General features: G+C 48.9%; 1 protein-coding gene and 1 pseudogene across 1 annotated transcript; both read left to right on the top strand.

The window, feature by feature from the left end:
- Positions 1-52,049: 52,049 nt before the first annotated feature.
- hcrtr2 (hypocretin (orexin) receptor 2) lies at positions 52,050-143,808 on the top strand. Its single transcript, XM_070884341.1, has 7 exons — positions 52,050-52,309; positions 81,185-81,363; positions 102,813-103,056; positions 105,365-105,480; positions 105,569-105,792; positions 109,476-109,597; positions 143,433-143,808. Exons 1-7 carry the CDS (start codon positions 52,102-52,104, stop codon positions 143,651-143,653), a joined length of 1,314 nt encoding a protein of 437 aa, XP_070740442.1. The 5' UTR covers positions 52,050-52,101; the 3' UTR covers positions 143,654-143,808.
- Positions 129,236-129,405, top strand: LOC139267691 (U2 spliceosomal RNA; annotated as a pseudogene).
- Positions 143,809-144,179: the final 371 nt, after the last annotated feature.

The raw sequence follows: 144,179 nt of genomic DNA, 5'->3' as shown, positions 1-144,179 counted from the left end.
TGCACCGACTGTACTGGAGAGGCTATCGACTGTACCGGGGAGAGTATCGACTGTACCGGGGAGTGTAACGACTGTACTGGAAAGTGTACAGACTGTAACATGGAGTATACCCACTATACCGGGGAGATTACAGGGGAGTGTACCGACTGTACCGGGGAGTTTATCGGGGATTGTACAGACTGTACCGGGGAGTGTATTGACTGGACAGGGGAGTGTACCGACAGTACCGGAAAGTGTACAGACTGTAACAGGGAGTGTACCGACTGTACTGGGGAGATACCGACTGCACCGGGGAGAGTACCGACTGTACCGTGGAGAATACTAGAGAGTGTACCGAATGTACCGGGGAGTGTATCGACTGTACCGGGGAGTGTACCGACTGTAGCAGGGGAGTGTACCGACTGTACCGGTGAGTGTACCAAGGAACACACCAACTCTACCGGGGGGTGTACCGACTGTACCATGGATTGTAGCGACTGTACCGTGGAGTGTACCAGGGACTGTACCGACTGTATCGGGAGTGTACCGGGGAGTGTACCAACCATACTGAGCAGAGTATCGACTGTACCGGGGAGTGTAACGACTGTACCATGGAGTGTACTGACTGTACCGGGGAGTGTACCGATTGTACCAGGTGTGTATCGACTGTACTGATGAGGGTACCGACTGTTCCGGGGAATGTATTGACTGTACCGGGGATAGTTCTGGGGAGTGCACCGACTGTACTGGGGAGGCTATCGACTGTACCGGGGAGAGTATCGACTGTACCGGGGAGTGACCCGACTGTTCCGGAAAGTGTACAGACTGTAACAGGGAATGTACCGAATGTACCGGGGAGAGTACAGGGGAGTGTACCGACTGTACTGGGGAGTTTCTCGGGGAGAGTACCGACTGTACCCTGGAGAGTACCAGAGTGTGTACCGAATGTACCGGGGAGTGTATCGACTGTACCGGGGAGTGTACCGACTGTGCAGGGGAGAGTACCGACTGTACCGAGGAGAGTACTAACTGTACCGAGGAGTGTACCGACTGTACCAGGGAGTGTATTGACTGTACCGGGGAGTGTACCAAGGAACACATCAACTCTACCGGGGGGTGTACCGACTGTACCGTGGACTGTAGCGACTGTATCGGGAGTGTACCGGGGAGTGTACCGAACGTACTGAGCAGAGTATCGACTGTACCGGGGAGTGTAACGACTGTACCATGGTGTGTACTGACTGTACCGGGGAGAGTAGCGACTGTACCGGGGAGAGTACCGGGGAGTGTACCGATTGTACCGGGTGTGTATCGACTGTACTGATGAGGGTACCGACTGTCCCTGGGAATGTATTGACGGTACCGGGGAGTGTACCGACTGTATCGGGGATAGTTCTGGGGAGTGCACCGACTGTACTGGGGAGGCTATCGACTGTACCGGGGAGTGTCCCGACTGTACCGGAAAGTGTACAGACTGTAACAGGGAGTGTACCGAATGTACCGGGGAGAGTACCGGGGAGTGTACCGACTGTACCGGGGACTTTCTCGGGGAGATTACCGACTGGACCGTGGAGAGTACCAGAGAGTGTACCGAATGTACCGGGGAGTGTATCGACTGTACCGGGAAGTGTAACGACTGTACCATGGAGTGTACTGACTGTACCGGGGAGAGTAGCGACTGTACCGGGGAGAGAACCGGGGAGTGTACCGATTGTACCGGGTGAGTATCGACTGTACTGATGAGTGTACCGACTGTCCCGGGGAATGTATTGACTGTACCGGGGAGTGTACCGACTGTATCGGGGATAGTTATGGGGAGTGCACCGACTGTACTGGGGAGGCTATCGACTGTACCGGGGAGAGAATCGACTGTACCGGGGAGTTTACCGACTGTACCGGAAAGTGTACAGACTGTAACAGGGAGTGTACCGACTGTAGCGGGGCGAGTACCGGGGAGTATACCGACTGTACCGGGGGGTTTATCGGAGAGTGTACAGACTGTATCATGGAGTGTATTGACTGTACCGGGGAGAGTAGCGACTGTACCGGGGAGTGTACCGACTGTACCGGGTGTGAATCAACTGTACCGATGAGTGTACCGACTGTACCGGGGAGTGTATTTACTGTACCGGGGAGTGTACCGACTGTATCGGGGATAGTTCGGGGGAGTGCACCGACTGTACTGGAGAGGCTATCGACTGTACCGGGGAGAGTATCGACTGTACCGGGGAGTGTACCGACTGTACCGGAAAGTGTACCGAATGTACCGGGGAGAGTACCGGGGAGTGTACTGACTGTACCGGGGAGTTTTTCGGGGAGTGTACAGACTGTACCGGGGAGTGTATTGACTGTACCGCGGAGTGTACCGACTGTGCCAGGGAGTGTACCGACTATACCGGGGAGTGTATTGATTGCACCGGGGCGTGTACTGACTGTAGCAGGGAGAACACTGACTATACCACGGAGTGTATCGACTGTACCAGGGAATGTACTATCTGTACAGGGGAGTGTACCGCGGAATATAACCACTGTATCGGGGAGTGTACCAACTTTACCGGGGAGTGTACCGGAGAGAGTATCGACTGTACCGGGCAGTGTACCGACTGTACCGGAGAGTGTATCGACTGTACAGGGGAGTGTACCGACTTTACCGGAGTGTGTACCGGAGAGTGTGTCGACTGTACCGGGGAGTGTACCGACTGTACCGGGGAGAGTACCGACTGTACCGAGGAGAGTACCAGAGAGTGTACCAAATGTACCGGGGAGTGTACCAAGGAACACACCAACTGTACCGGGGAGTGTACCGTGGAGTGTACCGACTGTACCGGGGAGTGTAGCGACTGTACCGGGGAGTGTACCGGGGAGTGTACCGGGGACTGTACCGAATGTATCCGGGAGTGTACCGGGGAGTTTACCGACTGTACTGAACAGAGTAACGACTGTACCGGGGAGTGTATTGATTGCACCGGGGCGTGTACTGACTGTAGCAGGGAGAGCACCGACTATACCATGGAGTGTATCGACTGTACCAGGGAATGTACCGTCTGTACCGGTGAGTGTACCGCGGAATATAACCACTGTATCGGGGAGTGTACCAACTTTACCGGGGAGTGTACCGGAGAGTGTATCGACTGTACTGAGCAGAGTATCGACTGTACCGGGGAGTGTACCGACTGTACCAAGGAGTGTACTGACTGTACTGGGGAGAGTAGCGACTGTACCGTGGAGAATACCGGGGAGTGTACCGACTGTACCGGGCGTGTATCGACTGTACCGATGAGTGTACCGACTGTACCGGGGAGTGTATTGACTGTACTGGGGAGTGTACCGACTGTATCGGGGATAGTTCTGGGGAGTGCACCGACTGTACCGGAAAGTGTATAGACTGTAACAGGGAGTGTACCGAATGTACCAGGGAGAGTACCGGGGAGTGTACCGACTGTACCGGGGAGTTTATCGGGGAGTGTACAGACTGTACCGGGGAGTGTATTGACTGTACCGGGGAGTGTACCGACTGTGCCAGGGAGTGTACCGACTGTACCGGGGAGTGTATTTACTGTACCGGGGAGTGTACCGACTGTATCGGGGATAGTTCGGGGGAGTGCACCGACTGTACTGGAGAGGCTATCGACTGTACCGGGGAGAGTATCGACTGTACCGGGGAGTGTACCGACTGTACCGGAAAGTGTACCGAATGTACCGGGGAGAGTACCGGGGAGTGTACTGACTGTACCGGGGAGTTTCTCGGGGAGTGTACAGACTGTACCGGGGAGTGTATTGACTGTACCGGGGAGTGTACCGACTGTGCCAGGGAGTGTACCGACTGTACCGGGGAGTGTATTGATTGCACCGGGGCGTGTACTGACTGTAGCAGGGAGAACACTGACTATACCACGGAGTGTATCGACTGTACAAGGGAATGTACTGTCTGTACAGGGGAGTGTACCGCGGAATATAACCACTGTATCGGGGAGTGTACCAACTTTACCGGGGAGTGTACCGGAGAGAGTATCGACTGTACCGGGGAGTGTACCGACTGTACCGGAGAGTGTATCGACTGTACCGGGGAGTGTACCGACTGTACCGGGGAGAGTACCGACTGTACCGAGGAGAGTACCAGAGAGTGTACCAAATGTACCGGGGAGTGTACCAAGGAACACACCAACTGTACCGGGGAGTGTACCGTGGAGTGTACCGACTGTACCGGGGAGTGTAGCGACTGTACCGGGGAGTGTACCGGGGACTGTACCGAATGTATCGGGGAGTGTACCGGGGAGTTTACCGACTGTACTGAACAGAGTAACGACTGTACCGGGGAGTGTATTGATTGCACCGGGGCGTGTACTGACTGTAGCAGGGAGAGCACCGACTATACCATGGAGTGTATCGACTGTACCAGGGAATGTACCGTCTGTACCGGTGAGTGTACCGCGGAATATAACCACTGTATCGGGGAGTGTACCAACTTTACCGGGGAGTGTACCGGAGAGTGTATTGACTGTACTGAGCAGAGTATCGACTGTACCGGGGAGTGTACCGACTGTACCAATGAGTGTACTGACTGTACTGGGGAGAGTAGCGACTGTACCGTGGAGAATACCGGGGAGTGTACCGACTGTACCGGGCGTGTATCGACTGTACCGATGAGTGTACCGACTGTACCGGGGAGTGTATTGACTGTACTGGGGAGTGTACCGACTGTATCGGGGATAGTTCTGGGGAGTGCACCGACTGTACCGGAAAGTGTACAGACTGTAACAGGGAGTGTACCGAATGTACCAGGGAGAGTACCGGGGAGTGTACCGACTGTACCGGGGAGTTTATCGGGGAGTGTACAGACTGTACCGGGGAGTGTATTGACTGTACCGGGGAGTGTACCGACTGTGCCAGGGAGTGTACCGACTGTACCGGGAGAGTACCGACTGTACCGGGGAGAGTACCAGAGAGTGTACCAAATGTACCGGGGAGTGTACCAAGGAACACACCAACTGTACCGGGGAGTGTACCGGGGAGTGTACCGACTGTACCGGGGAGTGTAGCGACTGTACCGGGGAGTGTACCGGGGAGTGTACCGGGGACTGTACCGAATGTATCGGGGAGTGTACCGGGGAGTTTACCGACTGTACTGAGCAGAGTAATGACTGTACCGGGGAGTGTATTGATTTCACCGGGGCGTGTACTGACTGTAGCAGGGAGAGCACCGCCTATACCACGGGGTGTATCGAATGTACCAGGGAATGTACCATCTGTACCTGGGAGTGTACCGCGGAATATAAACACTGTATCGGGGAGTGTACCAACTTTACCGGGGAGTGTACCGGAGAGTGTATCGACTGTACTGAACAGAGTATCGACTGTACCGGGGAGTGTACCGACTTTACCATGGCGTGTTCTGACTGTACTGGAGAGAGTAGCGACTGTACCGGGGAGAGTACCGGGGAGTGTACCGACTGTACCGGGCGTGTATCAACTGTACCGATGAGTGTACCGACTGTACTGGGGAGTGTATTGACTGTACCGGGGAGAGTATCGACTGTATCGGGGAGAGTACCGACTGTACCGGGGAGAGTACCAGAGAATGTACCGTGGAGTGTATCGACTGTACCGGGGAGTGTACCGACTGTACCGGAGAGTGTATCGACTGTACCGGGGAGTGTACCGACTTTACCGGAGAGTGTACCAGAGAGTGTGTCGACTGTACCGGGGAGTGTATCGACTGTACCGGGGAGAGTACCGACTGTACCGGGGAGAGTACCAGAGAGTGTACCGAATGTACCGGGGAATGTATCGACTGTACCGGGGAGTGTACCGACCGTACAAGGGAGTGTACCGACTGTACCGAGGAGAGTACTAACTGTACCGAGGAGTGTACCGACTGTACCAGGGAGTGTATTGACTGTACCGGGGAGTGTATGGACTGTGCCGGAGAATGTACTAACTGTACCGGGGAGTGAACCAAGGAACACACCAACTCAACCGGGGAGTGTACCGACTGTACCGGGGAGTGTCGCGACTGTACCGGGGAGTGTACCAGGGACTGTACCAACTTTACCGGGGAGTGTACCGGAGAGTGTATCGACTGTACTGAGCAGAGTATCGACTGTACCGGGGAGTGTACCGACTGTAACATGGAGTGTACTGACTGTACTGGGGAGAGTAGCGACAGTACCGGGGAGAGTACCGGGGAGTGTACCGACTGTACCGGGCGTGTATCGACTGTACCGATGAGTGTACCGACTGTACCGCGGAGTGTATTGACTGTACCGGGGAGTGTATCGACTGTACCGGGGAGAGTACCGACTGTAACGGGGAGAGTACCAGAGAGTGTACCGAATGTACCGGGGAGTGTATCGACTGTACCGTGGAGTGTACCGACTGTATAAGGGAGTGTACCGACTGTACCGAGGAGAGTACTAACTGTACCTAGGAGTGTACCGACTGTACCAGGGTGTGTATTGACTGTACCAGGGAGTGTACAGACTGTAGCGGAGAATGTACTAACTGTACCGGGGAGTGTACCAAGGAACACACCAACTCTACTGGGGAGTGTATCGACTGTACCGGGGAGTGTAGCGACTGTACCGCGGAGTGTACCGGGGAGTGAATCAGGGACTGTACCGATTGTATCGGGGAGTGTACCGGGGAGTGTACCGAACGTACTGAGCAGAGTATCGACTGTACCGGGGAGTGTACCGACTGTACCATGGAGTGTACTGACTGTACCGGGGAGAGTAGCGACTGTACCGGGGAGAGTACCGGGGAGTGTACCGATTGTACCGGGTGTGTATCGACTGTACTGATGAGTGTACCGACTGTACCGGGGAATGTATTGACTGTACCGGGGAGTGTACCGACTGTATCGGGGATAGTTCAGGGGAGTGCACCGACTGTACTGGGGAGGCTATCGACTGTACCGGGGAGTGTCCCGACTGTACCGGAAAGTGTACAGACTGTAACAGGGAGTGTACCGACTGTACCGGGGAGAGTACCGGGGAGTGTACCGACTGTACGGGGGAGTTTATAGGGGAGTGTACAGACTGTACCGGGGAGTGTATTGACTGTACCGGGGAGTGTACCGACTGTGCCAGGGAGTGTACCGACTGTATTGATTGCACTGGGGCGTGTACTGACTAGCAGGGAGAGCACCGACTATCTGTACCATGGAGTGTATTTACTGTACCGGGCAATGTACCGTCTGTACCGGGGAGTACACCGCGGAATATAACCACTTTATCGGGGAGTGTGCCAACTTTACCTGGGAGTGTACCGTAGAGTGTATCGACTGTACCGGGGATTGTACCGGCTGTACCGGGGAGTGTACCGGCTTTATCGGACAGTGTGTCGACTGTACCAGGGAGTGTATTGACTGTACCGGGGAGTGTACGAACCGTACCGGAGAATGTACTAACTGTATCGGGGAGTGTACCAACGAACACACCAACTGTACCAGGGAGTGTACCGGGGAGTGTAGCGACTGTACCGGGGAGTGTACCGGGGAGTGTACCGGGGACTGTACCGACTGTATCGGGGAGTGTACCGGGTTGTGTATTGATTGCACCGGGGCGTGTACTGACTGCAGCAGGGAGAGCACCAACTATACCACGGAGTGTATCGACTTTACCAGGAAGTGTACCGTCTGTACCGGGGAGCCTTCCGCGGAATATAAACAATGTATCGTGGAGTGTACCAACTTTACCGGGGAGTGTACCGGAGAGTGTATCGACTGTACTGAACAGAGTATCGACTGTACCGGGGAGTGTACCGACTTTACCATGGCGTGTTCTGACTGTACTGGAGAGAGTAGCGACTGTACCGGGGAGAGTACCGGGGAGTGTACCGACTGTACCGGGCGTGTATCAACTGTACCGATGAGTGTACCGACTGTACTGGGGAGTGTATTGACTGTACCGGGGAGAGTATCGACTGTATCGGGGAGAGTACCGACTGTACCGGGGAGAGTACCAGATAATGTACCGTGGAGTGTATCGACTGTACCGGGGAGTGTACCGACTGTACCGGAGAGTGTATCGACTGTACCGGGGAGTGTACCGACTTTACCGGAGAGTGTACCAGAGAGTGTGTCGACTGTACCGGGGAGTGTATCGACTGTACCGGGGAGAGTACCGACTGTACCGGGGAGAGTACCAGAGAGTGTACCGAATGTACCGGGGAATGTATCGACTGTACCGGGGAGTGTACCGACCGTACAAGGGAGTGTACCGACTGTACCGAGGAGAGTACTAACTGTACCGAGGAGTGTACCGACTGTACCAGGGAGTGTATTGACTGTACCGGGGAGTGTATGGACTGTACCGGAGAATGTACTAACTGTACCGGGGAGTGAACCAAGGAACACGCCAACTCAACCGGGGAGTGTACCGACTGTACCGGGGAGTGTCGCGACTGTACCGGGGAGTGTACCAGGGACTGTACCAACTTTACCGGGGAGTGTACCGGAGAGTGTATCGACTGTACTGAGCAGAGTATCGACTGTACCGGGGAGTGTACCGACTGTAACATGGAGTGTACTGACTGTACTGGGGAGAGTAGCGACAGTACCGGGGAGAGTACCGGGGAGTGTACCGACTGTACCGGGCGTGTATCGACTGTACCGATGAGTGTACCGACTGTACCGCGGAGTGTATTGACTGTACCGGGGAGTGTATCGACTGTACCGGGGAGAGTACCGACTGTAACGGGGAGAGTACCAGAGAGTGTACCGAATGTACCGGGGAGTGTATCGACTGTACCGTGGAGTGTACCGACTGTATAAGGGAGTGTACCGACTGTACCGAGGAGAGTACTAACTGTACCTAGGAGTGTACCGACTGTACCAGGGTGTGTATTGACTGTACCAGGGAGTGTACAGACTGTAGCGGAGAATGTACTAACTGTACCGGGGAGTGTACCAAGGAACACACCAACTCTACCGGGGAGTGTATCGACTGTACCGGGGAGTGTAGCGACTGTACCGCGGAGTGTACCGGGGAGTGAATCAGGGACTGTACCGATTGTATCGGGGAGTGTACCGGGGAGTGTACCGAACGTACTGAGCAGAGTATCGACTGTACCGGGGAGTGTACCGACTGTACCATGGAGTGTACTGACTGTACCGGGGAGAGTAGCGACTGTACCGGGGAGAGTACCGGGGAGTGTACCGATTGTACCGGGTGTGTATCGACTGTACTGATGAGTGTACCGACTGTACCGGGGAATGTATTGACTGTACCGGGGAGTGTACCGACTGTATCGGGGATAGTTCAGGGGAGTGCACCGACTGTACTGGGGAGGCTATCGACTGTACCGGGGAGTGTCCCGACTGTACCGGAAAGTGTACAGACTGTAACAGGGAGTGTACCGACTGTACCGGGGAGAGTACCGGGGAGTGTACCGACTGTACGGGGGAGTTTATAGGGGAGTGTACAGACTGTACCGGGGAGTGTATTGACTGTACCGGGGAGTGTACCGACTGTGCCAGGGAGTGTACCGACTGTATTGATTGCACTGGGGCGTGTACTGACTAGCAGGGAGAGCACCGACTATCTATACCACGGAGTGTATTTACTGTACCGGGCAATGTACCGTCTGTACCGGGGAGTACACCGCGGAATATAACCACTTTATCGGGGAGTGTGCCAACTTTACCTGGGAGTGTACCGTAGAGTGTATCGACTGTACCGGGGATTGTACCGGCTGTACCGGGGAGTGTACCGGCTTTATCGGACAGTGTGTCGACTGTACCAGGGAGTGTATTGACTGTACCGGGGAGTGTACGAACCGTACCGGAGAATGTACTAACTGTATCGGGGAGTGTACCAACGAACACACCAACTGTACCAGGGAGTGTACCGGGGAGTGTAGCGACTGTACCGGGGAGTGTACCGGGGAGTGTACCGGGGACTGTACCGACTGTATCGGGGAGTGTACCGGGGTGTGTATTGATTGCACCGGGGCGTGTACTGACTGCAGCAGGGAGAGCACCAACTATACCACGGAGTGTATCGACTTTACCAGGAAGTGTACCGTCTGTACCGGGGAGCCTTCCGCGGAATATAAACAATGTATCGTGGAGTGTACCAACTTTACCGGGGAGTGTACCGGAGAGTGTATCGACTGAACTGAGCAGAGTATCGACTGTACCAGGGAGTGTACCGACTGTACCATGGAGTGTACTGACTGTACCGGGGAGAGTAGCGACTGTACCGGGGAGAGTACCGGGGAGTGTACCGACTGTACCGGGTGTGAATCAACTGTACCGATGAGTGTACCGACTGTACCGGGGAGTGTATTTACTGTACCGGGGAGTGTACCGACTGTATCGGGGATAGTTCGGGGGAGTGCACCGACTGTACTGGAGAGGCTATCGACTGTACCGGGGAGAGTATCGACTGTACCGGGGAGTGTACCGACTGTACCGGAAAGTGTACCAAATGTACCGGGGAGAGTACCGGGGAGTGTACTGCCTGTACCGGGGAGTTTATCGGGGAGTGTACAGACTGTACCGGGGAGTGTATTGACTGTACCGGGGAGTGTAACGACTGTGCCAGAGAGTGTACCGACTGTACCGGGGAGTGTATTGATTGCACCGGGGCGTGTACTGACTGTAGCAGGGAGAACACCGACTATACCACGGAGTGTATCGACTGTACCAGGAAATGTACCGTCTGTACCGGGGAGTGTAGCGCAGAATATAACCACTGTATCGGGGAGTGTACCAACTTTACCAGGGAGTGTACCGGAGAGAGTATCGACTGTACCGGGGAGTGTATCGACTGTACCAGAGAGTGTATCGACTGTACCGGGGAGTGTACCGACTTTACCGGAGTGTGTACCGGAGAGTGTGTCGACTGTACCGGGGAGTGTACCGACTGTACCGGGGAGAGTACTGACTGTACCGAGGAGAGTACCAGAGAGTGTACCAAATGTACCGGGGAGTGTACCAAGGAACACACCAACTGTACCGGGGAGTGTACCGGGGAGTGTACCGACTGTACCGGGGAGTGTAGCGACTGTACCGGGGAGTGTACCGGGGAGTGTACCAGGGACTGTACCGAATGTATGGGGAGTGTACCGGGGAGTTTACCGACTGTACTGAGCAGAGTAACGACTGTACCGGGGAGTGTATTGATTGAACCGGGGCGTGTACTGACTGTAGCAGGGAGAGCACCGACTATACCACGGAGTGTATCGACTGTACCAGGGAATGTACCATCTGTACCGGGGAGTGTACCGCGGAATATAACCACTTTATCGGGGAGTGTACCAACTTTACCGGGGAGTGTACCGGAGAGTGTATCGACTGTACTGAGCAGAGTATCGACTGTACCGGGGAGTGTACCGACTGTACCAAGGAGTGTACTGACTGTACTGGGGAGAGTAGCGACTGTACCGTGGAGAATACCGGGGAGTGTACCGACTGTACCGGGTGTGTATCGACTGTACCGATGAGTGTACCGACTGTACCGGGGAGTGTATTGACTGTACTGGGGAGTGTACCGACTGTATCGGGGATAGTTCTGGGGAGTGCACCGACTGTACCAGAAAGTGTACAGACTGTAACAAGGAGTGTACCGAATGTACCAGGGAGAGTACCGGGGAGTGTACCGACTGTACCGGGGAGTTTATCGGGGAGTGTACAGACTGTACCGAGGAGTGTATTGACTGTACCGGGGAGTGTACCGACTGTGCCAGGGAGTGTACCGACTGTACCGGGGAGAGTACCGACTGTACCGGGGAGTGTAGCGACTGTACCGGGGAGTGTACCGGGGAGTTTACCGGGGGCTGTACCGAATGTATCGGGGAGTGTACCGGGGAGTTTACCGACTGTACTGAGCAGAGTAACGACTGTACCGGGGAGTGTATTGATTTCACCGGGGCGTGTACTGACTGTAGCAGGGAGAGCACCGACTATACCACGGGGTGTATCGAATGTACCAGGGAATGTACCGTCTGTACCTGGGAGTGTACCGCGGAATATAAACACTGTATCGGGGAGTGTACCAACTTTACCGGGGAGTGTACCGGAGAGTATTGACTGTACTGAGCAGAGTATCGACTGTACCGGGGAATGTACCGACTGTACCATGGCGTGTTCTGACTGTACTGGAGAGAGTAGCGACTGTACCGGGGAGAGTACCGGGGAGTGTACCGACTGTACCGGGCGTGTATCGACTGTACCGATGAATGTACCGACTGTGCCGGGGAGTGTATTGACTGTACCGTGCAGTGTATCGACTGTACCGGGGAGTGTACCGACTGTACCGGAGAGCGTATTGACTGTACCGGGGAGTGTACCGACTTTACTGGAGAGTGTACCAGAGAGTGTGTCGACTGTACCGGGGAGTGTATCGACTGTACCGGGGAGAGTACCGACTGTACCGGGGAGAGTACCAGAGAGTGTACCGAATGTACCGGGGAATGTATCGACTGTACCGGGGAGTGTACCGACCGTACAAGGGAGTGTACCGACTGTACCGAGGAGAGTAATAACTGTACCGAGGAGTGTACCGACTGTACCAGGGAGTGTATTGACTGTACCGGGGAGTGTACGGACTGTACCGGAGACTGTACTAACTGTACCGGGGAGTGAACCAAGGAACACACCAACTCTACCGGGGAGTGTACCGACTGTACCGGGGAGTGTCGCGATTGTACCGGGGAGTGTACCAGGGACTGTACCAACTTTACCGGGGAGTGTACCGGAGAGTGTATCGACTGTACTGAGCAGAGTATCGACTGTACCGGGGAGTGTACCGACTGTAACATGGAGTGTACTGACTGTACTGGGGAGAGTAGCGACAGTACCGGGGAGAGTACCGGGGAGTGTACCGACTGTACCGGGCGTGTATCGACTGTACCGATGAGTGTACCGACTGTACCGGGGAGTGTATTGACTGTATCGGGGAGTGTATCGACTGTACCGGGGAGAGTACCGACTGTACCGGGGAGAGTACCAGAGAGTGTACCGAATGTACCGGGGAGTGTATCGACTGTACCGTGGAGTGTAACAACTGTATAAGGGAGTGTACCGACTGTACCGAGGAGAGTACTATCTGTACCGAGGAGTGTACCGACTGTACCAGGGAGTGTATTGACTGTACCAGGGAGTGTACGGACTGTACCGGAGAATGTACTAACTGTACCGGGGAGTGTACCAAGGAACCCACCAACTCTACCGGGGAGTGTATCGACTGTACCGGGGAGTGTAGCGACTGTACCGGGGAGTGTACCGGGGAGTGTACCAGGGACTGTACCGACTGTATCGGGGAGTGTACCGGGGAGTGTGCCGACCGTACTGAGCAGAGTATCGACTGTACCGGGGAGTGTACCGACTGTACCATGGAGTGTACTGACTGTACCGGGGAGAGTAGCGACTGTACTGGGGAGAGTACCGGGGAGTGTACCGATTGTAACGGGTGTGTATCGACTGTACTGATGAGTGTACCGACTGTACCGGGGAATGTATTGACTGTACCGGGGAGTGTACCGACTGTATCGGGGATAGTTCTGGGGAGTGCACCGACTGTACTGGGGAGGCTATCGACTGTACCGGGGAGAGTATCGACTGTACCGGGGAGTGTCCCGACTGTACCGGAAAGTGTACAGACTGTAACAGGGAGTGTACCGACTGTACCGGGGAGAGTACCGGGGAGTGTACCGACTGTGCGGGGAAGTTTATAGGGGAGTGTACAGACTGTACCGGGGAGTGTATTGACTGTACCGGGGAGTGTACCGTCTGTGCCAGGGAGTGTACCGACTGTATTGATTGCACTGGGGCGTGTACTGACTGTAGCAGGGAGAGCACCGACTATCTATACCATGGAATGTATCGACTGTACCGGGCAATGTACCGTCTGTACCGGGGAGTACACCGCGGAATATACCCACTATATCGGGGAGTGTGCCAACTTTACCTGGGAGTGTACCGGAGAGTGTATCGACTGTACCGGGGATTGTACCGGCTGTACCGGGGAGTGTATCGAATGTACCGGGGAGTGTACCGACTTTATCGGACAGTGTGTCGACTGTACCAGGGAGTGTATTGACTGTACCGGGGAGTGTACGGACCATACCGGAGAATGTACTAACTGTACCGGGGAGTGTACCAACGAACACACCAACTGTACCGGGGAGTGTACCGGGGAGTGTAGCAACTGTACCGGGGAGTGTACCGGGGAGTGTACCGGGGACTGTACCCACTGTATCGGGGAGTGTACCGGGGTGTGTATTGATTGCACCGGGGCGTGTACTGACTGCAGCAGGGAGAGCACCGACTATACCACGGAGTGTATCGACTTTACCAGGAAATGTACCGTCTGTACCGGGGAGTCTTCCGCGGAATATAAACAATGTATCGTGGAGTGTACCAACTTTACCGGGGAGTGTACCGGAGAGTGTATCGACTGTACTGAGCAGAGTATCGACTGTACCAGGGAGTGTACCGACTGTACCATGGAGTGTACTGACTGTACTGGGGAGAGTAGCGACTGTACCGGGGAGAGTACCGGGGAGTGTACCAACTGTACCGGGTGTGAATCGACTGTACCGATGAGTGTACTGACTGTACCGGGGAGTGTATTTACTGTACCGGGGACTGTACCGACTGTATCGAGGATAGTTCGGCGGAGTGCACCGACTGTACTGGAGAGGCTATCGACTGTACCGGGGAGAGTATCGACTGTACCGGGGAGTGTACCGACTGTACCGGAAAGTGTACCAAATGTACCGGGGAGAGTACCGGGGAGTGTACTGCCTGTACCGGGGAGTTTCTCGGGGAGTGTACAGACTGTACCAGGGAGTGTATTGACTGTACCGGGGAGTGTACCGACTGTGCCAGGGAGTGTACCGACTGTACCGGGGACTGTATTGATTGCACCGGGGCGTGTACTGACTGTAGCAGGGAGAACACCGACTATACCACGGAGTGTATCGACTGTACCAGGAAATGTACCGTCTGTACCGGGGAGTGTACCGCAGAATATAACCACTGTATCGGGGAGTGTACCAACTTTACCGGGGAGTGTACCGGAGAGAGTATCGACTGTACCGGGCAGTGTACCGACTGTACCGGAGAGTGTATCGACTGTGCCGGGGAGTGTACCGACTTTACCGGAGTGTGTACCGGAGAGTGTGTCGACTGTACCGGGGAGTGCACCGACTGTACCGGGGAGAGTACTGACTGTACCGAGGAGAGTACCAGAGAGTGTACCAAATGTACCGGGGAGTGTACCAAGGAACACACCAACTGTACCGGGGAGTGTAGCGACTGTACCGGGGAGTGTACTGGGGAGTGTACCGGGGACTGTACTGAATGTATCGGGGAGTGTACCGGGGAGTTTACCGACTGTACTGAGCAGAGTAACGACTGTACCGGGAAGTGTATTGATTGAACCGGGGCGTGTACTGACTGTAGCAGGGAGAGCACCGACTATACCACGGAGTGTAACGACTGTACCAGGGAATGTACCGTCTGTACCGGTGAGTGTACCGCAGAATATAACCACTGTATCAGTGAGTGTACCAACTTTACCGGGGAGTGTACCGGAGAGTGTATCGACTGTACTGAGCAGAGTATCGACTGTACCAGGGAGTGTACCGACTGTACCATGGAGTGTACTGACTGTACTGGGGAGAGTAGCGACTGTACCGGGGAGAGTACCGGGGAGTGTACCGACTGTACCGGGTGTGAATCGACTGTACCGATGAGTGTACCGACTGTACCGGGGAGTGTATTTACTGTACCGGGGACTGTACCGACTGTATCGAGGATAGTTCGGGGGAGTGCACCGACTGTACTGGAGAGGCTATCGACTGTACCGGGGAGAGTATCGACTGTACCGGGGAGTGTACCGACTGTACCGGAAAGTGTACCGAATGTACCGGGGAGAGTACCGGGGAGTGTACTGACTGTACCGGGGAGTTTCTCGGGGAGTGTACAGACTGTACCGGGGAGTGTATTGACTGTACCGGGGAGTGTACCGACTGTGCCAGGGAGTGTACCGACTGTACCGGGGACTGTATTGATTGCACCGGGGCGTGTACTGACTGTAGCAGGGAGAACACCGACTATACCACGGAGTGTATCGACTGTACCAGGAAATGTACCGTCTGTACCGGGGAGTGTACCGCAGAATATAACCACTGTATCGGGGAGTGTACCAACTTTACCGGGGAGTGTACCGGAGAGAGTATCGACCTTACCGGGGAGTGTACCGACTGTACCGGAGAGTGTATCGACTGTGCCGGGGAGTGTACCGACTTTACCGGAGTGTGTACCGGAGAGTGTGTCGACTGTACCGGGGAGTGCACCGACTGTACCGGGGAGAGTACTGACTGTACCGAGGAGAGTACCAGAGAGTGTATCAAATGTACCGGGGAGTGTACCAAGGAACACACCAACTGTACCGGGGAGTGTACCGACTGTACCGAGGAGTGTAGCGACTGTACCGGGGAGTGTACTGGGGAGTGTACCGGGGACTGTACTGAATGTATCGGGGAGTGTACCGGGGAGTTTACCGACTGTACTGAGCAGAGTAACGACTACCGGGAAGTGTATTGATTGAACCGGGGCGTGTACTGACTGTAGCAGGGAGAGCACCGACTATACCACGGAGTGTAAAGACTGTACCAGGGAATGTACCGTCTGTACCGGTGAGTGTACCGCAGAATATAACCACTGTATCAGGGAGTGTACCAACTTTACCGGGGAGTGTACCGGAGAGTGTATCGACTGTACTGAGCAGAGTATCGACTGTACCGGGGAGTGTACCGACTGTACCAAGGAGTGTACTGACTGTACTGGGGAGAGTAGCGACTGTACCGTGGAGAATACCTGGGAGTGTACCAACTGTACCGGGCGTGTATCGACTGTACCGATGAGTGTACCGACTGTACCGGGGAGTGTACCGACTGTACTGGGGAGTGTACCGACTGTATCGGGGATAGTTCTGGGGAGTGTACCGACTGTACCGGGGAGTTTATCGGGGAGTGTACAGACTGTACCGGGGAGTGTATTGACTGTACCGGGAAGTGTACCGACTGTGCCAGGGAGTGTACTGACTGTACCGGGGAGAGTACCGACTATACCGGGGAGAGTACCAGAGAGTGTACCAAATGTACCGGGGAGTGTACCGGGGAGTGTACCGACTGTACCGGGGAGTGTAGCGACTGTACCGGGGAATGTACCGGGGAGTATACCGGGGACTGTACCGACTATATCGCGGAGTGTACCTGGGAGTGTACCGACTGCACTGAGCAGATTATCGACTGTAGCGGGGTGTGTACCGACTGTATCAGGGAGTGTACCGACTGTACCGGAAAGTGTACAGACTGTAACAGGGAGTGTACCGACTGTACCGGGGAGAGTACCGGGGAGTGTACCGACTGTACCGGGGAGTTTATCGGGGAGTGTACAGACTGTACCGGGGAGTGTATTGACTTACCGGGGAGTGTACCGACTGTGCCAGGGAGTGTACCGACTTTACCGGGGAGTGTATTAATTGCACCGGGGCATGTACTGACTGTAGCAGGGAATGTACCGTCTGTACCGGGGAGTGTATCGTGGAATGTACCCACTGCACCAGGGAGTATATTGATCGTGCCGGGGATTTTATTGACTGTACTGGTGAGAGTACCAACTGTACCGGGGAGTATACTGACTGTGCCACGGAGTTTATTGCGGAGTGTACCGACTGTACCTGGGAGTGTACTGACTGTACCGGGGAGTGTACCGACTGCACTGGGAAGTGTACTGTGGAATGTACCCACTGTACCGGGGAGTATATTGATCGTACAGGGGAGTGTACCGACTGTACCTGGGAGAGTACCGACTGTACCGGGGAGTGTATCGACTGTACCGGGAAGAGTACCGTGGGGTGTACTGACTGAACAGGAGTGTGTACCGACTGTAACGGGAAGAGTATCGACTGTACTGGGGATTGTACTTACTGTACCGCGGATAGTACCGGGGAATATGCAGACTATACCGGGCAGTGTATCGACTGTACCGGGGAGTATACCGACTGCACCGGGGAGTTTATCGGGGAGTGTACCGACTGTACCGAGGAATGTATTGACTGTACCCAGGAATGTACCGACTGTACCAGTAAGAAAGTATTGACTGTACCGGGGAGTGTACCTACTGTAGCGGGGGGTTACCGACTGTACCGGTGAGAGTACCGGGGAGTGTATCGACTGTACCGGGGAGAGTATCGACTGTACCGAGAAGTGTATCGACTGTACTGAGGAGAGTATCGACTCTACCGGGGAGTGTACTGACTGTACCTGGTGATAGTACCGGTGAATGTATTGACGATCCCGGGGAGTATATCGACTGTACCGGGGAGTATACCGACTGTACCGGGTAGTTTATCGGGTAGTGTACCGACTGTACTGGGGAGTGTACTGACTGTACCAGGAGAGTACAGGGGAGTGTACCGAATGTACCCGGGGAGAGTATCGACTGTACCGGGGAGAGAACCGACCATACTAGGGAGAGTATTGACTGTACCGGGGAGTGTACCGACTGTATCGGGGATAGTACGGGGGAGTGTACCAACTGTACCGGGGAGATTACCAACTGTACTGGGGAGAGAACCGACTGTACCGGCGAGTGTACCGACTGTACCGGAAAGTGTACAGACTGTAACAGGGAGTGTACCGACTGTACCAGGGAGAGTACCGGGGAGTGTACCGACTGTATCGGGGAGTATACCGACTGTACCGGGGAGAGTACCGAGGAATATACCGACTGTACCGGGGAGAGTACCGGCGAGTGTAGCAACTGTACCGGGGAGAGTATCGACTCTACCAGGAAGAGTACCGGGGAGTGTACCGACTGTACCGGGGAGTATGCTGACTGTACCGGGGTGAGTACCGACTATACCGGGGAGTGTACCAACTTTATCGAGGAGTGTAGAGACTGTACCGGGGAATGTACAGACTGTACCGGGGAGTGTACCGACCAAAGCGGGGAGAGCACCAACTGTACCGTGGAGAGTACCGGGGAGTGTATCGAATGTACCTGGAAGAGTACCATAGGGTGTACCGACTGTACTGGGGATTGTACCGACTGTACCGGGGAGAGCATCGACTGTACTGGGGAGTGTACCGACTGTATCGTGGATAGTACCGGGGAATGTACAGACTATACCGGGCAGTGTATTGACTCTACCGGGGATTGTACCGACTGTAGCTGGGAGAGTACCGACTGTACCGGGGAGTATACCGACTGCATCGGGGAGTTTATCGGGGATTGTACTGACTGTACCGGGGAGTGTATTGATTGTACCCGGGAATGTACCGACTGTACCGGGGAGAGTATTGACTGTACCGGAAGTATACCTACTGTAGCGGGGAGGTTACCGACTATACCGGGGAGAGTACCGGGGAGTGTATCGACTGTACCGGGGATTGTACTGACTGTACCAGGGAGCGTATCAACTCTACTGGGGAGTTTATCGACTGTATCGGGAAGAGTACCGACTGTACCGGGGAGTGTACGGGGAGTGTACCAACTGTACTGGGGACTGTAGTGACTGCACTGGGGAGTGCTGTGTCATTCTATGATAATGGAGGTACTTGTCATGCCTTCAATCCTAAAAGGTGCATTGTAAGAAAATGCACTAAGCGCTCACACTTGCCCACGTGTACTTTGGGTTTAATCGAAGTTTCCCCAATGTGGATTTGCTTTAATTGTACATTGATTTTTCACAAGGAAGATTTAAATAGATTAAACTCATTTGTATAACATCAGAGCATCTGTGGGGGCAGAGGCCTGGCCCAGGAAGGATCATGTACCGACTCAGCAACGGAGTGAACCGAATGAACCGGGGAGTGTACCGACTGTACTGGAGAGTACCGAATGTACTGGGGAGTGTACCAACTGTACCAGGGAGTGTACCGACTGTACCTGGGAGAGTACCGACTGTAGCGGGGAGAGTACCGGGGAGTGCACCAACTGTACCGGGGAGAATATCAACTGTACCGGGGAGAGTACCGGGGAGTGTACCGACCGTACCGGGGAGAGTACTGGGGAGTGTATCGACTGTACCGGGGAGAGTATTGACTGTACCGAGGAGTGTACCGACTGTACCGGGGAGAGTATCGACTGTACCGGGGAGTGTACTGACTGTACCTGCTGATAGTACCGGTGAATGTATTGACTATACCGGGGAGTATATCGACTGTACCGGGGAGTACACCGACTGTACCGGGGAGTTTATCGGGTAGTGTACCGACTGTACTGGAGAGTGTACCGACTGTACCGGGGAGTATACCGACTGTACCGGGGAGTTTATCTGGGAGTGTATTGACTGTACCAGGGAGAGTACCATCTGTACCGGGGAGTATACCGACTGTACCGGGGAGTGTATTAATTGTACCGGGGAGTATACTGACTGTAGCAGGGAGAGTACTGTCTATACCATGGAGTGTATCGACTGTACCAGGGAATGTACCATCTGTACTGGGAAGTGTACCGTGAAATGTACCCACTGTACCGGGGAGTATATTGATCATGTCAGGGAGTGTACTGACTGTACCGGGGAGAGTACCAACTGTACCGGGGAGTATACTGACTGTGCCAGGGAGTTTATCGCGGAGTGTACTGACTGTACCTGGGAGTGTACTGACCGTACCGGGGAGTGTACCGACTGTACTGGGGAGTGTACCGTGGAATGTACCCACTGTACCGGGGAGTATATTGATCGTACCAGGGAGTGTACTGACTGTACCGGGGAGTATACCGACTGTGCCGGAGAGTTTATTGCGGAGTGTACCGACTGTAACTGGGAGTGTACCGACTGTAACTGGGAGTGTACCGACTGTATCGGGGAGTGTATTGATTGTACCGGGGAGTGTACTGACTGCAGCAGGGAGAGGGCCGACTATACCACGGAGTGTATCGACTATACCAGGGAATGTACCGTCTGTACCGGGGAGTGTACTGTGGAATTTTCCCACTGTATCAGGGAGTGTACCGACTTTACCGGGAGTGTACCGGGGAGTGTATCGACTGTAGTGCGGAGAGTACCGACTATACCATGGAGTGTATAGACTGTACCGGGGAATGTACCAACTGTCCTGGGAGAGTATTGACTGTACCGGGGAGTGTACCGACTGTAGCGGGGAGTATACCAACTGTACCAGGGAGAGTACTGGGGAGTGTATCGACTGTACTGGGGAGACTATCGCCTATACCGGGGAGTGTATCGACTATACCGGGCAGAGTATTGCCTGTACTGGGGAGAGTACCAACTGTACCGAGGAGTGTACCGACTGTACCGGGGAGAATATCGACAGTACCAGGGAGTGTACCGACTGTACCAGGGATAGTACTGGGGAATGTATTGACTATACCGGGGAGTGTATCGACTGTACCGGGGAGTATACCGACTGTACTGATCAGTTTATCGGGGAGTGTACCAACTGTACCGGGAAGTGCAGTGACTCTACCGGGGAGTGTACTGGCTGTACCGGGGAGTGTACCGGCTGTACCAGGGAGTGAATGATTGTACCGGGGAGTGTATTGACTGTACCAGGGAGTGTATTGATTGTACCGGGGAGTGTACTGACAGCAGCAGGGAAGAGTACCGACTACACCACGGAGTGTATCGACTGTGCCAGGGAATGTACCGTCTGTAAAGGGGAGTGTACCGCGGAATGTACCCACTGTACCGGAGAGTGTGCCGGGGAGTGTATTGACTGTACCCGGGAGTGTATTGATTGTACCGGGGAGTGTACCGACTGTATTGGGGAGAGTACCGACTGTACCGGGGAGTATACCGACTGTGCCGGGGAGTTTATCAGGAGTGTACTGACTGTACCGGGGAGTGTATTGACTGTACCGGGGAGTGTACCGACTGTACCAGGGAGTGTATTGATTGCACCTGGGCGTGTACTGACTGTAGCAGGGAGAGCAGCGACTACACCATGGAGTGTATCAACTGTATCAGGGAATCTACCATCTGTACTGGGGAGTGTACCGCGGAATATACCCACTGTATCGGGGAGTGTACTGACTTTACCGGGGAGTGTACCAGAGAGTGTATCGACTGTACCGGGAAGTGTACCGACTGTAACGTGGAGAATACCGACTGTACAGGGGAGAGTACCAGAGAGTGTACTGAATGTACCGTGGAGTGTATCGACTGTACCGGGGAGTGTACGACTGTATCGGGGAGTGCACCGACTATATCAGGGAGTGTACCGACTGTACCGGGGAGAGTACTAACTGTACCGAGGAGTGTACTGACTGTACCGGGGAGCGTATTGGCTGTACCGGGGAGTGTACGGACTGTACCGGAGAATGTACTGACTGTACCGGGGAGTGTACCAAGGAACGTACCAACTGTACCAGGGAGTGTACTGACTGTACCGGGGAGTGTAGCGACTGTACTGGGGAGTGTACCGGGGAGTGTACCGACTGTATCAGGGATATTACTGGGGAGTGCACCGACTGTACTGGGGAGTCTATCGACTGTACCGGGGAGAGTATCGACTGTACCGGGTAGAGAACCGACTGTACCGGCGAGTGTACCGACTGTACCGGAAAGTGTACAGACTGTAACAGGGAGTGTACCGACTGTACCGGGGAGAGTACTGGGGAGTGTACCGACTGTACCGGGGAGAATAACTGTACTGAGGAGTGTACCGACTGTACCGGGGAGTGTATTGACTGTACCGGGGAGTGTACGACTGTACCGGAGAATGTACTGACTGTACCGGGGAGTGCGCCAAGGAACATACCAACTGTACCGGGGAGTGTACCGATTGTACTGAGCAGAGTATCGACTGTACCGAGGAGTGTACCGACTGTACCATGGAGTGTACTGACTGTACCGGGGAGAGTAGCTTCTGTACCGGGGAGAGTACCGGAGAGAGTATCAACTGTACCGGTGAGTGTACCGACTGTATCGGGGATAGTACTGGTGAGTGCACCGACTGTACTGGGAAGTCTATCGACTGTACCGGGGTGAGTATCGACTGTACCGGGGAGAGTACCGACTGTACCGGGGAGAGTACCGACTGTACCGGGGAGAGTACCGGCGAGTGTACCGACTGTACTGGGGAGAGTATCGACTGTGCCGGGAAGAGTACCGGGGAGAGTACCGACTGTACTCGGGAGTGTATCGACTATACCGAAGAGAGTACCGACTGTACCGGGGAGTATACCGACTGTACCGGGGAGAGTAATGACTGTACTGGGGAGTGTACTGACTGTAACGGGAAGAGTAACCACTGTACCGGGGAGTATACTGACTGTACCGGGGAGAGTACCGACTATACCGGGGAATGTACCAACTATATCGGGGAGTGTACAGTCTGTACTGGGGAGTGAACAGACTGTACCGGGGAGTGTACCGACTATACCAGGGAGTGTACCAACTGTATCGGGGAGTGTAGAGGCTGTACCGGGGAGTGTACAGACTGTACCGGGGAGTGTACCGACTATAGCGGGGAGAGTACCAACTGTGCCGGGGAGAGTACCGGGGAGTGTATCGACTGTGCCGGGGAGAGTACCATGGAGTGTACCGACTGTACCGGGGAGAGTATCGACTGTACCAGGGAGTGTACTGACTGTACCATGGATAGTACCAGGGAATGTACAGTCTATACCTTGCAGTGTATCGATTGTACCGGGGATTGTACCAGCTATACCTGGGAGAGTACCGACTGTACCGGGGAGTATACCGACTGCACCGGGGAGTTTATCGGGGAGTGTACGAACTGTACCGGGGAATGTAGCGACTATACCGGGGAGAGTATTGACTATGCTGGGGAGTTTATTGACTGTACCGGGAAGAGTACCGACTGTACCGGGGAGTGTACGGGGAGTGTACCGACTGTGCCGGGGACTGTACTGACTGTACCGGGGAGTGCCATGTCATTCTATGATAATGGATGTACTTATCATGCCTTCAGTTCTAAAAGGTGCATTCTAAGAAAATGCACTAAGCACTGACACTTTCCCACGTGTAATTTGGGTTTAATTGAAGTTCCCCCAATGTAGATTTGCTTTAATTGTACACTGATTTTTCACAAGGAAGATTTAAATAGATTAAACTCATTTGTATCACTTCAGAGTATCTGTGGGGGCAGAGGCCTGACCTAGGAAGGATCATGTACTGACTCAGCAACAGAGTGAACTGGGGAGTGTACCGACTGTACCGGAGAGTACCAAATGTACCGGGGAGTGTACCGACTGTACCGGGGAGAGTACCGGGGAGTGTACCGACTGTACCGGAGAGTACCGTATGTACCGGGGAGTGTACCAACTGTACCGGGGAGTGTAACAACTCTACCGGACTGCAACCCACCTTTTGTTTGTTCAGTGAGGCTGACACATGTCACCTGCAGGTCGATTCGCAGGCTCTCATTCTCCGCTCGGCCACGTTGCAGCATCGGGGACCCTGGCCGTAGTAACCGTGAACTGAATTCTGCCGCTCCATTCGGTCCTGAAAGAGGCTGAGGTGCGGTCCAACCCACCACGCTCTTCCCTCCGCTGTCGGTCCGACCGGCTGCCTCTACTCGCAAGCAGCTTTAGGCATCCTGCGCCGGACCCTGGGGATGACCGCTTAGCAAATGCACGGTCGTTAGGGAGATAAACTACAGGCTTCTAAAAGGCAAAGAAGTCGAGGGAGTAAAGGATTACACCAATGTATATTTACAGCAGAAAGGAAGAAGATACTGTCACAAAATGCAATTCATTGAAAAATGTTATCAATGAAAAAAGTAACATGCACTCTATTTCAAGTGCTCCCTGGAAAGTCTCTACCAACCCCAAGGGTTCTGCGGACTCCAGTTTGAGAACCAATGGCATAGAGGTCAAATGCAAGAAAGTTATGCTGAACCTTTATAAATGACTAGTTAGGCCAAAGCTGGAGTATTGTATCCAATTCTGGGCATCACACTTTAGGAAGGTGTCATGTATTCAACTATCATTGTAACCCAGGTATAAGCTGACCTAAGTTGTACACATTGAGAACATTGACCACAAGGGGGTGAACTTGTAGGAGACGCTCCTAACCTGAACTTTCAGGTATAAAAGGGGAAGCTCCACCCACCTTCATCACTTGAGGTATTGTTAATAAAGGTAACTGGTCACAGAGTGACTTTCTCTCAAGTATGGGCCTCATGTGCATTTATACCTTATAGTAAGGACATATCATTGGCGACGAGAAACTGGGATTTAAACCACGTGAGTGATATGTTCTTACTATAGAGCACACGAGGCCCATACTTGAGAGAAGGTCACTCTGTTGCCAAGGCCTCAAGTGATGAAGGTGGGTGGAGCTTCACCTTTTATACCTGAAATTCCAGGTTAGGAGTGTCTCCCACAAGTTCACCCCCTTGTGGTCAATGTTCGCCAGGTGTACAACTTAGGTCAGCTTATACATGGGTTACAATGATAGTTGAATACATGACAGCGAGTATGGCCACTAGCAGCACAGAAGAGAGGTACTGTGTTGGTAGTGATTGGGACGACTTTATTGGGAGACGACAGCAAAGTTTTGTCACTAGGAATGGTTGGGACAGGATTCGGCCGACCAACGCAGGGCTCATCTCCTGACGGTTTCTGGATCCAGAATGTACTCCCTGATGAAGCACCTTCTAGCGCCAGAGAAGCCAGCGGACAAGACGTTCGAAGAGCTCAATAAGTTGATCGGGGAAAACCTTAAACCGGCGAGCAGCATGCACATGACAAGACACCGGTTTTACACGCACTGGCGGCGAGAAGGGCAAAGCGTTCCTGACTTCGTGGCAGATTTCCGGCGACTGGCGAGCCGATATAAGTTCACAGATGCATGCAGAGCAGAGATGCTGTGAGACTTTTTTATTGAGGGCATTGGGCATGCTGGGGTATTCAGGAAACTGATTGAGACCAAAGACTTGACCTTGGAAGCAGCGGCTCTGATAGTCCAGACATTTATATCAGGGGAGGAAGAGACCAGAATGATGTATGACAAAAATCTTGGCTCAAATGCGACAAATGACAAGGGAGTCAACATTGTTAACGCGGCACACAGTCCTCTAGGCAGACAAGGGCAATCGGACATGTCCCAGCATGCAGTCGAACCCAAAGGGGGAATTCAACAGAGACAATGGCTAGCTGAACGGCGAGTCATGCCATTGCAATGGACAATGTGACCAGTAATGGGGCCATCATCACCTGTTAATGGTGCGCTGAAGGACAGTTACAGAGACAGTCAGAGACGATCGACTGGTAATGGACCTCTTGTTTCCAACAACGGGGCCTCCAGCTCATGCTGGAGGTGTGGAGGCAAACACACAGCCAGAGCTTGCAGATATCAGCAATGTACCTGCAGAAACTGCAACGTCAGCGGTAAATTGGTGCGTATGTGCAGGAAGCATGCAGCCAGGTTGATGTACGAGGAGGATGGGCCCGATGTAAGCCCTACGAGGCCAAATGAATACTGGGGGAAATTGCTGGAAGCTGAAGTTCAGTGAGTTCATGTGGAGCACATATACAGTTCATATACTAGGACGCCACCGATAATGATGAAAGTGCTCCTCAATGGCACCCCAGTATTAATGGAGCTCGACACGGGGGCCAGCCAGTCCCTGATGAGTATCAAACAGTTCGAAAGGAGGCCAAAATTATTGCCAATTGACGCACAGCTACGGACATATACAAAGGAGATCATTCCGGTGCGAGGCAGCGCCACGATAGTCATGATTCATAAAGATTCGGAGAACAGGTTACACTCTGGATTGTCCCGGGGGACGGTCCCGCACTACTAGGAGGAGTTGGCTTGCTGTCATGAACTGGAAATGGGGCGATGTCAATGCAATTTCTTCTGTGGAGCGAGTATCATGCTCACAGGTCCTGGACAAATTTGACTCATTATTTTAACCTGGCATCGGCACTTTCATGGGGGCCAAGGTAGTGATTCACATAAACCCGGACGCCAGGCCAGTACACCACAAGGCCAGAGCGGTGCCGTACGTGATGCAGGCAAAGACAGAATGTGAATTGGACCGCCTGCTGAGGGAAGGCATCATCTCGCCAGTCGAATTCAGTGACTGGGCGAGCCCGATCATGCCGGTGCTCAAGGCGGATGGGTCAGTCAGGATATGTGGGGATTACAAGGCCACCATCAATCGGGTGTCACTCCAAGACCAGTACCCACTACCGAGAGCGGAGGATCTCTTTGCGATGTTATCCGGTGGCAAACTTTTTTCAAAATTGGACCTGACCACAGATTGCATGACCCAGGAGCTGGCGAGTGAGTCGAAGAAGCTGACCACCATCATGACACACAAGGGGTTGTTTGAGTATAACAGATGACCGTTCGGGATTCGTTCGGCTGTGATCTTTCAACGAAATATGGAAAGCCTCCTCAAGTCGATTCCAAGGACGGTGGTTTATCAAGACGACATCCTCATCACGGGTTGCGATACTGAAGAACACCTCCACAATCTGGAGGAGGTGCTACGCAGACAGGACCGGGTAGGGCTGCGACTGAAAAAGGCGACATGCGTCTTCCTGGCTCCAGGGTTAGAATTCCTCAGGAGGAGGGTAGCAGCAGACGGGATCAGACCCACTGCGTCCAAAATGGAAGCGATCCAGAGAGCACCCAGACCCCGTAACACGACGGAGCTGTGTTCGATCCTGGGGCTCCTGAACTATTTGATAACTTTCTTCCCAAATTGAGCACGCTGTTAGAGCCGCTACACGTGCTCCTACGCAAAGGTCACGATTGGGTATGGGGAATAGCCAGGAAAGGGCTTTTGATAGAGCACGCAACTTGTTAAGCTCCAACAAACTGTTAACGTTATATGACCCATGTAAGAAACTTGTTCTAACATGCGATGCGTCGTCCTATGGGGTCAGGTGTGTGTTGCAGCATATGAATGCCAATGGTCAGTTACAGCCGTTAGTTTATGCCTCCAGAAGTCTCCAGGCAGAAAGGGGCTACGGGATGGTAGAAAAGGAAGCGCTAGCATGTGCATATGCAGTTAAAAAAAATGCAGCAGTACCTGTTTGGCAGGAAATTTGAGCTGGAGACAGATCACAAACCCCTAACATCCCTTTTGGCCGACAACAAGGCCATAAATGTGAATGCATCGGCCCGCATACAGAGGTGGGCACTTACGTTAGCCGCCTATGACTATACAATTCGGCACAGACCGGGCACTGAAAACTGCGCCGATGCACTCAGCAGGCTCCCACTAACCACCACCGAGGGGGCAACTGAGCATGATGCTGAGATGGTCATGGCTGTTGAAGCTTTCGAAAGCGAAGGCTCACCTGTGACAGCCTGTCAGATTAAAGTCTGGACAAATAAAGACCCGTTACTGTCTTTAGTTAAGAAATGTGTCGTGAATGGGGACTGGACTGCCACGTACGGAGCATGCCATGAGGAATTTAAACTGTTTCATAGGCGCAAGGATGAACTCTTGATTCAGGCCGATTGCCTAATGTGGGGAAACCGAGTAGTCATGCCCCAGATGGGCAGAGAGGTGTTTATCAGAGAACTTCACAATGAGCATCCGGGCATTGTCATGATGAAGGCAATTGCCAGGTCACACGTTTGGTGGCCAGGGATAGATGCAGACCTGGAACTTAGTGTTCGCAGGTGCAACACGTGTGCTCAGCTAGGCAACGCACCCAGGGAAGCCCCCCTTAGCCCCTGGTCCTGGCCCGCCAGGAAATGGTCACGCATCCATGTGGACTACGCAGGTCCTTTCATGGGAAAAATGTTTTTGGTTGTAGTAGACGCCTATTCCAAATGGATTGAGTGTGCCATTTTAAATTCAAGCACATCCCCTGCCACGGTAGAAAGTCTACGGGCAATGTTCGCCTCCCATGGTCTACCGGATGTCTTGGTCAGCGACAATGGCCCGTGCTTCACAAGCACTGAATTCCAGGACTTCATGGCAAGCAATGGAATCAACCATGTCAGAATGGCACCGTTCAAGCCGGCCTCAAACGGCCAGGCGGAACGAGCAGTGCAGATAATCAAACAGGGGATGCTCAGAATCCAAGGGGGTTCCCAACAAAGCCACTTATCACGCCTCCTATTGGCCAATAGATCCCGACCACATTTGCTCACAGGGATTCCACCCGCAGAGCTGCTAATGAAAAGGACGCTCAAAACCAGTTTATCCCTTATACACCCTACTATGAAAGAAATTGTTGAGAGCAGGCATCAGTCACAATGTGACTACCATGACAGGAATGCGAGGGCACGATGTATTGATGTCAATGACCCTGTTTTTGTCCTTAATTATGTTGCAGGGCCTAAATGGCTTGCAGGCACTGTGATTGCCAAAGAGGGGAATAGGGTTTTGGTAGTTAAACTTACCAATGGACAAATCTGCCGCAAACACGTGGATCAAACTATAAGGGGGTTCAGCAACCCCATAGAAGAAGCAGAGGAAGAACACGACATAGAGTTTACTCCACCACAGGTGACCAAACACCGAACGAAGTGGAGGAGAGCCCAGTCACTGTGGGCAGTCCGGACAGGCCTGAGGCACCGCAAACAGCAGACACTCAGGCCAGTGCCCAACAACCGGAGCCCCAACTCAGGCGCTCCACAAGGGAGTGTAAACCACCAGAGAGACGCAACCTGTGATCCGAATAAGACTTTGGGGGGGAGATGATGTCATGTATTCAACTATCATTGTAACCCATGTATAAGCTGATCTAAGTTGTACACTGTGAGAACATTGACCACAAGGAGGTGAACTTGTGGGAGACACACCTAACCTGCACTTTCAGGTATAAAAGGGGAAGCTCCACCCACCTTCATCACCTGAGGTCTTGGTAATAAAGGTAACTGGTCACAGAGTGACCTTCTCTCAAGTATGGGCCTTGTGTGCATTTATACTGTATAGTAAGGACATATCAGAAGGATGTGTAGGTCTTGGAGAGGGTGCAGAGGAGATTTACCAGAATGGTACCGGGGTGGGGGAAGTTATATAAAGAGACTAGAGAAGCTGGGATTGTTCTCCTTGGAGCAGAGAAGGTTAAGGGGAGATTTAATAGAGGTGTTCAAAACCATGAGGGATCTGGACAGAGTAGCTAGAGAGAAACTGTTCACATTGGTGGAAGGGTCGAGAAACAGAGGACACAGATTTCAGATAATTCGCAGAAGAACCAAACGAAAAACTTTTTTACACAGCGAGTGGTTAGGATCAGGAATTCACTACTTGAAGCGGAGGTGAAGGCAGACTCAATCATGGCTTTCAAAAGGGAATTGGATAAGTACCTGAAGGAAAAAAATGTGCAGGGCTACGAGGAAAGGGTGAGAGAGTGGGACTAGCTGAAGTGCTGATGCAGAGAGCCGGCAAGGCTTTGACGGGCTGAATGGTCTCCTTCTGTTTTGTAACCATTCTATGATTCTGTGATTCTGCAGGAGGGTCAGTAACTAGAGGACGCAGATTTACGATAATTGGCAAAAGATCCGGTGGGGGCGGGGGTGGGGGGGGGGGGGTGGTGCGGCGGGGAGTGGCGAGGTGGGGGGGTGGGGGCAGAATGAGGAAAACATTTTTTACATAGTGAGGTGCAATGATCCAGAATGCACAACTTGAAAGAGTGGTGGAAGCAGATTCAATAGTAACTTTCCAGAGAGAATTGAATGCATACTTGAAAGGAAGAAATTTGCAGGGCTATGGGGAAAGAGCGGGGCAGTGGGAATAGCTGTATACTCTACGGAATGTAATAAGAGTTCTGATATTGCTTCAAAATGGAGTCTTGGCTTTCCTTCCTCGTGCAGCTTTAATGGATAGCTTTGAGGGGAGAATTATAGAGCACTACCGAGTTTCTGACTATATTTCTCTACTATTGTCTCTGACTACAAAGAAAAGTGGGTATTAATAAACACTACTTGAACTATCATACAGGAAGAACTGGTCATCACAATGAGCTGTTATTTTATCCCCGCTGTTTGTTATTGGCGCACACCAGAATCAGAGCAGCTGCATTTCTCCAATAGAAGAGTAAGTGGAGAAATAGATTCACAGCTATTCTTGCGATTATTACCTTGCTAGGTTCCAGTTGTTTTCAAGGGGCAGACAATTATCGCCCAGCAAATTCCCACTTCATCCCAAGCTACTGAACAAATGAAAAAAAAAATTAAATACTGTGTGTGTTTAAATTTTGAAATATGTACAGGATATAAGAACAGAAGAACATAAGAAATAGGAACAGGAGTAGGCCATACGGCCCCTCAAGCCTGCTCCATCATTCAATAAGATCATGGCTGATCTGTTATTAAAACATTTATTTTTTGCTATTGGCAGCTAAAGGATTTCTGATAAATTGCAAAAGTGCAAAACAGTCTGCCCATAGTCTCACACTAGCATTGTAAAATAGCAACCTATTCTTATATCGTGTATATATATATATATATTTATATGCCTGACAGTGTGAATAATGCAAAAGTGTCTCATTTAATGGGGAGTATCTAATGGCAATGTCTAAATTATATTAGTTTATCAAAATGTAAGATTCTTATGATCTGGTAGCAGTGGCTGTGCCAAGAATAAATGTAATTGTTATCTTGCTGAAATAAATTGAAAAGAAACTTATACCCCAAAAATAAATTGTCATTTTCTTTCACCTGAAACCGTTAAAATAACAACGTGCACGTACTATAAATATAAAATGATTTGGCCCAAGGCAGCTATTAATAGCTATACACTAACTCTGTGCGCTCCATTCTGCAGTAAGAAACTTCAAGCTGTCGGAAACACTTAAAATGTCTTTGACGCCTATTTTCCCTTTTAGTCAGAAACAGGATTAGATTTGTTGTCATAATTTATCAACCACTAACAGAATGGTGGAAGCACATGGTTTCCAAAGATAAGGGTAGAAATTGCGACGCATCGCGCAGGTTTTCAGGGTCCAAAACAATGTCCACAAAATCAAAATCAGGAGCGTGATGTTACACGCCAGTAAAGCACTGGAAGAGCAAGCAATGCCATATTAATCTGGGCGCTCGATAGGTGTCCTCCCCAGCCGCCTGCAACAAATGCAGACATCATTTAAATATTAGAAATTAAATATTATCAGGGCCCTTTGTGAAATTGGTGTCCATGCGTGCCTGGAACATCATTTCCTTAACCCGCCCAGCACATCCTGGCGAGAGGGGTCAGTAAGCAGTTTTATAGGGCTAGAACCTCCACTTTTTTTGCATGCTTAATGCCCACTTAACACACATTTTACTGCTGAAATGACGTATAACGCCTATATATTGCCCACTTTGGAACAAAATGGAAACTAGCGGGCATTTTTCAAAAACTTATCGCCGAGCATTACTTTCCCCCTGTGCTTAACGGCGAGAAAAAATATTACCACCCTCCCACTTTTGTTGGGCGGAATCAGCAGAATGGGCGAATTCAACGCCCATAATATCGCCCAGCGTTAATTTCCGCACGGAATTGACGCCGAGATTCAATATTAACGCCCGCTGTTTTTTGTTGTAAAGAGCATATTTACCCAAACTAGCGCCCATGGAGATGGCCCATCGTCAATTTCACCACATCGCACACATATCACCCAAAATATCGCTCGCTCAAAAAAACACCCAATAAAAGTGGAACTAACCAGAATGAATCACAGCATTATGGAGGCCATGTTCTAGATCACATGTCACGTCCTTTAAAAGGCTGCTGTGCTTCAATCTCAGCGGAGTGCGGATGTATTCTGCAGGTCATTGGAGTTGATGTGAGCATCTCTAAAAACATCTTGACCACACTGCGATCGATTGGAATTGAAGAGGTGTGTTCGTTGGGACATTCCTTGTTTGTGACCAATCAGTGGAAAACAGAGAGCTACTGCAATGGGGCCTGTCCTTTCTCACCCTCTCTTGGTTACCAAATACGTGCAGCAGACTCGACATCGCCGAAGGAATGCTCACTGCATTATGTGCCCAATGTAAGACGTGACAGACAGATGAGGAGTACAAGACATTACACTCCCAGCAATTACAAGAAGAAGCATTCTTACCTCGACTTGCCCGGCACCACCTGCCTTCGGAGACTGCGCTTCCACAAAGAGGTTATCACTGAGGTATGCCAGCTGATAAGGGCAGATCTGCAGCCTACCAGCACCATCAGTACTGCACTGTCCGTCAAGGTCAAAGTCACCGCGGCACAGTCGTTCTACGCCTCGGGTTCTTTTCAGGCCACAACTGGAGACATTTGCGGACTTTCTCAGCATGCCACACATCACTGCATTAGACAGGTCACTGAAGCTCTGTACACAAGCAGGAGGGACTTGATCAGCTTCCCTATGACCAGGGAGGCATAGAGTGAGAGGGCTCTAGAATTCTCCAGAATTGCAAAATTCCCCAAGGTGCAGGGAGCAATAGACCGTACGCACATCGCGATGCGGACACCTTTTCAGGATGTTGAGGTTTTCAGGAACTCCTTGAATGTGGTTGTTGACCACCAGCAAATTATACTGGCAGTGAATGCTCAATTTCCAGGCAGCATCCATGATGCTCACATCCTGCGTGAGAGCACTGTATCTGACTTGTTTAACAATCAGCCACAAGGTCAATGCTGGATGCTTGGTGACAAAGGATATGGCCTCGCCACCTGGCTGATGACCCCCCTGCATGACACTCACACCGAGGCCGAGAGGCGATGCAATGAGAGCTACAGAGCAACTCGCAATATCGTGGAGAAAACCATTGGAGTGCTGAAGCAGCGCTTTAGATGCCTGGACCACTCAGGAGGCGAGCTCCACCCTGAGCATGTAGCTCAGTTCGTGGTGGTGTGCTCCATGCTACACAAATTGGCTATCAGTAGGGGACAAGAATTGCTGATGAGTCTAACAGTCCATCTCATCAGAGAGAGGAAGAGGAGGACGAGAAGGTGGACGCTAACATCGGCCCAGACAATCGTGCTGAAGTCATGCCCCCGCTGCCCGGTAGACTACATGAAAGGGCCCATGGTGGCATGATAGCTGCAAGAGCCTTACATCAGGAGTTCATCAATGATCGCTTTGCCTGAAAGAACGTTGGTGTTATTTACAAGGCTGACACACTGCTGGGTGTGCAGGCCATTCATCAATGGTGGGCATCACCTTGGTGACAGTTAAAGTTTAAGTTGATTGAAGTTAAGTGTGATTATACCCTTTGATGTTAAGGAATCACCAGCGTGTAACGGTGCAGCTATTTGAGCCAATGTGCTGCAAAGTTTTGTGAAATTAAAAAACATTTAAACCGAACATTAAATCATCAGTATTTGTATACAAACCAACACTGCTGCTCCCCCCCGCCCCCCCTCTCCCCCGCTTCTCCTCCCCACCTCTACCCCTTCCCCTTCCCCTCCTGACTCCAAGTCGCCTGGCCGAGGAGGTCCTCAGGCGATGGTTCATTGGGGGGGGGCAGGGTGACGGCTGAAGCACTGCTTGGATGGATACGGGAGAGGACGGTCCCGAGGTGGGAACATGCTCTGAGCCATAAGCAAGATGTTGCTGCTGGCTCTCGTGTGGTTAGCAATGGGGGTGTGTCACCTTGGGGTGCAGTGCCGCGCTCCGGGACCACTGGGAGCCCTCTGCCACCCGTGTTCCTGGTTACCAGCTCCAGGGCCTCCTCCATCCCTTCCATGTTATATCTTATTTGTTGGACAAAAACTCGGTGCCAACTATGTTCTTGGTGCTTAGTAGGCTGTTTGCTGCTGGTGAATCTCCGTTGTTCCTCCCACAACAGCCAAACAAGCACACACCATAGCTACACACGCTTACAGTGCTTCTGAGCTCCCTCTCTCTCTGTCTCCTCTTCTGCGCATGTCATGATGTTCTCCTGAATCGCGGGGATCGAGCGTTGCCATGCCTTTGCTAAGGATGTTCACACTTTACGGCAGAAGGTCCCAAAAATTTTACACTACCGCCCATTTGATATCGCTCGCTGTAACACCTGTTTTCAAAAATGTAAACTAGGTGTTTTGAGAATGGGCGAAAAGCCGGCGATCTGAAAACCCTTTTTTAATGCCTACACCAGAAATAATGCCCATTTTTGGACGATAAGCACAAAAGTGGAGGTTCTAGCCCATAGTATATTTATATAGTGCCTTTAAAATAGTAAAACGTTCCAAAGGCACTTCAGAAATGCAATTATCAAACTAAATTTAACAACGAGCCACACAGGGAGATATTAGAACAGGTCATTTTAAGGAGTATCTTAAAGGAGGAGAGAGAGGTAGAGAGGCAGAGAGGTTTAGGGAGTGAAGGTTAGGGCCTTGGCAGCTGGGAGGGGGTGATGAGTGAATGAGATTTGGTGCAAGTTACGATACGGGCAGCTGAGTTTTGGATGAGCTCTATTTTATGGAGGGTGGAAGTTGGGAGGCCAGCCGGCAGAGCATTAGAATAGTCAAGTCTACAGGTAACAAAGGAATGGATGAGTAGCAAATGAGCTGAAGCGGGAGGGAGTCGGGCGATGTTACGGAGGTGGAAGTAGGCAGTCTTGATGATGACCTGGATATGTGGTCAGAAGCTCAGCTCGGGGTCAGATACGACTCCAAGGTTGCAAAAGATCTGGTTCAGCCTCGGACAGCTGCCAGGGAGAGGTATGGAGTCGGTGGCAAGGGAACAGAGTTTGTGGCAGGGACCAAAGAAAATGACTTTTGTCTTAACATAAGAACATAAGAAATAGGAGCAGGAGTCTTCTCAATATTTAGTTGGTGGAACTAAAGTTAGTTGGTGCAACAGTTGCATCATCTTGAGGGATTGGGAGGGATTGTTCAGTACAGCCCAGAGCCAGTCTCAAGGTTCATCATCATTTGTTGCATGCTCCACAATCTAACTATTCAAAGGGGAGTTGCTGTGGACATTTTTGAGGAGGAAGAAGTGGAGCAGGAAGATGAAGAAGGGGATGTTTCCTGTCAACACTAATCAATGGAATAGATCTACAAGAGATAAAGCAAAATCATCGGGACATGAAACAGCCAATGAGAACAGAGCATGACCAGAGCTGAAGAACAAGAAGAACAATGTGACAAATCTATTTATTAATGAAAATCAACAGCATACTACAACAATACTGTCACAACCGATAACAGGCAAACCCATTACATCACTACTGTCACAACTGATAATGGACAACCCATTACATAGGAACATAAGAAATAGAAGCAGGACTAGGTCATATGCTCCCTTCAAACCTGCTCCGCCATTCAATAAGATCATGGCTGATCTGATTTTGGCCTCAACTCCACTTTCCTGCCTGTTCCCATAACCCTTGACTCCCCTATAATTCAAGAATCTGTCTATCCCAGCTTGAATATATTCAATGGCCTAGCCTCCAAGAGAATTCCAAAGATTCATAACCCTCTGAGAGAAGAAATTTCTCCTCATCTCTGTCTTAAATGCACGATCCCTTGTTCTGAAACTATGCCACCTAGTTCTAGATTCCCCCACGAGAGGAAACATCCTCTCTGCATCTACCCTGTCAAGCCCCCTCAGAATTGTATAGGTTTCAATAAGATCACCTCTCAATCTTCTAAACTCTAATGAGTACAGGGCCAACCTACTCAATCTTTCTTCATAAGACAACCCCTTTAACTCAGGAATCAACCAAGAGAACCTTCTCTGAACTGCCTCCAATGCAAGTATATCCCTCCTTAAATAAGGAGACCAAAACTGTACACAGTACTCCAGGTCTGGTCTCACCAACTCCCGACATCGTGATCCAGAGACGTAGAGTGCTCATGGCACCTCAAGGCCTCCATAATTAGCACCTGTGAGGAGACGCTCAGTCATTCGACCAGGAAACACCAAGACTGGTTTGATGAAAACGACCAGGAGATCCAGGAGTTAATAAGCCGTAAGTGCCAGGCATTCTTGAATTTTAAACAGCAAGAAAACTCGAGAGCAAGGAAGCAGCTCTACAGACGTCTGAAGGCCGAAGTGGAACATAAAACTCCTGACCTAAAGAACAGATGGTAGGTGGAGAAAGCGCAGGAGATCCAGCAACTAGCCAACAACCACGACGTGCGAGGATTCTTCAGCGCAGTCAAGACCACCTATGGCCCAAGCACCCAAGGCCCTACCCCACTGCTGGCCACGAACGGTGAGGTGTTCATCAAAGACAGAGAGGCAGTCATTGCTCGCTGGAAGGAGCACTTTGAGGATCTCCTAAGCCGAGACTCTGTCTTCAATGTGAGTGTTTTCAACTCCATCCCGCAGCATGCTACCCATTACTACCTTTGTTGTGTTCCTAACACAGATGAGGCTGCACACAGGGAGGTTAAAGTAACAGTGACCTCAGTTTTTATTAAGTCACTCCAGAGTGAGGAACAGGCCTTAGGGACCGGCTTATATACAGTGCTCCCAGGGGATGCTGGGATCCCTTGGGACTTCGGGGGATGCGCTCCCTGGTGGCGGAACATGGGAGTGCATGCTTTACAGATAGACAACATCACTCCCCCCCCCAAAGTCAAAGTGAAAACTATTTACAAAGTGAGGCGGTCGGGAGCCTTTCTTTCCCTGGTGGACCGCCTCTGTACAAATGTCTGTTCTGGTGTGTTGGCTGTGCCCTCGCTGGGCTGGCGTGTTGTTGGCCCTGCAGGGCTGCTAGGTGAGCCTGGCCTTGCTGGGTTGTTGGGTGTGATGGGTTCGATTTCCTGGTCTGGGGTGGTGTCGTTGATCCTTTGGGTGTGTGTTGTGGGCTCGAAAAAGGTGGTGTCTGCTGTGGGTTGTTCAGGGCAGTCTGTGAACCGCAGCCTCGTTTGGTCCAGGTGCTTTCTGCAAATTTGTCCATTGTCTCGTTTGAATACAAACACCCTATTCCCTTCTTTAGTTATCACCGTGCCCACGATCCACTTGGGACCATGTCCATAGTTTAGCACATACACGACACAGTGGCGCGGCCATCGTTTACATTTTGTTGCTGCCGCCTGCTCTCTACCTGATCATGCAGGTTGGGGTGAACCAGTGAGAGTCTGGTTTTAAGTGTCCTTTTCATGAGTAGCTCAGCCAGGGGCACCCCTGTGAGCAAGTGGGATCTCGTGCGGTAGCTGAGCAGTACTCGGAACAGGCAGGTTTGGAGTGAGCCTTGTATGACTCCTTTAAGGCTCTGTTTAATTCTTTGTACTGCCCGCTGTGCCTGTCCATTGGAGGTTGGTTTAAATGAGGCCGAGGTGACATGTTTGATCCCATTGCGGGTCATGAATTCTTTAAATTTGGCACTGGTGAAACATGGCCCGTTGTCACTGACCAGTATGTCAGGCAGGCCGTGGGTGGCAAACATGGCCCTCAGGCTTTCAATGGTGGCGGTGGCGGTGCTTCCCGACATTATTTCACATTCAATCCATTTTGAAAAAGCATCCACCACCACCAGGAACATTTTACCGAGAAACGGGCCCGCATAGTCGACATAGATCCTCGACCATGGTCTGGAGGGCTAGGACCACAAATGTAGTGGTGCCTCTCTGGGCGCGTTGCTCAACTGAGCACACACGCTGCATTGCCGTACACAGGACTCTAAGTCAGAGTCGATACCGGGCCACCACACGTGCGATCTGGCTATCACTTTCATCATTACTATACCCGGGTGTGTGTTGTGGAGATCCGGGATGAATGTCTCCCTGCCCTTTTTGGGTAGCACTACGCGGTAACCCCACAACAGGCAGTCTGCCTGAATGGACAGCTCGTCCTTTCGCCACTGGAATGGCTTGATTAGCTTTTGCATTTCAACGGGGATGCTGGCCCAGCTCCCATGCAGTACACAGTTTTTTGCTAGGGACAGCAGAGAATCTTGGCTGGCCCAAGTCCTAATCTGGTGGGCCGTGACAGGTGATTTGTCATTTTCAAACGCTTCCATAACCATCAACAAGTCTGCGGGCTGTGCCACCATCAACAAGTTTGCAGGCTGCGCCATTTCCACCTCCGTGGTGGGCAATGGTAGCCAACTGAGAGCATCCACACAGTTCTCGGTGCCTGGCCTGTGGCGGATGGTATAGTTATATGCTGATATCGTGAGTGCCCACCTTTGTATGCGGGCTGAGGCATTAGTATTTATCCCCTTATTTTCAGCGAACAGGGATATGAGGGACTTGTGATCGGTTTCCAGCTCAAATTTGAGGTCAAACAGGTACTGATGCATTTTCTTTACCCCGAACACACACGCTAATGCCACTTTTTCAATCATGCTGTAGGCCCTCTCGGCCTTTGACAAGCTCCTGGAGGCATAGGCGACAGGTTGCAGCTTCCCCACAATGTTAGCTTATTGAAATACACACCCGACTCCGTATGACGACGCATCACATGCTATCACAAGTCTTTTACACGGGTTATGCAATACAAGCAGCCTGTTGGAGCATAAAATGTTTCTGGCTTTCTCAAAAGCAATTACTTGGTTTTGTCCCCATACCCAGTTCTCACCTTTATGCAATAACACATGTAGGGGCTCTAAGAGGGTGCTTAACCCCGGTAGGAAGTTACCAAAATAGTTGAGGCGTCCCAGGAATGACCGCAGCTCCATGACGTTCTGTGGCCTGGGCGCGTTCCTGATAGCCTCTGGCTTGGTGTCTGTCTGCCGAATGCTGCCCGCCGTGATATTTCTCCCCAAAAACTCCACTTCTGTTGCCATGAAGACGCATTTCAACCTCTTCAGCCACAGCCTTACGCGATCCAGTCGCTGGAGGACCTCCTCCAGGTTTTGTAGGTGCTCGACAGTTTCCCGACCCATGACTAATATGTCGTCCTGAAAAACCATTGTGCATGGTACCGACTTGAGTAGGCTCTCCATGTTTCTCTGGAAGATCGCTGCAGGCGACCGAATTCCAAACGGGCATCTATTGTAGATGAACAGTCCTTTGTGCGTGTTGATGCAGGTGAAGCCCTTAGAAGACTCCTCCAGCTCCTGCGTCATGTAGGCCGAAGTCAGGTCGAGCTTGGTGAATGTCTTGCGTCCTGCCAGCAACGCAAATAGGTCGTCTGCCTTAGGTAGCGGGTATTGGTCCTGTAGCGAGAAACGATTAATAGTTACTTTATAATTGCCGCAAATCCTAACCATTCCATCACTTTTGAGTACTGAACCAATCGGGCTGGCCCACCCACTGAATTCCACTGGGGAGATGATTCCTTCGCATTGCAGCCTGTCCAACTTGATTTCCACTCTTTCCTTCATCATGTGGGGTACTGCCTGCGCCTTATGGTGAATGGGTCGTGCCTCTGGGACCAAGTGGATCTGCACCTTCGCCTGGAAAAGTTTCCAATGCCTGGCTCAAAAAGGGAAGGAAATTTGTTAATAACCTGGATACATGAGGCCTCATCAACATGTGATAGCGCTCGGATGTCATCCCAGTTCCAGCGGATTTTGCCCAGCCAGCTCCCTCCAAGCAGTGTGGGGCCATCGCCTGGGCCAATCCAGAGTGGCAGTTCGTGCACCGTGTCCTCGTAGGTGACCTTGACCATGGCGCTGCCCAGGATAATGATAAGCTCTTTGGTGTACATTCTCAGTTTCGTGTGGATGGGGCTCAGGGCTGGTCTGAGTGCCTTGTTGCATCACAGTCTCTCAAACATCTTTTTACTCATGATGGATTCACTAGCGCCAGTGTCCAGTTCCATGGCTATGGGTAAGCCATTCAATTTTACATTCAGCATTATAGATGGACATTTCATTGAAAGTGTGTGCACCCTGTGTACTTCAGCATCTGCCTCCTCTCTCTGAGGCTCGAAATTGCTTTGATCCACAATGGACCGATCTTCCTCTGCCATGTGGTGGTTAGCAGGTTTTGCAGAGCTTGCAGCTTGTCTGCAAGCTCATTGGAGGTGCCCCATTGTTCCACAGCTCTTGCAAACATACCCTTTGAAGCGGCATGAATAGGCTGAATGGAAGCCTCCACAACGCCAACAAGGTATGAATTGCCTTGCATTCATCCTTTGTTGCGGCCTCTGAGTCATCTGGGTCACCTGAGACGTGCTGGCAGTTGCAGACTCATGGTTTCTGCTATGTACATTTCTGCTCGCAAACACAGTTCCAGTTAATTTATGAACATTGCTAGCACTTGTGTGCTGAGAGATTTGTTTGGTGTTATCACTAGTGGACATAAACGCCTGTGCTATCGCAATGGTGTTACTGAGGGTCAGTGTTTCTACAGTCAAAAGTTTTTGTAGGATGGTCTCGTGGCCAATGCCCAGTACAAAAATGTCTATAAGCATTTGCTCCAGGTAGCCATCAAACTCACATTGTCCTGCAAGTCGCCTTAGCTCGGCGACGTAGCTCGCCATTTCCTGACCTTCAGATCGCTGGCACATGTAGAACCGATACCTCGCCATCAGCGTGCTCTCCCTCGGGTTAATATGCTCCAGAATCAGTGTACACAGCTCCTCATATGACTTATCTGTGGGTTTCACTGGAGCCAGAAGATTCTTCATGAGGCTGCAGGTAAGTGCCCCGCAGACCGTGAGGAGGACCGCTCTCCTTTTTGCAGCGCTTCCTTCTCCATCCAGCTCGTTGGCTACAAAGTACTGGTCTAGCCATTCGACATAGGCTTCTCAGTCCTCACCCTCCGAGAACTTCTCCAGGATGCCCACACTTTGCTGCATCTTTGCGTTGGGTTCGTATATTCGTCGCCAGTTGTTGTATTCCTAACACAGGTGAGACTGCACACAGGGATGTTAAAGTAACAGTGATCTCAGTCTTTTTTAAGACACTCCAGAGTGAGGAACAGGCCTTAGGGGCCGGCTTATATACAGTGCTCCCAAGGGATGCCGGGATCCCTTGGGACTTCAGGGGATGCGCTCCCTGGTGGCAGAACATGGGAGTGCATGCTTTACAGGTACATAACAACCTTAGCACAACTCCAGCCTGGCATGAGGTTGAAAAGGCCACCCAACAACTGAAGAACAACAAGGCCTCAGGAGTAGATGGAATCCCCGCTGAAGCACTAAAACATCGTGGTGAAGCACTATTGGCACAAATACATGTACTCATTTTTCTTACTTGGAAGGAGGAGAGCATGTTAGGAGATCTCAGAGATGCCGTAATCGTGACCATGTTCAAGAAAGGGGATAAGTCCGCTTGCGGTAATTACAGAGGAAATTCCCTGCTAACTACCACAGGGAAAGTTATCGCGAGAAACCTCCTCAATCATCTTCTCCCTGTGGCAGAAGAGCTCCTCCCAGAGTCACAATGTGGATTCCGCCCACTAAGGGGCACAATTGACAAAGTCTTACCACGCGACAAATTCAAGAGAAATGCAGGGAACAACACCAACCTCTGTACATGGCCTTCTTTGACCTGACAAAGGCCTTCGACACTGTCAACCGTGAGGGATTATGGAGCGTCCACTTCAAATTCAGCTGTTCTCAAAAGTTTGTCACCATTCTCCGCTTGCTTCATGATGGCATGCAAGCCGTGATCCTGACCAACAGATCCACCACAGACCCAATTCATTTATGAACTGGGGTAAAGCAAGGCTGTGTCATTGCACCAGCACTCTTCTCGATCTTCCTTGCTGGAAAGCTATATCTCACCATCAATAAGCTTCCCATAGGAGTGGAGATAATCTATAGAACAAACGGTAAACTGTTCAACCTCCATCGCCTTCTGACCAGATCCAAGGTCGTGCCATCCTTTTTCATCAAATTACAATATGCAGATGATGCTTGCGTCTGCGCTCACTCGGAGAACGAACTCCAAACCATCATCAACACGTTGACCGTAGCATACGAGAACATAGGCCTTACACTAAACAAAGGTCCTCCACCAACCTGCCCGCCACACAGCACTGCCCCCGATTATCAAAATCCATGATGAGGCCTTGGACAATGTGGACCATGTCCCATGCCTTGGGAGCCTACTGTTAACAAGGGCAGACATCGATGACAAGGTGCAACGCCGCCTTCAGTTTGCCAGCGCAGCCTTTGGTCTGCTGAGGAAGAGAGTGTTTGAAGACCGGAACTTTAGAACTGGCACAAAGCTCAGGGTCTAGAGAGCAGTAGTGATACCTGTCCTATTATATGCTTCTGAGACTAGGGGCTAGATTTTACACTTTTTTTTACATGCATAAGGCCCACTTAACGCCTCTTTTACCGCTGAAATTACATATAACACGCAGATATCGCCCATTTAGCCACAAAATGGAAACTGATGCCCATTTTTCGGACACTTAGCGCCGAGCGTTACTTTCCCCATGTGCGTACCGTCGGGAAAAATAATACCGACCCTCCACTTTATTTTGGCGTAAAGATCACATTTGCCGAAATTAACGGCCAGGAGATCACCCACCGTCACTTTCACCACCTCCCACACATCTCGCCCACAATATCGCTTGCCCAAAACATCGCTCAGAAAAAGTGGAACTGTTATGAACGAATCACAGCGGTGTGGGTGCTATTTTTAAAATTGCAGGTCGCTTCATTCAAAAGGCTGCTTCAACTTCGGGGGAGTTTGGATTGACCCTGGAGTTCTTCTCAGGTGAAGTGACCATCTGAACAGACATCTTTTCAGACTCTGGACAATTGGGGGTTTACTGTAGGTGTATTTTAGTGAGGAAATTATTGCTTCTGATCAATCGCTATTATACTTTCATTGCAATGGGGCCAGCCTGCACCGATTAATACGCAGATGCTGCAGAGTGCAAATGGCTCAATGTCTGATGCACATCATTATGTGCCCAATTTAAGGCATGCCAGAATGAGGAGGAGGTCCAGACAATACACACCCTGCACTTACAGGGAGAAGAGGTCTTACCTTAACGTGTCTGAGAACACCTGCCTTCGGAGACTGCACTTCCACAAGTGGTGATCAATGAAATATGCGAGCTCATCAGGCCAAATCTGCAGCCTGCCATCAGGACATCAGTGTCGGTCAAGGTCAAGGTCACCGCGGCACTGTCTTTCTATGTGTCCGGTTCCTTTTGGACTTCTGCGGTCAAGATTTCCCCTCTTTCTCACCATGCCACCCATTGCTGCATTAGACAGGTCACGGAGGCCCTGTTTGCACGTAGGATGGACTTTATCAGCTGCCCCATGACCACGCAGTCCGAGACTGACAGGGCTGGAGCATTCTACCTCATTGCTAAGTTCCCCAGGGTGCAGGGAGCAATACAGTGCATTCACATCGCCATGTGACTACCTTTTCAGGACCCAGAGCTTTTTCATAACAGAAAAGCATTTCACTCCCTGAAGGTTCAACTCGTTATTGACCACAACCAGATCATAATGGCAGTGAATGCCAAATGTCCGAGCAGTTTCGATGAGACTCACATCCTGCGTGAGAGCGCTGTCTCTGACATGGCATGAGATCACTGCGTGATATCATTGCTAGGTACTGTCACTAAGACGGATACAACACATAACCGACAGATGTAATCATGATTATTATGAAAATTATCATTCTTTACCAAAAGACGTGCACTGTGAACACAGGCTTTGACTACAACATTCCTGGTAAAAGTGAAAGAGCTCACATCTGATGATAGTTACTCATAACTTTTACAAATCAAATTATATAAATACATAAGTACATGTAAATAAATGTAATACTTACTCTTGCGGATCCCACAAGGTCTTTCCATCGTTTGCGGCATTGGTTGTCCTCACACACCTCGTTGGCCGTTAACGAGACCATCTCTGCTATCTCGGTCCATATCTTCTGGTAGGCCTTTGGGGTGGGCTTCCCACGCCCTTCCTAAGTCAAATCACTCCAGCGTAACGCGACCTCCTGCAGGAGGGAGGCATTTGCCTCATCCGAGAACCTCCTCGCTCTTTTGCGCCCTCCAATGTGCTCCTCTCCCAGCTCACTGCTCTCTCCAGCGTCAGTCTCCACAGCGTGCTGTGACTCCTCCTCCTCTCCCTCCATTATAGGCCAAATTCGGGCAAATATCTGGCTGGTAACAGCTAAATTTTGTTTCCCTATTGCTCTAAAGCTCTAAACTCTCCCTCCTTCCTCCCAAAGCAGCCACACCACACTCACACACGCCTTCACTCCCTCTCAACTCCCTCTCTATCTGTCTCCTCTTCTACACATGTCATGATGAGCCTTGACTTCATGAATTTCGGGAATCGAGCATTGCCATGCTGTTGCTAAGGTCGGCAACACTTTACGACAGAAGGTCAGAGAGATTTAACGCTACCGTCCATTTCATATCGCTCGTGGTAACGCCCAATTTCAAAAACGGAGACTAGGGCCTTTGAGAATGGACGACAAGCTGGCGATCTGAAAACCCATTTTAACTGCCCGCACATGTAATACCACCCATTTTTGGGCGATCTGCACAAAAGTGTAAAATCTAGCCCAAGGACTATGTGCAACAGGTACATCAAAGCACTGGAGAAGTACCTCCATTGCTACTTCCGCAAGATCCTGCAAATCCATTGGCAGGATAGGCGTACCAACATCAGTGTTCTCGCTCTGGCCAACGTCCTCAGCATCGAAGTATTGACAATGCTCGATCAGCTCCGATGCATGGGACACATCGTCCACATGCCCGATACGAGACTCCCAAAACAAGTTCTCTACTCGGAGATCCGACATGGCAAACAAGCCCCAGTGGGCGGAGGAAATGCTTCAAGGATACCCTGAAGTCCTCCTTGCAGAAGTTCAACATCCCAACTGACACCTGGGAATCCCTGGCGCAAGATCGCTCAAAGTAGAAGAGAATAAACCCGGAAGGCGTCGAACTCCTCGAGTCTCTTCGCTGGGAGCAAGCAGAGACCAAGCGCAAATAATGGAAGGAGCTCTTGACAACTCAAGCACTTCAATAAACCGGCACTTCAACCAACGTCCTTTCAACCACTGTCTGCCCAACCTGTGACAGAGATTATAGTTATCGCATCGGACTTACCAACTACCTGAGAACTAATTTTTAATATGGAAGCAAGTCATCCTCGACTCCAAGGAACTACCTAAGAGAGAAAGAGAGAGAGTATAGTTGCAGCAAGACTTCCCTACTTTTATACTCCATCCCCCTTGCAATAAAGGGCCCTCAGATGCAGTGTACGAGGACACCCTCCTCGATTACAGTGTCAGAGGACATGCCCCTCGGTTACAGTGTAAGAGGACACACCCCTCGGTTACAGTGTACGAGCACACGCCCCATGGTTAAAGTGTACGAGGACACGCCCCTTGGTTACAGTGTACGAGGACACGCCCCTCGGTTACAGTGTATGAGGACACGCCCCTCGGTTACAGTGTACGAGCACACACCCCATGGTTACAGTGTGCGAGGACATGCCCCTCGGTTACAGTGTATGAGGACACACCCCATGGTTACAGTGTACGAGGACACGCCCCTTGGTTACAGTGTACGAGGACACGTCCCTTGGTTACAGTGTACGAGCACACACCCCATGGTTACAGTGTGCGAGGACACGCCCCTCGGTTACAGTGTACGAGGACACGCCCCTCGGTTACAGTGTACGAGGACACGCCCCTCGGTTACAGTGTACGAGGACACGCCCCTCGGTTACAGTGTACGAGCACACGCCCCTCGGTTACAGTGTGCGAGGACATGCCCCTCGGTTACAGTGTATGAGGACACGCCCCTCGGTTACAGTGTGCGAGGACACGCCCCTCAGTTACAGTGTACGAGGACACGACCCTCGGTTACAGTGTACGAGGACACACAGAAACATAGAAACATAGAAAATAGGTGCAGGAGTAGGCCATTCGGCCCTTCTAGCCTGCACCGCCATTCAATGAGTTCATGGCTGAACATTCAACTTCAGTACCCCATTCCTGCTTTCTCGCCATACCCCTTGATCCCCCTAGTAGTAAGGACCTCATCTAACTCCTTTTTGAATATATTTAGTGAATTGGCCTCAACAACTTTCTGTGGTAGAGAATTCCACAGGTTCACCACTCTCTGGGTGAAGAAGTTCCTCCGCATCTCGGTCCTAAATGGCTTACCCCTTATCCTTAGACTGTGACCTCTGGTTCTGGACTTCCCCAACATTGGGAACATTCTTCCTGCATCTAACCTGTCTAACCCCGTCAGAATTTTAAATGTTTCTATGAGGTCCCCTCTCATTCTTCTGAACTCCAGTGAATACAAGCCCAGTTGATCCAGTCTTTCTTGATAGGTCAGTCCCGCCATCCCGGGAATCAGTCTGGTGAACCTTCGCTGCACTCCCTCAATAGCAAGAATGTCCTTCCTCAGGTTACAGTGTACGAGGACACGCCCCTCGGTTACAGTGTACGAGGACACGCCCCTCGGTTACAGTGTACGAGGACACGCCCCTCGGTCACAGTGTACGAGGACACGCCCCTCGGTTACAGTGTACGAGGACACACTCCATGGTTACAGTGTGCGAGGACATGCCCCATGGTTACAGTGTACGAGGACACTCCCCTCGGTTACAGTGTACGAGGACACGCCCCTCGATTACAGTGTACGAGGACACACCCCATGGTTACAGTGTGCGAGGACATGCCCCATGGTTACAGTGTACGAGGACACACCCCTCGGTTACAGTGTACGAGGACACGCCCCTCGGTTACAGCGTACGAGGACACACCCCATGGTTACAGTGTGCGAGGACATGCCCCTCGGTTACAGTGTACGAGGACACGCCCCTTGGTTACATAACATGAGGACACGCTCCTTGGTTACAGTGAAGGAGGACACACTCCTTGGGTTCAGTGTACGAGGACACACCCCTTGGTTACAGTGTATGAGGACATGCCCCTGGTTACAGTATACGAGGACACACCCCTTTGTTACAGTGTATGAGGACACATCCCTTGGTTACAGTGTACAAGGACACACCCCTTTGTTACAGTGTACAAGGACACATCCCTTTGTTACAGTGTACGAGGACACACCCCTTGGTTACAGTATACGAGGACACACCCCTTGGTTACAGTATACGAGGACACACTCCTTGGTTACAGTATACGAGGACACACCCCTTGGTTACAGTATACGAGGACACACCCCTTTGTTACAGTGTACGAGGACACACCCCTTGGTTACAGTGTACGAGGACACACCCCTTGGTTACAGTGTATGAGGACATACCCCTTGGTTACAGTGTATGAGGACACACCCCTTGGTTATAGTGTATGAGGACACACCCCTTGGTTACAGTGGACGAGGACACACGCCTTGGTTACAGTGTACGAGGACACACCCCTTGGTTACAGTGTATGAGGACACACCCCTTGGTTACAGTGGACGAGGACACACCCCTTTTTTTAAATTTCTAAATATACTTTATTCAGATAAAAATTTGCACAATACATTGGAAAGCAATTCAGTACATTTGGATGCGGTCATCAATCCCATACAATACATTTGGATGCTGACGGCAGTTCCGTTAAATACATTTGCTTGTTTTACATTTCGAGGTACAATTCAGTACAATTCAGGATACATTGTGATACAGTCATCAAATTACATTACATGTGGCACTATACGGTACACGGAATGGGTGAGGGTACAGTTACATTTCTTTGCAACACACATTACTAAACAGAACTTGCATTATACATGGCACTTCCTAGGTGTTTTCAGATCATGGTGCTCTATGTATACAAAAGGTTTACAAGTACAGCCCGAGGGGAGTTTTGTACTGATTCCAGCCCCTGGGTTTACCGTGGCGGAAGGGCTTTAAACTGTGGCCCTTCCCCACCGTGCCTTTGCGGCGGCTGCACCAATTTTAAGTGCGTCCCTCAGCACGTAGTCCTGGATCTTGGATTGCGCCAGTCTGCAACACGCAGACGTGGACATCTCCTTGCTCTGGAAGACCAGCAAGTTTCAGCAAGACCAAAGTGCGTCTTTTACCGAGTTGATGGCCCTCCAGCAGCAGGTGATGTCTGTCTCGGTGTGTGTCCCTGGGAACAGCCCGTAGAGCACAGAGTCCTGTGTTACAGAGCTGCTTGGGATGAACCTCGACAGCAACCACTGCATCTCCTTCCAGACCTGCCTTGCAAAGAGGCAATCCCGAAGGAGATAGATTGACAGTCTCGTCCGCACCGCAGCCAACTCGGCGCAGAGTGCCGTGTCTCTGAAATCCCGGCTGTGCATGAAGGATCTGACGGGTAAGGCCCTCCTCACCGCCAACCAAGTTACGTCTTGGTGCTTGTGTGAAAGCTCTGGCGATGAGACGTTCTGCCAAACGAGTTCGACAGTCTGCTCGGGGAACCACCCGACAGGGTCCACACTCTCCTTCTTTCGGAGGGCGTCCAGGACCTTACATGCCGACCACTGCTTCATGGCCTTGTGGTCAAAGGGGTTTTTTCTGAAAAACATTTCCACAAAGGACAGGTGGACAGGCATGGTCCAACTGGTGGGGGCGTTTCGCTGCAGCGTGGCCAGACCCATCCTTCGCAACACCGGGGATAGGTAGAATCTCAGCACATAGTGACACTTGGTGTTTGCGTACCGGGGGTCTGTGCACGGCTTGATGCAGCTGCACACAAAGGTGGCCATCAGGATGAGAGCCACGTTCAGAACATCCTTTCCACCATTGTTCAGAGATTTTACATCGTGTCTCTGCGGACACGGTCCATTTTGGACCTCCAGACGAAATGGAAGACGGCCCGGGTGACTGCCGCAGCACAGGAGTGTGAGATGGGCCAGACCTGCACCACGTACAACAACAGCGAGATCACCTCACTCCTGATGACCAGGTTCTTTCCTGCAATGGAGAGGGAGCACAGCTTCCACCATCCCAGTTTTTGGTTCTGAACCATATTCCCAATACCTTCAGGTAATCTGGCTTAACGGTGAAGGGAATAAAGGATCGGTTGGCCCAGTTGCCAAAGAACATGGCCTCGCTTTTGCTGCAATTGACCTTCGCTCTTGAGGCCAGTTCAAACTGGTCGCAGATTGTGAGCAATCTGCAGACCAACTGTGGAACCGAGCAAAAGATGGCGACATCGTCCATTTACAGGGAGGTCTTGAACTGAGCGCCTCCGCTGCCTGGGATCGTCACCCCTCTAATGCCCGCATCCTTCCTGATGGACTTGGCAAAGGGCTCGATACAGCACACAAACAAGATAGAGGAGAGAGGACAGCCTTGCCTGACTCCAGATCTGATTGGAAAGCTTTCAGTTTCCCACCCGGTGATTAGAACTGCGCTACTGATGTTTGTGTAGAGCAGTTGGATCCAATTGTGGATACCCTCCCCAAACCCCATTTTGGAGAGCACGTCCATCATGTATGTGTGCGATATCCTGTCAAAGGCCTTCTCCTGGTCTAAGCTGATTAAGCAGGTGTCCACCCTTCTGTCCCACACGTAAGCGATCGTATCCCTGAGTAACGCGAGGCTATCAGAGATGTTCCTGCCGGGGACAGTGCAGGTCTGATCTGGGTGAATCACCAGCTCAAGAGCAGACTTGACCCTTTTGGTGATGACCTTTGACAGGATCTTGTAGTCCATATTGAGCAGCGAAATGGGCTGCCAGTTTTTGATTTCCTCCCTCTCCCCCTTCTGCTTGTAGACGAGGGTGATGATGCCTTTCCTCATTGATTCTGACATGCTACCGGCCAGAAACATACCCTTGTACACTTCCAGCAGGTCTGGGCCCATCCAGTCCCACAGAGCCGAATACAACTCGACCAGTAAGCCGTCGCTTCTGGGAGCTTTACTCGTCTCGAAGGACCGGACGGCCTTTGTCAGCTCGTCCAGAGTTTGCAGGTGGTCCAGACTCTCCCACTCGCTGTCGTCTAAGCCCTCCGAGATAGACAATAGGAAAGGCTGGGAGGCCGCGTGGTCTGTGGGCTTGACGTCATGCAGCCCAGCATAGAAGGATTTGCTGATCCTCAGCATGTCAGGCTGCGAAGTCGTCACAGAACCGTCTTCTTCCTTTAGGCTGCTGATCACAGAGCTCCCACTGTGTACCTTTTGGAAGAGGAAACGCGAACACGACTCATCCTGCTTGACGGTGCGGACTCTGGAGCGGAAGATGATCTTGGAGGACTCTGAGGCAAAGAACGAGGCTTGCTGGCCCTTCACCTCCTTGAGTTCCTCCGCGACATCGACCCCCATCGACTGTAGCAGGAGTAGGTTTTGCATACTCTTCTGGAGTTGGACAAATTCCTCTGTCTCCCTCTTGCCTCCTGAACACCTTTGAGGATGAAGAACCTCTTGATGTTCGTCTTGATTGTTTCCCACCAGTGCATCAGGGAATCGCAGAGGGGTTTTACAGCTCTCCAACCTTTGTAATCCCTCTTGAGTTCCTCAAAGTTTTCCGGAGTCAACAGTTTCATGTTCAGCTTCCATATCCCTCTGCTAACTTTCTGGTTTTCCTGTACGTGACAGTCAGCCAGTAGGAGGCAATGGTCAGAGAAGAACACCGGCGTGACGTCGGTGGATCTGACCTTGAGCATGTGGGACACAAACAGGAAGTCTCTTGGTTACAGTGTCAGAGTACACGCCACACCCTTTGGGTACAGTGTACGAGTGCACACCCCTTGGTTACAGTGTCAGAGTACACGACCCCCGGGTACACTGTACGAAGACACACCCCTCGGATACAGTGTATGAGTACACACCATTTGGTTACAGTGTCAGAGGACATGCAGCATTAGTTTTGCAGCCCACTGACAATCCTCGGTTCCCGGGTCAGTATTCGGCACAATTTGAGATATTTTGCCTAAACAACAGATCTCCGGTGAGCATCCTCACTGCACAGAATCCGTTTATAGATATATTTGAGAATATGTCCTTTGAAGAATGCCCTCCAGCTGTGAGCATCCTGGGATAGTTGGGCTTTGAGAGGAATGTTGTTGGGTATTCAAGTACATACTTTTTCAAGGGCTGGGATACAAATGTTTTACTTATTTGTGTGAATATTTCCAAAACTCCTTAGCGTTTGCACTGATGTTATCCAGACTTGAGAGTGAGGGATTCTGCAGGGCGACGCTTTTAAACAAATGCACTCCCCGCGTACACTCAGTGTGTTTGCCCTGTAGCGGGTAGAACATACAGGGGGAAAGTCTTGTTTCAGGGGCTGTGGATGTGGATCGGAAGGTACTGATGAATGAAGTTTGGTGAGCGTGTGCCGCGGAATAGCATCAAGGGGAGCCGATCCATTCAGTAAACCCCCTGCTCCTCCTCCTCCTTCCTCCTCCCCTGCCCAGTATCACCGCCTGCACTAAATGCCTTTGCTACCTGTGCTGGGGAATGGACCGGTCTGGAGTGCCGGGCAGTCTGAGCAAGGACTGCAATGAGCTCGGCGTTAGGGGATGGAGATGGAGATTGCTGCCACCAAGTCTGCTCTTCCCGGGCTCAATGACACCAACAGCAGCACACCGCTCACTCCCAGCGCTGATTACGACGATGAATTCATTCGCTACCTGTGGAAGGAGTATTTATATCCGAAAGAGTACGAGTGGGTCCTTATCGTTGGCTACATTGCCGTGTTCATCGTTGCTCTGGTTGGAAACATACTGGGTGAGTCACACTTTCCCTGCACTTTGCATCGTTCCGAAGCATGGGTGCTGCACCTGGATGCGGCTCTATACCTGTACCTTCACATGCGCCCATGCCCCGTGCAACCCGCAGCCCCTCGCCCTCTCTCTGGCTGTTCATTTCCAAGTGGAGATGTGTTGCAATAGATCGCCAGTAACTATTAAAAGAAAATATGCTCGATGGAGCCGTTCTATTTCAAAGCACTTTTATTCTCAATCGGTGTCACTGCAGGACTAACGGTTGTGGAATTTAAATTGGTATCCTTCCTTATACACCGCATGTAGCGTGAACCCATACGGTAGTCAGTCTCCCAGAGCTATTAACGCCGGTGTAATGTTCAGTGTTCGGTGTTCCACTTGTGACAGAGACTGTGGCTCTTGTATTGGACTGTTCAGCCACCTAACGACTCATTTTAAGAGTGGAAGCAAGTCTTTCTCGATTCCGAGGGACTGCCTATGATGATAAATGTTCAGAGTGAACCGTTTGGACATAAGGACGTAGGGAGCTGTGTTTGTTTTTCAATAATGATTATCAAATCAAACGAGCCAAATGTGGTCAGTGCGTTGCCCTGTCTCTAGCTGTTAATGCGGTCCTTGTTTACAGAGAGCTGAGCGAGTGCCTCTAAATATCAGTTCTTTGTGTTTCTAACTCTCTTGGTCAGGGAGCTTGATCCATTGAGGGAACAGAACTGTGAAGACACCGGTCTACACTCGAATACCTACTGGGGCTAAAAATTGGATAGCCCCCCGAAAACGAACACGGGGAGCGCGATGTGCGATTATCCGGCGCCCGTTCAATGTAATGCTGCAGGCAGCACGCAAACTTTGGAATGATAGTGGCGTGCAGCCCCGCGCTAAACGCGCTGCTGAGTGACTGCACGCTCAGTACGGGCGGGGGGCAAGTTTGTTCAAGGCGAGCACCAATTAAAGCTAGTCTGCAGTTCTTAAAGTCAATCTGCACCTCTTAAAGGGGAGGTGCATTTTGGCTGTGGCAAGTACTGGAACTCGTTGCAGACCAGTGTTTGACCTACAGGGACAGTGAAGATGGCGCAACATGGTAGAGAGGGGTCTCCCAGATATCCGGAAGCAGTACTCGAGGCCCTGGTGCAGCAGGTGGACAGGAGGAGAGAGAGGTCCAGAATCCTCAGGGTGCCAGGAGACCCACCAGAGAGGGGCTGGGAAGGGAATGGGAGCAGATAGCCATTGCTCTCAATGCAAGCAGTGTATCCTGAGGACCTGGATGCAGTGCAGCAAGAAGTTTAATGACCTCACACGAGTGGTCAAGGTCAGTGAATTCATCTTCAAATGCCATATCCCACAAACTGCACCAATAGCCTCACACACTGCTCTATTCGCCACACCCCCATCATTCACCCACCAACAATCTCCAGAATTCACGATTTATACCTCACATTCAATGTTCCATCTCACCCTCACACACTTAGCACCGCTGCAAGCCTCACACACACATCTCACAGCCTGCACATACTTCCGGTTGTGATACATCTCCAAATTGAGAAGAGGCGCCCGCAAAGCACCGTGTGTGCAGTCACTGGCACCCTGCACCAAGGGGAAGCCTGCTAGCCTGGCAAAGCCGCATGCTTCTCTCTGGCAAGAAAGAATGAAATGTATTCAGCTCACCCTGCATACAGAGCCTCAGTCACCTCCCTTATACAAGAGTATATGGAGAACTGAAAAATGTTACAGATGTTGCCTGTTCCAGCCTGGAAGCCCGACACGAAGACATTCAAGGCCATGTTCACCTTTACAGCCACTGGCAATGCCGTCCTCACCTTGGACTGATGATGCAGGTCTGCAAGGAGCGGATTGTAGCTTTCAGTGATCACCTCCTTTGTAAAATGGAGACGTTAAATGCATTGTTTCTTGCTGGAGTTGAGGTGGGGGAAATTGCTCCCTGAAGACCCTGGGTGGATATGGACTCCTGCTGAGACCCCTGCTCCCCCTCCCCATCTCCTGCCTATTCTAGCAGCTTGCCCTGCTCTGTATCACCTCTGATCATTCTCCCTGTCATGAAGTGGGATACACACTATTGCACCCATACCTGGGAGCACCTGGTCTCACCAGATGCCTTGCAAGTGAATATCAAGTCATTGAGTACCTGCCATACCACTCTTTGTAGACTTTAGGCAGAAGCCTTACAAGTGAGTGTCAAGTCCTTGAGCACATGCCATACCACTCCCTGTAGACTTTAGGCAACTTTAAAGAACTCTAGAAAGCACCAAACACTTCTACAAACTCAGCAACAACTAGTAGAAATCAATCAACAACTAACCTATAAGTAGTTGATAATCACTTTAAATAGCACTGATGGGGGGTCCTTCCTGCTGCTAAGCACATGTTCAGCTGTGCGAGGTTAAGAGAGGGCGTGAGCTCCAGTGTTGAGGTCAAAAATTGCAGCGCTGGTGTCAAATCAGCATTGCATGCTGATTGGCATCACGACCTGCCTACTCTACATACTAATAGTGCATTCTACCATTGCCGACGCTAGCCCCTCACCAAAATGGCATCTGCGACCCACTTTAGAAGTGGGCGCACACTGCCCTGATGCCATTTTTGAGTCACTTTGGCACCCCTAGTGGCCAAACAATGGGCGCTATGCAACCGGATTTATAGCTCCAAGAGCCTAAAAGAATAGTTGCCGCTGTCTTAATTACCTTTGCCCTCGTGTAGATGGTTTATCCGACTGTGCTGTGGCTTTCTCAACCTATCTTTACTATACACACAGTGGGGTTTTTCAGGTAATTTAAAACATTTCTTGTATTGCTGATTCTTCTGGCAGCCCTCACTGAGTGTCAGGTTAAGGAGAGACATCCAAAAAGTAGAAAAGGGACAAATGACTGTGGTTTCCCAAACCCGAGGTTGCCATGGAATACAGCTACACTGTCAGCTTCAAATTGATGCCACAGTGTGCGTTGATAGAAATGTGGCAGTATAGTATAACTTGAGATTTGGATTAGTGGCAAAATATCAAGTCATTCAACAGGCATGTCGATGAGGTGATGGAGGGCTTGTAGGTTTCTATAGAAGGATGAGCCAAAGGGCCTCCCTCGTTTGTACTTATCTTGTGGTGGTCTGACTTGAAAGATGTGAGACCAACTCCAATAGGCACCTTAACGGCCAGCCTCAAGCAAAGCACATTTTACAAGTGCCCAAATGGTCCATTGGACTTCCTGAAAAGTTTTAAATGTATTTCTCAATCTTGTAGTGATAAAGTAAATGGTATCACCTACACTCTCACAACATGAAAAATTAGTTACCCAGGAAGTGCAGTTTCCAAACACACATATACAGAGCTACGTATACAACCAAGGTAGGTTGAGGAAACCATTACATAATGGGTTAAACCGGTTAGAACAGGGAATAAACAATCAGGGCATTTATTCTTTCGATACTTGAAATTCCTGTGTAGACTATTTATGCTCATTGACAAGTCAGCACCCACTGTTCCAGCTCCCTGATCAAGGACAGCAGAAGGCATTCAAGCACTGAGCTCAGTGCAACTTGTAGTGAAATGGGTCTGCCACTATGTCTTAATAACCGTCACATTCTACAAATATCACAGCAGCTACTGACAGGCAAGGTTCCTGAGCTTTGATTCTTAAATGTTGTGAACCAGCAGTGTTATATACATGAGGGTGTTCTCTTCCTATCCCCAGGGGCAGCGTTTGCTGTACTACAACTGCTGATTTACTGCCCCAAGGGATCAGGCTGCAAATTGACTGTACCCCGTTTTCTAATTTCTTGCCCCTGCTGGTTCAAGCTGCAACTCATACCTGGCACTGCAGTTTGTCCCCAAAGGATGAGCTAGTTGGGCCAAAAGGCTTCCCTTATCTTGTGGTGGTCAGACTCCCAAGCAGACTACATTGAAAGATGTGAGATCACCTCCAATAGACACCCTACAAATGGGAATTCATGGTCTTATGATAAATCAGCACAGAATCCATTGCAGGTAGGAGGGCAGCCAGGACTGATAGATAAAAAAATATTTTAAGGTGGTAGAGTGCCTCTGTGACCTGAGGAGGGGCATTGGAGGAAATTAGTGTCTCTATGAACTTGAGAATGAGATGAGAGAGTGCTTCTGTAAACTGAGAGGAGTTGGAGAGGGAGAATGCCTCTTGAACAGGAGGGAAGGACTTCGAGGAACAAATTGTGAAGAAGACAAAGTGACTTTGGAAGTAGTTTTTTGCGGAAGTGATGGTCTGGTTCATCTTTAGATTGTGCCAAGTTCTGGTCACCAAAACACAAAGCAGTGCATAGAGCTACAATAATGATCCCCAGTGCTATACATCTGAGTTGTGAGGAAAGACTGGAGAGAGTTGAGCTGCTCAGCTTTGAATGGAGGTGTCAGAGTTTATGGATTTATTTAAGATAGTAAATTATATGGAAAAGATAAATCTGGATAATGACTTTAAACTGCATCATATTATTAGAACAGTGGCCCACAGGTTCAAACTAGTGAAAGCCACATTTAGGACATATGTCAGGAAGTTTTCTTCACACAAAGAATGATCAATACATGAAATGGAACCCTGGAATCATTAACGAGCTAATTGGACTTTGCAATTACTTTTAGCTCATTTTTGATGGATTAATTAAGATGGTTCAAATATCATTTGTCATCTGTAATTATCTTGTGATCTTGATTATGGATAAACCCAAATGCTAAGTTATTTTTCCTGTCATTTTTTTATATTAAGAATCTATCATTTGTAAAGTAAAATAGTACTTAAAATTAACTAGAAGGCAGCATTTTCAATATAAAAATTCAAATCCGAACAACGGCAATCAAAAAGCAGACATTGCCTCTAACATTTGTCATGTACTCCTCCTTAGTTGGATCATCTTTAGTTAACTTTCCCTGCTGTCCACATTGTATGTGGAAATGCATTCCATTCATAACGTCCGTATCCTACCCCCAAAATCAGATATACCACCCAGGGAGTTGTCCCGAGTGTAGTCTTCAGGTGAAGCAGGGTTGGAGGGTAGGTCTCTATAGACACCTCCTTAGAGCAGAGAAGGTGAAGGGGAGATTTATTAGAGGGTCAGTAACCAGAGGACACAATGTTAATGTAATGGGAAAAAGAACCAGAGGTGAGCTGAGGAGATTTATTTTATGCAACGAGTTGTTATGATCTGGATTGCACTGCCTGAAAGGACAATTCAATAATAACTTTCAAAAAGGAATTGGATAAATACTTAAAGGGGAAAAAATTGCAGGGCTAAGGGGAAAGAACAGAGGAGTGGGACTAATTGGAGAGCTCTTTCAAAGAGACGACACAGGCATGATGGGCTGAATGGCCTCCAGCTGGGCTGTATCATTCTATGAGTCTATAAATGGACTAGGCCAGGCAGGCATAATTTAGCTCTCATTTAAGAATCCTAAGGCTGGAATTTCCAGTGATGTGCGCATCTGGTTTTGCCCCGGAGAGGCGGCAATGGCGGCGGTGAGCTCTTCTGGGCGGGCAGTCAGCTGGCAGCGCCCCGCGGGGGTTTCGGGGCCGGTTTTGCAGGGGCGCGGGGCAGTATTACCCGGAAGAGTTGAGCCGGTGTGCAACGCCCCTGGTTGCGACACCGGATCGCTATTTGACTCCCGCGCAACCCGTAACGCCCCCAGCGTGCCCTGCTGGGACCGCCTGTGAAAATGGGCGGTCCAACCTATACTGACGACAGTGAGGTAAAAGTAATGGTCACCTCAGGTAAGTGTTTGTTTTTTCACAATTTATGTTGTGGTGGTACGGGCCATGGATTGGGAATGTTTTTGGTGTTTTTTTTCAAGTTGTTCTTTCTCCCAGGCCTCTCGTAGAGCACTGCCAGGCCGACTCTTTAGCTCAGGATTTTTCCATGCTTAGCCAGCCTAGCGCACTAAGAGAGGTGTACAACGCTTCACTTAGTGCTCTGCCCCACACTCAGGGCCAAGGTGCCCAATTTTGCTGACTGAGGCGCAAACTGTTCCTGGGCACAAACTTTACCGCCCCACCGCTACTACCGTCCCAAAATCAGCAAAGCCGAAAAACCAGCCCCTAAAGTCTTATATTCTGTCCTTATTTTAATTCCATTTTAAATTCCTATGCCCAACTTTAGAATGGAAACTGTCAATATAAACTTGCCGTGCAATTACATCTTCCTGTCAGTGGGACAGCAGCACCTTCACTGGAGGAGACTGCAAGTACAGCGTGACAAGTTTACATAGAGAGTTTCCATTGTAAGCGTAAACATTTGGAAGTTATAGTGGAAAAAATATGACGGCGTGCACAGACTAAGATTTTTAATATATGAATAATTTTTTTTAAGTTTTGCTGATCTAACATTACGGTTAGGTGTTCTCAGCACCAGGGAAAGTGGAACATGTGTTTCCTTTCAGTCCCTGGAGATTCACACATGAATATCTGAAGGCTGTTTCAGCGACAGTCAGATCCCTTGTACCGTTTCCAGCATCATTGGAGTAAATGGCGTGGACCGAAATCTCCCATTCATTGCCGGGACCACCGGGATTAGCAGTGAAGCACCAGGAGCCATTGGGAGCTTTACGGACAGAGCGAGCAGCATCTTGGAGCGGTGCTTCCTGCAACCTCTTCCTAAAGGCACAGAAAGCTAAATACATGATCTGGTGGTAAACTGCAATTTGTGTTGTTCCCAAAGAAAATTTTTTTTTTTGACAATTGCCAAACTGGCACTGAATCTATTTTAAAGTTGCTGTTAACACTATCAATATAAAACCCAGTCTCACACAATAAACACACCGGCAGTTATTGCTCGACAGAATTAAAAAAATGATGGGATGGATGCTGTAGGAACAAACACTTCCCTGTACACTCTGGAGCTGCTGAAAGGACATCATGAAGTGAGGCTTTGTCCACGCTTTTAACTCCATTCACTCCGACCCTCTGGGCTTGCTATTTTTGGATCGGAATCGGGTTGAGTTTTTTTAAAACCCTGTACAGATAAATGTTGCTTGCAGTTAACTGTGTTTGATACGTGCCGGCAATGGAAAGTGAACTTCAATCATCCGATTTTAGATCTTGCTGCAGTGGGGCTCTCAGCTTTAAAGGGGAGCGGAGGGTAAAAATGGTGTGGGCAGAGAAATCTGCGGGGACTTGGGCTGCTGGCCAGTAGGGAAGGCAGTTCTGGTAAAGATGCGGTGAAAATAGTGTCCATTTCTCAATGCACTTGGCAGGAAATGCAAGCGTTGTTGTATGCTGGGAAGAGATGCTCAAATCTAGATAGTATTAGAAGGGTTATTTTTTGCAGTATAGAAGGATACGTTGATAGTGTTAGATGAAGTTAGATAATCACCGGCAGAGACCAGTTGGGTTGAATGGACTGTTTCTGTTTCTGTATTGTACATTCTATGTCATTCCATGTAAGATGGGCTGTCGCAAGAATGAGTTAATTTCAGGAAGTACCCTGTTGCCATAACAACAACTTTTATTTATATAGCATCTTTAACGTAGTGAAACATTCCAAGGCGCTTCACAGGAGTATTATGAGATAAAAATTTGACACCAAGTAAGTAGAAATTAACGCGAATGATGGAGGTATGTTTTAAGGAACGTCTTGAAGGAGGAAAGGGGGAGAAGAGAGGCCGAGAGGTTTAGGCAGGGAGTTCCAGAGCTTGTGGCCGAGGCAACAGAAGGCACGGCCACCAATGGTTGAGCGATTATAATCAGAGCTGCTCAAGAGGGCAGAATTAGCAGAGTGCATACATCGCAGGGGTTGTGGGGCTGGAAGAGATTACAGAAATAGAGAGGGACGAGGCCATGGAGCGATTTGAAAATAAGGATGAGAATTTTGAAATCGAGGCATTGCTTAACCGGAAGCCAATGTAGGTCAGTAAACACAGGGGTGATGGATGATTGGGACTTGGTGCAAGTTAGGACACAGGCAGCCGAGTTTTGGATCACCTCCAGTTGACGTAGTTAGATAACGTACATAAGCTTATTCCAATAACACAACAACAACTATGTTACTACGAAGTCCGAAAGATCCTACAGATCCCCTGGGAGGACAGATGCACCAACATCAGTGTCCTCGTCCAGGCCAACATCCCCAGCATTGAAGCACTGACCACACTTGATCAGCTCCGTTGGGCAGGCCACATTGTCCGCATGCCAGACACGAGACCCCCAAAGCAAGCGCTCTACTCGGAACTCCTTCATGGCAAATGATCCAAAGGTGGACAGAGGAAACGTTACAAGGATACCCTCAAAGCCTCCCTGATAAAGTGCAACATCCCCACAGACACCTGGGAGTTCCTGGCCAAAGACCGCCCTAAGTGGAGGAAGTACATCCGGGAGGGCGCTGAGCACCTCGAGTCTCATCGTCGATTGCTTGCAGAAGACAAGCGCAGACAGCGGAAAGAACATGCAGCAAACCTGTCCCACCCACCCCTTACCCTCAACAACTGTCTGTCTCACCTGTGGCAGGGACTGTGGCTCTCGTATTGAACTGTTCAGCCACCTAAGTACTCATTCTAAGAGTGGAAGCAAGTCTTCCTCGATTCCGAGGGACTGCCTATGATGATGATGACGACTAAGATTACCTTCTTGTCATACAAAATCCATGCATAGTGTTATAGCTGCTCCAATGCCTGCACATTTCCCCTTTTACAGGCTAAACTAACACATAGAAAAAGGCAGCACCAGGTGACTGGAAGTTGACTTTCCCAGATCTATATGTTAACCATCATCTGAGGAGTTGATTGTTGATGATTTAACTTGAGTCCTTAGAGTGTAGGTGATAACGTGTGGGCATGGAGGCCACAGCTACTAGCCAATACCCTAGATAGCGCAGGTTCTTGTGTGGTTTAAAGGTTATACCTTCAGCCACAACGTCACTGCCATGTGCTGCTGCAGGCAGCCCATGATGTCTGTCTGATATGGCATATTAACTCCTCACACTCTTCTCTATTCTCATTGCAGATTTCTCAGAGGAAGCTGAACACTGCTGTCCTACAGGCAGCTGCCCAGAATGCACCCAGTATCACCACCAGCATTAACTAGCAGCATCACAGATACACTCACTGAGGGCGGCTTGGACATTGGGTTAGAGATGGCATCACAAGATTATGCAGGGGTAAGAAAGGGCCAGGTGATGTGACTACAAGCCAGCAGAGCTCAGGCATTGAGATATCACTAGGACTACTTCAAAAAGCAGAATGCTGCTTTTGCCCTAACTGCAATGATTCACATTATTCCTTGCATGGTATTGGGGGTACTATAGTGTTCCTGTCTCATGCATTCGGCTTATTGTCGCTGTGATCAATCTTGGTGCCATCTTTCAGACTGCCACTGGCACCATACCAACATCCATGACAACTGCAGTGGATGTGCCCACACCTAGAATAGGTGAGGCCTCTGACGAACGATCCTCCAGTTGCTGCCAATGTGATTTGGTGACAGTTTGATGCAACTAGAACAACATTGCAAACCAGTATTAATGAACAAGAAATCTCATACCAAGAGAGCATGAGGTAGAAATGGCAAATTATGCGAAAGTGGGTAGCACTGCAGCACATGGGTACACTTTTGTGATCGCCAATCTGCGTTTGATCTCCCCAATGTAGAGGAGACTGAATCTTGCCCAGCAAATACAGTATACTAAATTGAAAGAAGTAACAAGTTTCACCTGGAAGGAGTGTTTGGGGCCCTGGATGGTGGAAAGGGAGGAGGTAAAAGGGTATCTCCTGCACTTGGTGCTGTGGGAAGGGGAGAGATTGTGGAGGGTGATTGAAGGGTGGACCAGGGTGTCATGGAGGGAGCAGTTCCTTCAGAATGCTGAAAGGGGAAGGGGGGAGAAGATGCGTTTGGTAATGGGATCACGCTGGAGGTGGCGGAAATGGTGAAGGATGATCCGTTGAACGTGGAGGCCGGTGGGGTAGAAGGTGAGGACAAGGGGAACCATATTGTGGTTCTCAGAGGGAGGGGAAGGGATGAGAGCAGAAGTGTGGGAAATAGAACAGGCACGGTCGAGGGCCCTGTAAACCATGGTGGAGGGGAATCCTCAGTTGAGGAAAAAGGAAGATATATTGAATCACTGACATGGAAGGTGGCATAGTCAAAAAGGATGTGACAGAGACAGAGGGCTAGAATTTCTAATGGCTTACTGCCCGGTTTCTGGGCCGTATTGGCCACTGTGGGTGCTAAGCAGGTATGCAAAAAATTCCCTACCTGTGCTACTGCGGCGGTTTCGAGGTACCGCTGGGGAGCGAACCGCCGCCGTGCACCGTCCTGAGATCACCCTGACGCGATATTTGGCTGAGTGGTGACCCGTAGGTGAGTATGAAAAAAAACGCCCATGAGGATCAGCGGAGCTGGGCGGTAGGTGAGTAGCACTGCAAGAAAAAGGTTAGTAATTGTTTTTTTACTCATTATTTTACAAATCTGTTGTGGTGATTTAGTTTTAATGAGTCTTGAGAATGTTTTTATGATTTGCTTATGAGATGTTTTTAGTGTTTTTCTGCTGCTAGGCCCAACCCGCAGCCTCGGGGTAAATTTTTAGTGATTTTTTAATTTGTCGGCCATTTTCTTTAGGAATCGCCCAATCGATCCTAAATTCCACTTTTTCACCCAGAAGAGGGGTGCAATGCCTATGTTTTTCGCTCGCCGGATTTTTTTATTTTTTGGGGGAAAGTTTTCACCAGCGATAATCTTTGGAATCGTAGCGGTCTTTTGGGCGGCAATCGGGCGCTGGCGGGCTGATAGGAAATTCTAGCCCAGAGAAACTGGGATCATGAAATAGAAAGCTTACAAAAGGCGGGGTGGGACGAAGTGTAATCAAGCTAGGAGTGGGAGTCAATGGGCTTATAATAGATATTGGTCGATAGAATAGAAATGGAGATCGAGAAGTCAACGATGGGAAGGGAAGAGTCAGAGATGAACCATGCGAAGGCGAGGGAAGGATGGAAATTGGAAGCAAAATTGCTGAAAGTTTCCAGCTCGGGGCGAGAGCCAGAAATGGCACCAATACAATCATCAATGTACCGGAAAAAGAGGTGTGGGAGGCGACATGAATAGAACTGGAACAAAGAACGGTCCACATATCCCACGAAAAGGCAGGCATGCTAGGGCCCATGCAGGTTCCATAGCAACACATTTGATTTGGAGGAAGTGAGTGGAGTCAAAGGAAAAGTTGTGGAATGTGAAAATAAGTTCAGCCAGGCGGAGAAGGGTGGTGGCAGATGGGGCTGGTTGAGCCTCTGTTCAGGGAAGAAGCAGAGGGCCCTCATTTAATATTTGGCAATTGGTCATTGCCGTGATTGCAACTGACATGCAATAACCAAAGGGGACATTGTGGATAACAATATACATAAGGATGACCTGCAACAGAATGATTAGAGGGAAAAGTGGCTTATATGAAAGGATGGTATGGGAGTGTCCTGTTGTTGGTTTTGTAACTTCACGCTCTTTCCTTGGAGAATAGTGCGAAGTGGTGGAAGCATATGTCGGCTGATTAACCGTCTGAGAGACCATGACATGAGCACTCCTTCTGTGGCCATAATCATTTTTATTCCAGCCAATAGGGTGGTCCGTCCAATATGAGGACAGGTTTTTATTGGGCTCCCACAACCCATACAATGACAGGTGAGAAAGGCACCCACAACCAGTAGATGTGAGTATCCCACTGGCTGTCAGCCCAGAATTCAGAGCCGGAGCTCTGGTCTCCACTCGGGAGCGGGGTTCAAACCATGCACCTTCTGACTCAGATGTAGGACTGCTACAACTATGTCAAAGGCTCGCTGCAATGTCCTGCAGGGTTATATTAATATCTCAACCAAAAGAACTTGTCAATCATAAGCTGATAATATTATATTTCCCTGCACCCTCGTAACTCTATTGGACGCAGCGCTATCAAACCATCAACCTTTTTCACTTCCACTTGCTGTTGCCCCCACTTTGAATTGAGTATGTCCTTTGATTGCTACATTGTGCAGCATGCAGCGCACCACTGTTCTGTTCTGAGTGTACCACAAGCGCCTAGCCCACCCAGTATACTCAGGGGAAGTGCTGCTTCAAAAGGTCTGCTCAGTGAGTCATGGAAACCATTTGCCTCATGGTACCCGTTCTGTGCTGTAGTTTCAGAGTAATGTAGCAATGTTGTAAGAGGTGCGTTAGGGACAGACCTACTGAGTGGTGACAAAACGATTCTAACTTTACAAGCCTTAAATAACATTCTGGAGATATTGGCAATATTTTAATCTGTTCACCCCATCTATTCAAATTGTGCAGCAGCAAAATATTCAATCAGTCACGTTAACTCAGTCTTTCGAATTCAAACTATTTCTAATCTGAATGTTGTCAGTGCAGGTACCATCCTGATATTATTTGAATGCAAAGAGCGTGAAAAGGCAGAGGAGACTTATAATTTATTCAGAGAAATTGAAAAGGATTTGAATATTAGTCATCGTATATAGAGTTAGTTGAGTACGTTTGAACTAACTAGACTGACAATGAGTAATTCAGTTTGTTACAACTGAAAGAAGCATTTATTTTAAAAGAAAGATTTGAGTCCATAGAACTCTAACCCTTGCATAGCATACAGAAACACCAACACATTTGGCAGGGAAGTGGTATTTATTTTTACACTTCGGTTTGTTTGATTTAGCACAAAAGCTTAAGTTCATACTGATTAGACAGCAGTTACCTGTGCATTGGCAGCTGTTGAGTTTACATCGCCCTTGCATTACTGATTTGCTGTCCTGCAGGAGCCGCTGCTCGGGAATCCGTACCTCCACGACTGCGGTTTTAGGTGGCAGTCGGATGAGAGGGCTGTGGCTGGTGAGGTGACCAGGGTCAGGGACCTGCTCGATGGCGGAGGAGCGGGCTGGATGGCGCCAGACACGCTGGCGCGGCGCCTAAATTCGGCCGACGTCCGCTGCACGGCCGATGCCATTGAGTCGCTAAAAACAGCTCCGGGCCCTGACTCCGTTAGGTGTGTCGAGGAGGCTCAAGCACGTGGGGAGATCCCGTCCGAACAGACCCCCGTCCGGACGGAATTCCTCATCGGCACCAAACCCCGGAACCTCCCTCGGGAGCCGACGCCTCACAACTTGAGCCGCCTCGGGGAAATCCCCTCCGTGCCTTTCAGTTCTGCGCGGAGGGGTTTCCTGTACGGGCTGCTCCTGCACACTCTCAACTTTGCCATCCTCGTCTGCCATCCGGACACGCCATGGCATACCATCTTGCTGTCCGGAGGAGGCGGGGGTCCCCGATGGAGGGCACTCTACGCGGGAATCCTCCCACTATTTATCGGGGACTTGGCCTGGAGGGTGGTGCACGGAGCAGTCCCGTGCAACAAATTTTTAAGCCGGTTCACGGGCTCCCAGGCCACCTGCAATTTCTGCGGTCTGGAAGAGTCCGTGTTCCACGTTTATACTGAATGTGTGAGGTTGCAGCCCCTGTTCCACTATTTAAAGGGGCTGCTCCTGAAATTTTGGTTGCACTTCAGTCCCACACTCCTGATCTTTGGGCACCCTGTGCGGAGGGGAGTGGGTAGGTCCGAGGGCCTCCTCGTAGGACTGCTTCTGGGCACGGCCAAGGGTGCCATCAGCCGGTCCAGGCAGCGGGCGGTCGAGGGGGTCGTTCATCCTGACTGCCTGCCTCTCTTCCGCACCTACATCCGGGCCAGGGTGTCCTTAGAGATGGAGCACGTGGTGTCCACCGGTACGCTCGCGGCCTTCCGCGAGAGGTGGGCGCCGGAGGGACTGGAGTGCATCATCACCCCCGGCAACCAAATTTTAATTTGATTTTATTTCTTTTAAAGTTTAATTTGTTTTAATTGCTGGGTTTTAGTGTCCCCCTCCCCTTTTATAGGGGGCACTTGAAAAAATATGATTTAATGCCCAAAAAAAACCCACAAAACCCCCCCCCAAAAAAACACACAAAAAAGGGCCTCGAAAAATGTTTGGAGTGTCCCCCAGATTGGGGGGAACTTGACTTAACTGGTTAATTTTGTCTCCTATCAAAAGAGTTGCATTACTGATTTGCAATTAGATTGAACACAAATGTAATTGCTTTGAAGTACAAGCGGGGGAGGTGAGGTACTCGCACCTCTGTGCTGGAAACAGTGCAAATAAACCTGTAAATCACAGGAAATTGTAGGGTTGCAGATTAAAGCCTTTGCTTTCAAAGATGAGAGAAATCTCCTAAAGCAGGTTGAAGTGGGTTCAGTGTTGTTTAGTATCTATTTGTTATAACCAATTATTATATAAGCATCCTCTAGTTGTATAAATGACACATAATAATATGTGTATGTTCCAGTGCTGCCCAATCATCATAGGCAGTCCCTTGGAATCGAGGAACACTTGCTTCCACTCTTAATATGAGTTCTTCGGTGGCTGTACAGTCCAATACGAGAACCACAGTCTCTGTCACAGGTGGGACAGATAGTCGTTGAGGGAAGGGGTGGGTGGGACTGGTTTGCCACACACTCTTTCCGCTGCTTGTGCTTGATTTCTGCATGCTCTCGACGACGAGACTCGAGGAGTTCAGCACCCTCCACTTAGGGCGGTCTTTGGCCAGGGACTTCCAGGTGTCAGTGGGGATGTTGCATTGCTGCCCAATATTGACTGCTTAATGAGGTACTCCAGACAGGGAGCCGGGCTCATCGTGAGCTCTCCAATCAGCAAGCCCAGACATTGCTGCAATTTATAGAACATTGCAATTGCTTTTTTTTCTTGTCTATTAATGTAAATGGATGAAAAATTAGAGACTGCAGGCCAGTAATTTCCTGACCAGCACTTTTGCAAACAACACTCTACACTTGAGTGAAATGTGTGTGTATGTCTTGTATGTGCTCATTCGTATCGTATCTTTCAAAGACATCACACCTGAAAGTGTTGCAGTTCGGGGCATCACAGGTAATTCAGACGATTGACCGAGATAGTTGTTAACAGTTGATGTACCAAACAGATAGCCAATTGAAAAACCCATACAAATTAAACCATTCAGAATAAAATGTGGGTAGGGAATGTTTGTCCTGTGAAAGGAGGAAGAGGTCCATTTGAAATGCTTGTCTGGAGCTTGAATTATTGGAGTGAGTTTGGAGGCCCTTTATTTTCTGTTGATGGCTGATTCTTCCTGATTGGCTGTAGCCCACAGCAGTCACTGAAAGCCCCAACCTTCAATTTCAGCTCCATGACTGTAAAGCACTTTGGGATGTCCTGAAGTCATGTAAGCCACTAAATAAATGCTAGTCTTTTTCTTTTTAACATACTTTGGGACGTCCTGATGTTGTGAAGCGCATTATATAAATGCAAGTCTTTCCTTCTAGTCTGGCACCCTAAGGCAAAGGACTTCACAGGGGTTACTGTAAGGTGTAGGAATGTAGTAGTAATTGGGAATTCGATAGTCAGGGGAAAGACAGGCTATTCTGCTCGTTTCGATGTGAGACCTCGATGGTATGTTGCCTCCCTGGTAAGGCACATCATGGAGAGGGTGCAGAACATTCTGCATGGGGGAGGAGAAGAGCCAGAAGTCGTGGTCCATGTTGGAACCAACAACATAGGGAGGAAGAGAGTTGAGGTCCTGCAGTCAGAATTTAATGAGCTAGGGAGGAAGTTACTCTCAGTGCCACGTGCTGGTAAGAGTAGAAATAGAAGGATGTGGCTGGAGACATGGTGCGGGATTTTAGATTGATGGGACATTGGGACCAGTTCTGTGGCAGGAGGGTCCTGTTCAAGATGGACTGGTTGCACCTGAACAGAGTTGGGACCAATATCCTTGGTCGCAGATTAACCAGTGCTGTGAGGGAGGGTTTAAACTAATTTGGTGGGGTGTTGGGCACCAAGATGTAGTATTCAAAAGTGAAAACAAGGTGCAAGTGGAAGGGAGAGACAGTTAGAGTTAGAAATAATACAGAATTAGGTGGGATCTATGGGCTAGATTTTCCATTATTTTGACATGCATAACAACCAAAACGTCCATTTTAATGCTGAAATGACGTATAGCGCCCAGATATCGCCCATTTAGCTACAATATGGAAACTGACACCCATTTTTCAGACACTTATCGCCGAGCATTGCTTTCGCCATATACGTAATGCCAGGGAAAAAAAAAAGTGCCCGCCCATTTTTTGGGGCGGAATCTTCAGAATGGGCAAAACCAATGCCCATAATATCGCCCAGCGTTACTTTCGGCATGTAATTAACGTTGAGATGCAATAATATCGACCGCCCACTTTTTTTGTCGTAAAGATCACATTTGCCGAAACTAACGCCCAGTATATCGCCCAGTGTCACTTTCACCACCTCGCACATATCTCGCCCACAATATCGCTCGCCCAAAACACTGCTCTGAAAAAGTGGAACTGTCCTGAACTAAGCACAGTGCTGTGGGCGCCATTTTTCAAATCGCAGGTCGTTTTCATTGAAAAGGCTGCTTCAACTTCGGGGGAGTTTGGATTGATTCTGGAGTTCTTCTCAGGTGAAATGACCATCTGAACAGACATCTTTTCAGACTCTGGAAATTGGGTTTTACTGTAGGTGTCTTTTAGTGTTGAAATTATTGCCTCTGATCAATCGTATTATACTTTCATTGGAATGGGGCCAGCCATTTCTCAGCCTGCATTAATTAATACGCAGATGCTGCAGAGTGCAAATGGCACAACGTCTAATGCACACGTGCTCAATCTAAGACGTGCCAGAATGAGGAGGAGGTCCAGACCATACACACCCCGCACTTACAGGGAGAAGAGGTCTTACTTCACCGTGTCTGAGAACACCTGCCTTCGGAGACTGTGTTTCCACAAAATGGTGATCACTGAAATATGCCAGCTCATCAGGGCAGATCTGCAGCCTGCCATCACCTTCAGGACATAACTGTCCGTCGAGATCAAGGTCACCACGGCACTGTCATTGTCCAGTTCCTTTTGGGCCTTCGCGCTCGACATTTCCCCTCTGTCTCACCATGCCACACATCGCTGCATTAGACAGGTCACGGAGGCCCTGTACGCGCGTAGGATGGACTTGGTCAGCTTCCCCATGACCATGGAGGCTCAGATTGACAGGGCTGGAGCATTCTATCGCATTGCTAAGTTCCCCAAAGTGCAGGGAGCAATACTCACATCGCCATGCAGGCACTTTCTCAGGACCCAGAGCTTTTTCGCAACAGAAAAAAATTTCACTCCCTGAAGGTCAAACTAGTTGTCAACCACAACCAGATAATAATGACAGTGAATGTCAAATGTCCGGGCAGCTTCGATGAGGCTCACATCCTGCGTGAGAGCGCTATCTCTGACATGTTTAACAGTCAGCCACAACGACAATGCTGGATGCTTGGTGACAACTGATATGGCCTAGTCACTTGGCTGATGACCCCACTGCATTTCACCCACACCGAGGCCAAGAAGCGATACAACGAGAGCCACAGAGCCACACGCAATGTGGTCCAGAAAATAATTAGTGTGCTTAAGCAGCACTTTAGATGCCTGGAGCACTCAGGAGGGAAGTTACAATACAACCCTGAGCAAGTAGCTCAATTCATGGTCGTGTGCTCCATGCTGCACAACCTGGCTATCAGGAGAGGACAAGAATTGCCAGAAAGGACTGATGGTCCACCTCAGGAGAGAGAGGAAGAGGAGGACAAGGGTCTGCCCCCCTCTCCTTCTCCCCACCTCTACCCCTTCCCCTCCTCGCTCCACGCCGCCTGGCTGAAGAGCTCCTCAGGCGGGTGCCTCATTGCGGGGGGGATGAAGGCAGAGGCGGTGGTTGAATGGGTACGGGAGCGAGGTTGCCGAGGTGGGAACATTCTAGGATCCAGAAGCAAGATCTTGCTCCTGCCTCTCACCTGTCATTCGCTGTGGTGGTGCGGAACCCAGGGGTGGAGTGCCGCCTTCTGGAACCACTGGGAGGCCTGTGCCAGCAGTGCTCCTGGCTATCGTCTCCAGCGCCTCCACCATCCGCGGAACGTACTCAGTCATGGTGCCGGAGATGGTAGTCAGCTGTCGGGCTATGCCCCCCAATGCATTTAGGATCTTGTCACCAATTTCTACAGTTCTCCTGAACTACTTAACCATCTCTCCGCTCTCATCTGGCGCTCGTGGACCAGACTGCCACATCCATGAAACCTCCGTGGGGTCGGGGCTGTCCTGGGGACAAATGGGATGTCCTGTGGCGAGGTGCTTGGGCCCGGTACCTCCAGAGTTGAGGCGGGAATGGCCAGAGGAGCACTATAGATGGCCTTGGGGTGGAATGCTTTCTGGAGCGTGGCGATGCAGATTCCTCAAAGTCGGCGCTCTCATCCATAGAGAACGGACCCAGCGGATTGACGGGCGAGAATCGGAGCTCCTCAGCACCAGATGTAGGATCGTCCGCCGAGTCGAGCCCCGCGCCCCCACCTTCTGGCCTCTGTGGTCTTGTCTGGGGCCGCACTGCTGGCTGAGCTGCTAAACACAATTGAGGTTATTAGAGGAGAAGCGGGTACTAGGGTCACAAGGTGAGTCCAGCGCTACACACAGCATATACACGACAAAAGCACCACTGCTATCAAAATCATCACAGACATCACATTTCATGACCATCAGCACATTGTGCATTGCAATGATTTTCATTAGGCCAGCATTATTTATAGGACAATTTTAGAAACCATCTGTCATATATTTTTGTTCGGATATGAGTGAATGTGGCATCAATTGATTTTAAATCTCGCAATGTTGTATACTTTACTCACGTGGCATTACTTCAGCGTCTGCAGCTGCTTGTGTGGCCATCCGGGGGTGCCTCCCCGCGAGTGTGAGCACCTGCTCCTTGATGTCAGTGATGTCGCTGGTGATTGGTGGCCCCCCACCCGTTCGCCTCTGCACGGACCTAATCATCAATAGCTTCTTCTGTAAAAGGTAACAGGACGACATGGCATGAGATCATTGCATGATATCGTTGCTAGGTACTGTCACAGAAACTGATACAATACATAACCAACAGATGTAATTATGATTATCATGATAATTATCATTCTTTACCTACAGACATACACTGTGAACGCAGGCTTTGAGTGCAACATTCCCGGTAAAAGTGAAAGACCTCACATCTGATTATAGTCACTCAAGACTCTTACAAGTCAAATTATATAACTATATAAGTACATGTAAATAAATGTAATACTTACTCTTGCGGATCCAACAAGGTTGTTCCATCACTTGCGGCATTGATTGCCCTCATTGGTCGCTGACGAGACCTCCTCTGCTATCTCGGTAGGCCTTTGGGGTGGGCTTCCCACACCCTCCCTGTGTCAAATCACCCCAGCATAACTTGACCTCCTGCAGGAGGGAAGCATTTGCCTCGTCTGAGAACCTCCTGGCTCTTTTACGCCCTCCATTGTGCTCCTCTCCTAGCTCACTGCTCTCTCGAGTGTCAGTCTCCACAGCGTGCTGTGTCGTCTCCTCCTCTCCCTCCATCATAGGCACAAAATCTGGGCAAATATCTGCCTGGTAACAGCTAATTTTTTTCCCCAATTTGCTATAAAGCTCAAACCTCTCCCTCCTTTCTCCCAAAGCAACCACACCACACCCACACACGCCTTCACTCTTTCTCAGCTCCCTCTCTGTCTTCTCTTATGCGCATGTCGTGATGATCTTTACCCTCTTGAATCACAGGAATCGAGCGTTACCATGCCGTTTCTAAGGACGGCGACACTTTACGGCAGAAGATCAGAGAGATTTAACGCTAACGGCCATTTCAGATCACTCGCAGTAATGCCCAATTTCAAAAATAGTGACTGGGGCTTTGAGAATGGGCGACAAGCCAGTGATCTGAAAACCCATTTTTACCGTCCACGCCGGAAATAATGCCCATTTTTGGGCGATCTGCACAAAAGTGTAAAATCTAGCCCATAGAAAATACAACGATCTCTAATTTAGGTTTGGACTGCATATGTGTGTGAAAATGTATGAAATGTGGTTAAAAAAGGTTGGTGAGACCTGGTTCAAAAATGGGGAGGATTGGATTTTTAATATTCCTCAGTATAAGATATTCAGGAAAGATAAGGAAGGAAAAAAAGGAAGGCTAGCAGTTTTGTTTAAGAACAATATTACAGTAATAGAAAGAGAGAATGTCCTTGAGGGGTCAAAGACAGAATCTATTTGGTTGGAGTTCAGAAACAATAAAGGAGCTATTAAGCTACTTGGTGTATTTTATGGGCCACCAAATAGTGGGAAGGAGATAAAGGAGCAGATTTGCAAAGAGATTACTAAGAGATGCAAGAACTATAGAGTAGTGATAATGGGAGACTTTAACTATGGCAACATTGAATGGGCAATGATTGTGTTAAGGGCAGAGAATTAGTCAGAATGTTGTGGGTTCAAGTCCCATTCCAGGGACTTGAGCACAAAAATCTAGGCTGATATTCCAGTGCAGTACTGAGAGAGTGCTGCACTGTCGGATGAGACGTTAAACCGAGGCCCCATCTGCCCTCTCAAGTGGATGTAAAAGATGCCATGGCACTATTTCGAAGAAGAGCAGGGGAGTTATCCCTCGTGTCTTGGCCAATATTTATCCCTCAATCAACATAACAAAAACAGGTTATCTGATCATTATCACATTGCAGTTTGTGGGAGCTTGCTTGTGTGCAAATTGACTCCAAATGTACTTCATTGGTTGTAAAAGCGCTTTGGGACATCCGCTGGCCATCAAAGGTGCTATATAAATCCAAGCCTTTCTTTCTGCCCCAATATTGAATGGGCAATGATTGTGTTAAGGGCAGAGAAGATAGGAATGTCTGAAATCTGTTCAGGAGAATTTTCTTGATCAGTATGTTTCCTACCCAATGAGGAAGGAAGCATTGCTGGATCTAGTCCAAGGAAATGAATTGGGTCAACTGGAGAATGTCACCGTCGGAGAATGTCTTGGGAATTAACACAAACTTGCATTTATGTAGTGCCTTTCATGACCACCGGACGTCCCAAAGCACTTTACAGCCAATGAATTACATTTTGAAATGTAGTCACTGTTGCAATGTAGGAAATATGGCAGCCAATTTGTGAACAACAAGCTCCCACAAACAGCAATGTGATAATAACCAGAAAAGCAGTTTTTGTTATGTTGATTAAGGGATAAATATTGGCCAGGATAGCAGGGATAACTCTGCTGCTCTTCTTCAAAATAGTGCCATGGGATCTTTTATGTCCACCTGAAAGAGCAGAAGAGACTTTAGTTTAACATCTTATCCGAAAGTCGGCATCGCCGACAGTGCTGTACTGGAGTATCAGCCTAGATTTTTGTGTTCAAGTCTATGGAATGGGGCTTGAACCCACAACCTTCTGACACAGAGGTGAGGGTCACTGGCTGACACACAATAGTGATTATAGTATTGTAAGTTTTGGATTAGTTATGAAGAAAGACAAGTAGCAATCTAGAATAAAAATATTTAACTGAAGGAGGGCTTATTTCAACAAATTGAGGTGGGAAATGGCCCGAGTAAATTGGAGTTAAAGACTGACAGGCAGAAATGAAATGGAGCAGTGGGTTGGGTACGTCTAGATACATTCCCACAAGGGAGAACGGGAGGGCAACCAAAGCCAGAGTTCCCTGGATGACGAAGGAGTTAGAGAGTAGGATGAAGCAGAAAAAGGGGGCATAGGACAGATGTCAGCTTTGTAATATAAGGGAGGATCAGACTGAATATACAGAGCAATGTATACAGTGTAGTTCCCCCAAGATTCCGTACTAGGACCACTGCTGGTTTTGTTATACATTAACAACTTAGACTTGGGGGTACAGAGCACAATTTTGAAATTTTCAGATAACACACAACTTGGAAGTGTAGTAAACTGTGATGAAGATAGTAATAGGCTGCAAAAGGACATAGACAGGTGAGTGGAATGGACGGACACGTGGCAGATGAAAGTCAATGCAAAAAAATGTGAGGTGGTACATAGGAAGAATGACTCTCCCCTGCCCGCAGCCTCTCTCTCCCCCCCCTCGTTGCCTCTCTCCCCCACCCGCCGTGTCTCTCTCTCCCCAGCTCGCCGCCTCTCTCTCCCCCGATCGCCGCCTCTCTCTCCCCCGCTCGCCGCCCCTCTCTCCCCCACCCGCCGTGTCTCTCTCTCCCCCGATTGCCGCCTCTCTCTCCCCCGCTCGCCGCCCCTCTCTCCCCCACCCGCTGCCTCTCTCCCCCGCTCGCCGTGTCTCTCTCCCCCCTGCTCGCCGCCTCTCACCCCAGCTCGCCGCCTCTCTCTCCCCCGCTCGCCGGCCCTCTCTCCCCCACCCGCTGCCTCTCTCCCCCGCTCGCCGTGTCTCTCCCCCGCTCGCTGCCTCTCTCTCCCCCGCTCGCCGTGTCTCTCTCTCCCCCGCTCGCTGCCTCTCTCTCCCCCGCCCTCCGCCTCTCTCTCCCCCCTCACCGCCTCTTTCCCCCCGCCCGACGCCTCTCCGCCGCTCGCCAACTCTCTCTCCCCCGCCCTCCGCCTCTCTCTCCCCCGCTCGCCGCCTCTCTCTCCCCCCTTGCCGCCTCTCTCTCCCCCTCACCGCCTCTCTCTCCCCCGCCCTCCGCCTCTCTCTCCCCTGCCCACCGCCTCTCCCCCGCTCACCAACTCTCTCTCCCCCGCCCTCCGCCTCTCTCTCCCCCCTCACGCCTCTCTCTCCCCCGCCCGCTGCCTCTCTCTCCCCCCTCACGCCTCTCTCTCCCCCGCCCGCTGCCTCTCTCTCCCCCCTCACGCCTCTCTCTCCCCCGCCCGCTGCCTCTCCCCTGCTCACCAACTCTCTCTCCCCCGCTCGCCGCCTCTCTCTCCCCCGCCCTCCGCCTCTCTCTCCCCCGCCCGCCGCCTCTCTCTCCCCCGCCCTCCGCCTCTCTCTCCCCCGCTCGCCGCCTCTCTCTCCCCCGCCCTCCGCCTCTCTCTCCCCCGCCCGCCGCCTCTCTCTCCCCCCTCACCGCCTCTCTCTCCCCCGCTCGCCGCCTCTCCCCCGCTCACCAACTCTCTCTCCCCCGCTTGCCGCCTCTCTCTCCCCCACTCGCCGCCTCTCTCTCCCCCACCCTCCGCCTCTCTCTTCCCCGCCCTCCGCCTCTCTCTCCCCCGCCCTCCGCCTCTCTCTCCCCCGCTCGCCGCCTCTCTCTCCCCAGCCCTCCGCCTCTCTCTCCCCCGCTCACCACCTCTCTCTCCCCCGCTCGCCGCCTCTCTCTCCCCCACTCGCCGCCTCTCTCTCCCCCGCTCGCCGCCTCTCTCTCCCCCGCTCGCCGCCTCTCTCTTCCCCGCCCTCCGCCTCTCTCTCCCCGCTCGCCGCCTCTCTCTCCCCCACTCGCCGCCTCTCTCTCCCCACTCGCCGCCTCTCTCTCCCCCACTCGCCGCCTCTCTCTCCCCCACTCGCCGCCTCTCTCTCCCCCACCCTCCGCCTCTCTCTCCCCACTCGCCGCCTCTCTCTCCCCCGCTCGCTGCCTCTCTCTCCCCCGCTCACCACCTCTCTCTCCCCCACTCGCCGCCTCTCTCTCTCCCCCACTCGCCGCCTCTCTCTCCCCCACCCTCCGCCTCTCTCTCCCCCGCTCGTCGCCTCTCTCTCCCCCGCTCACCACCTCTCTCTCCCCCACTCGCCGCCTCTCTCTCCCCCGCTCGCCGCCTCTCTCTCCCCCGCTCACCACCTCTCTCTCCCCCACTCGCCGCCTCTCTCTCCCCCACTCGCCGCCTCTCTCTCCCCCACCCTCCGCCTCTCTCTCCCCCGCTCGCCGCCTCTCTCTCCCCCGCTCACCACCTCTCTCTCCCCCACTCGCCGCCTCTCTCTCCCCCACTCGCCGCCTCTCTCTCCCCCACTCGCCGCCTCTCTCTCCCCCACTCGCCGCCTCTCTCTCCCCCACCCTCCGCCTCTCTCTCCCCCGCTCGTCGCCTCTCTCTCCCCCACCCTCCGCCTCTCTCTCCCCCACCCTCCGCCTCTCTCTCCCCCACTCGCGGCCTCTCTCTCCCCCACCCTCCACCTCTCTCTCCCCCGCTCGCTGCCTCTCTCTCCCCCACCCTCCGCCTCTCTCTCCCCCGCTCGCCGCCTCTCTCTCCCCCGCTCGCTGCCTCTCTCTCCCCCACCCTCCGCCTCTCTCTCCCCACTCGCCGCCTCTCTCTCCCCCGCTCGCCGCCTCTCTCTCCCCACTCGCCGCCTCTCTCTCCCCCGCTCGCCGCCTCTCTCTCCCCACTCGCCGCCTCTCTCTCCCCACTCACCACCTCTCTCTCCCCCACTCGCTGCCTCTCTCTCCCCCACTCGCCGCCTCTCTCTCCCCCGCCCTCCGCCTCTCTCTCCCCCACTCGCCGTCTCTCTCTCCCCCGCTCGCTGCCTCTCTCTCCCCCGCCCTCCGCCTCTCTCTCCCCCACTCGCCGTCTCTCTCTCCCCCGCTCGCCACCTCTCTCTCCCCCGCCCTCCGCCTCTCTCTTCCCCGCTCGCCGCCTCTCTTTCCCCCGCCCGCCGCCTCTCCCCCGCTCACCACCTCTCTCTCCCCCGCTCACCACCTCTCTCTCCCCCGCTCGCCGCCTCTCTCTCCCCCGCTCACCACCTCTCTCTCCCCCGCTCGCCGCCTCTCTCTCCCCTGCCAGCCGCTTCTCTCTCCGCCGCCTGCAGGCTTGGATGAACAACGAGATCAGTTGCGGGGCCCCACTTCCGTTTGGGGCACCATTTCCGGGTCTGGTTTCGGACGGGAGGCATTAAGGGCGGAGTCCAGAGGACTCAGGTGCAGAAGGGCAGAAAAAGCACAGTACAAATAGTCAGTCTGAAATTTTAAAAGGTTTGCAAGAAGACAGAGAACCTGGGTGTGCTTGTGCATAAATCTTTTATATTGGCAGGACAGGTTAACAAAGCAATTAATAAAGCGTATGGGATCCTGGGCTTTATAAATAGAGGCATAGAGTACAAAAGCCAGAAAGGATGTGACGGCTTTGGAGAGGGTACAAAAGAGATTTATTAGAATGGTTCCAGGGATGAGGGATTACAGGTACATGGATAGACTGGAGAAGCTTGGGTTGTTTCCTTAGAGCAGAAAATGCTAAGAGGAGATTTGATAGAGGTGTTCAGATAGAGTAAATAAAGAGAAACAATTTCCAATGGCTGAAGGGTCGATAACCAGAGGGCACAGATTTAAGGTGGATTGGCAAAAGAACCAGAGACGACATGAGGAAAAATGTTTTTACGCAACAAGAGAATGCACTACCTGATAGGGTGGTGGATACAGATTCAATCATAGCCTTCAAAAGCTGTTGATTCTATTCATGTGAGCCTACTATGAGATGTCCTCTGAGAATATAAACTTGGTAGTGAGGATAGTCAGTTTAGTTGATAGGTTTGATCCAAAAATCCCTGAATAGGGAAGGAGCCAAACGTATCACCCTCACACTTCCTGTGAATAAAGTGAGGAAAGAATGGAAAGCAGTGAGTCATGGGCAGATAGGAAACTGTCTTGGAAGCTAAGATGCAGGAGGATAGTTGTTGCAATTCGAAGTGTGGTTTAATATTTTGCTCATTTTACGAAGAGAGAAATTAAAGAAGAAAGTCTTAGATTTCTTTAGCTATATAAATGTACATTTTTTTTCTTTTTAGCTTCTTTCTCCACCACCGAACGTCCCAAAGCGCTTTACAGCCAATGAAATATTATTGAAGTGTAGTCACTGTTGTAATGTAGGAAATGCAGCAGCCAATCTGCACACAGCAAGCTCCCACAAACAGCAATGTGATAATGACCAGATCATCTGTTTTGCTGATGTTGATTGAAGGATAAATATTGGCCAGGACACTAAGAATAACTCCCCTGCTCTTCTTCGAAATAGAGCCATGGGATCTTTTATGTCCACCTGAAAGAGGAGACACCTCATCTGAAAGTTGGCACCTCTGACAGTGCAGCACCGAGGCATATGAAAGCATGGGCCTTAGGCTAAACATTAGAAAGACAAAGATCCTACACCAGCCTGTCCTCGCTGCACAGCACTGCCCCCCAAACATCAAGATCCATGGCGTGGCCCTGGACAACGTGAACCACTTCCCCTATCTCGGGAGCCTCCTATCAACAAGAGCAGGCATTGATGATGAGAACCAACATCGCCTCCAGTGCGCTAGTGCAGCCTTCGGCAGCCTGAGGAAAAGAGTGTTTGAAGATCAGTCCCTCAAAACTATCACCAAGCTCATGGTCTACAGGGCCGTAGTAATACCCGCCCTCCTGTATGGCTCAGAGACGTGGACCATGTACAGTAGACACCTCAAGTCGCTGGAGAAATACCACCAGTGATGTCTCCGCAAGATCCTGCAAATCCCCTGGGAGGACAGACGCACAAACATTAGCGTCCTCGTCCAGGCCAACATCCACAGCATTGAAGCACTGACCATACTTGTTCAGCTCCGCTGGGCAGGCCACATCGTTCGCATGCCAGACACGAGACTCCCAAAGCAAGCGCTCTACTCGGAACTCATCCACGGCAAACGAGCCAAAGGCGGGCAGAGGAAACGTTACGAGGACACCCTCAAAGCCTCCCTGATAAAGTGCGACATCCCCACTGACACCTGGGAGTCCCTGGCCATAGATCGCCCTAAGTGGAAGAAGTGCATTCGGGAGGGCGCTGAGCTTCTCGAGTATCGTCGCCGAGAGCATGCAGAAATCAAGCGCAGGCAGCGGAAGGAGCGTGCAGCAAACCAGGCTTCCTGCCCACCCTTCCCCTCAACGACTATCTGTCCCACCTGTGACAGAAACTGTGGTTCTCGTATTGGACTGTTCAGCCACCTAAGAACTCATGCTAAGAGTGGAAGCAAGTCTTCCTCGATCCCGAGGGACTGCCTATGATGATGACTCCCTCAGCACTGCACTGGAGTGTCAGCCTAGATATTTGTGAATTATGTGAAGAGAGTGAGGTTTTTTTTAAAGAGCTGTTTTCTGTACATTCATTTTCTCTCTAAAATAAAGCCGCTTAACAATTCCTAGCAAACTTTGTCTCACTGAAGTATTTCACAGTTCCCCCACTAAAAGATTGGAGTTGCACCCTTGAGAAAGACACGATATCCATTTCAATATCACAAGATATTAACCTCCCAGGTTATACTATTGTGTAAGTAAATATTGGACAGTACAGCTATATTTCTGAATGTAAGATCCTCAGAACACTTACAGAATAGCCAGCACAGTTGCATCTGAGAGAATTTATAGGGCAGACCCAACATTTGTAACAGTCTGTAAACACTCAATGAATGTGGATGCACAGAGGGACCTCGAGGTTTAAGTACGTAATTTTCCTGAAAGTGCGAGTGTAGGTAGGAAAAGACATAAAAAGACCTTTTGTGTTTTATAAATGGGGCACAGTGTACCAGAGTAAACAAGTCATGATAATTATATACAAAACACTGCTTAGGTCACATTTAGAGCATTGCATCCAATTTTTGGCACTTCATTATAGAAAAGGGCATTAAAAAGTGTACTGTATACTCAGTAGGATGATGCCAGGAATGGAAAACTATAGTATGGGAGAGACCTGAGCTACTGGAAGATCTCCACTGGAGCAGAGAAAGCTAAGAATGTTTTTATTAATTTGAATGGTTTTGATAGAGGAATAGGGAAAGACTATATCCTCTGGTTGGGGAGTCAGTGAAGGGTCTTTAATTTAAATTTGCCGCTGAGAGTGAGGATGGAGGTTAGGAGGAATTGTTTTATACAGCAAGTTGTTGGAGCATGGATTGCTTTACCACAGGGAGTGGTTGAGAGAACATTGCATCTTTTAAGCAAAAATTAGATGAGGCATTACACAGTTAAAATGGGATGAGCAGTATTTATTACCCTGTTCTGGTTCGATTCCCGCTGGCCACCATTTACTGCGCACTTTTGTTAGGTAGCCAGAGAAAGAAAGAAAGACTTACATTTAAACAGCACTTTTCACGATCACTGGACGTCCCAAAGCGCTTTACAGCTAATGAAGTACTTTTTGAAGTGTAGTCACTGTTGTAATGTAGGAAAGTTGAGCACCTCATGAATGTATGGAAATTGGGTTCCTCTGATGTCATTCGGACCCTAATGGCATTTTAATTGCCTACTGAGTGCCGTGTCCATGGCATCGCGCTGTGCCTTCATTCCTGGTGAGGAAGAGGACAAGGCCCTTGAAGGTAAGTCAAAGACTCTTCTTACTGGGGTCACGATGAGCAGGAGTGCTCCTCTGGGCCCCACAGGAAAGTTGGGGCCTCTTGTGCTGGGCTCCCCCACTATCCCCACCCGTGAAACGGCTCCAATTCTCCTGCCCCCTGCCACTTACCTTGATGCCAGCGGCCAATCTCTAGGTTACAGCCCTTTAAGTGCACATCCAAGTATCTTTTAAACGTAGTGACGGTTTCTGCTTCTGCCACCCTTTCCGACAGTGAGTTCCAGACCCCCACCAGCCTCTGGGTGAACAGATTTCCCTCATAACCCCTTTAATTATTTTAAATCTATGCACCCTGGTTGTTAACCCATCTGCAGGTCCTTCCTATCCACTCTATCCAGGCCCCTCATAATTTTATGCACCTCAATCTGGTCTCCCCTTAGCCTCCTCTGTTCCAAAGAAAACATACGCAGCATTTCCAATCTATCCTCATAGTCAAAATTCTCCAGTCCAGGCAACATTCTTGTCAATCTGCCATGTTGACCTGACCGAAGCCATCTCACTACCTCTTTCCACCTGTCCCAGGTGGGCAGCTGGCCGACTGGATATAAATGCGGCTCATCCATTAAAATCGGCCAAGGCTTCCAAATGACACTCCCGGGCGGGAGGGACATTGTCTCCCACGCACCCACCCCTGTCCACTGCCCTGCCCCCCACTACCCTCCCCCGGCTTCCCACCCAGGAATGAAAATTCATCATACAGAAATGCCAAAGGAACGTGCACGTAATGAAAGGACTGGGCTTTATCTTTGCTTTTTCTAATTCTTTCCTTTTCTTCCAGTTTGTGTTGCAGTTTGGAAGAATCACCACATGCGGACAGTCACAAACTATTTCATAGTTAATTTGTCATTTGCCGATATCCTTGTTACAATTATTTGTCTTCCTGCCAGTCTACTAGTTGACATAACCGAGACATGGTTTTTTGGGCAAGTTTTCTGCAAAATAATTCCATACCTACAGGTAAGTGCTTAATCATTTCTGAGATGTCAGTGGCGATAAATATAAGTTCCAAGCAAGTGTTCATAGCTGGCTTAAACAAAAGCCAATGCACAATGCAAGCTTAAAAATTAGAGAGCAAAAGTAAATTGTAAACATTGGAAATCCACAATGGAAGCAGAAATGACTGGAAATACATGTTGATTGGTGACAGTTGAAACATCATCATTCTGTTTCATTAAAAAGTCAATGTAACCTGAAAAGACATTTAAGTCGAGGATGGTTCAGTGGTCTGAGCACTTGACTCCCAAACAAGGGGAGGGAGTGGTGTCGGGAAGATTTCCTCTGTCCACCAAGTGTAACCAATCACTAATCCATTTATGAAGAGCGCCTTTCTAATTTGACTTCACACAGTACACAGAGTAAACTGTTCACTGTCTTACTGCGGAGAGGCACTGTTGATCATCCTCCCTGATTCACACTCAATCTCCCTTGGATCACTCAGGTGGTAATGTGCTGCACTGGTCTAGTGTGGATGTGGGACATACAGACCAGGAAGGTCCCATGTTCAATTCTGAGCTGAGTTACCTAACCTCAGCTGTTGCAGCAGTAGATGTGCAACATATTGGCCTCAGTATCTCTGCATGAGGAGGAGGGGGAAGAATCAGCCAGGATTCCTGTTCCTGATTGTTACCTGGTGACCCTATTAAAATTTAGGTGGACATGTGCAGATATCAATTGAAGATATAATTGTCCCTCCCCCCCCCCCCCCTCCCCACCCCCGCTCCCTCCCCATATTGTCAAATAGCCTATTAATATGTTACTGTCTAGGCTCACCAATGAAAGTTAGCCACTTGGGATGAGCTGAGTAGAGCTGTTCTGATGGAACAGTACCCCTAAGCCACAAGCCAGTGCCTTCAGAAGGAACAGAGAAAACTTAAAAAATATATATCTACAGTACTCCTGTCCTATATAGCTCTGTCTCAGAGTGATGTAAAACCCTCTTATGAAGAATCAGGGGTCGTTCATTTAAAACGGAAATGAGGAGGAATTTCTTCTCTCAGAGGGTCGTGAATCTTTGCAATTCTCTACCCCAAAGAGCTGTGGAGGCTGGGTCATCGAATATATTTAAGGTGGAGATAGACAGATTTTTGAGTGATAAGGGATTCATGGGTTATGGGGAGTGGAGGGGGAAGTGGAGCTGAGTTCAAGATCAGATTAGCCATGATCTTATTGAATGACGGAGCAGGCTTAAGGGGCCAATTGCCTATTCCTGCTCCTATTTCTTATATTCTTATGTAATCTAGAATTCAGAATGAACTATACTTTGTTCCAACGTTTTTGGAGCATCCATTGTACAATGGGGAAAAGCTGTGGCCTCCCGACAGTATCAATTCCTCGAGCTTTATCTACATTCCCAACAATGTTGTTGCTGAGACACCAAACTTTATTCCCGTTTTCTCCTGCTTCATCCTGTTACACCAGCTAGTTTGGGAAATCGTGCAGAAAACAATAGATTTTTTCAAAAAAATCTTCAAGACTATAAAGATTCTTTTCACTTTATCCCTTTGTAAAGTTTTCCAGCAAGTTCTAAGCGTTCCAGCAAGTTCTAAGCGTTATCTGTTGTACAATGATTGTGCAATACAATTGGCACTAATTTGTATGATATCCGATTTTGCTGTTGCTACCCAAGGAAGGAAGCTGACAAATAATGAAATCAAAAGCAAAATACTATGGATGCTGGAACTCTGAAATAAAAACAGAAAATGCTGGAAAACACTCTGCGTGAAGGGAGAAACAGGGTTAACCTTTCAAATCGATGACCTTTCATCAGATGATTAAATCTTTCACTGCCTAAATATTCTTATTAGCTGGTGTTTTAGTTCATCCGACCTTCAGACTTTATTCTCAGTCTCCCAGTCAAATGCAACCTTCTCTCACCTTCCATGTAAAGTTCTTGCACTCCTTAAATTCTGCCCTCTTGAGCATCTCTGATCATAATCGCTCAACTATCGGTGGCCGTGCCTTCAGCTGCTTGGGCCCTAAGCTCTGGAACTCCCTCCTTAAACCTCTCCACCTCTCTACCTCTCTTTCCTCCTTTAAGACTCTCCTTAAAACCTACCTCTGTAACCAAGCTTTTGATCATCTGCCGTAATTTCTTCTTCTGTGGCTCGATGTCAAATGTATGTGTTTAGTCTTATAACACTGCTGTGAAACGCCTTAGAACGTTTCACTATGTTAAAGGCGCTATATAAATAAAAGTTGTTGTTGTTGTCCAAGTACACCCAAGATGCACTCCAAATCATCTGACAGCTCTCAGTCAACAGGAAGGGGGCAGATCCAAACAATTTATGAAGGAAATGGGTAATATCAGGGTCAATGTTGTGAGACATGGATCCCAGTGTGGAGAATCTGACATGGGGTCAGCACACCCAATTTGTCACACATCTGATTTTCAAGTGATTTAATTGTAACTCTTCAAAGCACATACTTGTCACGTGAGGCTCCAAAATCTGAACAGTGACTCATAAATCCCTATTGATTTTCTCTTAGAGTTTCTCACTTTCCACAAGTTTTAATCATAGAATGGTTACAGCACAGAAGGAGGCCATTCAGCCCGTCGAGCCCGGGCCGGCTCTCTGCAAGAGCCCTTCAGCTTGTCCCACTCCCCCACCATTTCCCTGAAGCCCTGCAATTTTTTTTTTCCTTCAGGTACTTATCCAATTGCCTTTTGAAAGCCACACTTGAATCTAGGCAGTGCTTTCCAGGCAGTGCTTTCCAGATCCTAACCACTCACTGCGTAGTAAAGTTTATTCTCATGTTGCCTTTGGACCTTCTGCCAAACACCTTGAACCTGTGTCCTCTGCTTTTCGACCCTTCTGCCAATGGGAACAGTTTCTCTCTATCTACTCTGTCCAGAGCACCTCTGTCAAATCTCCTCTCAAACGTCTCAGCACTAAGGAGAACAACCCCAGCTTCTCTGAAGTCCCACATTCTTGGAATAATTCTTGTAAATCTTTTAATATTAAGTATGAAACGATTCACACTTCAACCCTATTATTTGTAATCAAAAGATAACTTTGAATGCTTCAACTGACCTTTCTATCAAGTTAACGTATTTATAATGATCCATAAACACTTTGCTTTCTCCTGTACGTACTATAATCACAAATATTCATCTCTGTTGGTGGGAGGGGGAAAGAAATATTTAAATAGATTTGAGGAGGAAATCTGAAATAATGTCTGATCTCACTTCATACTCTCTTAAACTGCAAGTAAATATTCAGTGGCCCAGAAATTGCAGCAGCAATAATGATATGTTCACGGCACTCCTCACACCAACCGAATACCCACTTTCTACCTCACACCCAACCCACACACAACCCACTCACACCCACATCACACCCTCCTCACACCCACCTCACACCCACCTCACACCCACCTCACACCCACCTCACACCCACCTCACACCCAACCCACACACAACCCACACACACCCACATCACACTCTCCTCACACCCACCTCACACCCACCTCACACCCACCTCACACCCACTCACACCCACCTCACAACCACCTCACACCCAACCCACACACACCCACCTCACACCCACCTCACACCCACCTCACACCCACCTCACACCCAACCCACACACAACCCACACACACCCACATCACACCCTCCTCACACCCACCTCACACCCACCTCACACCCAACCCACACACAACCCACACACACCCACATCACACCCTCCTCACACCCACCTCACACCCACCTCACACCCACCTCACACCCACTCACACCCTCCTCACACCCACTCACACCCTCCTCTCACCCACCTCACACCCACCTCACACCCACCTCACACCCACTCACACCCACCTCACACCACCTCACACCCACCTCACACCACCTCACACCCACCTCACACCCAACCCACACACACCCACCTCACACCACCTCACACCCACCTCACACCCACCTCACACCCAACCCACACACACCCACCTCACACCACCTCACACCCACCTCACACCCACCTCACACCCACCTCACATCCAACCCACACACAACCCACACACAACCCACACACACCCACTCACACCCACCTCACACCCACCTCACACCCACCTCACACCCACCTCACACCCACCTCACATCCAACCCACACACAACCCACACACAACCCACACACACCCACTCACACCCACCTCACACCCACCTCACACCCACCTCACACCCACCTCACACCCACCTCAAACCCAACCCACACACAACCCACACACACCCACCTCACACCCACCTCACACCCACCCCACACACAACCCACACACAACCCACACACACCCACCTCACACCACCTCACACCCACCTCACACCACCTCACACCCACCTCACACCCACCTCACACCCAACCCACACACAACCCACACACACCCACATCACACTCTCCTCACACCCACCTCACACCCACCTCACACCCACCTCACACCCACTCACACCCACCTCACAACCACCTCACACCCAACCCACACACACCCACCTCACACCCACCTCACACCACCTCACACCCACCTCACACCCACCTCACACCCAACCCACACACAACCCACACACACCCACCTCACACCCACCTCACACCTACCTCACACCCACCTCACACCACCTCACACCCACCTCACACCCACCTCACACCCACCTCACACCACCTCACACCCACCTCACACCCACCTCACACCCACCTCACACCCAACCCACACACAACCCACACACAACCCACACACACCCACTCACACCCTCCTCACACCCACCTCATACCCACCTCACACCCACCTCACACCCACCTCACACCCACCTCACACCCACTCACACCCTCCTCACACCCTCCTCACACCCACTCACACCCTCCTCTCACCCACCTCACACCCACCTCACACCCACCTCACACCCACCTCACACCCACTCACACCCTCCTCACACCCACCTCACACCACCTCACACCCACCTCACACCCACCTCACACCCACCTCACACCCACCTCACACCACCTCACACCCACCTCACACCCAACCCACACACACCCACCTCACACCACCTCACACCCACCTCACACCCACCTCACACCCAACCCACACACACCCACCTCACACCACCTCACACCCACCTCACACCCACCTCACACCCAACCCACACACAACCCACACACACCCACTCACACCCACCTCACACCCACCTCACACCCACCTCACACCACCTCACACCCACCTCACACCCACCTCACACCCACCTCAAACCCACCTCAAACCCAACCCACACACAACCCACACACACCCACCTCACACCACCTCACACCCTCCTCACACCCACCTCACACCCACCTCACACCCACCTCACACCCAACCCACACACAACCCACACACACCCACCTCACACCCACCTCACACCCACCTCATACCTACCTCACACCCACCTCACACCACCTCACACCACCTCACACCCACCTCACACCACCTCACACCCACCTCACACCCACCTCACACACAACCCACACACAACCCACACACACCCACTCACACCCTCCTCACACCCACCTCACACCCACCTCACACCCACCTCACACCAACCAGTGGCATAACTAGAGGATGTGGGCCCCAGTGCAAACATACATTTTTTTTATAAATCACAGAATGACGGTGAAAAATGCAGCCGGCCAGGGAAGACTCCGTGCAGCCGCCCCTCGAGTGAGGGGGTCCGGGGGGCCGAAGAGGGAATTCGGGGTCTGGGGAAGTTGGTGTGAGGGGGAGCCGGCACCGGTGTGAGGGAGGGCTTACGGGGTGGGGGGGGTTACCGCGGGGTCCGGGAGCGGAGCTGAACCGGATGCGGACAGTGGGATGTTGGCGCTCCAGGCTCGGGCTTTGTACGATTTCCAGAGCGAGAATGTGGGCGAGATCTCGGTGCGGGGGGGGGGGGGGAGACGAGGTGCGAACCATGTACAGCGAGCATGACATCGAGGGCTGGCTGGCCGGGGCCAACAGCCGCGGCCAGAGGGGCCTCTTCCCGGCCTGATGTGTGCAGATCCTGCGGGCCGGGAGCGGGGGCGACGATGTGCCCAGAGTATGTCAACGTGCCGAATGGTTGCTACCACAGCCCAGTGCCGCCTCAGCCTCAGCTCCCCAGCGGCTTCCCCTTACCGGCCTGCTGGAATGAGGGGGGGGGTCGGTATCATTCCTCCTCCTCGGCCGCCACCTCCTTCTCCTAGAGCATGGCCAGGGTCAGCAGGAACCTCAACCGCTTCTCCACCTTCGTCAAGTCGGGCAGCAAGGCGTTCATCTTGGGCGAGGTGGCCGGCTTCGTCAAGGACAGCGACAAGATTAGCATGGTGGCCAGCCCGGATGACCCCGAGTGGCAGGAGAACCCTCCCCCCGTTGGCCTGCTCCATCGACGAGCCCACCGAGCAAACTAAGTTCAAGGGCATCAAGAGCAACATCTCATACCGCCTGGTGCCCAGCCACACCCAGTGCTCCGGTCAACCGGCGATACAAACACTTCGACTGGCAATACGGCCGGCTGGTGGAGAATTCCTCACCATCTCGGTGCCCCACATCCCCGAGAAGCAAGCCACCGGCCGCTTCGAGGAGAACTTCATCTCCAAGCGGGAGAAAGGGCTGACCCTATGGATGAAGCACATGACGAGCCACCCGGTGCTGGCCCGCTGCGACGCCATCCAGCACTTCCTCGCCTGCAATGACGAGAAGGCTTGGAAGCAGGGCAAGAGGAAAGCCAGAGAAGGACCACATGGTGGGGGGCAACTTCTTCCTGACGTTCACCATCCCGCAGAGCCCCCTCGAGCTGCAGGAGATGGAGAGCAGGGTTCAATGGGTTCAAAACTTTCACCAAGAGGATGGACCAGAGCATTTTCCAGCGAAGCCACACCACCAACGAGTTCGCGAGGAAGCAAGTGGTGGGCCCCCCCTTCAGACGAGGGCCCCAATGTCACTGCATTGGCTGCGTTGGTGTAGTTACACCACTGACACCAACCCACACCCTCTTCACTCATTCACACCCATCTCACATCAAAACTCACACCCTGCTCACACTCTCCTCACACCCTCCTCACATCCTCACACTCTCCTCAAACCCCCCTCACACCCATTCCCATCACACACGCCCTCGCATACCCCTCACACCCCCCTCACACTGCCCCCACATCCTCCCCACACCCACTCTCACACCCCCCCTCATACCCCCCTCATACCCTCCTCACACCCACCTCACACCCTCCTCACACCCTCCTCACCCCCACTCACAAACTTCTCACACCCTCCTCACTCACCTCACACGCTCCTCACAACCTCACATCCCCCTTACACCCTTACACCCCCCTCACACCCTTCTCACACCCTCACAACCACCTCACACCCCCACACACCCCCTCACACCCACCTCACACCCACCTCACACCCTCCTCACACTCTCACACCCTCCTCACACCTCAAATAATGAAGCAGTCCATGCTCACCTGCAGCAAGAACTGGACAATATTCTGACTTGGGCTGATAAGTGGTAGTAACATTCGCACCTCACAAATGCCAGGGAATGACCATCTCCAACAAGAGAGAGTCTAACCAGCTCGCGATTTTATCGAATGGCACTACCATCACTGAATCCTCTACCAACATCCAGTGGATCACAATTGACCAGAAAATCACAATGGACCAGCTATTTTGTGGGAAGTGATTCACTTCCTGATTCCCCAAAAGTTTTCCAAGACACGAGTGTGATGGAATACTCTCCACTTGCCTGGATGAGTGCAGCTCCAACAACACTCAAGAAGCATAACACCATCCAGGACAAAGCAGCCCATCACTACTTTCAACATTCAGTCCCTCCACCAGTTTTGCTGAAGGGCAAAGGCCTTTCCTCGAGATCTCACTTGGTATGGAGGACACATTATCAAATGATTACATCAGCGCAATGTGGCTGCAGTGTGTACCATCAACAAGATGCACTGCAGCCCTCGCCAAGGTTTCATCGGCAGCTCCTCCCAAACCCGCGACCTCTACCACCTGGAAGGACAAGGGCAGCAGGCGCATGGGAACACCATCACCTCCAAGTTGCTCTCCAACACCATCCTGACTTGGAAATATAATATTGTTCCTTCATCATCACTGGGTCAAAATCCTGGAACTCCCTCTCTCACAGCACTGTGGGAGTACCTTCACCACAAGGACTGCAGCGGTTCAAGAAGGCGGCTCACCATCACCTTCTCAAGGGTAATTAGGGATGGTCAATAAATGCTGGCCTTGTCAGCGACGTCCACATCCTGTGAATGAATAAACAAAAATAAACCCTTCTCACCCCTTCTCACACCCTCTTCACACCCTCCTTAACCCCTCCTCAACACCCTTTGCAAATCCCTCCTCACATTCTCCACACATTCTTGCTTCATCAGCCATGTAACGGAGAGTTTAATTTTTGCATTGCTCCATCAGTAGCCCACACAATCTTTTCTGTCTCATGATTTTTTTATACTAGACACTTTTTTGCTCCCAAATAGCCTTTGGGAAGGCTATGAAATTGAAATCTTGGCAAACTTTGTAAAATCTGGAACATAACAACATAAGAATGTAAGAATTAGAAGCAGGAGTAGGTCATTCAGCCGCCTGATACTGCTCTGCAATTCAACAAGATCATGGCCGATCTTTTACCTCAACTCCACTTTTCTGCACTATCCCCATATCCCTTGATTCCCTTAATATCCAAAAATCTATCGATCTTGGTCTTGAATATACTCAAAGATTGAGCTACCACAGCCCTCTGGGGTAGAGAGTTCCAAAGATTCATCACCCTCTGACTGAAGACGTTTCTCCTCATCTCAGTCCTAAATGGCTGACCCCTTATTCTGAGACTGTGACCCCTTATTCCAGACTCCCCAGCCAGAGGAAACATCCTCCCTGTAACTACCCTGTCAAGTCCTATAAGAATTTTGTATGTTTCAATGAGATCACCTCTCATTCTTCTAAACTCTAGAGAATATAGGCCTAGTCTACTCAATCTCTCCTCAAAGGACAACCCCCCATCCCAGGAATCAGTCTGGTGAATCTTTGTTGCACTCCCTCTATTGCAAGTATATCCTTCCTTAGGTAAGGAGACCAAAACTGTGCAAAATACTCCAGGTGCGGTCTCAACAGGGCTTTATAAGAGCATAAGAAATAGGACCAGGAGTAGGCCATTTGGTTCCTTGAGCCTGCGCTGCCGTTCAATAAGATCATGGCTGATCTGATCTTGGCCTCAACTCCACTTCCCTGCCCACTCCCTGTAATCCTTAACTCCCTTAAACTCAAATCCTCTTGTAATAAAAGCCAACATACAATTTGCTTTCTTAATTGCTTGCTGTACCTGCATGTTAACTTTCAGTGATTTGTATACAAGGACACCCAGATCCCACTGAAAACCAACATTTCCTAATCTCTCACCATTTAAAAAAATACTCTGCTTTTCTATTTGTCCTACCAAAGTGGATAACTTCACATTTGTCCACACTATATTCCATTTGCCATGTTATTGCCCACTCACTTAGCCTGTCTATATCCCCTTGTTGACAAGAGGCTCCTGAGGTATGCTCTTATCAACAAGAGCAGACATTGACGACGAGATCCAACAGCGCCTCCAGTGCGCCAGTGCAGCCTTCGGCCGCCCGAGAAAAAGAGTGTTTGAAGACCAGGCCCTCAAATCTGCCACCAGGCTCATGGTCTACAGGGCCGTAGTAATACTCACCCTCCTGTATGGTTCAGAGACATGGACCATGTACAGTAGACACCTCAAGTCACTGGAGAAATACCACCAACGATGTCTCCGCAAGATCCTACAAATCCCCTGGGAGGACAGACGCACCAACATTAGCGTCCTTGACCAGGCCAACATCCCCAGCATTGAAGCACTGACCACACTTGATCAGCTCCGCTGGGCAGACCACATTGTTCGCATGCCAGGCACGAGACTCCCAAAGCAAATGCTCTACTCGGAACTCCTTCACAGCAAACGAGCAGAGGAAACATTACAAGGACACCCTCAAAGCCTCCTTGATAAAGTGCAATATCCCCAGTGACACCTGGGAGTCCCTGGCCAAAGACTGCCCTAAGAGGAGGAAGTGCATCCGGGAGGGCGCTGAGCACCTTGAGCCTCAATGCCGCGAGCATGCAGAAATCAAGTGTAGGCAGCGGAAAGAGCGTGCGGCGAACCAGTCCCACCCACCCCTTCCCTCAACGACTATCTGTCCCACCTGTGACAGGGACTCATTTTAAGAGTAGAAGCAAGTCGTCCTCGATTCTGAGGGACTGCCTATGATGATGATGACTATAATCCCTTGAAGTCTCTTTGCATCCTCCTCACAACTTACATTCCCACCTAGCTTTGTATCATCAGCAAATTTGGATATATTACATTTGGTCCCCTCATCTAAATCATTGATATAAATTGTGAGTAGCTGGAACCCAAGCACTGATCCTTGCGGTACCCCATAAGTTACCGTCTGCCAACCCGAAAATCACCCGTTTATTCCTACGCTCTGCTTTTTGTCCGTTAACCAATCCTCAATCCATGCAAGTATTTACCCCAATCCCATGAGCCCTAATTTTGTTCAATAACCTTTTGTGTAGCATCTTATTGAATGCCTTTTGAAAATCCAAATACTCCACATCCACTGGTCCCCCGTTATCTATTCTGGTAGTTACAACCTCAAAAAATGTTGGCAAACTTGATTTCCCTTTCATGAATCTGTGTTGGCTCTGCCCAATCCTATTATTGTTTTCTAAATGCCCTGTTAACTCGTCCTTAATAATAGATTCTAGTATTTTCCCTACGACTGATGTCAGGCTAACTGGTTTGTGGTTCCCCGTTTTCTCCCTCCCTCCTTCCTTAAATAGTGGGGTTACATTTGCTATCTTCCAATCTGCGGGAAATGATCTAGAATCTATGGAATTTTGGAAGATGACAACATCATCATAGGCAGGCCCTCGAAACCGAGGAAGACTTGCTTCCCCTCTAAAAGTGAATTCTCAGGTGACTGAACAATCCAATATGGGAATTACAGTCTCTGTCACAGGTGGAATGGACAGTCGTTGAGGGAAAGGGTGGGTGGGGGGCCTAGTTTGCCGCACGCTCCTTCCGCTACCTGCGCTTGATTTCTGCATGCTCTCGGTGTCAAGACTCGAGGTGCTCAGCACCCTCCCAGATGCTCTTTCTCCACTTAGGGCGGTCTTTGGCCAGGGATTCCCAGGTGTCGGTGGGGATGTTGCACTTTATCAAGGAGGCTTTGAGGGTGTCCTTAAAATGTTTCCTCTGCCCACCTGGGGCTCGCTTGCCATGTAGGAGTTCCGAGTAGAGCGCTTGCTTTGGGAGTCTTATGTCAGGCATGCGGACGATGTGGCCCGCTCAACGGAGTTGGTGGAGTGTGGTCAGTGCTTCGATGCAGGGGATGTTGGCCTGATAGAGAACACTTTCACCTCTTTCAAAACTCTAGAATGTTGATCATCAGGTCTAGGGGATTTATCAGCTTTCAGTCCCATTAATTTCTCCAGCACTATTTTCTTACTTATATTAATTTCTTTCAGTTCCACATTCTCGCTGGAGAATTTTATTACTCCAATATGTGTTTTTTTTAAATGTCACATCCCATTAAATTTTTCCAACAAGATACATGATTTCCTGGCACTCAGGTGAGCTTCCTGCACCACATCCTGTATGGGCAGATCATCGCTCGTCCAATGGGGCAGAGGCTAATCCTGCTGGATCTGTGTACAATTTGCAATATTCACATAATTGTGCCCAAAACTGCACATAATAATAATACATCCAGCCTTACCAATGATTTATATAATGAAAAACATGTTTGGACTTGTTGACAAATGCCCTTTTGATATTCTAGTCTCTAATTTGCTTTGTTTATAATGGCCCTGAATTTGCGGTCCCTACGAGGTGCCCATGTGCCCGTAGGGGCTGTACAAGTTCCGGGTTTAGGCATGCACTGTGCAAGAGCTTAAACCCGGAACTTGTGATCTGTCAAGAATCCGCCTGACAAATCGCCCGCATCGGAATGTAAAGGGCCTCCGTGGGCAGAGACTTGGGCTATTTGCTCAACTCCTGCCCAGTGAATGTCCTTCCAATTCTTACGACTGATAAAAAGACCTGCTTTTATCAGTGTAAGAATTTTAAAGAACAGAATAATACATTTAAAAAATTAATTTAAACATTTTAAATTCTATTAAATAAGGTAAGTTTATTTTTAGACTCGTTAAAATATGTACATTTATTTTTCAAAAAATTAAATTTTTTGTTTCAAATAATTCATTAAATTCCATTTTGATTAATTAAAAAAAAAAATTATCTTAAGTGCTTTTGTGTTTGAGGGTATTCCCATTCATATTCATGGTGATTGGAATCACCGTAAGTATGAAAGGGGAGACCCCTACTCTGATAGGTTGGGCCGGCCCACATGATCCCAGTGATGCATACGAAGCACCTACGCTGCTGGGATATGCAGGCCTTCGCATGGAAGCCCAGGACCAGAAGTCTCGGAAACTCCGGGAACAACGGGCACTTTCATAGAAATTTTTGCGGTCAGAGGCGTCCGCCAGCGGGAAGCCTCCAACCGCAAATTCTGGGCCCATAGCTTCAGAATAACTCCAATTTCAATGAAAAAAGAATTGTGATTTTTTGAGGATGCAAACAGGATAAATTGAAAATAGTTAACATGTACTAGTAGTATGTCACCCATCAATAGGGATTATGTAACTAAAACCTACTGGGACTTTAATATCACTTGCTTGAATGTCATTGCCTGGCTTAAAGGGCTCAAACCCACGAAATCTCCAAAATCCTATATATCAGAGGGTGCTAACCGAGATTAGGGACAAAATCTACTAACAGTCATCATGAGGGAGTCAATGAGTGCAGGGATTGTAATAAAACTACCTTTTCTGAAGAAAGGTGATGAGACAAACCTGGATAACTACAGGTCATTCATCTTGTGTCAGTTACAGGCAAAATAATTTAACATTGGAATATAAGAATTAGGAGCAGGAGTAGGCCATACCAACCCTTGAGCCTGCTCCACTATTCAATAAGATCATGGCTGATCTTCGACCTCAACTCCACTTTTCCGCCCGATTCCCATATCCCTTGATTGCCCTAGAGTTTAAATTTGGGATGATGTTAAGGAGTACCTATCCGAAAATAACTTAGTAATTTGGGCCAATTCTGCCTGATTAAACTCCTTGACATTTTTCAGGAAGTGACATTTCAAATCGATGTTTGACAGCCCTATGATTTAGTGTCACTGGACTTCCAGAAAACCCTTGATAAAGTTCCACATGAAAGCTGCTACAGAAGCTTTAGGCAGTCCTGGATGGAACTTGGATAAGGAATTGGTTAAAGGAGAGGAAGCAGCAGGCACTAGTTAAGATAGCGATGTCAGGTTGGAGAAAATGTACTGATTGGAGTGTCCCAGTGATCAGTGCTGGGAATTGTACTGTTTGTGATCCACATAAATGCCTCAGATTCTAAACTAAATTTAAGTTGGTCAAGCTCAAGAGATACCAAACTGGGGGAGTAGAGTCTGATGAAACAGCTTAGGAATTTCACAGGAACTTAGACAATGTTTGCAAGTTGGCTTTACGATGACTCATGCAGTTTCGTACACAGCAATGCAAGTCTTATGTATTGGAAGGAAAAATAGGGGGCATAATTAATGAATAGTCAATCTAGGAGAAAGGCTGAAAGAGATGGCAGAGCGATAGTAGACTCTACACTGTTCATCACCAGTCAGTCCGGAGCAGTAACTCACAGAGCAAACAGAATACTGAGCTATATTGCCAAGTAAATAGAATTTAAGTCTGAGACAATTATGATGAGGTTGTATGGTGCTCTGGTCAAATCACAGCTTGAATATTCATTCAATCCTGGTCACAAGGGAAAAATCCAACCCTTGGAATAATAGAGGTGGCAACGAGATTGATCCCCAGTTTCAAAGGCCTGAGCTTTGAGGAAATGTTGCAATAGTTTGAACTCCTCAACCTTGGAAGAAGGCATATGAGAGGAGGTCTTATAGAATACTAAGATACTAAGTGGGATAGAAAATATTAAACCCGAGTACTGTTTCAAATTAAGCCATTACTGCTGGACAAGTGGACAAAGGTAGAAATGGGCAAAAGGCAAGTTCAGGACTGCTGTTAGGACGCACTTTACGCAAAGAGTGATCAATATCTGGAACTGTAAGGAAAAACTCTGGGTATTCAAGGGGCAGTTGGACTTTGTGAGATGGGTTTGGAGATTTCGAAGAAAGGAGGACCCAAATGGGCAAAAAGGTCTCCTCTGCGGTTAACTTTTGTGATGATCAATAATCACACCCAATTCCTTACACTTTTCCAAATTTTCTAATGGGCATTGCTTCATGGTGTACACAAGCTGCCTGTTTCCGGTTCCAATTTGCATTGTCCTCCATTCATCAAAATTAAATTTGACCTGCCATTAAGTCCATGGGCTGTATTTTTGTTTGGGTTCCGCCTCGGTTAGCAACTCGGAGGGGCGGTAACGGCTCTAGAAATGGTTACTGCCCTGACGGCCAGCTGCCAGCGCCCTGCCAGGACACTTGGTGCCGGCTTTGCAGTGGTGCTGAGCAGTACTGTCCCCGGTTTCGACAGCGTTGTGAAATTTGGTTGGACCGGCTCCCGTAGCGCCCCGTAGTGAGACCGCCTGGGAAAGTGGGCGGTCTGAGCTATTCCGGCAGCAGTGAGGGAAGGGATGATGCATGAGGTAACTGTGATCGTTTTTTTGTTTTCTTTTTGCGATTTATCGTTATTTGGGGTCAGTAATAGATTGGAAATGTTTTAGTGTTTTTTGTGTCCCGATTATTTTTTTTTGCAGGGAGGGAGGCCTCTCATATGGTGCTCTGAAGCCGGCTCTTCAGCAATGGATTTTCAGTTGCTCACCCGGCCTAGCGCCCTATGAGAGGTGTAGAATGCCCCTCTTAATGCTCTACTCCACACTCAGAGCCCAGCTGCTGAACTTTGTGGATACCGACGCAAACTTTACCGCCCGCCACCATTATCGCCCTAAGAAGCCTCCAACCGAAAATCCAGCCTTGTGTTTAATTGATGTGCTTCTTTTGAAGATTTCCATGTCTCTTACAGTTATTTGTCAGTTACTATATAGCTTGGTAAAATCAGATATTCTCCCTTTTTGATTCCTTGTGATCAGTTAGTTTTATATCAAGCTAGTCAACTTGCCATTAATTTGATGAGCTGTAACTTTCTTTAAAAGTCTCACAGGTGGAATCACCATAAGTATAAATGGGGAGACCCCTACTTTAGTAGGTTGGGCCAGCCCACATGATCCCAGTGATGCGTACGAAGTGCCTACACTGCTGGGATACATGAAGCCCTGCGTAGAGGCCCAGGACCAGAATCTCCAAAACTCCGGGAACAACAGGTACTTTCTTAGAAATTTTTGTGGTCGGAGGCTTCCGCCTACGGGAAGCCTCCGACCGCAAATCCTGGGCCAATATTTGAATGCTGGCAGCTCCCACAACATAGCACTCTCCCAGTACAACATGGAAGTGTCAGCCTAGTTACACGATCGAGTCCTGTGGCAGGCTCAAGCCAACAACCTTCTTCCCCAGAGGCTAAAATGCCATTAGCTAAAGCAAGCTGACCATGGAACCAGGAAGAAAGGGTTACTGACAATACTGTGATGGCCTAGATATGGTGCAGTTTCCACAATGATGCTATGCGTTGCAATTCTATGTCACAAGAAGTGTTCATGAAGAAACTTGTACTTTCAAGTTGCCAAAGCTTTGAACTTTGCAAATGAAGCAATTCAAGGATATGGGGTAATTTTCAATTCCGCTGTCTGGGCAGTAAAATGGCAGAGCAGACTGCCAGCCTATCATAGAAACTGTCTGATTTTAATCACACTCCAATCAGTGGGATGAAAATCAGCTGGGCTCTACAATGCATGGGTTTAAAATTACTATCATCTCATCTCACCTGAGCTTCACACTGGCTGCAGTGTAATGATAAAGTTTTAAAAGACTGCAGGCACTCTACTAGATTGCCCTTACACTTTTAATGGTAGTAGAAAACCTGACACACTTTTAATTACGCATGATTGGACCGGCACTTTTCTCAACCTTATTATTCTGTGGAGCCGGCTGTATAATTTAGCGCTGCAGACTAGTGCTATTCTAAAGTAGGGATCAGTGTTAACCTGATGCCTGCAGTACTAAAGGCCATAGAGCTATAGAAGGTCACTAAGACATGCATGTTTACAATGAATACACTGACACTTTAAAACAATAACAACTTGGATTTATATAGTGCTTTAAAGTAGTAAAAACATTCCAAGGAACTTCACGGGAGTGTTATCGTTATCAGACAGAACTTGACACCAAACCACATAAGGAGAAATTTGGACAGGTGACGAAAAGCTTGTTCAGAGAGGTGGGTTTTACAGAGTGTCTTAAAGGAGGGGAGTGCGGCAGAACATTTTAGTCAGGGAATTCCAGAGTTTAGGGCCTAGGCAGCTGAAGGCACAGCCGCCAATGGTGGAGCGATTAAAATTGGGGATGCGTAAGAGGCCAGAATTAGAGGAGTGCAGATATCGCGGAGGGTTGTGGGGCTGGAGGAGGTTACAGAGATAGGGCGGAGTGAGACAATGGAGGGATTTGAAAACAAGGATGAGAATTTAAAAATTTTAAGTTGCTGGACCGGGAGCCAGTGTAGATCAGTGAGTACAGGGGTGATGGGTGAGCGGAACCAGCTTGCACCTGATTGGGGAGTGGATGAAGAAAGCTCTATCATATTAGGATCAACATTAAACCAGGTGTATTGAATAAACACATGATGATTTTCAACATAACTCTCAAAGCAAGAACCCAAAAATGTTTCTTCCCTGGCCTACATTGTTTCTCCCTCAGATCTTATTTATCACCTCAGCTGCTTTCTAATAGAATGGAGAGAGATTTGTAGCCATGAAGCCTTCTCCAGAACCAAGTACAAAAAGGTTGTTTCAGATTTGATTTCTTCAGCGCAAAAAGGCATCCTTTTCCATAAGGAGGAAGGTCCAGTGAAAGTACTTGGTTGCCATGGAAAAATCTGATGGGTGGAGTGAGGGAAAAAAAGAACACTGATTTGTTCTCAGTCCACATCACTGGCTTTCAACTTTTCATCTGGATATTTTCAGTTTGACAAACCTTAGGTGTGCTACAACCCTTTCAGGTGTTGCACGTCCTTGTTGCCAGGGATCCTTGACAGTTGTTGTTGTCAGTAGCACCTGCTGTCTGCTCAGAATTAAAGTCATCAAGTAAAGAAAGATTTACCTTGCATTTACATAGCGCCTTTCGTGACCTCAGGACGTCTCAAGTCACTTCACAGCCAATGAAGTACTTTTGAAGTGTAGTCACTGTTGTAATATAGGAAACACAGCAGCCAATTTTCACACAGAAAGGTTCCACAAACATCACTGAGATAAATGTCCAGTGAATCTCTTTGAATGATGTTGTTTGAGGGATCAGTGTTGCCCAGGAGAAATCCACTAATCTTTTTTGAATAATGACATAGAATTCCACAGAACTTACAGTACAAAAACAGGACATTTGGCCCAACTAGTCTATGGTGTTATTCATGCTCCACAATAGCCTCCTTCCACACCTTTTCATCTAACTATATCAACATAACCATCTATTCCTTTCTGCCTTATGTGTTTATCTAGCTTCCCCGGCCTTCCATATTCCACGCTACCTAAACTTGAAGTCATCCAAAACTCAGCAGCCCGTGTACTAATCTGCACCAAGTCAAGGTCACCCATCACCCCTGTGCTTTCTGACCTACATTGGCTCCCAGTTAAACAACGCCTCGATTTCAAAATTCTCATCCCTGTTTACAAATCACTGTGTGGACTTGCCCCTTCCCTATCTCTGTAATCTTTTTCAGCCTCACAACCTCCCGAGATGTCTGAGCTCCTCAAATTCTGGCCTCTTGAATATCCCTCATTATAACTGCTCAACCATTGGTGGGCGTGCCTTCAGCTGCCTGGGCCCTAAGCTCTGGAACTCCCTCCCTAAACCTCTATGCCTCTGTAACTCTCTTTCCTCCTTTAAAATGCTCGTTAAAACCTACCTTTTAAACAAGCTTTTGATCATCTGCCTTTATTTCTATTGTGGCTCGGTGTTAAATTTATCTGTTTGTCTGTAACATTGTTGTGAAGCGCCTTGGGATGTTTTACGACGTTAAAGGTGCTATATAAATAAAAGTTGTTATTATTAGTATTATTATTATTAATAAATGCATCTATGCTGTTTGCCTCAACTACTACATGTGATAGCGAGTTCCATATTCTGACCACTCTCTGGGTAAAGATGTTTTGCCTGCATTCCCTATTGGATTTATTAGTGACGATCTTGTATTTATGACCCTTAGTTTACAAGAGGAAACATTTTCTGTGCATCTACTCTATCAAACCCTTTCATAATATTAAGGGGGTGAAATTGCCCTGTGGCCCATCCGGGGGAGCTAATCTTTCCGGCCCAGGTCAGTTAAGACCCGAGGGTGAAGTTGCCCCTTTGTGACCCGAAAATATGACTGCTCCGCGTAATGCTGACGCGTCACAACGCCCCTCCCCTTTATTTAAAAGGGAGGGTCGCTAAAAGGAAAAGCATCCGGGAGGGCACTGAACACCTCAAGTCTCTTCGCCGAGAGCAAGCTGAAGCCAAGCGTTGACAGCGGAAGGAGCCTGCGGCAACCCAGGCGCCCAACCCACCCGTCCCTTCAACCACCGTCTGCCCCACCTGTGACAGAGACTGTAGGTCCCGCATTGGACTCTTCAGTCACCTGAGAACTCATTTTTAGTGCGGAAGCAAGTCATCCTTGACTTCGAGGGACAGCCTAAGAAGAAGAAGATACTGGTTACACCTGGGCTTTTCAGGCCTGTATGGCTTGGTACTACAGTGGATGCTGATGTTTCACACTGAATTGTCTGTGGGGACAATAGAGACAGTGATTTAAATCACCTCTGTCCATTCATTCCTGCTCCTGGTGAGCTTTTCCAATAAAATATATGAACACATGAAAAGGATCTATCATGATCATTAGTTCACATGGAGTTTTAAAGTCTCCATAACTCTGGGAAATGAATGAAGGAAACTATCCCATCAGGCATTACTTCCAAAGACTGGGTTTAGTGCAACACAGCGAAGGATCTGGAGCAGATCTGTAACAAAGTTCTGGTTGCTAATCTAGGAAATAAAACCCAGATTTTCACACTACACCCACAGTGATCCCACCGAATGGTTTACTAGCCTAAAAACACAAACAAGCACATGATTTCCTTTAATAAAATGTATGCTTCAAGTGTTATTAAAACAACATTGAAAAGATGTCTGTGTTGGATGATTTATATTTCCACCTATTAGACTTATTCTAATTTATTTGGAAATGTATTGGTTGTAAGATATATAGCCAGTCTTATCCATGATTAAAACCTGCATAATATCAACTTCCACTGAGTATCTTCTAGTTCCTGAATGATTAAAGCTGATATTAAAATAATTGCTTGTGAGATTGCTTTCAAGATTTGTGTATAATTTTTACTCCAGTGCCAAATAATTCCTTAACCAAAGGTAATGGGGATGAATTTTCCTGCGGCTTATCCCACTCCACAGATTCATTTTTAATCGGTGTTAATGTGGCGGTAATGGCATCAACATGTGTTTGGTAGACATATCGATCCATTAATGTAGATGATCATCCCACTGCCACTTATAGAATGGCTTACCACTGGCCGCCGAATCGCCGGCCTGTGCCAGGTGTTGGCCCCTTTTAACATGAAAACCGGGGTTCTGTGATGTGCATTTGACCCTGATTGCCAATTTAGGATTGAACTTGTCAGACTGTGCGCTGTGCACTCTCCGACCAGTATCATTGGCGATAGGGCTGAAGAGGCCTTGGAAAGGTGGGTTTTAAATTATTGGTGTGAGTCCAGGAGGAGCACTAGCCCCACAAAAATAATCTGTGTCTCTGCCAACCCAGCCTTTCCCCCTCCCCAAGCGTGATGCCACCCCCCTCCCCCTCCGCCCCAATGACTTTTCATGTTGGTCACTAGGCGGGGCTGCCCGATACTGCTCCAGCCTGACTCCAGTGAGTTGCATCAGGACATAGGACCATAAGAGCAAGAGTAGGCCATTGAGTCTCTTGTGCCTGTTCTGCCATTCTTCAACAAGAGAATCAGCTTCTCTGTAACTATTCTACCAAATCCTTTAATAATTTTTGAGACCTCGATTAGTTCCGCCCCCACCCACCGCCCTCAACCTTCTAAACTCAAGGAGTACAAGCCCTCATAATTTAAACCTTTAAGCCCCGATATCATTCTGTACATCTCCAAGACTAGCGTACATTTCCCGAGGTTCAGTACCCAGAACTGAATGCAGTGCATGGAGCGTAACCAAGGCTCTGTACAACTTAAAGCCTCACTTCCTCACTTTGTAATCCAATTCCCTTGAGATAACGACCAACATTCCATTAGCCTTTTGGTTTATTCTTCGTACCTGTGCGCTTCCTGTAATTGATTTGTGTAAATAGACACCTAAATCCCTTTGATCCTCCACAGCTCCGAGTCACTCACCATTAAGAAAATATTCTGATTTATCTTTCTTGGATCAAAAGTGAATGACCTCAAACTTTCTTACATTGAACTCCATCTGCCACAATTTTGCCCACTCACTTAATCTATCAATGTCCCCTTTGCAACTTTCTGCTTCCATCTGCACTATTTGCTATTCCTCCTAAGAGCATCAACTGCAAACTTGGAAATACAGCTCTCTACCCCTTCATCAAGTCACTGATATATATGGTGAAAAACTGAGGCCCCAGTACAGATCCTTGGGGAAGACCACATGTCTCAACCCGACAATCAGTGTACATTCCCTTTATCCCAACTCTCTGTCTCATACCTCTCAACCAATTACTAACCCAAGTCACAAGGTTACCTCCATATCTGTATACTTACATTTTTGCCCATAATCGCTTGGGCAGAATATTAACAAATGTCTTCTGGATGTCCATATAGACAACATCCATAGACACTTCCCATATCTGCTACATGAATGGCCTCTTCAAAAAATTCAAACTGGATGTTTGCCGCCCACAGCTTACCAGTTCTGATTAAATGAGGGCCAGGCCTCAAAATGGCTTGGACCACTTGGAGGCCTAAAAGTTAAAATCAATCCCCACCATGGTAACGCCAGCGGAGGTTGGACAGAAGCTCCGTCTCTGCAGTTAAACAGAGTTACCACCAAATTTAAGGCAGCACAGCAGGAGAAGCCCTGAGGAAATTCACTGCCAATATATTTGTCTTTTTGTTGCCATTAACTGATGTTCGGATCCCGAAATGAGGATTAATAAATGTATTCTCTTTCTTGCAGACTGTCGCAGTCTCTGTATCTGTACTGACACTTAGCTGCATAGCACTGGACCGCTGGTATGCTATATGTCATCCACTTATGTTCAAAAGTACAGCCAAGCGAGCACGAAACAGCATAATAATGATATGGATTATATCCTGTGTACTAATGATTCCCCAGGCAATTGTAATGGAATGCAGCATCATGGTGCCAGAGTTAGCAAACAAAACGCTTTTATTCACCATCTGTGATGAGCACTGGGGAGGTAAAAACAATATTGTATTGTAGTACAGCTTATGTTTTATATAATAAATCACAAAAATACACACTGTAGGCAGAATTATTTTTTAAGCATTGATAATCATGCCTCTTCTGAGCTCCTTAGAACAAAATCATCCAGACTTAGTAATCATTATGTTGTGCCCTCTTTTTTGTTTGTTTTTATATGAAACAAAGAACAGAACTGCCGTAGTATGTGCCCTTCTGCTATACTGTCACAGCATTACATTTATGCCCATTGTTCAGCCAAGCCCAATGTGGCACTGAAAACCCGAGACACTACTCATAATCGGGCAAATCATGTCATTTCACTTTGCACCAATAATTGAACAATTCGCACTAATTGTCAGCAGTATAATCAGAATAAATGTGCCATGATTTTATTGTATGTTAATTATACTGAATATAAGGTGTGGAATAGTGATTTCTACATATATTAGAAAGAGAATTAATATGCACAAAAAGAAAAACAGCGAATGCTGGAAGTGTAAAAATAAAAACAGAAATGTCGAAAATGTACACCAGGTCAATCAGATTACAGAAGACAAGAAGGGTTAATGCTTCAGATGAACCCTTTATTAGTATTGGTGCTGGCCTTCTTATAGGACTGGCAAAGAGAGGAAGGAACAGCATCAGGTGCAGGGTAAGAGTTCAGATCTAACTAAATAGAGAAATACAAACAAAGAGGGAAATAATGGGTTTGGTAGCTTAATAACCAATTTTAAAACACTGGAAAGAGGTGTAAAATGTGCACTGCACAAAGGTCATCTCAAGTGGGAATTCAATAGTCAGGGAATTAAGAGACTGTGGCCTAGAAATTTGACTGTGCAGCACCCAAAAATGGCCTCCTAAGCCTCTAATACATTAGGCAGGGAGACCATGCTCATTATGAGCCGATAATGCACCTCCCGATCAGCATTCAGGGCTCATGTCGGAAACAGACACTAGGCTCTTTGCATATTCAAACAAGAGCTATACCGCCTGTTGGAAGCCCTCACTACTATATAGGTTTGCCTTGCAGGAAAATCAGATCTGCATGCAGCTTAACCAGCGGTCCTTAAACAGATTACTCAGGCCCCCACCAATAAGGTTAGTGTTTAAAATAGACTTACCTGAATATGGAGCCGGGACAAACAGGAGAGCTCCTCCCAACCCCACATTAAAACCAAGTGGGCTACTGCCGGCCACCACTCCCTCACTGTTGTGACCTTGACTCCTCCCCAATTGCCACCGACTGCTACCCGCCCTTCCTGATCACCGCTATTCCTCCCACCTCCTTCGTGGATGCCCATTAGGTGTCCACAGCTTGCCGGCTCAAAAATAATGACGTCCAATATCACGTGCGCCTCGGGACTATTCATTTAGGTGCGGGGATCGTTCCGTGCTCCCCCTGCATGTCCGTTTTTAGACTCGCTCGAATTTCTAGGCCAGTATCATTAAAAATCTATGTGGTCAGTCAACAGAATGGAAGTGAGCATAATGTGAACAAGTTTGGGAGAATATAGCTGAAAGAACAATATTATCAAGCAACATTGCTTCAAGGCGACTAGAATAATTCCAGGCAGTTGTTGTTCCCGGCTGTCCACCAAGCGATGACTTGTCGATTGTCTAATCAGCCAGTGTCTATCTTTCTTGGTGGAAAGGAGAAAAGGGAGGCGAGTGAGATCATTTTGGATTCAGGTTAGCTCCAAATTGACATGCTTCGTGATGGGAGATCATAACTGAGTTGATCCTCCATGGGTCACTAATCTAGTTCCTGAGGTTACAGTACTTCAGGGTAGTATTGATGGTTAACCAGCTAGACTAGCTCATTAATGGTACTTGGAGCTTCAAGCAGTTGGGGGTGTGGATTTTCCAATATGGTTCCGAATAACTCTACAAGCCAGTGCCTTAACAGATAGTGCAGTCCTAGCTGAGCAAGCACTAGGGAGTCCATCAGTGCTTTGTGATTTAGGCCGTTTGGTTTTAGCTGGTGAAACTCCAGCACTGCCTTTATGTACACTAAGAGGTCTTTAAGCCTCAGCTCTTTGACCCTGTGCCTAAGCTCTGTAGACTCAGATAATAGAGTGTAACACCGTAGCACTGGTTTTCACACATTTCTGTGTAGGGTACTCCCATGAAAATATTGACATGCTCCCAAGAACTGCTTGTTTTAATGCCCAACAGGTAGAGTTAGCTACCCATGTTATTGCAGAAAACTTGGTTTTTATTAATATACAGCATAGAAATAAAGGGGTACACCGTGGTTTTGTGCAATGTTGTAATGTGTTATGCTTTCTTTTTTTTCATTACAGATGACATTTATCCCAAACTCTATCATATCTGTTTTTTCATTGTTACGTATATGGCTCCTTTATGTCTAATGGTTTTGGCCTACTTTCAAATATTTTGGAAACTCTGGTGTCGGCAGGTAAGTATGTGACAATGCCATCAGCAGGAAGATTGTTGTTATGCTCATAACAGTTGCCATCAACTGTGCTTTATCACTTAAATTACAGATTCCAGGGACTTCCTCAGTAGTACAAAGAAATTGGAAGCCTCTTGCCTGGCAGTGTTCATCCCAGAGGTCTGGCAGAGTCCAGGCCAAGTCAAGAACAAGTGCTGTTGCTGCAGAAATCAAACAGATCCAAACAAGACGGAAGACAGCACGGATGCTCATGGTGGTTTTGTTTTTTTTCGCACTTTGCTACCTTCCAATAAGTGTTCTAAATGTTCTGAAAAGGTGAGATTGGCATTCCCTGGAGACTGGAAATACTGTCACCCAATTAAATGAATTCGCAGCCTGAAATGTTCACAAGTCTCATTTACATGAAGTTTGTGATGTTGGCTCTTTGATTGGCTATGTTAAGGGAAGTCTTAACGGGGCCAAAATTGGCCCTTTTAATAAAGCCTCTGGCCGCCTGAAAGCATCGACCATGGGGTGGCACGGAATGGCCGCCGAGTCTCACGGAGGGGCTGCCATTTTGCACATTGCCCCTCCTCAGAGGACCACTCCACCCGTTTTCTCACCATGGCGTGCATGCGCCGACCCCTTATCAACCGACGGCGACCCCTTTCCAAAATTGCCCCACGGGAAATATCCCTGTTGCAGAATTGCCCAGTGGGAGTGGCTCCGTCACCGATCAGTGCCCCAGACAGCTTTTCCTGTCGGTGTACATCTTGTTGGTCGGCGGCGCGGCTGCCCTACGGGGGAGGCGGTGCTGCCGGCGACACTATTTTATTTTTTACTGTCGACCGACTGCCAGGTCGGCCCGATAATTATTCTGCCGGGTTCAGCCAGGCCGCCAACAGGCAGTCTGGCACCCCCTCTTGGGTGTCAGGCTGCTGGCCCGGCCAGAACCCTCCCTGGTGGCCCAGTGAACCTATGTGAAAAATATGCAGAGCTCACAGCGGCCCTCCCCTTTAACTGAAGGGGAGGGACATTGATGCACATCAGCATGACACGGCACGTCCGCGTAACGTTTATGTCACCAGCGCGGCGCTGGTGACTGGTCGGGCGTGTGACCCGCTGCGAGGGCACTTCCGCCCCTCAGCGGCCACAACATCCGCCCGATCGGAAAAAAACTTCGAAGTGCCGAATATCAACGGCATCTCCACTGCATGGATTGCGGTGGAGAAAAACTTTAAAAAATGGAGGGCCTGCCCTGTTTCGGGCAGTGGGCAATTTCGGCCCCAACATCTCATTTCATTGGCACAGAATATCTAATTCATCCGTCTTTCTTTACGTATTGATCTATTTATCTTTTTTTTTAATATCCATGAAATGGAACATATATCTAAAGTTATTTAAAATTTTAAAACACATTTGCAGGGCTACGGGAAAAGAGCGGGGGAGTTGCACTAATTGGATAGCTCTCTCAAAGAGCTGGCACAGGTATGATGGGCCGAGGGACCTCTTCAGTATTGTATCATTCTATGATGCTAGGAAATGAGCAGGATATTTTCTGGGCATTAGGGCAAGACCATGATGGAAGGCCCATAACTTACTCTGAGTTTCCAACCTCAATACTTGTCAATGCTTGTCACCCATTACACCTCACTGCACTTTGGGGCAGCTTCCTGCAGCTGAGGAACGCTATATAAACACAAGTCATCATTGCATGGAGCCCCAGTGTCTTTCAAACTGATTAGGCCTCTTTGAAGATGCCACTATTTAAGTATATAAGATGAATGTATTCAACATTATTTAGGCTTTCTTGATAAAGTGACTAAAAGGTTATACAGGTTGAACCTCTGTTATCCGGGACTCCCTTATCCAGCACTACCCCTCGTCCGGAACCATTCCCGGCCGTCGGGTGCTGCATGCGCAGAACACGGCCGGTCAAAATCCTACTCATCAATATAATCCTTCTCCTCGATCGGCTGCCTCCTCCTCATCACTCTGCTGGAACTCCTGCAGCCACAGTCCTCGGGCCGGCCGTTCCTTCCCACAGCGCTCCCTCCAGGGGTTCGGACCGACTCTTCGGGGCTCGCTGGCCCGCCAACTCTTCGGGACCCGTCAGCCCACCGATTCTTCTCGGCCCCCTGCACACTGAATAGCTGACTCACTGACTGTCGTTCCAGCCACACACACACACTGACCGCTGCAGTACCCCAGCCCCGCTCAGCAACGGCGCTTAAACACATAATCCACCCAAACACATGACCTCCACTCACCCGGCAAAATCCGTCGTTCGGAACAAGCCAGGTCCCGGGCGTACCGGATAAGGGAAGTTCAACCTGTACCTCATATAATGAAAGAGACAGTTGCTCATTAACTAAAAACTTCCCTGGACAATTGAAAATAGAGGTGATTACAAATGGGAATGATTCATTTGGGAGCAGTACCGAGAGGTTAATTTCTACGGGAATTGGCCCCTGGCTTCCTGCCATAGTCATTAATAGTCTTAATGAGGGAATGAAAGCTGATTCTCAAGAGCATTGCCATCCCAATACCATGTAGAATGGTGCATTCTGCCAAGGAGTTGAAGTTCATACAAAAGGATTTAAAGAGATTAAGCACTGAGACATCTGACAATATTTGTTTCGATAAATATAATGTAATTCAGAACAGTGAACAAAATATCAATTAGGAAAATGATTTGGGAATGATTGAAAATTAATAAGATCATTTGACATGTCGCCAGAATCAATAGCACTCGCTGGGACATCACATTCAATACTCCTTTGCATTTCTATTGGCTTTATATCTTTGAAACTATTCAAGTTATATTTAGATTTGTATGTAAAGTTAAAGTAAAATCTTATACCAATATATCTTTATATATCTCCCCAGTCCAGTATAGTTTATATACAGAATTAAATATCTTCATAGCCCATATCCCCTTGAGACAAATATTAAGTAGCAATATCAGTACATAAAAGTGAAAGAACACACAACTTGGAAGTTTATCACACATTTGCTCATTGCTGCCGTATTGAATTTCTTCCCCATAGAAAAAAGCCACAAAATGTATAACACTATTGAAAATAAAGGGTTCGATGACTTTGTTCAAATATTTAGCAGTAATTTGAAAATTGACCATGGAATCACTAAGGTTTGCAATGAATCTATCTATCTCTTCTTTCCGTATTTCCACCATTCACTTTGGAGATGGGGCCAACTTCCCAAAAAATGAATGTTGATTGACCACATCTGGCTCCAAAGGCCAATCAATGCTCAGAACCTCAGGATTGACATCGCCAGAATGCTCGACAAGATAGATGCAGAGAGGATGTTTCCACTCATGGGGGAATCTAGAACTAGGGGGCATAGTTTCAGAATAAGGGGTCACCCATTTAGAACTAAGATAAGGAGGAATTTCTTCTCTCAGAGGGTCGTAAATCTGTGAAATTCTCTGCCCTAGCGAGCTGTTGAGGCTGGGTCATTGAATATATTTAAGGTGGAAATAAACAGATTTTTGAATGATAAGGGAGTGAAGGGTTCTGGGGAGCGGGCGGGGAAGTGGAGTTGAGGCCAGGATCAGATCAGCCATGATCTTATTGAATGGCGGAGCAGGTTCGAGGGGCCTACTCCTGCTCCTATTTCTTATGTTCTTATGTTTGTTGTGTTAATGGACGTATTGGATTGCTTGGGAACATCACATAGATGAAAATAAGGTGAGGAGGATCACACGCCAGTAACAGCTCACCCAATCTTTTGCTCCATCTGAATCATCCACGTGAGATCCGCTCCACCCAATTTTGCTCGATAGCAGCAACGACAGTGAATCAGAATCTTGGGTTTTCAGAGCAGGCTGCACGGAAATTAAATCCATTCAAAATCCCCAAGCATGCAACGGTATCGCTTCACATGGGTCACACCATAAAACTCAATCGCGAGATGATGCCTTTAAAATTAGATTTACTGTTGTGATTTATTTCTGTAAAGAGATTGATCCTGACTTTCTTTCTCACTTCCCTCAGGGTGTTTGGAATCTTCGACAATATTAATGACAGAGGAACACTCTACGCATGGTTCACGATCTCACATTGGCTGGTGTATGCCAACAGCGCAGCAAATCCTATTATTTATAATTTTTTGAGTGGTAAGTTTTCTTTTTTCTTTCAATTCATTGGCTTGTGTTACCGACATATCCAGTTTCATTTCCAACTATTGACTGCAGCTAGCTTTAAACTGGTTGTGCTTTGTTGAAGTGTGCTGAAAGGTTATCACTGGGTTTATCTCAGGCATGCAGTGGGTTCCAAAGTCGAGTCAGCTGCTGAATTATTTAACCGTTTAAGTGACAGTAAGTGTATTCGCGAATTGAAGAAGTGCAGAAAATATGTTCTTAGAAGTGCATGAATTAGAAAAGGCGACTCGTTCATCAGAACATAAGAACATAAGAATTAGGGGCAGGAGCAGGCCATACGGCTCCTCGAGCCTGCTCCGCCATTCAGTAAGATCATAAGAACATCAGAACATAAGAATTAAGGGCAGGAGCAGACCACATGGCTCCTCGAGCCTGCTCCACCATTCAATAATATCATGGCTGATCTTCAACCTCAACTCCACTTTACTTGCGCGATCTATATATCCCTTAATTCCCCTAGAGTCCAAAAATCTATCTACCTCAGCCTTGAATATACTCAACTCCATTTGGAGATTCAACTATTCCAATGGCCTCCTGGCTGGCCTCCCATTCTCCAGCTTCCATAGATTTCAACTCACTTCATCCAATCTTACATCTGCTGCCTTCATGCAATCTTACATTACAACAGTTCCATTGCGCTCTTTCCTATAGAAATACAAGTCTTTTGCTGATATAATGGGTGAACACTTCAAGAGTTCAGATGATGTTTATTTATCTATTACTTTAGCAGAGTTGTTAACTCAAAGTAAAAACTTAGCACCTGCATTAAATAGTGGGCAGAGAATTTCACAGGAGCACGTTAAGAGTTTGTCCACTCATATTGACAACAGTCATTTCTAGGCTCTGTTATTTATTCTGATTTTTTGCCGAACAGAATTTTTGTTTCTCCAGTTTTAATCTCTTCCCTTCCTCTCCTTTTCTGAACACACACTCGGGGTGCTTCTACACTTCCAGTTAAACATTGGGAAGATCAAAGCCATTATCTTCAACCCCTGCTACAAACTCCATACCCTTGCCATTGATTCCAGCCCCTCATCTGCCACTATCTCAGGTTGAATCAGACTACTTGCAACCTCAGTGTCCCAGTCAAGCCAGATCTGAGCTTCTGACCCCATCTCTCTCTCCATTACAAAGACCATCTACTTCCAACTCCACAATATTGCCCGCCTCCACCGCTGCCTCAGGCCATCTGCCACTGAAATCCTCATTTATGCCTTTCACACCTCCAGACTCAACTATTCCAATTTTCTCCTGGCCGGCCTCCCATCTTCCAGCTTCAATAAACTTCAACTCATTCAAAGCTCTGCTGCTTTCGTCCTATCCTACATTACAACAGTGACTGCACTTCAAGAAGTACTTCGTTGGCTGTAAAGTGCTTTGGGACATCCTGAAGTCATGCCATGTAAATGCAAGTCTTTCATTCTTTTGACTCTGCCCTAAGTGACACTCACCCATCATCCCTGTCCTTGCTGACCTACATTGGCTCCTGGTCCCCTGACACCTCAAATTTAAAATGTTCATCTCAAGACTATTTCCCTTCATGGTCTCGCCCCTGCCTACCTCTGCAACCACCTCCCCTCTCCCCACAGCCCCCCCCAAAAAACCTCGCATTCTTCCCTAATGTGACCACTTGAGCATTCTTCCCCTCCATTTGCCTCACCATTGTCAGCCGTGCCTTCAGTCATCTAAGCCCTGCACTCTGGAATTCCCTTCCTAAACCTCTACACCGCTCCCCCTTTAGGACCCTCCTTAAAAACGGCGCCTAATATATCTTCTTTGGCTCGGAATCTATTTCTGCCTGGCTATGCTTTTCTGAAGCTCTTTGGGATATTTTCAATGTTAAAGGCTGCGTGTAAATGGAAATGAAAGTTGCTGCTGTTGCATTTGCCAGCCTACTATTTCCCACCCATTCACTGAAAAGGGACTGAGAATCTCAGCCTGGAGAGTGCTGAACCAGTATAAAATTTGTTGTGGCACAGCTTCTTGTGCTCCAAACACCCTCCAGTTCCTCGCTCAAGAGTGAGCCTTGACAGTGAGTGTTGGTCGCTGTGTCTTCCACATGGAGACATCATAGGAATCCCAATATCAGCCTCACTCAACATCAACACATGCTTACATCCAATGGGACTTACTGAGTAACAATTAGGAACAAGAATGCGAGACAGATCCCCCCTCCACCACCCAGGCCACTGAGGCTGAACTGAGAGGAGCTAACTGAGCATAGACTGTGGAAGGAACCTGTAGGTGTCCTGGTGTGTCTGACTCAGCTATTCACTGAAGTACCAGGGGAATTGGGAAGTCTATATCCTAGTTAAGGATTTGATATAGACTGCCGGATCTCCATTTTTCTTCTGTCCTGATGTTCTCTAATCAGCAACGTCACTCTTTCGAGAGTTCCTAGATGTTGTTATTCAGTGCACCTTCAAGTTTATTTGGCATGTTTGCAGCCGTAAGAAGAATGAACCCAGAACCATGTCCAGCTTCTGACCCCTATTATAATACGACGTAACTATTTGGCACTGCACTTTTTTTGACAGACATGCGACAAGCCCTGCCCCTTGTCAAGCTCCACTCCCCCGGCCCCTCCCGGCCCATATCATTCTCTCCACATGGTGCCAAGAAACAGGACCTGAGGCTCCAACTCTTTCCCCGCCCCGGCCGGCATGGGGCCGAGAGCAGAAGGTCTGGGGTCGAGAACGGTGGGCCTGCGGCTGAGAGTGAGAGAGAGGCTGGGGGGAGAGGGAGAGAGAGGCTGGGGGGAGAGAGCGAGGCTGGGGGGAAAGGGAGAGAGAGGCTGGGGGGAGAGGGAGAGAAAGGCTGGGGAGAGAGGGAGAGAGGCTGGGGGAGAGAGAGGGCTGAGGGGGTGAGAGAGAGGCTGGGGAAGAGAGAGAGAGGCTGGTGGGGGTGAGAGAGAGGCTGGGGAGAGAGTGAGAGAGACTGGGGGAAGAGGGAAAGAGAGGCTGGGGGGAGAGTGAGAGAGGTTGGGGAGAGAGTCAGAAAGGCTGGGGAGAAAGTGAGGGAGGCTGGGGGGAGAGTGGGAGAGGCTGGAGGAGAGTGAGAGAGGCTGAGGGAGAGTGAGAGAGGCTGAGGGAGAGTGAGAGAGGCTGGGGAGAGAGAGAGAAAGAGAGGCAGGGGAGAGCGAGAGAAGCTGAGAGAGAGTGAGAGAGGCTGGGGGACAGAGAGAGAGGCTGGGGGGACAGAGAGAGAGGCTGGGGGGACAGAGAGAGAGGCTGGGGGGAGAGAGAGAGGCTGAGGGGAGAGGAAGGGAGGCTGGGGAGAGAATGGGAGAGGCTGAGGGAGAGAGAGAGAGGCTGGGGTGTGTCATGTACGTACATGCTGTTTGGTGTCATTGCTGGAGGCCAATGAGCAGCACGCACATGGTGCTGCTCTGGTATAAAATGCCAGCCATTTTGTGATTCAGACACTTTGGGCCAAAATAAATCAGAAGCAAGGTTGTACCTTGCTTAGTTAAACAGTACTCAGTTTGAACCTTTATTGCATACATAACATTTGGCGACGAGAATGCAAGAACCTTTGTTTGCAAAATGAGCACAGTTGGATTTTTAGAGCGATTCGTGGAGGGAGAAGATTGGGCAGACTTTATGAGCTGTTTGAACCAGTACTTCGTGGCCAACAAAATGGAGGGGGGCGATGATGCAGACCGGCGCCTGCCGTCTTCCTCACTGTGTGCTGTTCAAAGATCGATGGTCTGATAAATAATCTACTCATGCCTAGTGATCCAACAGAGAAAACGTATGAGGAGTTGTGTACATTGGTACTGGAGCGTCTCAAGCTCGATGACGGCATTATCATCTCGAGATACAGGTTTTATACACACGTTGGATCGGAGGGTCAGAGCGCGGCGGAATTCGTTGCCAACCTGAGATGTCTAGTGGGACCGTGCAAGTTCGGGACGGTGTTGGCAGACATGCTGCGGGACTTCTTTGTTATCGGTTTCAACCACGAGGTGATCTTGCGCAAACTTCTGGCGGTGGAGGAGTTGGGTTTAAAAAGTACCATTCAGATCGCTCAATCATGTACGACGACGGACAGGTGTCTAAAACAAATAGCGGTGAAGAACCGAACCTCGACAAGTACAGTAAATGCGATTGATTCTGCGTTCAGCAGAGCGACACATGGCAGGACCTATCCGGCTGCATTCGCGAAACCTGTGGCTGCCCAAAGTCCGCCAGCGGGAATGTATCCGACTTCTCCGTGTTGGCGTTGTGGAGGAAATCATCGGCACCAGCAGTGCCGATTTAAGCAATATTGTTGCAAAGGCTGTCTGAGAGTGGGGCATCTCCAGCGCAAGTGTCCGCAGATGAGCAAGCGAGCTGCGACACACCACGTGGAGGATGAGAGTCAGACTAGCGCGGATCCTGATATGCAATCCGAGATGCCAGAGGAGTAAGTGTATGGACTGTACTCTTTCATAACCAAGAGTAAACCAATTTTGATTAACGTGAAGTTTAACGGGATACCGGTATCGATGGAACTGGACACAAGGGCAAGTCAGTCGATCATGAACGAGAGGGCATTTAATAAGCTGTGGGATACTAAGACTGTGAGGCCCAGGCTGAGCCCTGTTAACGCCAAGCTGCACACGTACACCAAAGAACTGATAAAGGTGATTAGCACTGCAAAAATTAATGTGTCGTATAACGGTACGGTTCACGAGTTACCGCTGTGGATTGTTCCAAGCAATGGTCCAACGCTGCTCGGCAGGAGCTGGTTGGAAAAAATCAGATGTGACTGGAACAACATAAAGGCGTTGTCGTCGGAGAAAGATACATGTGCCCAAGTATTGAGCAAGTTCCCCTCGCTGTTCGAACCGAGTATCGGCAACTTCACGGGAGCCAAGGTGCAGATCCACATGGACTCAGATGCAAGACCCGTCCATCAAAAAGCTCGGGCAGTGCCATATATGATGAGGGAGAACTGAACAGACTCCAGCGTGAAGGGATCATATCAATGATCGAATTTAATGAATGAGCCAGCCCCATTGTTCCTGTGCTGAAAAGTGATGGCACAGTCAGAATCTGTGGAGACTATAAGGCTACGATCAACAGGGTTTTGAAATAAGATCAGTATCCGTTACCGAAGGCTGAAGACTTGTTTGCGACGCTAGCCGGAGGGAAGTTGTTCACAAAACTGGACTTGATGTCGGCCTGTGTGCCGCATGAGTTGGTCAAGACATCGAGGAGACTTACGTGCATTAACACGCACAAAGGACTGTTTATTTACCACAGGTGCCCGTTTGGAATACGCTCGGCAGCAGCAGTAGGAATATGGAAAGTCTACTAAAGTCCGTTCCCAGAACCGTTGTGTTCCAAGATGACATCCTGATCACCGGTCAACTCCAAGGAACATCTGAACAACCTGGAAGAGGTTCTACTGCGTTTGGACAGAGTGGGACTCAGACTTAAACGCCCGAAGTGCGTCTTCATGGCACCGGAGCTCGAATTCCTCGGGAGGAAAATCGCCGCTGATGGCATCAGACCTACTGATGTGAATACCAAAGCCATCAAGAATGCATCCAAGCCGCAGAACGTGATGGAGCTGCGTTCGTTCCTGGGTCTACTCAATGACTTTGGTAATTTCCTACCTAAATTGAGCACTTTACTTGAACCACTGCACATGCTATTGAGAAAAGGCAACAACTGGGTGTGAGGCACATTGCAAGCCACCAATCTGCTTTGCTCCAACAAGCTGCTGGTACATTCTGACCCAATTAAATGTTTAGTTTTGGCCTGTGACGCATCGTCATATGGAATTGGTTGCATGTTACGACAAGCCAATGAGTCGGGGAAACGTCAACCTGTCGCGAATGCATCCAAAAGTTTGTCTAAAGCAGAAAGAGCCCACAGTATGGTAGAAAAAGCTTTAGCATGTGTGTATGGTGCTAAAAAGATGCATTAATACCTGTTCGGTCTGAGGTTCGAATTAGAGATCGATCACAAGCCGCTCATTTCGTTGTTTTCCGAGAGCAAAGATATCAATACCAACATATCATCCCGCATCCAAAGGTGGGCACTGACATTATCTGCCTATGATTATGTCATTCGCCACAGACTTGGCACAGAGAATTGTGCCGATGCTTTGAGTCGGTTGCCGTTGCTCCAACCGGCAGATTTAATATTAATCATGGATGCTTTTGAGAGTGAAGGTACCCCTGTCACGGCTCAACAAGTTAAGACCTGGACCAACCAGGGCCCTATATTATCGGTGGTAAAGGGTTGCATCCTCAAAGGGGATTGGCCTGCCATACCTAAGCAAATGTGTGAGGTGGCCAAACCATACATTCGTCGCAAGGACGAACTATTTATTCAAGCAGATTGCATATTGTGAGGCTATCAAGTTGTAATGCCTAAGAAAGGGAGAGAGAAGTTTGTGCGTGAATTACACAGTACACATCCTGGTATAGTGATGATGAAAGCCATCACCAGGTCTCACATATGGTGGCCAGGAATTGATTCTGAGCTGGAAGCATGCGTGCATTAGTGCAACACTTGCATGCAGCTCAGCAAAGCACCAGAGGAATCGCTGCTGAATCTGTGGTTGTGGCCATCCAAACCTTGGTCCAGGATCCATGTAGATTTTGCAGGTCCCTTCCTGGGCAAGATGCTTTTAGTGGTGGTGGATGCTTATTCGAAGTGGATAGAATGCATAATCATATCATCCAGTACATCCACGGCAAACATAGAGAATCTCAATGTCATGTTTGCAAAAACTTTCAAAAGCAATTGGTTGTATATTTGAAAAGGAGAAGTTTGCTGGGCTATGGGGAAAGAGCAGGGGAATCAGACTAATTGGAGAGCTCTTCAACGAGCCGCACAGGCACAATGGGTCAAATGTCTTCCTTCAGTGCTGTAAGATTCTATGATTCTATGATATGATGCAAGGTTAATGCAGAGGTTCCCAAAGTGGGAGGTGTGAGGGAAATGCTTGCGGTAACTCACTAATGGCTGCAATATGTATTTTCCCCACTGGTGGCGCCGTTGCCTTCTCTTCAACTCTCGGGCAGATTCTTGACTCTGCTCTTTTCAAACTCAGTCATCCCCTGCACAGTTCCAGTGTACGGGCATTTTCAATTGTCCTCAGTTTAGTTCAGTTAAAATTAAAAGTAGATTTCCCTTAAGAGCTCTGTACTTCTGGGCAGCATAAATTTATTTTTGAAACTGCTCTTGAGCTCCGAAGTAGATAGACAGACAACTAGACAGATAGATAGATAAATAGACAGATCGATAAACAGATAGGTAGACAGATAGACAGAGAGATAGACAGGTAGACAGACAGATAGACAGACCGACAGACAGCCTTTTTGGTCCATAAACAACAGCCCAATGGAGTAGCCCTACAGAGCACAATGTTAACAGGATTATATTCCTGGAATTTAGAAGGTTAAAGAGTGATTTGATTGAAGTTTTGAAGATATTAAGGGAACTGATAGGGTAGATAGAGAGAAACTATTTCACTGGTTGAGGAGTCTAGGTCTAGGACTACCCTAAAAATTAAAGCCAGATCTTTCAGGAGTAAAATTAGGAAACACTTGTACACACAAAGGGTGGTCGAAATTTGGAACTTTCTTCTGCAAATGGCAATTGATGTTAGATCAATTGTTAACTTTAAATCGAGGATTGATATATTTTTGTTAACCAATGCTATTAAGGGATATGGGCTAAAGGCGGGTATATGGAGTTAGGTCGCCGATCAGCCATGATCTCATTGAATGGTGGAACAGGCTCGAGCTGCTCAATGGCCTCCTCCTGTTCCTATGTTCCTGTCTCAGAGTAGCACTCAGCTGCTACAAAAGATTCCTGAGGTACTCCAGGCATGCCCCCCAGACACAGCCTGAAGCTACAGCTAGAGTGTGGGGCCAGGCTGAAGGAACCCCGGACAACCCCCTCCCCTGGGCTGAATTTGATGTGACTGCTGTCAAAATGCAGAACCCCTGAGCGGATCGAACCCAGGATCTAGGTCAGCACTGTTTTTCTGACCGTTTTTAATCTTCACTCCCTCCATATTAGATCTAGAATCAACTGTTATCATCGAGTGCCACAGCACAGAAGGAGGTCATTCGGCCCAAACTGTGCTGGCTCTTTGGTAGAGCTATACAGTTAAGTCCATTCCCCTGTCCTTTCCTCCTAGCCCGCAAATTTTTTCCCTTTCAAGTATTTACCCAGTTCCCTTTTGAAAGTTATTATCGAATCTGTTCCTACCACCCTTTCAGGCGGTGCATTTAAGATAATAACAATTTGCTGTGTAAAAAATGTTTGCTCATGTCGCCTCTGGTTCTATTGGCAATCACCTTAAATCTGGTTACTGACCCTTCTGCCACTGGAAACAGTTTCTCCTCATTTATTCTATCAAAAGCCTTCATGATTTTGAACACCTCGATCAAATTTCCTCTTCACCTTCTCTGCTCTAAGGAGAACAACCCCAGCTTCCCTAGCCTCTCCACATAACTGAAGTCCCTCATCCCTGGTACCATTCTAGTAAATCTCTTCTGCACTCTGTCTAAGGCCTTGTCAACCTTCCTAAAGTGTGGTGCCCAGCTGAGGCCTAACCAGTAAGGTATAAAGGTTTAGCCTAATTTCCTTGTACTCTTTGCCTCTATTAATAAAGGCAAGGACCTCATAATGTTTTTGAACAGGATTTTCAGCTTGTCATAGAATCATAGAATCATAGATATTTACAGCACGAAAGGAAGCCATTTCGGCTCATCAAAAATGTGGACAAATGAGCTCCAAGATCTCTCTGTTTCTGCACCCTTTTAAAATTGTAACATTAATAATGCATTAAAGGAGTTAGTTTTTCAATTCACATTCACAGTGTGGAGATTCACCCGCTGAGAGCATTGGGTGATTCTGCAATTCGGCACTTTCAGTACGGAGAGACACTTGCAAGGGGTACAAATTTGGAAATCACAAGCCCGAGGCCTGTTATTTTCTACCACTTGTATTTGAGCGAGAGGTCAAGAGCCCTTGCAGAGTTTTCCAATCTTATCTTCCTTTGTGTTTGCTTCTATTTTTTAAAATTCATTTTGGCAGCTTCACTTTGCAAGGCCGGCATTTATTGCCCATCCTTAGTTGCCCTAAGAAAGTGGTGGTGGACCTTCTTCTTGAACTGATGCATTCCGTGTGGTGATGGTCATTTTTTATTTGTAGTAATTTGATACAATTGAGTGACATGCTGGACCACTGCAGGGGGGCCATTATGAGTCAATCACATTGGTGTGGGAATGGAGTCCCGATATAGACAGACAGATTTTCAGACAGGCTTGCATTTATATAGCACCTTTCACAACGACCAGACATCTCAAAGTGCTTTACAGACAATGAAGTACTTTTTGGAGTGTAGTCACTGTTGTAATGTAGGATATGTGTGCATACTAGGTCCGTGCAGCAGAGCAGGTCTCCAGTCATCTTGGGTAATCCTTGCCACTGGACCAAGACCTAGCTCTGTCAAGCCCGTGTGTTGCCTGGTGTGCAACGGCCACAAGACATTAAAAAAATCCACGCACAGGCATCTTCCACTCTTCAGGATGCAGTTCAGAATCTGGAATTTTTAGGTCCTTCATTGGAACATCAGTGAACTTATCCTTTTTTGGCGTGGAAGCAAGTCATCCTCGTTTCGAGGGACTGCCTATGATGTAGGAAACGTAGCTGCCAAATTGCACATAGCAAGCTCCCACAAACACCAATGTGATAATGACCAGATAATCTGTTTTGTTTTGTTGATTGAGGGATAAATATTGGCCAGGATACCGAGGATAACTCCCCTGCTCTTCTTCGAAATAGTGCCATGGGATCTTTTACGTCCACCTGAGAGAGCAGATGGGGCCTCGGTTTAATTTCTCATCCAAAAGGCGGCACCACTGACAGTGCAGCGCTCCCTCAACACTGCACTGGCGTGTCAGCCTAGATTTATGTGTTCAAGTTCCTGGAATGAGACTTGAACCCACAACTTTCTGACTCAAAGGCAAGTGTGCTACCCACTGAGCCACAGCTGACACTCGATATAGGTCGGGCGGTGTAAGGATGGCAGGTTTCCTTGCCGAAACGACCTTAATGAACCAGATGGGTTTTTACGAAAATCTGATAGTTTCTTGGTCACCATTACTGATACCAGCTTCTCACTTCCAGATTTAAAAAAAATCTGAATTCAAATTCTCAAATGCCATGGTGGGATCTGAAATCTAATTTAAATCTTGTATGATTAATCCAAGCCTTTCGATTACTGGTTCAGTGTGCCATTGGGCTTTTGTTGTGTGACATTTCCTCAAATGACTTCTTAGAAAAATATAGTTGCAGCAATGGCTATTTCTTGTTTCCCCATATTTACTCTTCCATTGCCTTCCCTCTCCTGGAGGCATTGGCTCATTTGGTGGCGGGGGGGGAGATGGGTGGTGGTTCAGGGACGCTGGTAACTCTCTGGTATCATGTCCAATTGTTCGTTCTTCATGTGTGAGGCAAGACAGTGAATGTCGCCAGGTAAGTTGAATATTGGGGCCATGGCAACCAAACCTAGTCCTGCTCTCAATAAAAAGCTGAAAATCTGAAGCAAAAGTAGAAAAAGATGGGAACGCTTAGCGTGTCAGGCAGCATCTGCGGAGAGAACAGGCCAGATAATCCTGCTCATCACACTTTCCATTACGGAAGCACTGGATAGTAATCAGAATGAGAATCCTGGCTGAATTTTTTTGTCCCTTGCCAGCAATTTTTTTATTTTTTATTTATTCGTTCATGGGATGTGGGCATCACCAGCAAAGCCAGCATTTATTGCCCATCCCTAGTTGTCCCTGGGAAGGTGGTGCTGAGCCACCATTACAGAGGGTAATAAAGAATCAACCACATTGCTGTGTGTCTGGAGTCACATATAGGCCAGACCAGGTAAGGACGGCAGATTTCCTTCCCTAAAGGACATTAATGAACCAGACGGGTTTTTACAACAATCTGGTAATTTCATGGTCACCATTGCTGACACTAGCTTTTGTTAAATTCCAGACTTATTTCATGAACTGAATTTAAATTTAACTGAGATTAGTGACATCAGTGCACACCAGGATTGAATCCTGGATCCCCCTGGTCTAGATGATTCAGTCCTACATTAGGGAGTGCATTTGCCAACTGATGCAGGAGAAGCTGCGCTGTCAATATTTATGGCCCTTTGTAAATTCACTGCGGTCTGTGTTTGACGTTGCTGGTTAGATTGTCCTGTTGTCGCATTGCCAGCTTTCACAATCATTAGCTAAAGATTCTCCTTCACAATTGATGACCTGTAAAGTGTTTGTTGGCTGAATGGCTGCACTTAAATTAATTGGTGACCCTAAACTGCCTGTAAGAAAACTCAGACTTGACAGTCAAATCACTATAATGGAGGGCATTATAGTCATTACTGCCTCAGTGAAATCATGCTGTAGTTATAATTATTAGCCACCTTAATACAACATTTGCTATTTTCTGTTCAGCTGATGCCTTATTTTGCTGGGTCAGACGTTAATTTCATGCTACTGATTACATCCCTGACTGTCATTCACATTTATATGCTGCTCCAGCCAAATTCTACTGCAAAAAAATGGGCTGATTCTTAACTCCCAAAAACGGGTAGGTTGAGGTCGTATCAGAGGTTAAAATACAAAAAATTTGAAACAGAAACCTATCCCGCCTCGAACCAGCCCATTTCCAGTTTTAACGGAAGAGAGATGAGTGGCGGGAGGCCAATCCACTCGCAGGAAACGTGTTGGTCATTTAAATATTATAATGAGGCTGCCTGCCTTCATTTTAACAGTCATTCTATTTTTTAACTCATTTCGGCTGGGTTTCCCAGGCCTCGGGTAACCCGACTGCTGCAAGGAGGGCTGGATCCATGAGGTAAGTGCCTCTACAATGCTGCTTGTGGGCCAGGGGGAGTAGGAATGTTTCCTTCAGGCCCAACAAGCTACACAGTAAATCCCAAACCCCCAGCACCCACAATCTGTCTGCTCCCCCTGACCACCATTGGATCCCCTCGACCACCATTAGACCCTCATCCCGACACCATCTGACCCTCTAACCACCATTAGACCCTGCCTCCGACTACCATCTGACTGTCCGATCACCATCTGCCCCCCCCGACCAACATTGGATCCCCCCGACTAGCCTCAGATACCCACCTCCGACCACCATTTGATCCTCTCGACCACATTCAGACCCTTTTCCTGACTATCTTCAGATCTCCCCCTCGACCACCATCTGCCCCCCCCGACCACCATCTGCGCCCCCCCCCGACTACCATTCGATCCCCTCGACTAGCCTCAGACACCCCCACCCCCGACCACCATCTGCACCGCCCCCCCCCATCCGACCACCATCTGACATCCCCCTCACCCACAATTGGACCCTCTGACCACCATCGAACCCCCATCCCTGACCACCATCTGTTCCCTCGACCACCCTGGGACACCCCCACCGATCACCATCGGACCCACTCCCGCGCGATTGGGACCTCCCCTAGATTGGGATCTCCCCTACAATTAGGACCCACCCCCATGATTGGGACAGCAACCCCCCGCCCCGCCCCACCATGCCATCTCTCTCACTCCCCCAATACACCCACCTGCTGTCATAGACTGCAGCCTGTCAATCAGGCGGCATGTGGGCAGGAACCTGACCGAAAAACATTTAAAGTAACCCTGCTGTTAAAAACTGATCATTCAGGAAACCCGTTCTTCCAGGTTTTCCGACCTCACCACAGCACCCCTACATGGAGCTCTCCTCCAGGCTAAAATCCACACTTTAAATCCTGTGATCGGTGTGTCCAGATTCTGTGGTGAATTAATGAGAGCTCTAAAATTACATTTACATTAAGAACATGTAAATGACAATGTCTATCATTTCAAACCCCATTAAAATAAATGTTAACTATAATTACAATCAAACAGTCACTGAACCATTGCAATCAAGTAATTTTAATTTAAAAACTCAACTATTGTTATAAAAGAACTGCTTAAATCCACATTAAACTGTTTACCAAATTAAACCACATCAAACCAGATTCAGAAAGTCAATATGATTATGAATCAAGCTAAAAATAGGGATTGTTACTCAGTGTATGACAGATCTCCTATTTGAGGGAGAAAGCTGGCCGAGGAAATGTGTTACCATTAAATGATAAGGTTTAAGATCCAAATAGAGTGGAACAATTAGCACCAGATTGGAATAAGGCAGATTTTAGAAAGATTAGGAGTGAGATAACTGGGGTGAGGAAGTAAAAGAAATTGGCACACAGAACCGCAAATCAATAATGGGACATTTTTAAAAAGATTGCAAAGTCGCAGAATAAATATATGCCATTAAAAAAGGAGACTACTTCAAGTTTCAGAATGCTGTGGATAACTGAAGAGGTTAGACATAAACTAGCACATGATAAAAAATAACAAAGAAATAATTAATTTATATAGCACCTTCCAAAAGCGCTTTACAACCATTTAAGTACTTTTGAGTACAATCACTGTTGTAATGTAGGAAACACAGCAACATTCCAGAAACACCAATCAGATAACGACCAGATAACCTGTTTTAATGATATTGGTTGAGGGATAAATATTGGCCAGGACACCGGAGAGAACTCCCCTGTGCTTCTTCGAGATAGTGCCATGGGATCTTTTACGTCCACCCGAGTAGGCAGACAAGGCCTCAGTTTAACATCTCATCCAAAAATACTGCACTGGAGTGTCCGCTTAGATTTTGTGCTCAATTTTCTGGGAGTGGGACTTTACAAAATGAGGGAGAATATAAGATAATATGGAAAGAAGTTAAAAAAAAAAGAGATAAGGAAAGGAAGAGAGAATCTCAAAAATATAAAAATATTTTGCATTTTACAAATATATCAGTATAAAGAGATTTGATAAATGTGACGAGAGGATAGTGAATTCGTAATGGATCAGCGAAAATCGGTGGAGATATTTAACAAATATGTCACGTCAGTATTTACAACAGAACAGGATATTGGGAAGGAGGTAAATCCTGAATTGGTTAAAAGCGAGAAGTAAGATATTGTAATAAATAAAAGGGAAATATTAGAGAAGTTAGTTAGGATAAAGGCGTACAAAGTGTTTGAACCTGATGGAATATATCCAAAGATCCTGAAAGAAATGGGGGCCCTCAAAATGATAGTTCAGGGTTTTATTAAGGGTGGATGTATGCCAGAGAACCGGAGAGTGGCTAATGTAATATTGATTTTCAAAAAGGAAGGCAGAGCTACTGCAGTTACTTACAGGTCCATTAGTAAATCTGTGCTAGGGAAATATTTGGGTGCAGAATTTCGGGCATGCCCATTTTGGCTGTGCATGGGGCACAGGGAACAATTGCTGAACCTGAATGGCAAGGCCCGAGGTGCCCTCCATATTGAGCCTCGGGCCTCATTTCAATCCAGCCAGTGAGGTACGACGATCCCACCAGAGCAGAGTGAACGAACATCAGGCCACTGCGAGCGTTACAGTGGCCCTAATGCAAGTGGGTAGCTGTAGGATCAGAGTCCAAAGGTTTCAGGGGGATCAGTGACTGGGCAGGAGGGGGGTGGCGGGGATTGAGAGATGGCATTCTTTGAATATGGGGTCAGGATGAACCCTCCTACTGCTGGCTTCAAATTCAAGTAAGTATTTCTGAAAAACTTGTTTGTAACAGGTCTCGTTTTCCTGCGTGCAGGCGCCTAATATCTAGTCATATGACCAAGTGGGGTGATGGGGGAATTGCCTCGCACCCCACTTGGAGGTGGTAACAGCCGCGAGTCTGGGGTTCTTGCACCAGGCGCGGATGTCCCGCCCGGCTCACAATATTGGGGTTAACGCCCCCGAGAGGAAATGGAGTGCAAAATAATGTACTCAACTTCCTCCATGGGGGGCAAGTGGGAAGGGAGCAAAAGGAGAGGGGCGCAGCGCTATGCGTTGGGACGTGTAGCGCTGCCGCGTAGCAGGGCGCTCCCCTTCATTAAAGGGGAGGGCCAAGCTGCAGACTATGATGGTCTTTACCTGTACCACCGGGGAGCGGAGTGCCATGGCAACAGCCCACCCGGCACTCAAGCAGAGTGCCGGGCTGCCAGATCGCAGCACAGACCCCGCGTTCAACAATGCAATGCGCCGCGACCAATAAGTCGGATGATTTTTTTTTTTCCGCGTGCGGCACCTCCCCTTTAACTCGTGTCCCACGAGCGGCATGCAGCCCAGCGCAGCTCCCGGGGGAGTTCCCGAGTTTTTGCTCCGGAGCGAAAACAGGTCACTGCGCACAGTGATGACATCATCACCGCCGCCGCAGTGGAACGGGGCGCTACTGGTTACCGCTGGTGCTAAACTCCTGCGGAACTTAGCAGAGTCGTTAGTGGTGCCGTGCCCAGTGAGAAGTCATTTGCGCCCCAATTGCTTCCCCAAGGAATCAGAACAATGAACCTCCTTGTTAGGTGAACTGAGTACCACAATCTCGCACCAGCCTCCACGTGCATTACTCGGAAAGACGGACTGATCAGCTATTTCATGAGATTGGGTGGAATGTAAATCAATAAACTGGTTTATTTTACACAATGCTGGAAATCTCAGTGGGTCAGGCAGCAGCTGTGGAGAGAGAAACAGGTGCTGCCTGACCCGCTGAGATTTCCAGCATTTTCTGTTTTTATTTCAGATTCCAGCATCCGTAATATTTTGCTTTTGTATTAGTGGTTTATTTTACTACTGTTTTGTGAAGAAGCAGAGTAACATTTATAATAAATGTCACTGTATGTTGAGTTCATTCAGTCTTATTCCTTGTAACAAATAAAATAATAGCATGCTGTCCCTGTTAGCAGGCTAACTATTACTGTTCTGGTCAATACTTCCACTGATCATGAATGGCACTTTTTAAAAGAAATCATGGGGGAATCTAGAACTAGGGAGCATAGCTTCAGAATAACGGGTCGCCCACTTAAAACAGAAATGAGGAGGAATTTCTTCTCTCAGAGGGTCGTGAATCTTTGGAATTCTCTACCCCAGAGAGCTGTGGAGGGTATGGGCCCAAAATTCAGGACTGCTGGAAAGCTGGTGCTCCTCCCACCTTTTTGGGGCCATTAGCGCCGTGATTTTTGATTGGCTGGGCCATCCCATATTCAGCTCCAAAAGAGAACAAATGGGTTCTAGCGTTAATGAACCCTCCCAAAGTGGATTTTTCAGCGGTGTGGCTGTCTTAATTGGAGCGTTATCACCACTGAGAAATTCAGCATGCAGGTAAGGGTTTCTAATGAGCCAGCTGCCACCTGGCCTTTTTAAAGGCCAGTGTTTGCAGCAAGGCCCTGAGGGGGGAAGGAGTTTGGCTGGCTGGCTGGCTGGCCGGCCGGCCGGCCAGCCAGCCAGCCAGCCAGCCAGCCAGCCAGCCAGCCAGCCAACCAACCAACCAACCAACCAACCAACCAACCAACCAACCAACCAACCAACCAACCAACCAACCAACCAACCAACCAACCAACAAACAGGTTCACTGATATGCAGCTGGAGACACTGATGGATGGTGTGGAGGCCAGAAGAAGAATACTGTTTCCTGACATGGGGAGACCTGGCAGACAGGCAGTACATAATGCATGGAGAGAGATTGCAGGGGTGGTGTCAGGCACTTCCATATATGTGAGGAGGGTGTTGGCAAGTCTGCACCCGGCCCTTCCAGGGTGGCGATGGGTCGACACCTCCTAGCTCTGGGGCGACGGGGATCCTCCTCCTCCTCCTTCACCTCCTCCTCCTCCTCAGGTGGTAGTGTTGGCTCGACCTCCAGCAGCTGCCCCCTCATGATAGTCAGGTTGTGCAGCGTACAGCAGACCACGATGATGATGGAGACCCATTGAGAAGAGTACTGCAAGGTGCCATCAGAGCGGTCCAGGCACCGGAACCTCTGCTTGAGGATGGCTATGCACTGCTCGATGATGCACCTGGTGGCACAATGGGTGTCATTGTATATATGTTCTGGTGCTGTCCTGGGGTTCCGCAGTGGAGTGAGCAGCCAAGTGCACAGGGGATATCCCTTGTCCCCAAACAGCCAACCGCAATCCTGATTCGGACCGGTCAACATGGAGGGCACACAGGTCTGGCGCAGAATGAACGAATCGTGGCTGCTGCCTCCCTTGCCCACTGCCTCTCTGCACAGTGCTGATGGCAATGTCTTTTCCTGTGTGCTGCCCTGCTTCTAACCAGGTATACCAGGTGTTGCCCTCCCAACACTCCTCCCATCCTCAGCCCACAGACCTCCACTAAAGAGACAGATCTGAAAGTTGTACAAAAGTATGTGCAAACCTCTGAGCAGCACTCAGCAGGTTTAATGGAGCCAAAACAATTAATAAAACTATATGAAAAGCTAAATACTGCAGATGATGGAATATGAAATAAAAACACTAATAATTAATACAGCTATATGAAAAGCTAAATACTGCTGATGATGGAATATGAAATAAAAACACTAAAATTAATACAACTATTTCCCTATCTAAGCGGCCCGATTGCAGCAAAACTGTGTGACTGTGTCGTGTTCGAGCGCCAACTCAAATACCTCGCAGGGACACTGCCTGAAACTCTTTTAGGAGTCAACAAAAAACTTTAAACCGTGCCCCCCGATCTGGGGGAAACACCAACATTTACAAGGCCCTTTAATTATTTTTTTGGGTTTTTTTTGGGCACAGAATCAAATTTTTTTCAAGTGCCCCCTATAAAAGGGGAGGGGGACACTAAAAGCACCGGCAATTAAAACAAATTAACTTAAAAACATAAAATCAAATTAAAATTTGGTTGCCGGGCGTGATGATGCACTTCAGTCCCTCCGTGCCCACCTCTCGCGGAAGGCCGCGAGCGTACCGGTGGACACCGCGTGCTCCATCTCCAAGGAAGTCCAACATTTTTGCAGCTGAAAATCACTGTCCTGGCCGCTTTTCAGCAGCCCGCATGCTGCTGAGCTCAATGCTGGAAATGTATCTTTACAGCGGCTTCAGCCTGCCGTTTCCGGCGGAAATGAGCACCGCTCTAACCCCCCACGAGCTAAATAGGGTTCGGGGAGGGAAAATCACCCAACCGCAGCGGCCAATCAATTTTTTTCAATCGGCCGCCCAAACCCATCGTTAGCGGTCACTTCGGGGATGGTGAATTTCGGCCCCTGGGTCTTTGAATATATTTAATGTGGAGATACAGATTTTTAAATGATAAGGAAGTCGAGGGGTATGGGGAGCAGGTGGAAAGAGGAGTTGATATTGAATGGCGGAGCAGGCTCGAGGGGTGATCCTGAGAGAGCGCATCAGGTTCTGGTCCTAGGAGCCTGCGTCACTCCTCGAGGGCAGCACACCACCACCGGCACCAACCTGAGGGAGCTCAGGTCGGTGCTGTGGTGTCACACCGGAAGGTCCTCCGTGGCCCGTGGTGGACCCAGCCGCGAAGGCAACACTGAGGTGTCGGGTGGCATCCAGCTGAGACTGCATGAGAGCAGCCACAGTTTCAAAGCCATCAGAGATAACAGCAGTTAGACACCCTCTGGCCTGTTGTCCAGAGTGCATAAGAGCATTCTGAGCTTCCAGGGCCGTGGCTATCTTCTCCCAAGCAGCACCGATATGCTCGTTCACTTGTGCCTGTGCTGTAATGGCAGCTGCCACATCACCTACGAGTCGCGGCTTCACAGCTGGATCTACATGATCTCTCTGGGAGTCCACCATCACCTGCACACTGGGCAATGATGGGCTCCATGGAGTGCACAGAGCTGTCAACAATGCGGGAGGCAGACTCCTCCATGCTTCTCACCACTTCCCACAGCCTGTCTGGCACACAACATCTGGGAATGCATGGCCTCCACCCTTCTTTCATAAGCCCCAACATCGATGGGTTCGTCTGAGTCCTCCCCAGCAGAACTCTGGTGCAGACTCGCCCTCCGGAGAGATGGCACCTGAGGTTCCCTCTGCCTGTCACCATGCTGCAGCCCACTAGACCCCGGTGCAACATCCAGTGCAGACCTCTCTGCTATCTCTACTAGATCGGACCACGTACTCCCGGTATCTGAGGTGGTACATGTGTGACTGTAGGAAGCAGTGACGTGGTGCTGCCAGCAGTGTCCCCCTCTTCCTCTGCCTTAACTGAGTTGGTGCCAAAGGATGGAGGGGGCTGCAGGGTCTCATCCAGGCTCGAGCCCCCAATGTACTCTTGGGTCTCAGGATCCTCATGGCTGTCAGTGCCCTCGTCCAGGCCTCGCCTCTCACTCTCCATGTCATCCTCTCCCTGGCCTCAGCTGCCACTGCCTTCAAGGCTGTTCTCCTGCATTGCCCTCCCACTCGCACCAGCGCTAGGACCCTCCCATTGGCTGTCAATCAACCTCTCATCTGAAAGGATAAATGGCACAAGTGCTGCCGTGAAGGCGTGGGGTGGGGGGCAAGGGTTTGACGCATGGAGGCTGCAACTAGCTCACTTGCAGAAGGAAAGGCGCAGTAGGCGTTGGCATTTTCAGGAGAGAAGAAGGGCCTCATTTACCCATGCTGCCTGCAAGGGGATCGGCATCGCCAGTACCGGTGGACACAGGGAAGGCAGCATGTCTGCCCACTAGCACCTCCACCCTCTCCTCCAAAGGCATAAAGATTTCTTTTGGCTAAGATCAAGTGTAGTATCTGTTCTTATCAGTTTAATATCCCCTATGGGGACATGATATTGAATTGATTTTTGGACAGGGAGCTGGATCAGGGGCATGCCCCGTCCACTCCATGCACCGACCTGGTATTGCAATATTTCCAGGAACGGTGCAACTTCGCCTCTCGGCCTTTTGGCCTAAGATCAAACACATTGGCGCAAAGTGATCTTTGGCGTTAGAGTTGATCTGGAACGAAATTGGATTAAAAAAAAAGAAGGATTTGAAGCTGGGGCTCGCCACCACCAGTCCTCCTTTGCTCCACCTTGGCCTACAAAGCCCAGTGGTTGGTGAAGAGGTGTCATGAGGCCTCAGAAATGAGTGCACAAGTGTGTCCCCCTGACATGCAGCTGTAAATGCGACATGAAAGGGAGCCTCTATTGCGACAACATACACACATATATATATACAGACCTGAACAGTGAAATGCTGCTTCAGTGACTATATAGTGAAGCTGGGAAATAAGAGAAGGATGAAGGAGAGGCTCGCTGATGGAAGGTCAGCAGTTGGTGGAATAGGTCCTCACTTTCATCAGACGGATGATGTCATTCATCCTTTTTCAGCACAGGGCGGCCATCCGGTCGTGGATGGAGGTCCCGGAAACCTCCACAGCAATTTTTCTCCAGGCATTGGTGAAGACCTCGCGAGTCGGTCTGCCTGTGTCAGGGTACAGCACTCGCCTCCTTCCCTCCACAGCCTACATCAGTGTCTCCAGTTCTGCATCTGAAAAAAGGGTTGCCCTCCTTGATCCAGGTCCAGCAGGTCCAGCAGCCATGACCTTCACTCCAACGCTTTCCCTCCTCAGGGCCTAGCTGCAAACCATGGCCTTTAAGAGGGCCAGGGAACGCTGGCTCATTAAGACCAAATCAAGAGAAGGTGAATTTCCTCGTGCAAACTCCGCTTCGAACTCCCCAGCCACACCGCTGCAAAGTGTCAATTCCCGCTGGACAATACCGCTGGGCGCCATTTTTTTGGAAAAATTGCTGAATTTCGGACAGATTCCCGCCTCAACCATTATGACGGTAATGGCGGCCAAAAAGCGGACCTGAATTTCGGCCCCATCAATTCTTATTAGATCATAAAGAGTGTCATGTTTTTGTTCGGTGAATGTTTTATAAAAAAATATGTAAAGGAGAACAGGCCATCTGCAGTGTGTTACAAGGGAGCAAAGTTGATATCATAAACTGGTGTAATTTACTCGTGTCCCTTCTTCAAGACTGGTCAGTGCCTTGGAATGCACACCACCGACTGCAATCCTGTAACATTTACAGAAAACATTACAAAAAAAATGTTTTTAAATTTTGCTGATCTGTGACATTGTACTACATATTGGGATGCATTTTACTGACTGCTGCAGGGGATGTCACATTTTCTATTTAATATATTGGCGATTCATGTCCATCACACTATACTTAAGTTAGTAAAATAATTGACCAGCCAGACCGAGTGACTCATAGAGGACATGATTTCATCAAAACTTATTAATTTTATTAGTTGTTAGTTCTGTGTGGTGTCTGCCCACTGGTGGGTGTAGGGTTATCATGGCGATAATTGTATAACACAGATTTCTTTGATACAAATTTGTAAACAGCTTCTCCCCTTTAACCATCTCCTAAAAGTGGTGAGTTAGTTGGATTTCCAGTCACCTACTGCCCTCTAGTACCTGCTCCAAATACCGTTCTTCATCTGTGAGCCCAAGCAGTGAGTGCTACCAGGGCATTCAGCAGTAGGTACAATCACAGCAACGTTCGATCCTGTCCACACCGGACGTCCACACACACACACATGCATTCTCACCGGGATCACTGGATGTTATCCGAGGCAGGTGGCTGATTTTTTTGACCCACCTAGCCTTGGGATATTGTAGCAACCCCCCATTCACCCAGTTGAGATCAACTAATACAGCCTAGGCAACAAAATGAACATAATACCTGGACCATTGAACCATGAGGGTAGACTACTAATGGTGACAGTTCAAATTGAAGTCTGAAAATTAACTGGTTCATTAAAGTTCTTTAGGGAAGGAAACATGTCACCCTTAACCGGCCTGGCCTACATGTGGCTCCAGTCCCACACCAATGCAGTTGACACTTAACCGCCCTCTGAACAGCCATTCATTTGTATCACCATATTTTCAGGAAAACATAGATGGACAATAAATGCCAGGCTTGCCAGCGACAACCAGGTCGCAAGAGCTAAAAAAACAAACAATTACTATCATAAATGATAAAGGGATAAGGGGTTATGGGGAGCGGGCGGGGAAGTGGAGCTGAGTCCATGATCAGATCGGCCATGATCTTATTGAATGGTGGAGCAGGCTCGAGGGGCCGTATGGCTTACTCCTGTTCCTATTCTTATGTTCATATGTTCTTAAAATATTACCTATCCACATATTGTTATAAACAGTGTGGGAAAAAATCAAATGTGATGCGTTTTCTCATGGGCTAAACCAACAATGTTCACTAACCTTCCTGTCGATGAGCACAATTCCACCCAACTAATGTCATGCTCACTCAGAAGAATGCCTGTAATGCTCTACAGCCTTTCATACGGTAACCTGATTTCAACCATGCCACTGTGGGGGGTTGTACATTGTAAGGCAGCACTTCCCCACAGGAAGAAAAGTAAAAACTAAAGGATCAATATTTTGTTATCTTTTAATCGTGTCCTTTTACCATTGCATATGGTATCGCTCATACATTGGTATGTCATCATCATCATAGGCAGTCCCTCGTATCAAGGATGACTTGCTTCCACGTCAAAAAGGGATGAGTTCACAGGACCTATATTCCAGGTGACAAACTACATGTTGAAGGGTGGAGAGATGAGATAACCTTACCTCTTAGTGGACGTTCCTTGTCTTCTTTTGCCTGTAAGCTAGAAAAGGAGAATCCCTGCTTGATCCACATCTCGCAGCTGGCAAATCCATGAATGGAGGTCCAGTAGTACATGTAGCTATAGTTCTGTTGGTGGGGGTGAGCCCACTAGGCTAAGTTACAGGTACGATAGGGATAAACAGCGCAGTTTAAGTATAGTCAGAGGATAATGGAGTGCTTCAGTTAGCATATGAAGGCATATTGGATGCCTGGAAATAAGATACAGGCTATGCTTCAGTTGACAGGTTCAGATGCTTTATGCATGGAAAGTGATTGAGGGAGGAATATTGACTGGAACAATGGAGAACTCCCTACTATTTTTGAATAGTGCCAGTGGGATCCTTTTACATACCAACAAATAGGGTCTCAGTTTAATATAGTTAACATGGATTTCAAAAGGAAAAGTCTTGCTTGACCAACCTCATTGAATTCTTTGAAGAGGTAACAGAGAGAGTAGATGCGGGTAATGCAGTAGATGTAATTTATCTAGATTTCCAAAAGGCCTTTGATAAGGTGCCACATAATAGACTAATGAATAAGGTCAGAGAATGCAGTCGGGGGATAAGTAGCAGAATGGATAGCTAACTGGCTTCAGAGAGTAGCGGTAAAGGGTAGCTATTCCAAGTGGCAGAAGGATATGTCTTCCTGAAGTCTGTTATCATCCTCCTCACTGTTTACTACATTTAAAAATTTTGTATCATCTGCAAAGTTTTAAATTATGCCCTGTGTAGCCAAGTTCGGGTCATTAATATATAACAAAAAGAGTAGTCCTAATACCCTTAGCCAATTTCATATCCAAACTGCCACTGCTCCTTTAATCCAATGGTCTTTAATTTTTCTAACAAGTCTATTTTATACCTTTTCAAATGCCTTTTGAAAATCCATTTATACGACATCAACCACATTACCCTCATCAACCCTTTCCATTACTTCATCAAATAACTCAATTAACTTAGTCAAACACGATTTGCCTTTAACAAATCAATATTTTTTCAAGTGACAATTAATTTTGATTCAGATTATTGTCTCTAAAAGTTTCTCACCACCAGCGTTAGGCTGCCTGGCCTGTAGTTACCAGGTTTCTCCCTCCCTATTGAACAGGGGTGTAATACTTAAAATTCTCCAATTCTCTGGCACTACTCCCATATCTCAGGATGATTGGAAGATTGTGGTTGGAGCCTCCGTTATCTCCACCCTTACTTCTCTTAGCAGCCTAAGATTCATCCCATCCAAACAAGGTGACTTCAGGTGGATGTAAAATATCCCATGGCATTATTTTGAAGAAGAACAGGGGAATTCACCTCCATGATCTCTGCATTCCTCCAATTCTAATCTTTTTCACATCCCAAATTTTAATTGCTCCATCATTGGTACCTAGGCCCTAAGCTCTGGAATTCCCTCCCTTAACCTGTCTGCCTCTCTAGCTCTTGCTGAAAGTTATTGTTACTGCTTAGTTTATTATGATTGTCTCCATACTATTTTTCTGTTTGTAGGCCAAGATGGCCTTTAATGATCATGAACAAATCATAGAATGATACAGCACAGAAGTAGGCCATTCAGCCCATTCGGTCACCTGTGGGCCATACCGGCTCTTTGAAGGAGCTATCCGATTAATCCCTGCTCTTTTCCCATAGTCCTGCAGTTTTTTCCCCCTTCAAGTATTTAGCCACTTCCATTTTGAAAGTTACTGCTTCCACCACCCTTTCAGGCAGTGCATTCCAGATCACAGCAACGCACAGCGTAAAAAAAATTCTGAATGTCTCCCCCCTGGTTCTTTAGCCAATTATCTTAAATCTGTGTCCTCTGGTTATTGACCCTCCTGCGAGTGGAAACAGTTTCTTCTTATCTCCTCGATCAAATCTCGCACAAATAAAGCAAGCCCAGATGTTCACTGAGAAAAGCTCCTGCAGAGTTTGACATCACAGAATAAGGAATGTTTCTGGTGGTTCTACTAATGGCCATCTCCTCTCTCACCCAGAAACAGTTGGTTCAGCACTTAGGTGATAGAATGCAAGCAGCCCTAGTTAGCAATCGCACTACTGGACGCAACTGATTTACATGAAGGCTCTCACAATGTATAGCTGAAGGAGGTGTGCAACCACAATGTGTCAGTAAAGCCCAGCAGCCAGCCTGCACAATGACTCCTTCCTCCACGGAATCATGTAGAAGAAGTACAGGTAGTAGGTTTGAAATTATATATAATCCATCGGCATGAAGGCAGAACAATGTGATAAAACACACTGATGTTATTTGAATATCACACAAGGTATTCAATATTTTTTATGCATTTGATTTGTATATTGTGTTGAGAATGTATTTGGTGATTACCCAACACCACAGCAAAATATGGGTATTAGTGAAGGAAATGCTGAGGACAGTGTTACTGAACATATTTTAGGCTCAATATTTGGTAAATGGTAAACAGGCGTGTAAGCATCCAACATGGTGACCAGGAAGCGCGTGCTCATTACAAGCCGGAAGAGCGCCACGCGCCATATTGAATCGAGCTGCTCCATAGGCATCAGGAGCCAAAACTATTTAAAACAATGACTAAAACATTCAAAATTAGGGCCCTGCCTTTGTTGAAGGGCCCTTTTGTGATATTGGGTTGCCCCAACATCTGAGTCGCCATGTGATGATGTTGCCCAGAAACACGTGGTCGTAATAGGGCCCTTCAGCAGCATGGTTTAAAGGGATCATGCAGTACTTCCAGGTTCGTGTAACTTTGTTATTTCAGGATGTTGCTTAACTACTGGGCATTTTTTGGCCTTTTTTTTTGCTGGTGTTGCACTTTGGGCTGCCTTCTAAGCAGATTGACTGGGTAGTCGGGTAGTGCTGCCTTTGGGACTGGAGGAGGGGGGGGAGCAGCAAGGAATACAGCAGAGAGCAGGAGCAGCTGCCACAAGAGGGAGGAGGAGGGGGGGTGGCACTGTGCAGGAGCCATACCCACAGTGGATGTTCAGGGAGCACTTCTCCTGCATAAATTTTACTGGAGAGCAATGTATGAGGCGCCTACACTTCACAAAGGAGGCTGTCAATGAGCTACATCACCTGCTGCAGCCACAACTCAAGCCTCGAACCCTGACATGGACATTACTGCCTGTGGTTGTCAATGTCACCGTGTCCCTTAACCTTTATGCATCAGATGTGAGGTGTGTGGAAGGGAGGGTGGCGAAAATGATAAGCGTGTGAGTATGGGGAGGAGTTGTAGTGAAATGTGTTGAGATGATTGTAGGAGCATGCAGGGCAGCGGGGAGGGTTGTAGTCAGGCTGGATCTAATGGAGGTGTGAGTAGAGAGGTCAGTGAACTTCTTTCAGCATTGCAGCCATATCTTAGGAGCCCCTGACCTCCTCTGTCCAGTGTCTTCCTGACCTCCTCTGTCCAATGTCTTCCCACTGGTGGCAGAGTTGCTGCCTGGAGGGCTTTCTGACCCCTGTGGAGGTAGAGAGGTGGGGGAGCTGGGGCAGACAGGATCTCCCTTCTCCTGTCCTCCACCTGGACCAGGGCCTCCAAAGCAGCATCGGAGAACCTGGGGGGGGGGGGGGGGGGGGTGGGGCACGATCTGCAGGTCTAACACCTATTTCTCTCCTTATGTGTTTCCTTCGTTCTACAGCTCTCAGAGTGCACTTCCCTGTTAAGACTTGCTGGGTACCTTTAAATGGCATCAGATATCCCAAATAGGCACGCAGCCAATGAATGGCATCACTGTCTGCACACCTGACTCATTACAATGAGCACACAGCACAAATATTACGTGCTGCCCGGGACAACACGAACAGTCATGTGTAGTACGCACCGCCCCACTTCCTGCATGAACATTTTCTGGTGCGATCAAATTTCTAGGTCTAATTTCCTAGTCAGGCACTGCAACAGAGATTCTGTCTCAGCTTTAATGCTCAATTCATAGGAGCAGTAAAAGTCTGTCACCGGTGCAGTGTGAAAACTTTCAGCTTGATTCGTTCCATCCCCCACCTCCGTGGAACACAAATTATACCCGTGCTAATAAGATTAATTATACTCACAAACAGCTTGTGCACATTAGCACATCAAAAACTCTTCACAGTTACAGCAACATACAAAGGAGCGCTCAGCTGACAGAGAACATACACCATGCTGCACTCTTAATCTTGGTGGCCAATTACATTGAATTATCATGGTCTTTGCGCCAACTGTAATTTTTAGGATAGCTATCAGGCTGCTCATATAGACAGGACAAACTGCCATCGATTAGACTGCTCATATAGACAGGACTAATAGTAAAATTGAAGTCAATGGGAATCAGGAGAAAGCTCTCCACTGGCTGGAGTCATACCTAACACAAAGGAAGATGGTTATGGTGGTTGAAGGTCAATCATCACAGCCCCAGGACATCATCGCTGCAGGAATTCCTCAAGGCAGTGTTCTCGGCCCAACCAGCTTTAGCTGCTTCATCAATGACCTTCCCTCCATCATAAGTTCTGAAGTGGGGATGTTTGCTGATGTTTGCGCAGTGTTCAGTACTATTTGCAACTCCTCAGATAATGGAGCAGTCCATGCCCACATGCAGCAAGACCTGGACGACATTCAATAAGTGACAAATAACATTCGCGCCACACAAGTGCCAGGCAATGATTATCTCCAACAAGTGAGAGTCTAACCACCTCCCCTTGACATTCAACGGCATTACCATCACCGACTCCCCCACCATCAACATCCTGGAGGACCCCATTGACCAGAAAATTAACTGCACCAGCCACATAAATACTGTGGCAACAAGAGCGGGTCAGAGACTGGGTATTCTGCGACAAGTGTCTCACCTCCTGACTCCCCAAAGCCTTTCCACCATCTACAAAGCACAAGTCAGTGTATGATGGAATACTCTCCACTTGCCTGGATGAGTACAGCTCCAACAACACTCAAGAAGCTCGACACCATCCAATACAAAGCAGCCCGCTTGTTTGGCATCCCATCCATCACCTTAAACATTCACTCCCTCCATCACCGGCATACCGTAGCTGCAGTGTGTACCATCTACAAGATGCACTGCAGCAACTCGCCAAGGCTTCTTCACCAGCACCTCCCAAACCCACGATCTCAACACCTAGAAGGACAAGGGCAGCAGGCGCATGGGAGCACCATCACCTCCAAGTTCCCCTCCAAGTCACACACCATCCTGACGTAAATATATCACCGTTCCTTCATCGTCGCTGGGTCAAAATCCTGGAACCCTCTCCCTAATAGCACTGTGGGAGTACCTTCACCACACGGACTGCAGCGGTTCAAGAAGACGGCTCACCTCCATCTTCTCAAGGGCAATTAGTGATGGGTGATAAATGCAGGCCTTGTCAGCGACACCCACATTCCATGAACAAATAAAAATGTTTTAAAAATGGCTATTGATTAGTCTGCTTATATAGACAGGACAAATTGCTATTGATTAGGATGCTTGTATAGGGCTCAATTTTCCTCAAAGCTTTTTTTTAGTGTGCTTGAAGAGTTACGCCCGCTTTTTTGGGGCCCAAGTACGCAAAAAAAAGTGTTCCAAGTTTCTCCGTTTGATTTCTTCATTTTGGTGCAGCCTAACCTGTTCTTTAGTTTTTGGGGTGGAGCCGTGATCTGCGCGAAAAAAATCGGGTTGCTAAGGTAACCAGGGACACAATGCGGCTAAGGCTAGAAAATGAAACATACAGCCAGCTCACAACCTGCACAAGCACATTAAACATTGCAGCAACTTCACAAGCACAAATACATTGCAGCAACCGACCGCCATTAAATTATTAAAGTCCCCCAGCCGCCCCGATGCCGATGCCAATCCCCACTCCTATCCCTGGCCGAAGGGCCTCCTGGTCCCGCTCTCCCGCACCTAGCCCTGGCGGAGTGACCTCCTCCCTCCCGGTCCCGCACCTATCCCAGTCCGCTTCTGTCCCGGGCCGATGGCCTCCTCCCTCCTGGTCCCTGCACCTAACTATACCCGAAAGGCTTCCCACCCCCCTCTTCCCCTCGCTCTTACCTCTCCTGCTGCTGCTGTCCGGGCATCTGCTGCACTTACCTGTGCCGAATTCCTTACCTGTGCCAATTTCCTTAACTTGCCAGAAGGTTTTTCTACAGAGGCCATATACGCTGGCCTAAGAAGAACTGGAGTAACTCTCAGCTGGCCAAACTTGCCTAACTGGCCAGAATTGGTGTGGGTGGCAGGTTAAGCTCCTTTGGCTTAAAAAAAAGTACCTAAAAAAATCATAACTAACTGAGTTACGCTGGTGCAAATTGATCGAGGAAACTTGTTTTTTTTAAACGGAGGCCAAAAAAAGGGGCCTGCGTCAAAAAAATGGTGAAATCACTGGGAAAAATTGAACCCATAGACAGGACAAACTGCTATTGATTAATCTGATTATATAGCCAGGACAAATTGTTATACAATCAGTTACACCTCGTTTCTAAAATACAGTCGGATGATGACATGTTCATCAACCCTGAAATAATATAGATGCCAGGCATTTCTCCACAGGGGGGGACGATCACAGACCCCGGGGGTTCGATCCCGAGGGGTGGGGTCCAATCCCCAGATCCAGGGGGAGTCCAATCCCGAGGGATGGGGTCTGATCCCGAGGGGTGGGGTCCGATCCCCGGATGCAGGGGGAGTCTGATCCCCGGACCCGGGGAGGGGGGTGGGTCTCATCGCTGACCCTGTGGATGGGGGGGGGGGTTCCTATCGCGGTGATGGCGGGGCTTGTGTGGGGAATGGGGTTAAGCATTCCGGCTCCCCAGGGCTGTTTTCGCCTGGCCGCAACTGTCGGGGTTCCTGAGGACCGGGAACCCTGGCCGGCCACTGTTAAACATGCACAGCAGGCGAAATCCGAGGTTTTTAGCTTCGTTATCATCGAAATTTACAGCACGGAAGGAGGCCATTTGGCCCATCATGTCTGTGCCAGCTGAAAAAAGAGCTATCCAGCCTTATCCCACTTTCCAGCTCTTGGTCCGTAGCCCTGTAGGTTACTACACTTCAAGTGCATATCCAAGTACTTTTTAAATGTGGCAAGGGTTTCTGCCTCGACCACCCTTTCAGGCAGTGAGTTCCAGACCCCCACCACCCTCTGCGTGAAAAATATTGCCCTCAAATCCCCTCTAAACCTCCTACCAATTACTTTAAATCTATGCCCCCTGGTTGTTGAGCCCTTATAATATTTAAATGTGTCAGCACTGATAGCACTGACTGTAATTGGCTGGAACACACCCTGCGCAGAACTGTGCTGCTAGTTTTCAGGAACCAGAGATAGTAAGCATACCAAAATTTCAAATTTGCGGGCACAGGTGCTAAGCAACCACTTGCACCTGCACGGGTTACAAAATACATTGAGCTGTTTCAGGTATTACTGGCATGCAGGGATTAACAAAAGATCAGAAACGGCTGCCTCAGCATCAGATGCTCAATGTCATGAGCAGCAATGGACACTATCCACACTCAGAGCAATATGTTAAAGATCTACTTTCTTAATTTTGATGTTGTAAAATCTTGAGTTCTATCTACCGGTATATATTTTTTACTTTTTACAATATTTTTTTTGTAAGGAAAACTAAAACATACATGTATAGTAATTATCCAAAAAAAAAGAGTCCAAATCAGTAGAACATAAGAACATAAGAATTAGGAACAGGACTGGGACATATGAGCTCAACTTTACTTTTCCACACAATGCCTATACCCCTTGATTCCCCTAGAGTCTAAAAATCTATCTATCTCAGCCTTGAATTTACTCAATGATTCACAGCCCTCTGCGGTACAGAATTCTCAAGATTCACAACCTTCTGAGTGAAGAAATTCCTCCTCATAAGAACATAAGAACATAAGAAATAGGAGCAGGAGTAGGCCATACGGCCCCTCGAGCCTGCTCCGCCATTCAATAAGCTCATGGCTGATCTGATCATGGACTCAGCTCCACTTCCCTGCCTGCTCCCCATCTCATCTCAGTCGTAAATGGCCAATCCCTTATCCTGAGTATATGGGGCTAGAACCTTCACTTTTTTTGCCTGCTTAACGTCCACTTAACGCCCTAATACTGCTGAAATGACGTATAACGCCCAGGTGGCACAAAATGGAAATTTGACGGGCTTTTTTAGGAGACTTATCGCCGAGCGTTGTTTTCCCAATGGGTTTAACGCCGAAAAAAAATATCACCGCCTGCCCAGTTTTTTTGGGCAGAATCAGCAGAATGGGAGAATTCAACGCCCATAATAACGCCCAGCGTTACTTTCCGAATGGAATTAACGTCGAGATTCAATATTAACACCCGGTGATTGTTTTTTGTCGCAAAGAGCATACTTACCCAAACTAGCGGCCATGGAGAGTGCCCATCTTCAATTTCACCACCTCGCACACATATCGCCCAGAATATCGCTCGCTCAAAATACCGCCCACAAAAAGTGGAACTAACTGGAATGAACTGCAGTGTGGCTGGCATTTGTTAAATCCCACTCTTACGTGAGGAGTTGATATCGGAAAGATTTTGACTGAAAGAGCGCTGATGTGAGTGACAACACTGACACACTGCTGTGTGTGTGCAGCTCAGACATCAATGGTGCCCATAACCTTGGTGCCAGTTAAAGTTCACGTTGATTAATGTTAAGTTGTATTTAACCCTTTCATGGTAAGGAATCACCAGTGTGTAACGGTCCAGTTATGTGAGACAATGCGCAACAAGGTTATGTTCAATACCAACATTGGTCTGAAATCATAAATATCACAACCAATAACACCCAACCCCCGCCCACATCCCACTTTTTCCAGCATTGACATCAATCACATGTTCAACATGTCCAGCAACACAGAATATAAAGGCAAAGCAGGAGTGTGGTCCCCAGCCCCCATACATTGCAACAAATTGCATACACCCAGTTGGAGCTATAACACAGCCATCACCTGCGCACATGCACCTCACTTTCCTCCCCCCCCCCTCCTTCTCCCCACCTCTACCTCTTCCCCTCCTCGCTCCACGGCGCCTGGCCGAGGAGCTCCTCAGGCGGTGTCTCATTGGGGGGGAGGGGAATGAAGGCAAATGTGGTGGTTGGACGGGTACAGGAGTGGGGGTTGCTGAGGGGACAACATTCTTTGATGCAGAAGCAGGATCTTGGTCCTTACTCTCGTCTGTCGTTCGCAGTGGTGGTGGGGAACCTAGGGGTGGAGTGCCATGCTCTGGAACCACTGGGAGGGCTGTGGCAGCAGTGTTCCTGGCTATCACATCCAGGGACTCCGCCATGCGTGGAATGTACTCGGTCATGGTGGCCAGGTGTCAGGATATGTCCCCCAAAGCTTCGATGAGCTGGTCACCAATGTCTACAGTCCTCCTAGACAACTGTACCATCTCTCCTTCCTCCCAAAGCAGTCACACCACACCCAGCCACGCCTTCAGTCCCTCTGAGCTCCCTCTCTCTCTGTCTCCTCTTCTGCGCTTGTCATGGTAACCCTTGACTTCCAGAATCGCAGGAATTGAGCATTGCCATGCCGTTGCTAAGGACGGCCATGCTTTACGGCAGAAGGTCAAAAACATTTAACGCTACCGCCCATTTGATATCGCTCACAATAACGCCCATTTTCAAAAATGTAAACTAGGTGTTTAGAGAATGGGCGAGAAGCCGGCGATCTGAAAATACTTTTTTACCGCCATTGCCAGAAATAACGCCCATTTTTGGGCGATAAGCTCAAAAGTGGAGTTTCTGCCCCCATGGTCCCTAGTTCTAGATTCTCCGGCCAGGGGAAACAATCTCTCAACATCTACCCTGTCTGTCCCCTTCAGAATATTATGGGCTGGATTCTCGAGAGGTTCGCGACCAGGTTTTTCACTGTCATCCCTGCTCCTGGAAGCGGTTTGCTGTCTGTTCCCCGTCCACCTCCGTTAAAACTGGAAATGGGTGGGTTGAAGACAGGTTGGGATCAGGATTCATATTTATAACACTTTAACCTCCCACCTGACCCCAACTCATCCATTTTGGGGGGTTAAAATTCCACCCTAAGTCTTACATCGGGTGTGACGATTGCCAACACATAGAAGGTAAACTCACAAGTCCCACAGTGTCTGTGGGAAGAAGCTGCTCAAACGGAGTAGAAATCGGAGACAGACAGGGCAGAATCTCTGCAGTGCTGATTCTCCAACTCCTGCTCCCTTGGAGCACAGTTTCCCAGTTGGAGCATCGAATCAGTGAATTGCCCCATAGCCTCGCTTAATAATTGCATCGAAATTCTGATAGTCTCAAGCTATTAAAATATTAGTTGAGTTACTCAGACCTTTCAGCCCAGTAGCTAGTTTTTATAGTTTGAGATTGAATGTCAACCTCTGGACAGCAACAACAACAACAACAACTTGCATTTATTTAGCACCTCTAACATAGTGAAACATCCCAAAGCGCTTCACAGGAGTATAATGAGAATTTTAAAAAATTTGATACCGAGCCGCATAAGTAGAAATTAGCGCAGGTGACCAAAAGCTTGGTCAAAGAGGTATGTTTTAAGGAGTGTCTTGAAGGAGGAAAGAGAGGTCGAGAGGTTTAGGGAGGGAATTCCAGAGCTTGTGGCCTCGGCAACAGAAGGCACGGCCACCAATGGTTGAGCGATTATAATCAGGGATGCTCAAGAGGGCAGAATTAGAGGAGTGCAGATATCTTGGGGGTTGTGAGGCTGGAGGAGATTATAGAGATAGGGAGGGGCAAGGCCATGGAGGGATTTGAAAATAAGGATGAGAATTTTGCATTGCATAACCGGAAGCCAGTGTCGGTCAGCAAGCACAGGGGTGATGGGTCAGCGGGACTTGCTGCGATTTAGGACATGGGCAGCCGAGTTTTGGATCACCTCTAGTTTATGTAGGGTAGAATGTAGGAGGCCAGCCAGGAGTGCGTTGGAATAGTCAAGTCTAGAGGCACGGATGAGGGCTTCAGCAGCAGATGAGCTGAGGCAAGGGAGGAGACGGGCAATGTTACGGAGGTGAAAATAGGTGGTCTTAGTTACGCTGCAGATATATGGTCGGAAGCTCATTTCAGCGCCGGTTTTCTTTATTAAATGACTTGAAACTTAGTTCTCCACATCGAAACAACAGCAGGCGGGATTTTAAAATGTAATGAGGAAGAGAAATGTAATGAGGAAGAGAATGAATACGCTCGGTGAGGATCACACCGAATTTGAATGGTAGCTCACTCAAACGGCACGAGTGCTTCAACACATTTATATGAATGCTATATACTGTCGTCCTTTTTTTTCAGTTAGCTGAAAGGATGTCAAAAATGATTGAAATATTCTTGCTCTTTTTAAGGCAAATTCCGAGAAGAGTTTAAAACTGCGTTCTCTTGTTTTTTGCGGGCGGATCGCCAGAACGAAGAGCGGCTGAGCCGAAGCCGAACCGGCACCGGGAGCCGCAAGTCTTTGCAAACGCAAATCTGCCACTTTGATAATGTCTCCAAAACTTCAGAGCATGTCGTGCTCACAAATATGACTACATTACAGAGCAGCAGCCTTACTGTGAACAACATCTAGTGACAGTGGCAATGTTTGCAGTGTTCATCTCAACATCGGCCTGACCTTTGTTACGTTAAAATGCTGTTTCTGGGATACCACAATGAATGTCAAGAGTGAAGGCAATTTGTGTAGCAATAGGCGACTATTTTTGGACTTGTAAATCGCATCATTAAAACAGCCATCTCACAGGCAGAGAATGACACTTCTCTCTTGTATTTTGTATTATATCACGGAATTCTAGAATCATACTGCACAAATGCAGGTCATTCGGCCCATCGTGCCCGTGCCAGCTCTTTGAAAGGGCTATCCAATTAGTCCCACTCCACTTCTCTTTCCACACAGCCCTGCAATGTTCTCCTTTCCAGTTAATTATCCAATTCCCTTTTGAAAGGTACCTTTGAATCTGTTTTCGCCACCCTTTCAGGCAGTGCATTCCAGGTCGCAACAACTCGCTGCGTGAAAACATTTTTCCTCATTTCCCCTTTGGATTTTTTGCCAATTATCTTAGGAGTCGAAATTGCCCCTCTCAGAAAGGCCCGTTAGC

This window comes from Pristiophorus japonicus, chromosome 7 (assembly GCF_044704955.1).
Source record: "Pristiophorus japonicus isolate sPriJap1 chromosome 7, sPriJap1.hap1, whole genome shotgun sequence".
NCBI lineage: Eukaryota > Metazoa > Chordata > Chondrichthyes > Pristiophoridae > Pristiophorus > Pristiophorus japonicus.
Note: the sequence above shows the minus strand (reverse complement) of the source record. Positions and strands in the feature narration are given on the sequence as shown.

Coding starts and splice junctions, on each gene's coding strand:
- hcrtr2 (XM_070884341.1), top strand. CDS start 52,102: ATGGAGATGGAGATTGCTGCCACCAAGTCTGCTCTTCCCGGGCTCAAT. Junction 52,310..81,184: donor TCTGGTTGGAAACATACTGG/GTGAGTCACACT, acceptor CTTTTCTTCCAG/TTTGTGTTGCAGTTTGGAAG. Junction 81,364..102,812: donor AAATAATTCCATACCTACAG/GTAAGTGCTTAA, acceptor TCTTTCTTGCAG/ACTGTCGCAGTCTCTGTATC.